The 105,138-nt window shown below is 39.3% G+C and overlaps 10 protein-coding genes across 13 annotated transcripts; 7 read left to right on the top strand and 3 right to left on the bottom strand.

The window, feature by feature from the left end:
• The first annotated feature begins 4,343 nt into the window (after positions 1 to 4,343).
• LOC120290463 (protein STRICTOSIDINE SYNTHASE-LIKE 12-like) lies at positions 4,344 to 12,124 on the top strand. Its single transcript, XM_039306735.1, has 4 exons — positions 4,344 to 4,594; positions 4,772 to 5,046; positions 5,244 to 5,637; positions 11,830 to 12,124. The coding sequence occupies exons 1-4, from the start codon at positions 4,344 to 4,346 to the stop codon at positions 12,122 to 12,124; spliced, it is 1,215 nt and encodes a 404-aa protein (XP_039162669.1).
• A 3,044-nt stretch (positions 12,125 to 15,168) lies between these two features.
• On the top strand, positions 15,169 to 17,373 carry LOC104421194 (H/ACA ribonucleoprotein complex subunit 2-like protein). Its single transcript, XM_010033069.3, has 4 exons — positions 15,169 to 15,363; positions 16,002 to 16,071; positions 16,694 to 16,799; positions 16,981 to 17,373. Exons 1-4 carry the CDS (start codon positions 15,225 to 15,227, stop codon positions 17,140 to 17,142), a joined length of 477 nt encoding a protein of 158 aa, XP_010031371.2. The 5' UTR covers positions 15,169 to 15,224; the 3' UTR covers positions 17,143 to 17,373.
• On the top strand, positions 15,206 to 37,758 carry LOC104421171 (agmatine deiminase). 2 transcript variants are annotated; one of them, XM_039307674.1, is made up of 11 exons: positions 15,206 to 15,224; positions 33,097 to 33,186; positions 33,289 to 33,402; positions 33,528 to 33,617; positions 33,700 to 33,775; positions 34,273 to 34,328; positions 34,763 to 34,841; positions 35,738 to 35,872; positions 36,253 to 36,485; positions 36,827 to 36,985; positions 37,370 to 37,758. In XM_039307674.1, exons 2-11 carry the CDS (start codon positions 33,106 to 33,108, stop codon positions 37,460 to 37,462), a joined length of 1,116 nt encoding a protein of 371 aa, XP_039163608.1. In that variant the 5' UTR covers positions 15,206 to 15,224; positions 33,097 to 33,105; the 3' UTR covers positions 37,463 to 37,758. The 2 variants fall into 2 exon arrangements, with proteins under 2 accessions (XP_039163608.1, XP_010031338.2); XM_010033036.3 differs by lacking the exon at positions 15,206 to 15,224 and having other exon boundaries at positions 33,035 to 33,186.
• On the bottom strand, positions 18,089 to 25,882 carry LOC104421179 (inorganic pyrophosphatase TTM1). 2 transcript variants are annotated; one of them, XM_010033056.3, is made up of 12 exons: positions 25,562 to 25,882; positions 24,537 to 24,921; positions 23,235 to 23,349; positions 22,852 to 23,047; positions 22,618 to 22,731; positions 22,331 to 22,504; positions 20,765 to 20,959; positions 20,159 to 20,281; positions 19,978 to 20,090; positions 19,620 to 19,737; positions 19,153 to 19,425; positions 18,089 to 18,488 (listed from the first exon to the last, which is right to left on the bottom strand). In XM_010033056.3, the coding sequence occupies exons 2-12, from the start codon at positions 24,895 to 24,897 to the stop codon at positions 18,276 to 18,278; spliced, it is 1,995 nt and encodes a 664-aa protein (XP_010031358.2). In that variant the 5' UTR covers positions 24,898 to 24,921; positions 25,562 to 25,882; the 3' UTR covers positions 18,089 to 18,275. The 2 variants fall into 2 exon arrangements, with proteins under 2 accessions (XP_010031358.2, XP_010031351.2); XM_010033049.3 differs by having other exon boundaries at positions 24,537 to 24,876.
• A 938-nt stretch (positions 37,759 to 38,696) lies between the features above and the next one.
• On the top strand, positions 38,697 to 44,078 carry LOC104421163 (serine/threonine-protein kinase 16). Its single transcript, XM_010033025.3, has 6 exons — positions 38,697 to 39,312; positions 39,835 to 39,977; positions 40,963 to 41,106; positions 42,197 to 42,382; positions 42,784 to 42,908; positions 43,550 to 44,078. The coding sequence occupies exons 1-6, from the start codon at positions 39,099 to 39,101 to the stop codon at positions 43,773 to 43,775; spliced, it is 1,038 nt and encodes a 345-aa protein (XP_010031327.1). The 5' UTR covers positions 38,697 to 39,098; the 3' UTR covers positions 43,776 to 44,078.
• Positions 44,079 to 46,936: 2,858 nt separating this feature from the next.
• On the top strand, positions 46,937 to 48,307 carry LOC104421144 (protein SOB FIVE-LIKE 3-like). Of its 2 annotated transcripts, none has more exons than XM_010032997.3 (2): positions 46,937 to 47,311; positions 47,688 to 48,307. In XM_010032997.3, exons 1-2 carry the CDS (start codon positions 47,303 to 47,305, stop codon positions 48,111 to 48,113), a joined length of 435 nt encoding a protein of 144 aa, XP_010031299.1. In that variant the 5' UTR covers positions 46,937 to 47,302; the 3' UTR covers positions 48,114 to 48,307. The 2 variants fall into 2 exon arrangements, with proteins under 2 accessions (XP_010031299.1, XP_039160284.1); XM_039304350.1 differs by having other exon boundaries at positions 46,937 to 47,569.
• A 3,849-nt stretch (positions 48,308 to 52,156) lies between these two features.
• On the bottom strand, positions 52,157 to 55,700 carry LOC108955039 (E3 ubiquitin-protein ligase Praja-2). Its single transcript, XM_039306734.1, has 3 exons — positions 55,640 to 55,700; positions 53,535 to 55,201; positions 52,157 to 52,874 (listed from the first exon to the last, which is right to left on the bottom strand). Exons 1-2 carry the CDS (start codon positions 55,698 to 55,700, stop codon positions 53,895 to 53,897), a joined length of 1,368 nt encoding a protein of 455 aa, XP_039162668.1. The 3' UTR covers positions 52,157 to 52,874; positions 53,535 to 53,894.
• An 8,833-nt stretch (positions 55,701 to 64,533) lies between these two features.
• LOC104434379 lies at positions 64,534 to 66,285 on the bottom strand. Its single transcript, XM_010047317.2, has 2 exons — positions 66,253 to 66,285; positions 64,534 to 65,910 (listed from the first exon to the last, which is right to left on the bottom strand). Exons 1-2 carry the CDS (start codon positions 66,283 to 66,285, stop codon positions 64,534 to 64,536), a joined length of 1,410 nt encoding a protein of 469 aa, XP_010045619.2.
• A 5,177-nt stretch (positions 66,286 to 71,462) lies between these two features.
• LOC104421123 lies at positions 71,463 to 73,686 on the top strand. Its single transcript, XM_039304279.1, has 4 exons — positions 71,463 to 71,772; positions 71,959 to 72,133; positions 72,781 to 72,842; positions 73,161 to 73,686. Exons 1-4 carry the CDS (start codon positions 71,584 to 71,586, stop codon positions 73,455 to 73,457), a joined length of 723 nt encoding a protein of 240 aa, XP_039160213.1. The 5' UTR covers positions 71,463 to 71,583; the 3' UTR covers positions 73,458 to 73,686.
• Positions 73,687 to 78,840: 5,154 nt separating this feature from the next.
• Positions 78,841 to 80,556, top strand: LOC104421113 (flavonol 3-O-glucosyltransferase UGT89B1). Its single transcript, XM_010032959.3, is given in 2 exon segments — positions 78,841 to 79,999; positions 80,002 to 80,556. Coding segments are annotated over 2 exon segments (1,461 nt in total). The 5' UTR covers positions 78,841 to 78,957; the 3' UTR covers positions 80,421 to 80,556.
• The last annotated feature ends 24,582 nt before the right edge of the window (positions 80,557 to 105,138 follow it).

Genomic DNA, 105,138 nt, shown 5'->3' with positions numbered 1-105,138 from the left:
AGACCAAGCCAATGCTTATGGTTAATTGGTGAAATTAACATGATATTGGAATGGAGTACATGGATTTAAATTACCAAGACCTGTATCTATTTTAAAGTAGATACTTGCAGGGGGGAATGGGTGGGTTGTTAGCTTCCACTTAATATTGGAATTTAAAAGAGAGAAGGGATAAAAGATGATGGATAGACTCTTTGACTTTTGATGAAGTAGATGAAGCCAATGTCGCTCTAGAGTTAATGTTTGGAGCTCATTTAGTTACTTGTTCTTTTTCTACTGAAAGTCTAGTGTGAACATTGTTGCGTGAAGGGTGATTAGTTTAATTTGTAAAATGAGTGGAGGTCATATATCTTCAGAGATAACATAGCTCCTACTGAAACTAAACCTTTCACTTTATAGTTGCTGGTGGAATCTTTTTCCAATTTCTCAAGTATTTCATCATTAGGCATCAACTCTTTCTTTTTTTATGTTCTTAGTTGAGCAATTCTTGGGGTTTTACCTTTTGCTAGGTTGATGCATATTTTTCCAACCATTTCCTCTTGGGCGACATATGAAGTTCTTACATAGGTCAAAGGGTATGCGGTAATGTTCAAAACTTGATTAAATATGCAATAAAAACTCCTAAATCGTATATTTTACGTTTATTGCACATACATTGCACATGTATCTGCTTTTAATTGTGCATATCTTGATTGAGATATTATCTTAAAATCATCTAATAAAACATAGAAATAGATTGATGTATTCTTCATTAATATAAGAAGTTAAAAAAGTTCAATAAGAGACATAATCAAAGAAACACCCATAAAAGCCAAGAGAGTTTCAACACCAAATAGTAAAAACAATATTTGCAAGAAACCAATAATCCCGCCAACTAATAGTATACTAAAAGCATAATGGATATGTTGCCTTTCCTTATTCAATTTGGCATTATTAGTTGAGGGCGCTATTTGGATCCCTATTTTGGCTAAGACACTCCTTTTTTTTTTTTAATGAACTTGCCGAAATACCCTCCTCTTTCCTCTCTCTTCAATTTATTGTTTCTTCTTTTATTGGGCTAACACATTTCTTTTCTTATTAGGCTAACCCACAAAAATGCCTTCCATTTCTATCATCTCTCTTATCTTATCGGCTTTACAATATAAATATCAAATTTCACCCAACAAGATATTATCTTATCCTACATCCTATTATCACTTTACCTAAAGAAGGTCGTTAATTTTAATTTATGATCTCATGTTTTTAATCACAAAATTTACAAAGAATGTTAGAAATATCTAGTATTATTGGCTTTTGAATACACAATTAATTGCTTTTTTTTTGTCAAATAGTTTGAGGGAAATTTACTTCAAAGTTGAAAATTAAAATTCAATCTAATTATCTAGCCAATATTGACATTGTTGGCGTTTTTCCATAATAAGTTCATAGGTTTTAAAATTTAAATATCTCTGGTTTGTGCTTTCTCTTGAGCTTTTTACATTTTAATAAGAATTGCCCAATGATGGTTGGCAATTTATTTACACCTTCTTCACTTTCCAAGTCACATTATAATTTTTTGGAAGCAATTTTTAAGCATATTTGAAAGTTTTTAATCCACTTAATACGAGATTGAATTTACAATTGATACACAGGAAGAAGTTTCCCCCCTTTTTTTTCCTTTATGGGCTTATCTTTTGTTAATATGTATGTATAATACAAATATAAAAATGTTTGTAATTTGATCATGCTTCTAACAAATGAACCTTTTTCATATTCTGTTCAATTTTTCTTTACCATTTTTGATAAATAATTAAATGAATATAATTTTTCGACTTTAAAATATAGTTTCGTTCATATTATTTGGTAAAAATATGTAATTAATTGTGTGTGCATAACCTGTCATAAATAAAAATGTCTCGTGATTGAAAATATGAGACCATATATTGAAATTAACAGCATTGTCTAGGCAATTTGATAATAAGATGATGGCAAAACGATTTTTAATTGGCTATAATGGAGCATTTCTATTGTAAAACTAATTGAGGGATAATAGAAATAAACACAGTTTTGTGGATTGGCTTGATAAAAAAAAAAAAATCAAAGAGGGAGGGAGGGTATTTCAGTGAGGTAACGAGGAAATATGAGTGTCTTAGCCAAAATAGAGGTGGAAACAGCGCCGCCCTAGTTGTTTTGCTACTAATTATCGAAAAAGACTTACCTGTAGTTGCTATAAATCTGATCAATCAAATGCGGAAGGTAAGAATTTACAATCTTATTACTAATGGGGACCTTATTTGCCTTTTCAAATGGGGTCGTGAGTTTTATTCATTTCTAAACGAATTTCTTTCTCCAATCAATATTTTGATTGAAAAATTATAGATATGGACATTGCACATATTAATTTTTACTTACATGTTTGAGTGATGTCCATATTTATAAAAAAATTAGAGCATATATGACCAAAGCGAAGAAAATTTTACGCAAGCAATCTTATTTTGAGTCGAGGATTATAACTGTCTACCCTCTCCGATCAAAGTTGCATCAAAACCACTTGCATAAAACTTATTTTGTTACACCGGCAGTTGTTATATAGAATTTTATAAGAAATTCCATAGTTTCAATTAGCAATTAAAGTTAATAAAAAATGATCGATGACCAATTAAATCATTATATATGACTTTGGTTTAAAAATAAATAAGTTCTAATATGCCTTGAAATCTCAAGGAATCGGTAAATTAGAAACAAGAAGGGAATCGCATGAACTTAGATGGGATTAGAATTAATTGTTTACATATTTGGAGGTCATGCTTATTCGGTGACTGAAATTTGACATTAGCTGCCTATGGAGATGATTGGAATGCGTGGAGGAAGTAAAAACCTTACAAATGTATCGCCGAAATGTTTTTATATGCAAGGATGAATGTTGGAATTAAAACCTGATTTAATTCGAAATTCAAATTAAAACTTAGACAAAAATCTAATCTAAATCAATTTATTAGGAGCGATCTTGTCATTTTCATATGATATGCCGTTTTTAGTTCTCTTATGTCTCGATTGCTTATGCTAGATTGATGCATACTTTGGTTCTTCAGGTATACTAAAATGGGCTTTATGCGTTCGAATATTCTTCCACAAGACTTTCTAACTGTCTTGACTTGCGTGCCGTTCTAGGGATGGTTTGTAATTTCTCCCTATTGCTTAGTTATGGTCATTCCTTGATTTTTTTTTTTCATACTCAATCTTTAGTAATGCGCCCGCTTTGAGTCAATCGATTGTCACGGTGCGTGAATTCCACCCATTGAAAACTCATGATCGATGAGCTCATCAGACATTCTATTCATACATCTTGTGTGTCAACCATATTGATATGATCTTCACGATCGATAAGCTTGCTAAACATTCCATTGATTGAACCTCATGGATCAATATTGCCGTGGCCTAGTTTGGCCAATTAGCCTTCTTATGACTGGACCTGCATTTCGGATCTGTATGCTATAACTACGCATTTTTATAACCCTTCGGCGTACGGCGTACGGCGTGGGCAAGTGGATTTCAAATCTCAAAAATCTTTTCATCAAAGAGCTGCCAACTTCTTGCTGCAAATAGCATGCAATAATAGTATCTAATGCAATAACGCTCTTTATTCTCTCTTTTATCCATTACTCTCGTAGAGTCTACTCGTGCGATTTGCAGCAGCAAAAATTGAAGAGGACTAGCAATAATTCGACCAGCAAAAGGCTGGTCAGGTCCATCGGTAATTAAGTAATTAGGTCAAGGTGAGCTTTCTCTCTTGCCCTTTTTTAGCCAAAACCAGATTGTGCTCGCACATTAATTCATAAATGGAGATTGGTACAAACATTAATATTGCATATTTGCTAGTTAAAAGAAGTATTATTTATATGTATATAGTATGAGAGCATATGTTGAATTCGCCATATTGTGACGTATAATGAGCACAATCTAAGTTCTCAGTGACCATGAGTCATGTAACGTTCGTATGATGTCGGGAACATAAAGGCTCCTTTTGTAGAATGTCGGGAACATAAAGGCTCCTTTTGTAGAATCACGGGACGGATTATGATCGGAGATTTATATGTACGAGTCTCATTCAAGTTTCTAAACAAAACTTTTCAACGTTATATGTGGAATGGATCTCCACCCTAATCTGCCAACCTACTCCTCTTGATCTCTGCATGAAAATTCTCTGTAGAAATGGCAAGAGTCTACGTGCATGGTCCTCTCTCTCTCTCTCTCTCTCTTTCTCTCTCTCTCTCTCAACTTGGTGTGGCATGATGCCTATAAATACCCTCACGCACTGCTTCTGCATTCATCCCAAAAAAAACCAAAACCTACAAAACCTACAAAACATGGCGGTCGTTTCTAGCTTCAGATCAGCTATGGCAAGCGCCATCGCCGCCTTCCTTCTCTTTGCATTGCCTTCGGCAATTGCCGTGACTGTCTTCACGACTCTCTCGTTGCCGCCAGTAACCGGAGGCCCCAAATCCGTAGCCTTCGACCTCCGCGGAGGGGGGCCCTACACTGGCATCTCTGACGGCAGAATTGTGAAGTACACTCCACCTCTCGGCTTCATTGGTTTTGCCTTCACCGCAGGAATTCAGTAATTTCCTCTCTCGAACCGAAGGGCTCTTGCTGTATTTAGCCTGCTGGTTATAGTTAATCTTTGTCATATTCATAAGATACATGAACACACATCACACACCATTCCTTCACCAAACAACGCATACGCAGAATAAGGAAATGGGTGATTTTTCCTGTGCCTTTCGGGATGATTTAGGAACAAAACGTTCTGCGACGGGAGAAATGCAACGGCGAACGCGACGGTGGGGTTGATCTGCGGGAGGCCGTTAGGGATTGCGTTCAACAGCACTGAGTTTCTCTACATCTGCGACGCTTACCTGGGGCTTTACGTGGTCAGCCCTCTCGGAGGGCAAAGACCCCGCTCGCTTCTTCTGCCGAAGGCTCACCGATCCGCTTCTGTCATGGCTTGGACGTCGATCCTAATACCGGCGTGGTCTACTTCACAGATGCTAGTGCCAATTATCTGCTCAGGTACGGACTATTTTTGTGAAAAATGCGAAGTTTATTAGGTGTCAGCGTGGTAAATTATAAATGAACATTGTAAATAAATGAGTCATGCTCAACACTCGATAACACAGTTTGCTACATCACTTATAATCCTTTGATGTCGATGTAATTCAACTTTTTCTAATTTCTTTTTTGGGTTTGCTTCATCAATACCACCCAAGCTGCCCTGAATAGGAACAGTACCGGAAGGCTGCGGAGATTTGACCCGAGAACCGGACAAGTTACCATGCTGGCGAGGGGGCTTTCAGGCCCTGGTGGCATCGCCGTGGCCAGCGACAGCTCCTTCGTCCTCGTCACTGAGTTCATCGGCGGCACTGTCAAGAAGTTCTTCCTCACCGGCCTGAGCGCCAACACATTCCGGACCTTGCTAAATGTTCCGTCCCCGAGCACCATCAGGAGAACCACGGGAGGAGAGTTTACCGTTACAGAGAGGGTCCGGGCCTTCACGCACAGAGCGCTGAGGATCGACGCGAATGGGACGGTGATGGCGAACGTGTCCGTCGGTGGCCCTTACAACGACGTTACCGTCGTCACCGGAGTTCAAATCTACGGTCTGTATGCTTAAGTTGGGTCTCTGTATGCCAACTTCGTTGGCCAAGTGCTGGGGCTCTTCTAAAAGCTGAAACGCGAGAGCTTCCAAGGAATAAAGATGGCAACGAACGATGGTGATAGATGCTAAATCAAACCCGAGTTCCAATAATGCTGTATAAATACATGAAATTTGTGCTCGAGTTCTTGTATTCTCATTATATTCAACGACCCGTTTCAACGACTAGACTTAAATTTTTAGATAGTTGGTAGCGGTTTCACGAAATTTTAAACAATATTAAAGCAGGGTCCAAATTCAAATCTTTCAAGGCCTCTAATCGTCTCCTTTATCATATCTTTGCACACTTCATTTTAGGCCAAAGTCTCATCTACAGAGGTGAAATATATGAATTTTTCTAGATATCAAATCATGCATTTGTCTAGTAATTTAAGCTCGGTCCCAAGAAGGTTTATAGCTCCTAAAAAAAGTAAAATGCATGTCAGTCGTGTTTGGAAATGATTGGACTGCGTGAAGAAAGTGGAAAGCTTACAAAATGTGACCGGAATGCTTTCATAAACAAGAATAAAATGGTGGAATCAAGACGCCTAATGAAATCTGAAATTCAAATTTGAGCTTAGGCTGAATGGGATCCGGAGTTATAAACATCTCAAGTGCTAAAACTTGGTATGGGTAGATATATAAGTAACAAAACTTCATAAATATACACTTAAAGGTTAAAATTGGAGAAGAAATAAATATTTAAATGTCAATGGCAAGAATTTCTGGCCAAAAAACCGATGTGGCATTTTCTGACGAGAACTTTAAATAATGTGACATTTCTTAAATAAAAAAAAAAAAATCTATCCACGTGGCATTAACGTGGCTAGATTAGCCCAAAATGATGTCATTTTAGGACAAAAATTGTTGAGTGGACATTCTAGCAAGCCACATAGATGATTTTATTAATAAAATAACGCAACATCGGATTTCCGACAAATCTTATCGGAATTGGTACTAAAGTGTTAATTTTCAAAAAAAGTGACACTTAAGTGTTCAATTTTGAAAATTTTAGCACTTATATGTCAACCCGTGTTAAGTTTTGACACTTGGAAGTGTGCTTCTTCATGAGATCTGTATTGGTTTGTAATGGGTGATCTTCTCTTCTTCGTATCTACAAAGTCGAGATATGATGTCGTTTTGGTTTTGTGGTGTCTTGATTTCTAACGCTTGATTGATGCGCACTTTGATTCTTCTTGTTTATTTAAATAGGCCATTCCTTCACGCGTCTTCATTTTCTTCCGCGGAGACTTTCTAGCTGTTTCGACTTGGGCGCTACCCTAAGGATGAATTGCAATTGCTTCAGATTCATTTGCTACTACCATCCTTTGATCTTTACCTTGATTCAGTGTTTCACTTCTATGCATCCTTTGAGCCAATTAATCGTTGCCGCGTGTCATATACTCTATTTGAACTCTTTTCACTGATAATTCATGATTGATGAGCTCATAAGGCATTCCATCGATAAATGAATCTCATGGTCAAATGTACTATTATGGTCTCATTTAAACCCAAGTTCTATGCGGATCTATAATTTGATGATTGTAGTTCTTCCGTAAAAGGAAATACATTCTTTATTGTATTGATGGCTAGCATTAAAAGGCGATAAATAAATTCTCCTCTGGGGTAGATAAATGGAAGTCAAATCTCCAAAATCATACCGAACTCCTTTAATGTTGCATATGGAGACTCAAAAGCTCATCCGCCGTTGCTATAAGACTTTCTTGATATTTTTCCCAGTTGTAATATGTAGGAAAAATTACCCAATTGATCTAAAAATTTTTATAGATGTCAATTCAGTTCTAAACTTTTCATTTTTATTAGTTAGTCATGAACCTTAGCTCGAACTTCCAATATAATCATTTTAATCAATTTTCGCTGAAATTGGTAACGTGATTGTCTAGTCATTATCAGTTATCCTAGCTGAATTTTTCTTGAATTTGAATTACTGTGCCATCTATAGTCAATCGCTTCTCTCAAGGCTTCCACTTGGGCCACACTAACCCGCCAACCCTACTCTTCTTGATATCGTGCACGAAAATGCTCCATAGAATCGGCATGAGAGTTACGTGCATGGAGCCTACAAAAACCCTTGTGCACTGCTTTGTCTCTTCATCCAAAAACACCAAAGCTACAAAAACACGGCGGTCATTTCTCACCTGAGATCAACAGTGACGATCGCCGTCGCCGCCTTCCTTGCCATTGGCGATTGCCCTTTCTGTCTACACAACTCTCTCGCTGCTGCCGGGCTCCGACGGCCGCAAATCTATCGCCTTCGACCTTGTCGGAGGTGGACCTTACACCGGCATCTCCGATGGTAGGATAGTAAAATACAGTCCACCCCTCGGTTTCAACGATTTTGCCTTCACCGCACAAACCCGGTAAGTTTCTCCCTTGAACCAAAGGATAAAATGATTATATACTACAATATTTCGCGCTCGGACTTAAACTCGAACATCAAAGTCAATATCCAAAGAAATGGGGCATTGACGATGTCGATCTAGGGGAATAATTGGGTAATATTTCCCGTACATTTCGAAATGATTTAGAAACGAGCGACGGTAGAGACGGCACGACCAATGCGACCGTGGGGTTAATCTTGGGGCTCTATGTGGCCGGTCCCCTTGGAGGACGAGCGACCCGGCTCGTTTCTTCCGCCGGAGGCGCGGTGGTCCGCTATTGTAATGGCTTGGATGTCGGTTCGAATACTGGTTTAGTCTTACTTCACAGATGTGGCGCTCAAATTCTTCGTTTCTTTTCTCGTTAATTAGATTACGCATATTAGAGACTAAGGTCACAAATTAATTAAAACACCCCATGCTTTTTTTTTTTCGTGAAGCCACGACTCCACTGCGTGCATGGGATGATGATTCAAGGGAAGTTATCTTCCCCACGTGGCTCCAAGTGGCAACGCAGAAGAAGGAGGGGTCACTTTTCTTCTTTCTTAAACTGTTCAGCTGCAGCAACTGATTTCTTCAGCTGCGTTCTCTTCTTTCTCCCCCCAGCCGAGGCACCCAACTCTTCTCTCTCTTATTTTCGCTTCGTTCCGCCAAAAATATCTGACCCGATCTCGGTCCCTCTTAGCCCCGCGCCTTCTTCCAGCAGCGAGACCGTCGCTGTCTTGCCCCGTTCGAAGCCACCGTCGCCGGCCGCGAAGCCCAGCTCGTCCAGCGCTTTTTTCTCTCTCCGCAAGCGAGCCCAGGCAAGTAAAGCCCCCACTGGTCTGTTGTAGAGCTGTTTTTAGCGTTCTGAGTGCACGGGTTTGCTTGGTATATCGGTGCATGTGGAAATCGGGGCTTGATTTCGTGAATTAGAAGTAGAAGTTGGGCGCCGAAGTTTTGTCCAGAGCTGGATCGAAAATTTATGAGAACCAGACCAAAAACTCCAAGCAACCTCCTCTCTCCCTCTCATTTTTCCCTCTCTTTTCCCTCGGCTCGACAGAACGTCCCTTCCCCTTCCTCTGCTTTTCTCGATTTTCCAGCCTTTAGGAGCTTCTGTTTTTGAAGAACCAGCAAAGAGAAGGAGCAAGGAGGGTTGAGTAGCAACTAGGTAAGGGAAATAGTGGGGCACTAGACTAAGGAAAATCCTTTGGTTGCTGGGTGAGGTGCTGGTCGCACGTTATCTAGTGGATCTTCCTCTCCTTTGGTTCTGTTTTGGTTCGGCTTCATGGATGGGGTGCCTTTTGTGAGTTGCATGTTGAATTGATGGCTAGCATAGGTGTAGAAGCTTAGCAAGGAAGCTATGATATGTTGTTTTGCTTGGTAGAAGGCCATGCATATTGTGAACATAGACTTGCATGTGAGTAATGTACATTGTAGGTACTGAGTTTGCAAGTATGTAATGGTTACTCGTCATTTTTCCAAAACCAAGTTTTACCGAGTCCTCTGGTTTTCCGATTTTGTGGTGTTTGATCTACTAATAAATAGGCGACATTGTCTTCATGAAAGTTACTCCAAAGACCTTGAACTATGACATATATTTTTCGTAGAATTTTCTGGAAAGTAATGAAAATATGCTGTTTCTCTGTGGTAATATTCTGCCGAGATGTGAAACAGGGGGACATAAGAGAACCCTTTGATTTTTCTGTATCTTTAGGGATAGATTCGGGTCATGCTCTCTTTACGAAAGTCGTAGAGTATATATCCTCACGTATAACATACTAAAAATTTTGTAGCAATTGGTAGAGTTTTGTGTGTCAAAATGCCTCTTCTTTAGTGTGTAACGGTTCTGGAAATCTGACAAGTTTGTAGGATGAGTCAGCGCTATTTTAGCTTCAGCATTATTCGTGTCTTTAAAAATTTGTTAGCTTAGTGGGCACAGTGATAAATAAGGAAAGGAAGATTCGAGGAATGTCGAACCATATTGCCTTTGTTTGGGCCTAAGACTTATACTTGACCTTAGGGGAAAAAGAGTTGTCAGTATACTGGAATAGTTGATGATGCACAGGGCGGGACTAAGAATGTGTGTAGTTGACTAAGGAGAAAATGAGAGGCCCCGGTGTCGGGATGCCTCGAGAGGGATGAAATGGAGTAATAACGTGCTCTTCAGAGGACTGAGAAGGGTTGAATAACTTCTCAGGGAACCTCGTGATGCCAGGTTGGGTGCGAGGGGTACAGGGTGAGGTGTCGTCTTTCCCTGGGGAATTGTTGCAGCTAAACTCTTTTAGACTCCACAACTTGATAGTTTCTTTACTATTTCACTTTGTTAGTGGCTAACCCCAAATTCGAACTATCGGCTTACTTGCTGAGTTTTTATTTAAAAACTCACACTTGTCTTTTGTAATGTTTTTCTCTTCAAACTAGAAGATGTCTTCCACTCTACCATTGCGACTATCCTCTATGGTGCCCTTTTGATTTCGAGCTTCCGATTTCGTATGGCGACAGGAGATCCACGACCAACACTTCCTGAGTGTGATCTTCGTCAAGTGTACATCCTGCTTGACGGTGCTTGACGGTGGATACAGGGGCACCTGCAGGGCTAGCATACTTGGCTTTTGTAGCCCTCTACGCACATGTGGATGGTTGGCTGATGGGGCCTCTTCTGCCACTGTACGACGACGATCCGAGCCATGGTGGTAGCCTAGCGGTGTAGGCGGTGATCGACAAGCGCTCGACGTTTGGTAGAGTTTTTGTTTTTTGGTTTTTGGCAGCATGTACATGATCGAATATGAGGCAGGATACCTAGTGTCAGTGGTCCCGGTGTTTTTATATAAATCCTCCTCTATTGTCCCATTTCCCAATATGTACAGAGACATACCACTAAATGTGGCAACCTAAATCTCAAACCATATTACATGACTTGCTTTCTAAACTAGGAGAGATATCAATTTCAAATCAAAAGATAAATGTCATTCTATGCTGAATTATAAGAAACTGAACTGTACTCGACTATATTTACCATAAACCTTGTCTCTGTACATATTGGGAGATGGGACTATAGAGGAAGATTCATACAGAAAACACCGGGGACCACTGACATTAGATATCCCACCTCTTGTTCGATCATGTACATGCTGCCAAAAACCAAAAAACAAAAACTCTCCCAAACATCGAGCGCTTGTCGATCACCGCCTACATCGCTGGGCTACCACCATGGCCTGGACCGTCGTTGTATAGTGGCAGAGGCCCTATCAGCCGACCATCCACACGTGCGTAGAGGGCTACAAAGGCCAGGTACGCTGGCCCTATAGGTGCCCCTATATCTACCGTCAAACAAGATGTACACTTTTTTTTTTGTAATTTTTTTCTCTTCAGACTAGAAGATGTCTTCCACTTCGCCTGTTGCCACTACGACTATCCTCTATGGTGCCCCTTCCGATTTCATATGAAGACAGGAGGAGATTCATGATTGACACTTCCTGGGTGTGATATTTAGGTTGCCACAATAGATGCTAGTTCTTAATATCTACTAAGGTATTTTTTTTGTACCATATCTACTCAGGTATTTACTGTAAACTTTCAAGAGCACACCATCTCTATTTTGAGAAAATTCCAATTTTACTTAAACGGGTTTGTAATTTCTGTGTATCAAAAGAGGTGACATATCATAAGTGGTCAATCAAATAAATGAGTCATGTTCGACGACTTATCTCATATGATCTTTTAGATCAATTTCAAAACACGAGGATGTTAAGGTAGTTTTACTTCTTTGGTTTGCATCAGCAATACCACCCAAGCCATCCTGGGTGGTGACATAATCAGAAGGCTACTGAGATTCAACCTGAGGATCGGGCAAGTCACTGTGTTGGCCATGGGGCTTTTGGGTCCTGGTGGTGTCGCCATGGCTAACGACAGTTCCTACCTCCTCATCACCGAGTTTGTCTCCGGCACAGTCAAGAAGTTCTTCCTCACCGGCCCGAGGGCCAACACGACTCAGACCTTGTTAAACAACGTCCCAATCGCGAGCAGCATCAAGAGGACCCCTCAAGGAGAGTTTACCCTGACGGAGACTGTCTAGGCTTTCGCAAATAGAGCGCTGAGAATCGATGGAGACGGGACGGTTATGGCGAACGTGTCCCTTGGCGGCCCTTACAACAACGTTACTATCGTCACCGGAGTTCAAATCTATGGTCCGTTTGCTTACGTTGGGTCGCTGTATGCTGACTTTATTGGTCGAGTCTTGGGGCTGGGGCTCGCCTAACGGTCAAAGGCCACATAGTGGCTTGTACTAAAGATATTATACGGGATGTGTATCTCATGTAATAATCAGGGAAAATAAGAAAGGCCGTAATGGTATGATAAACTACGGTGCATCGAAGGAATACATAGAGTAAAATCTTCCAAAAAGTCTTAAACTTATTGCAGTTTTATCAATTTAGTCATAAACTTTATAATTTTATCAATTGAGTCATAAACTTTTTCACCTTTTGTCAATTAAGTCTATTTGGCCAATTTTGGTCGGAATTCGCTGACATGGATGGCCTGTGCTAACGTGAAACCTTTTTAATATTTTTCTTTCTTTAGCTTTTCTTCTTTTAGGTTTAGGAGTTAGGGCTGATCAATTCTAGGCATTGCACTCCTCACCAGCTTTGGATGAGGGCCGCAACACCCTCGACGGCCAAAGCGACGACGTTGTGGCCCTCGCTAGATCTGGCCAGGGGGCTTAGCAACCCTTGTCGACCCTAGGAAAGGGGCGCAATCTTGCTCGAGGTCAACGAGGGTAGCCAAGCCCTCGCTTGGCTAGATCTAGTAAGGATCACCGAACCACCTTCACCAGTTCTAACTCCAAAACCCAAAAAAGAAAAAAAAAAGAAAAGAAAAGGAAAAAAATATCATAACAATTCAAAATATCATGTAAATATTATTTAAAAAGTACGACGTTAGCATCGGCCATCCATGTTAACAATTTTGGTCAAAATTGGTTAGATGAACTCAATTGATAAAATATGAAAATATTTAAGACATGATTAGTAAAATTGAAAGGTTTAAAGTGTAATAAGTTTAAAACTTGTTGGACGATTTTCTTGAATATAGATGATGAATCACCCAATAATGCTAAATAGAAACATGAAAGTTGTGCTGAAGCTCTCGTGTTCTTCTCATATCTTGCATTTTAGGGAATATCATATTGGCTTCTCCCTACCACTCTCTGCAAAATCAAATGGCTGCGTCATCTCGGCAACCATCGGCTCCTGTCGACCAAAATCTGGGGCGACAGGTGCTGAAAGAGACAAGAACATATAAATGAGGGTAATATAGGAATTTGAAAAGGGTGATGAGGGCAAAGTTGGAAGAAAAATCTATTAATCCCTAAAAGAGTTCTTCGAGAATGCTACAAAGCCAAAGGAAGGAGACGTGCCTTCAGCTTTGGACTTTAACAATGCTAGCTTTAAGTCAAAGCAGTTCAAAACATTTTGACCGCTGCTATTTCCACCCTTTCTTTTCTTTGTTAAAATGCTAATCTTTTTAATTAACTAACTGAAATATTCTCCTCCCTCTCCCCCAATTTATTTTTATTTATTTTTATCACGAAATGGTCTTTAATGCGATTATCTCCCTCATTACTTTCACAATATAAGTGCTCCAGTACAACCCACAAAATATTATCTTATCCTGCATCTTATTATTACTTCATATATAAAAGCTTTGGTCTTATGTTTTCCATCACAGAAGTTACATTAAAGATTAAAACTTTTTACTTATGACGGCATATGAAGACACAATTAATTGTCTCTTTTTGATCAAATAGTTTGAGTGAAACTATATTTTAAAATCGGAAATTAAAATTCAATCTAATAGCCAATCTTGATGAAGAAATAGAAAAGAAAATTTTATCTAAATATGGAAAAAAATTAATTTGTTAGAAGCATGAACGAATGTTAAACATACCAATATTTATATTATATCTAAATATTAACAAAAGAAGAGCACAAAAAAGAAAGGAAAAAAAAAAACAAGGAACTTCTTGTTGTTCTACTCCTACCATGAAGAAAGTACATAATAGCGATTATTGATTCAATCTCATATCAAGCCAATTAAAACTTCAAAATATGCTTAAATTTTTTGTGTAAAATTATCTGATGTGAATTTGAAAGTGAAGAACGTATAGCTAGATTTGCAACTCTCATATTGCAATTTAGATTAAAATGTGAAAAACCCTAAAGAAAGCACAATTTATGTGATGTTTTACTTCAAAAACTTACTAACTTATTTCGGAAAAACATCCACAACTAGTTAATTAAATTGAATTTTAATTTTCAACTTTAAAATGAATTTTTGCTCATAAGCAATTATTTGTGTGTTTACAAGCCGTCCAAGCTAGAAATTTTTTAATCTTCTATGAAACTTTTGGGATTAAAATATGAGACCCTAAAGTAAAATTAGCAACCTTCTCTAGGCAAAGTAGTATTAGGATGCATGATAAGATGATATCTTATTGGGCATAATTGGACATTTATATTGTAAAACTAATGACAAAGATGATACCTTGTTAGGTGTAATTGAATATTTATATCGTGAAATTGATGGGACAGAAATAGAAATAAAGTCAATGTTGTTAATTATTTTAATAAAAAAAATGAATAATCAATTGGAGGGAAAGAAAGAGAAGGATATTTCGGTCAGAACACATGGCCCTTTGACCAAAGAGCGCTAAGGATTGACAAAGACGCGGACGTTGCCAGCATGTCGATCGATAGTCCTTACAATGATGTCCAATCCATCGACAAAGCTCAAATGAATTGTTTGTTCACGAACTTCGCTAACCAAATCTTTAGAGTGGGGCTCTTCAATGAAAAGTTAAGACCATGATATAGCCAATAAAATATTAGGTGTCAAAAATGCGTGTTGATTAATTAAAGTTCAAAGTCTCGTGCTGTCATCAAGCAAAAGTTTGGAAATAATTTATTTCATTCTCCCTAATTTATAAAATGCCGCACGTGGGCGTGCTAAAACCCCCGGACCGGTCGAACCGGTACCTTTTCCAAACGAACCGGAACCGCTCCACCGGACCGGTTTGAGCGCAAAAACCCTAATAAGTCTCCCTCCTCCGCGGGTTTTCTCTGCGACTGTCTCTGCTTCTTCCGACTTCACAGAGAGAGAGAGAGAGAGAGAGAGAGATGGGGAGCGACACCGAAGCGGAGAGAGCGCAGAAGGAGAAGGAGAAGGAGAGGAAGAAGGTGGCGGCGCTGGCCCCCATCGCGAAGCCCCTCGCTGGCAAGAAGCTCGGCAAGCGGACCCTCAAGCTCGTCCGTCGAGGTACGAAACGTGTCGCTCGGTTCAGTTCTCTTGCCCCTTTTGGACGCGCTCGATCGGCGGGGGCGATTGCATCCGATGTTGTTTTTCTGGGTTTTTCTTTCCCTTTTGGGAGATGGGTTTTTGGCTTTGATTGGAACCTGGACGTGGAGAGACCCGAATCGTGTTCATCTTTCGACGGGAGTTTAACTGAAATTAGCAGTCGAAGTGTCTTGATGTCGCGTTTTTACAATCTGGGTAGGCGCGTCGTGGTACGTTGGAGCTGCGAGCTCGATAAAGACGCGAGCTTGCGGTTTATGAGCTGGAACTATGCAAAAAATGCCAGATTTTGCTTGGCGAGGAAAGGAAATTTCAGTAATATCCCACAATTTCAGTTGCTTTGGCGTTGAATATGTCCTCTTTTTGTTTGATGTATTGACGACGATGCGGGGCTTTCGACAAAACCGAATATTTCGTGGAAGTAGTTGGACATTTCACTGGAACTTTCTTTGGTTTAGTCTGACTGTGCTTTCGAACAAAAGCTATACTGTCCAGCTTTCTTAAGGCTTTACTTTGGAGATGCTATGTTGCGTTGAGGAGACTATTGATTTGCATATACGTTAATGTAATAGCTAATTCGAATGTCGTGTCTTGACTTGCAGCTGCTGAGCAGAAATGCTTGAAAAGAGGTGTGAAGGAGGTGGTCAAGAGCATCAGGCGCGGTCACAAAGGGTCAGCATCAGCTTTCTTTGCATCATCCTTGCATCTATTCTCCATTTCCTGTAAAACCATTTGCATAGTTCTTTTTCTTGTTAGATGAGTTTCCCACTATTCCTTTATACCAATATATCATTTTGGGTCCATGTTGTTCTTCTTTTTCAAATGTTTGTTTGGGATCTCTAGATTGTGATGATTGTGATACCAGTTGAAGAGGTTTTAATGAAGAATTTGGCATGTAAGTAGCACTTGGTGGTGATGTTGTCGGCTCCAGCTGGGTGAAATACATGTCAGAGTTTTAGGAGAATGTGTGTTTTCAACAGAAGTGTGGTCTGTGCATGCAAATGAGCTGCCACACTGGCCTTTTTAAAATGCCGAGACGGAGAGCTTGTATTTTATGAAGATGATTGTGTTATTAGATGATCAAGGCGATTTAAAAAATGTGCCATTTTCAGTTCTCAAGTTACAGTACTACTTCCAGTACAGTGTACAGCAGTGTGCGCCAAGGAAAGAGACTAAGAGAGCATTCCCCCAAGTCCTTTGGGGATAATTTTTGTTACTTTTAAATTGTGTTTTATATTTTTGAGTAAATCACTCATCTTTCTTTTCTTTTTCTTTCCTTTTCTGGATGGTGCAGATTATGCGTCATTGCTGGCAACATATCACCTATTGATGTGATCACTCATGTTCCCATTCTATGTGAAGAAAATGATATCTCCTATATATATGTTCCCTCGAAGGAGGTAAGTTTATACCATCCTTTGATGTAAATGGTTAGGTTCTGTTTTTTCAGTCATCACCATGCTTGATGCGGATGGGTTGCCATTTCCTCCGAAACTTAGTCCGTCTTCACCTAATCAGCTATTTAACTTTTGGTTCTCCCGGCTCTGAGATTATTATCCTGTTTCCTTTTTATGGTTTCAGGATCTAGCAAATGCAGGAGCAACAAAGAGGCCAACATGCTGTGTTCTGGTACTTACAAAGCCAACTAAGGGTGAATTAGGCCCAGAAGAGCAAGAAAAATTAAAGGCTGATTATGACCAAGTTGTAACAGAAGTATCTGAACTTACCTCCACTCTTTTTTAAAACGTCGCCATCCTTAGGGATCTGCTTCTTTTATGTTCATTACTTTGCTAGTTATGGTTATTGTATTGTCTGTGTAGCCCACTCGTCTCTGCAGTTTTTTGGCGCCACGGCACATCTATAAAATCATGTATGCGCATCTTAAGCAGTTGCCACAAAAGCTGGTAAAGCAATATCAGTACAACGGATTGTGCTTTTAGAGTGTCATGAACAGTAATACAAATGAATTCTTGCGACATCGATTTGCCTCCGAAGAGTTAGCAATTCGCTGCCGTGGAGATGCAGACCAAGGGCTGTTTTCTTTCACAATGGCATGCGTCGGAGATCCTAGTTAGCAGTTTTAATTACATAATTTCCCAAGGAATCCTGGTCACTGGACATAAACGTGTTCCTACTCCAAGGCCGCAATGTTCTGTAGAAACTGGAAAGTAGGTCGGGTGAATTGCAGCAACATTTGTTGGAAACTTTTGTAGGATGGGATCAGCAATCAAGCTAACACGACCCATAAACCGAAAAATGCTGATTCAATCTTGATGTAAATGTATCTCTTTCTCTGGAGGTTTTGATGTGTGTGAGAGAGAGAGATTGAATCAGTTTAGATCAAATAATGTCCTTACCGGTTTCCAGTTTAAAGTAAAACCTGGCTGTCAACTTGCCCATTATCAAACAGAGGGATTGGCGTTGAAATGCAAGTGAAATCCGAAAGAAACATTGTCTTAGGAACAGGTTTCCTGAAATGCAACGGTATAAACTAGTTCCATAATGGTATGTGGAGTGACAATTTCAATCTGAATTACGCAAATTATGCCTGAATGACGAGAACTTCATCAAGAATGAACTTGACGGATTTTTATCTCTGGAGTACATACACCTCAAAAACATTTTAAACTTGCATGACTTCGCTGCTTTCTTTGCTACGATGTCATAATAGTCATTGCTCTTGACTAGATGGTCCAATAAGAAACCTCTTTATCATAGATGAAGCTGAAAAGCTACAATATACAGTAGACAAGCCCCCCCGGGACATGCCTTTACAGTGATTATGGGTGGCCTTCCCACAATGCAGATTAAAAACATACAGATACGAAATAGAAGGGTAGTAGTGGTGTTTCGTTGTAATAATGCAAGCGGAGGAATCACCTTTGGGTAGTCAAGGTCTTTAACAGAATCAGACCTAAGCCACCGAAAGCTAGGGTCAGTACAATAGGGATGGTGACGACATCAGCCATCGAGGTTACGTCATTTGTTCTTGCTTGACGTGTCCTCTCCCCCCAGTAGTCATGTAGAAGATTGCTCAGATTGTCTAGCTGGTGCATGATTTGGCGTTGTGATCGGGCAATTACTAGTATCTGCCATTGTGAGAACAAAACACGGATAACAAACAGCCATTGTTAACATATGAAGTAAAATCATGACAATAATATGCCGAAAAGAGTAAGGGTGAGACATCAACTCAATCTTTCCCAAGTAAAAGCTTCTGTCCGGACAATAACATTCAATTTTTATCAGCCAGGAGTACATTCAAAAACCTATTCAACACAAACAGGACTCACTATCTCTTGGGCTATGGCTTAACACATCTCTCATGTCAACCAGAGAAACGAGCAAACATAGTTTTTGCACAACTGTCAATGCATTTTTGTGCCAAAAGATACTGTCAATGCAACAGGTTATGGCCCTTTCTGGTATTTTATCAGGCCTGAAGATTCCCGGGGAAGTTTTGGGATTTGCCATTAAGGCACATCTAGTTTTTGAAGATATTCAAAATGGCACAACACCGCCCTGTAAGTTTCACTATGTCACCAGTTCGTCAAAACAGGGTCTTAGAAGGTAAACTCGATATCCTACTCTTAAGGCTATAGCATATGCTGCGTTAGAAAACATAAGGCCAGTTATCATAGCTCTAATGTCAGAAGATCTCTCCTTAATATCTCACTCAAGTAAAAGTCATAGCTGGTCCATCAGATCTACTGTGCCCACCTAAGTTGTAAGAGACGAGACTTGGAAACATACCTCTTCCATAAGTGGGGAGTCCTTAGCCAATTGGGAAGAGGATGAAGAATGTGGCATTAAAGGACCAGTCAAAGACCCATTTCCTAAGCCAGATATAAAAAGAGAAGTGGGTCCAGATCCATTGCAGGCTTCGGCCTGCAGTGCTAAGTTCTGTTGACTAGCTGAAACTCTTCTGGTGTTGGACTTGGAATTGAGCTCTTCGATACGAGATGAAAATTCATCCATCCTCTCATTGAGCGTGGATATTTGGTCGGATAGATGAGTAATCACTCCCTGCACCCAGTCAAATGTGAGCAAAAAACTAACCTTATGACAGATTGCAAGGGATGGGGGGCCAAAATCAGCAAAATAATGTTGGGGAGGGACCACAATAAATAAGGATAAATTGTTACAGCTTACACAAGAGGAAGATTTATGTGAAGATGGTTCAACATCGTGAGCTTCTTTCAGATTTTCATCATTCTTACCTGGCTTGCAATTGCGGGCGGTTCTAAAGTTCTTCCATCAAACCTTCTATTATTGATGGCAAGTCTGGTCAATTTTAAGTTCTTGTCTTTCTGACTGGAGAAAGACTGAGACATCCCACTGAAAGGAATACAGACAGAATTCAATGAATGATCGCTTGAACTTCCCATAATAAAGATGGTGCTCCCGCTAAATCTGTCCTAAATGATGCAAAAAGTTTTGAAAGCACTAAAATAAAGTATCTGATATGTGCATGCGTGCGTGCACATTCATTTTTTTGTAAGCTCCTCTCCTCTGAACTTGCTCCATACTAGCTTTTAATAGGGAAGTATCTAGAGTTGTGGGTTAATGAGCGTATACCGGCTGAGATATTTCATCCTCCTATCTGCAGAAGCCCGGGAAAGTGCCTCTTTAGGGCTGGAAACAAGATCATCATCTAGGCTGAGCTTTGTCTTCAAATCGTCTGGCAATGCCTACAAAAAAACTCAATCATCAGTGGAGCAAGCAGATCAAATCTACAGAGAGATAAGAAGAGGCATACCATAACATCATTTACAAGCTTCTCCAACTGAATCTGTTCTATGTAGGTACGAGAAACATATGAACCATCCAAACCCAGCTGCTCTGCAACATACTTGACGTACATACGGTCACGTCCTTGTACCTTCACAACCAGATCAGAAAGATTTTGCTGTTGGCCTTCCAAATATCAAAACAGAAGCAGCTAGTAGATGCAAACACGCTAGCAAGATAATTTATGAATACATTCAGACAACTTTTATATCCACAATAATATTTTCACAACAGGATGCCGAAAAACAAAGCTCTCTACACTTATGAGTTTGAATGCAATGGCTTTACATTCATTTATACTTTCTTTTTCATATGTTAAAAAAATATATGAATCAGGAAAGCTGTATTCAGGTCTAAAAGGTACCAAACACCTTGGGTGATGGTTCAGTAATGTGAAGTTGTCCTGTATTAAAACGCTAGAGGATTCTTTTCATGTACACGGTTACATTTCAATTCAAAATTAACAAAATGCATGATAGTTTTGAATCTAAAGTTATAAGACACTGACACAATAAAATGGCCACAAATGTTGAGTGGACTAAGCTGAGCAATAAATGAAGCAGCTGAAATGTACCTGAACATACTTGCGATTAAGCTGTTCCAGCCAATCAGTTTTCACAGTCACCCTCTCATCAGAGAAGATGTGGCTGCTTCGTTTCAGAATGGATGCGATTGTGTAGCCAAGGGCCATCAATCCTCCTAGCAGGCGCACGCTAACTTCAAAAGTTATTCTCGGAGATATAATGAATGGACTATCTGTAACCCATTCCTGATACAAACAACATTAAATGCATTGAAGCACAGAAGAGGATATTAAATTATTAAGTCTTGATATGGCAAAGACCAACACTAGCTTTGAACTCTCCCAAAATAAAAATAAAAAAACAAAGTAGTTGGCCTACTCTGTAGATGTCCATGGAAGATGCCATCTCCCATCCCGAATTCTAGACAAACGTCTTTATTACCATCTTAATAATGTTAAAGTAAGGTAAATATGATGCATAAGGTTGCTTAACGTTGGTTTTAGCAAACCTTGTGACACATTTTTCATCAACTTCCTTTCACAAAATGGCTACTCAAAGCTTAGAACCCAGTGCAGAGACTATCAGCATTTATGGACTAGAATGTAGCCTGTTAATCATGTACATTAGTTATACAATAAAAAACCCTTTTCAATGTGTTTGTTCTCGACAAGAATCCAACTTCCACACTGACATTTTTAACTTGTTCCCTCCAAAATTTTCTCAGAAGAGAACAATCAAGCTTGCATCTTTTCCAAAGGAAAGAGCAATGGGATGTAATTTTAAGGGTGCATTTCTTTCAGGGGGAAACCCACGATTTGAAAAATATTTTCATCATTTACAAAAATGTTTGGTCGTAACTGTTGTCGATATTAAAATTATTTTCCAGTGACTAATTTTTCTATTCGAAAAATCCTGAAGATAATTTTTCATCATTTTTAGAAAAATCCTTCCCAAATCATTCATTTTCTGTGAAATTAATGGACCCCTAAGAAAATGACAAGTGAAAAGTATCTTTAAATCATGAAGATAATTGGCAAACCCACTTTCTCCTAAAAAAGCATCTGACTATTGCCTCTGGTTTCATTCTTAAAACATGTTCTCTAAAGAATTTCCTAGAGGGCACTGCTCCTAGAACTTGCAGGATCTTATGGAAAAAGCCCATATGTTGGTAGCAGATCAGATCAAGTATTTCAATAAGTTCTGTGAAGAGTTGAAATTTACAAGGAGATTTAGTTAGAAGCTGCTGTACCAAAAACTAATCAGAAACTTGTTTTCAGAGTGGTATGGGAATCAAGTGGGAAACTAGATGCTGGTATTACTGAATATCTTGGTAAATGCTTTAATGACATTACTTCAGTCTCGTAGCATAGGTCATTTTTATTGGAATTGTGACACAAAGACAACATTTTGGAAGGCAATGCCAAGTGATCACTAACAATTAAATCTGCAACTCAATCACAAGCTTCAGAACAGCTAAAGTAACAAGTATGACACATATTTTTATCAAGACTTGCAAGGCAGGTTTTACTTGGTTTTCTATCATATCTCCAAAAGTAAGAAAAAAGAATGGAAAACATGACACCATAGCAAGAAGCTTAACCTTATATTTATCTCACCTCAAACATAAGATTGTATTTGCCATCTCTATTTCGCATCCTGAGGTATGATTGGCAAGCTTCTGGATCTTCACCTGGCGGCAGAAGGTATATATCATAAGTTTCCTCCATACTCTCTGAATATGTTCCGGGGAAAACAGCCTTGATTTGATCAACTGTTACTGTCCTTGTTGACTGCACCAAACAAAAAGTACCAATTAAGTTACAGAAAAAGAAGCAAGTCTAGGTCTGAGATAGAAATGTAAAAGTAGACTACAAACTCCAGATAGAAAGGGTTTGACAATAACTTTGAGAATATAAGTGGGATTCTGAAATCCAGAGAAAGGATTAAATTTGTTGATTATTTTGATATGTGCAGTCTGAAGATCAGGCTCAATGAAAGCCTTGTACATTGGGTACACCTGCAGGGGATAAAAACTGGGTTAGATGCATCGATGGCGAAAAACTGAAAATAATAATCAGCAGACAACTGGGCACCCCATTACTTAATAAAACTCTTGACACAAGGAAAGCAAGAAAACCGTTTCAGATATCTGCTGAATGATTTCTTCAGGTTCTTGGCCAGCGCGTTGGATATCCCTTAGAACTCGTTTGACAAGATCAAAATGTACCCCCCCAGTCACAGAGACGCGAAGGTCAAGCAAAGGCCGCAATTTTTCACTCAGGGCGTAAATGCCTTCTATAATCACAATGCGAGAACTGGGAACTTCAATAGTCCTGTCAAAAGCATAATTTCAAATTTTCTTCTTTTGCATAATGCATCTAGGATATGTAGATACAGTAAATGAACAGCAGCAGTTTTTAATGTATTCTACAAAAGTTTTCCAATTTCATCAGGTAAATATTTCTTCCTTTTTCCAATGAAGTAAGTAAAATTTTCCACATTTAGAGATATGTGCATAACCTGTAGCCGATACGAGAGCTAGACTTGAAATCATATATTGGAACCTGAGCAGGCTTCCCGGCCTTTAAACCATGAATATTCTCAAGCAATGTGTCATAGTCCGTCAAGCGAGGATCTGCTTCAAATATATTTGTCAGAATTTATCCCTTATATCTCATTTAGCAAAGTTCATGGAATGAAAAGTATTTGCAACATTATAGGATGCAATTTGTGAACCATAATCTAGAATGCCTGTAGATGACTAGAGGAATTAGGTAGAAGAAAGACCCGTGCATGAATGGAAATCTAAATGACGATATGTGCCAACATAGCTGGAGCACAATGCAAGGTAAGGACAGGAAGAAAATTGAAGTAAAACCCTAACCCTAAGCTTTCATAAGTTAGCATGCATCAACCTTCAGGCTTTGATAACGATCTACCTTCAGATTCAGCCCATATTATTAACTGAACAACTGCTGAAGTAAGAGACATGACTGCAGAAATATAATACATGTTGGAGAGCATTTGGTCATGTCCAGTCTAAGAGATAAAATACTTATTAAAGATAGATGACTTCAGAAAAAAACAAGCCTTGATCCTAGGAATGAAAAGAAGATTAAAAGACCTACATGACAGGTGAATATTAAGCACTCATGCTTAAAATGTCCAAGTACTAAACCAGAGAAATCATGAAAAGACATGGAAAATGGCCGCCTTACATCACTGACCTACTCAATAGCCAGGGCAGCTGGCAAAATAATGTCTTAATAATTCAAAATGCACATATCTGTGATCATTGTGGATTCCTCTCGTGTTCCACAAATTTTACCAAGTCATCAAGTTTTACACATTTTTGCCGAGTTGGACTTGGTTGGCTACTCTTCACTAACCCGGTTGGTTCCATTGAACTGATTAAACACCTCATGAAGATTGGCCCACAAAGCTGATAGATTTTTGCCATAAGCCAATGCTCTGTTTCTTTCGAGTGCCAACATCTCGAGGAAGCTCTCTTCCCAAAGGTCAAGCTAACCCATTCCTAGACATCAGTGTTTCTTTAAGATTGGAAAACAATCTCGAAGTGGCTGTTAATTCTCCGACCTCTACATAGGTGATTCTCCTCGCCAGTATTCAAAGTAAGCTCTTCTGAAAGTGGACATTCTGTAAACCCTACCAATCCTATATATTTTGAGCTTGCGCCTTGTATTGCTCCTAAAACTCTTTGGTATCTGGCTGAAGTGGAACTCTAGAACTTACCAGCACCTACAAGGAATTTAAAAAATTGAAGATAAACCTAAAACTGACACGGGTGAATAGAGAACTCACCATCGAAGTTGCCGTCGATTACACGGCTGGAGTCATTGTAATTATCCATTGTTATGACAGCAATGCTGGGCATAAAGTTCAGCACCTTCTCAGTGAACACAGTCTTACCAGCTCCAGAAGGACCAGCTACTCCAACTAATATTAACCCATCATTCTTTTGGGCCAACAATTGACACGCCCGAATAAATATGAAAAAACCCTTCTCGAATGAAAGTGATTCCTGGATCTGAACGATCTCAAAGCGATCAGAGTCCTTTCTCTTGACTATCTGAACCTGATCCCGCAAGAGGCCAGAACGCCGGCGAGGTGAATCGGCACTTGGTGAATTATCTTGAGCCATCTGTGAAGCAGATGTACACATCCCTCAGAAAGTTGCAGATGAAAGCTAAAACAGGAAAGGAGCTATCACTAAGCATCTGTAGCAGATCAGCAGTGGAAAGATTCTGATATTTTGAGGAATATGAGGTAATATCGAAATGGCAGAGAGGTGACAAAAGCGGAATAGAAACAATCGCAAAGATTGCAAATGCTGCGACGACCTATATGTAAGCAATCACTCGACTGCCTTTGGCCAATCATGTATAGTAACCTCACCAAATATACATGACAAAGTCTCAAATGGTCCTTCAAGATCATGCCAACAGTTAGACACAAATCTTTCACCAGATTGCATCATTGCTATTAGCTGAGTATCTAGGATCAATACGACCGTGAACACCAAACTGAGAACACATCCGAAGCTTTTCTCCCGAAGAGATTATGTGTCGGGTGAAATCCGCAGTCACCAAGAAAAAGAAAAAGAACAATCAAGAACATTAAAGCGCTCGAACGACCGTACTCCCCAGCCGATGATTCTAATGAAAACATGTCAAAGACCGATTTCTTTCCACAAGAACCATCGAATTCATAACAAGGAAGTCGAAAACGAATCGGCGCATCAAAGATCATCAAAGCAAACATCATTCGCACTAGAAAACGAAGCCCTTCATTTCTTCCCCACAAAAAAGAACTATATTTAGACGAACCTGGTTCTCGGGTAATGTCAAGAACATCCGACAAAAACAACAGAAAGAAACAACGCCGGCGATCTTCCGAGAAATCAAAAGGGTCGCCGGAAGAATCGGGAACGGTTCTCGGGAGGCAATTGGTTGGCCCCAGAAAAGGCGGGACGCTAGTGGAAGGCACAGGAATCGAATCTTTCTGGCAGCTGGGTATTGGCAAAAAGATCGAGGGGAGGGGATTCTTGATTGTTCCGTGTGGCAGAGCGAACAGAGAGCGTCAGTTCATGAAGAGAGGGAGTGAATTCATTACGATGTTCCGGCACTAACCGGTATTGGACTACGCGACAAAACCAGTTCCTTTAAGGCTGCGATGGTAGATATCTCATGCTATGCTAAGCAAAGCAGTGCGCACGTGTCTGGTGGATAAACCGACCGACGCTTGAAATCTTTAAATTTAAAAAATATTGAGCAAAACCACATTATTGAGAACTTCTGATTAAAGAAAAATTAAAGAGGGTCATTGATAAAAAGACACCGTACAAAGAAATCGTATGAACACGAGTGCTTAGTGAAAAGATTATAGAAAATGACACAAATGATCCTAAAATTTTGGTAGAATGTACAATGTAATTCATGAACTTTCAATTAGTTCAATATAGTCCGTAAACTTTATCTCGATGTGCAATATAATTCCTAAATTTTTAATTTATTTGATATAGTCATGAAACTTTTGGTATATATTTAGTTTAGTCCATGTACTTTATAAAAATGTTTAATGTTGTCCCTAAATTTGAATTGATGAAAGACAACATTGAAAAATAATCATGACTAAATTGAATAAGTAACAAAAATTTGAGATCACATTAAATAAATTGAAAATTTAGGAACCGTATTACATATTAAGTTAAAGTTCATGGATTATTTGTGTCATCAACTCAAAAATTAAAATCCCTTCAATGTAAGAGGTGTCGAACATGATTTTTACATCAATCTCCTCTTCTAAAGTCACCCTAGCACAATAATTGAAAATCAACCATTTAAATCTGATTAATTGTATATAAACATCTCTGAGTTAGGATTGCCTACACATGCTTAATATTGGAACTTAATCGATATGTAAAAGAAGTTTCGTGAGTTCTCAAGTAATGAGGCCTTTACCTCATGACACTTAATTATATATATATATATCTCAGCAAAACAAGTTATTCATATACGAAAATATTATATATGTAAATATTGATCATGCAAATCTCAAAACAGTATATGCAATGAAAAAGAGCCTAATTCCCTAAGAAAAACCCAATCTTAGGTCAAATCCTAATTCTTTTCTAAACTTTTTTGTCTAAAAAATCACCTGCTCTCACTTGAGTTCTAAATCTACCTATGCATTTCAAAAATCACATTTAGTTTCTTTAAAATTACCAACATCAGAACCACTTAGAGGTTTAATGATTAGAACCTGCATCTTTACCAACATCCTCACCTTTGTATATATATGTGGAATAATAGTAGCCTCCCTATGTTGATAATGTTGAAGAAATCGGAGGAGACTTTTGAACGGGGGGTTTGACGGGAGCATATTTGTAACTCGAGTAAAAGCAGCGACTTTTTCTTGATAGAAAAAAAGAAGAAGATTTAGGACAGATGAGGAATCGAATCTAAAATTGAGAGCTTTTTTAGGGAAGGAAAAATAGTTTAAATGGTCTTCAAACTTTAATTCAACTTTTGGGATTGTATATAACATTAGGAATATTTTAGGAAATTAAGAATTTATAAAGAGATAATGATACAAATAATCTCTAAATTTTGGCACGATGTGCAATATCATCTCTAAGCCTTTAATTTGTTTAATATAATTCATAAACTTTAACCTAATCTCTAATATTGTCCTTGAATTTTAACTTGTTCAATGCAATCCTTGGACTTTTGGACTATATTCAATAATCCCTAAACTATATGAAAATATTCAATATTATTCTTTAGTTGATTCAAGCTCATGAACAACAATGAACATTTTTATATAATTCGAGAACTAAATTGAACATGCATAAAAAAAATGCATAACACTAAACAAGTTAAAACTTTAGGAACGTAATTGCATATTGGCTTAAAATTCATAGATCGCATCAAATAAATTAAAAGTTCAAGAACGATATTACACATAAAGCTAAAGTCAAAGAACCATTTGTGTGATTTTTATTACAAAGCGCATTCACATACTTGAGTAAAATCAAGGAAAAATGATATAAATAGTCCTTAAACTTTGGCCCAATTTGTAATGTGGCCCTTGAATTTTTAATTTGTTTAGTGTAGTTAACTTTAGCTTAATATGCAATGCGGCACTTGAACTTTTAATTTATTTTATATAATCTTTAACCTTTTGGCACATGTTCAATTTAGTCATTGGATTATATGAAAATGTTTAATATTGTCCCTAATCTTGAATGAATGGAAAGAATATATCGAACATTTTCATATAATTCAAGGGATTATGATACAAGGGAGGGAAAATGAAAACAAGATTCGTTGTAGGTATGCTATCCCACACACATGGCCCTTTTATGGTCTTAAGGACTATGTGTTCGCCACCAAATTCCTTTTCATTTTTTGACTCATATCACAGCAAATTTTAAGATGATAGAATTCTGATGCACATGCTCGACATTGTGGCAAGTGCAAAGTATACAACTAGGATTAATCATGATATCCTTGGTTTTAAAGAATCATACCAAGCATAAAGGAAGGTAGGAGAGAGCTTTAAGAATTTATAGCAAACTACGCAATATTATTTTAAAGAGAGTTTGTTCTGCCCCTTAGCATTTGCAAGCATTGACTTATATAGGCATAAAATAAACACTAAAGACAATTTTATAGACTCTTTTTGGTAGACCAATTATTTGACCCTTATATTGACAGATGAAGGCCTTGCTTCCACCAGACTCTTATCCTACATTTTTCACTTTTGCTAAAGGATGCTACAGTGTCATGAACAATGCCAAATAGTACATAAACAGTGTCAAACGGTATCAAATAGTACCGAACAATGCCAAATAGTACGAAATAATGCCAAATATTGTCAAATAGTACTTTTAAACCAAATTTTCCTAATCTTCATGTGATGCTTTAGACTTCTTTTTCTTTGTTGCTTTAGTTTTCTTCTTTTGGAGATGCTTTAGACTTCTTCACAAGTCATACTTATAGATTGACTCATCATTGTCCAAGCTACTGAGTCATCTTCATCCTTCTTAGGGGTGTGCAAAATATCCGGGAACCGCCCGGACCGCCTGGAACCGGATCGGAACGGCCTGGAACCAGCGGTTCTTGAGGGAACCGGTCCGGTTCCCGGTTCCAATTTTTCGGAACCGGTGGGTACCGGTCCGGTTCCCGGTTCCATGGGTACCGTTCGGATCCCGGTTCCATGGGCGGATCCGCCCACCTGACCGGGACCGGAACCTTTTTAATATTAAAAAAAAAAAATTACTAAAAGAAACCCTAGATTAGATCTCATCTCCTCACTCCTTTCGTCTTCGGTTCTCTCTCTCTCTTTGTCTCTTCCTCGGTTCCTCCTAATTCTATCGCTATTTCGATTCCTCCTCGAGCGTCGACGCCGCCGCCGCTGCTCCTCCGCCACTGCTATTCGCCCCCTCGCATTGGCCACCACCTGCCACAGCCGCAGAAAATTGTTTCGCGACCGTTCTATGTTGGTAACCCGACCATAGACCTCCTCCCCTCCTTCCCAACTCATAGACCCGACCGTTTTATGTTGAAAACCAAAATTGTTTCGTATCAAGATTGGTTCCATGGATCCACCTGGGAACCGACCGGACCAGTGGTCCGGTTCTCGGGTGGATCCATGCAACAAATGAGTGGATCACGGTTCCAATTTTTCGGAACCGGTCCTTAGCGGGCGGTTCCGGTTCTAGGCCGGAACCGCCCGCCCGACCATGCACATCCCTAGTCCTTTTGCCTCTGGTATTCTCTTATAAGTCTTTCAATTTCGAGAGCTTCAAGATGGTCAGAATCTATATAGCCTCTACGGGATGATAAGAACTGGATGGGATGTCAGTAGGATTATTAAAAGTGCTTTTCTCTGAATTATCTCCATACTCTTGCTTGAGCACTTCAAGGAGTTTCTCTACTTCTTCAATTTCTAGAGCAACTTTCACATTTATTCAGATAGCCTTTGTCTTTGGGATGATTGATAATAGCTTATTGGAACATCAATGGAGCTTGATGGGATGCCAAGTTGAGGTAAATTCCCAAGTTGAAGTGATGAGCTTTCTTTGTCAAGACCTAGGCTAAGTGCAAGCTGTAATTCACTATAATGAAAAGGATTCTATAACAATGGTCCTACCCATGAATCCTATGATGATAAGCTGGATCTTGTGGAGATGTTTGTGACTCAGAATTGTCTTGCATTTCAATTTCATAGTATCTCCTTAGACAAGCATTGATTGTTGGCTAGGTTGCGCGATAATCATCACAATGATCCTAAAAAACATTATTAGCTTTTGTCGGCCATGGTTCTAGTGGAATAACTTGATTAAACTGACAAAATACCCTTTGCAATTATCGATACTATCGAGGATAAGCCAAGATTCTACAAGAAAGAGTTGCAAAAATCTCGTTTGGAATAGGTTGGGGTACACCAATATTTGCCGGAGTGCTGAGAAATGCTTGCAAGAAGAGGGCAAGAGGAATTCTCCTTGTAGCTTTAGCAAACTCCATTGAAAAGAATGATATATGGTGATAGCGCAAATAACAATTCGCCAGTTTTGACTCTTTCGAATGTGAGGAAGCTCCTATGATCTAGTGCAACCATGATCGAGGAAGAGGGCGTGGCCACAGAAGGGATGTATAGCTATGAGATGTCCATGAGCGAAGTTTTTCCCAAATGAAGATTAATGAAGCCAGATCTCGATCAGGAATAGTTCTCTACCAATCCTATAGACTTTCAATAAATCTGCTCACAAACTTCGTTAGTATATCATACTAACTTTCGATAGTAAGTGCTCTAGTGTTGAGCCAAGCATGGAACTCCTATAATCTTTCTGGCCATTTTGAGTATGGAATATCATCGAGCATGAAATAATATTTTAAGATTGAAGACCTATGGTCTGGGTTTAGGTCATGAAGGCGTCCTACTTCTGGCTCAAATGAATTTGATTGGGATGAGCCATAAAGATAAGGCTCAAGAGACTTTGGTGTTTTGGCTCGAGGTTGAATTGCTTTCAGAGGAAAATGAATCTGATTCTGAAGTCGATTTAGAGATATTTTGTTTTGGGGGAGTCGAATGCAGCAATGGTTGATATCTTTTACCGACTTTGGTATTGCAAAAAAGCCTCGAGTGGATTTGAGGCCATATGAGCAAAGGGAGGCTCTTGGAAAGGTTCTGAAGCTAGCTTGTTTTCCTCTTTTAGCTTCTTTTGCTTTTCCATTTCTCGAATACAATTTTGAAGTGTAATAATATCACTTCGGTCCATCTTTAGGGCTTCTTCAAAGATTGATGCAATCGTTGTAGTTTTCGGAAAAATCACCTCTACAGGATCTAGACTCCAAGGTTGGGCAAAGAGGTCTAAAGGAGGAATGAACATTCCTTCTTGGAGAAGCTTGATCTGTCTCCCCAATTTTTCCATTTCAAACATTTAATCCTCCAAAGAATGATGAGGAACAAATTTTCCATATTCCTTATGTTGTAATTTCTTTGGGAAAATTTTAAGCAATTTATTTGTGATCAAAGCCGTTTGATCAACCTTCTGATCAACATGATCAAGGTGAGCTTAGATAGTTGAAAGTTTAGTGTCAATTGTCTTGAGAGCGTTATATTGAGCCAAAGCATTTCTGATTGCCAATTTAGAATGGTCTCAGCAGTTGTGACTTTCTTTTATCTTTCATGATCATCAACATTTATAGGGTTAAGAACTTTAGGCATATGTCAGAATCGATGTTGAGCATTGTAAATTCTCCTAATGTTGTGAACAAGGCACTAGAGTTAGATCTTTCCAAAGGTGGAAAGTTTGATGGTTTGAACATACAAACAGATGGAAGGATAGATGGTTGTTCTAGTTTTAGGAAACATGTTGGCTGAGGTGCTTTAGGTACTTTTAAAGGAAAAGAGTCTTTCTTAAACCATTTGTGAATAGGTTTGTAGAAAGGCGAGACAACTGATTTTTGCTATGAAGGTTTCTGTGAAGCTTTCTTTTTGGGTGATGACTAAGGTGGCAGAGGAGGCTCACATGGTTTTGGACTAATGGAGGATGTTATGATTGAGGAGGTTCGTACGACGAGACCATGAATTGATATTTTCATTTGTCTTCACCAAGAGGTCCGACAGCAAGGTCTCCATCAAGATACCTCTAATACAATTTGTCTTTTGACCATTCCTTTTTTTCTAGATGGTCTATCATCTTCATCTTCATCTAGAGGATTTGTACAAAGGAAACACTAGCACTCAAGATCCCAAAAGCAGTACCCTGTCCAGGGATCTTTGTAATAATGAATGGGCCTTCCCCACTAGTCAAAGGACTCAATCATGGTTTTTGGATTTGGATGACAATCGTCAACTAGAAAAAAAAATAGTAGGAAAGATAGAGGAAATAGCTTCTTCCTTTTCCTTACTAAATTTAATGACAATCGTGTCATCTTTTTTCCTGACACAATAAACCATTTGATAATGTAAGTTAGCAACAATAAAATTTAAAGTCTGTGGAGTTCCAATAATTTATCACTGAACCTTAAGGGTTGAGAAAAGCTGTGGATTCAAAAAAGGGCATATTAAAATTTGGAAATAGTGTAACGATCGATGTTCGTGCATTAAGGGTAGTTTGGACTGTATCAATGCAAGCATACCGGTAATCCAAAAACCAAGTGTCCAGAAGAGCCATTCGAGTGATAGGAGTAACTCATCCCTTCCATGAAATGATAAAGCAAGTCTAATGGCACCATGAAAAAGCAAGTCTAATGGCACCATGAATGTGCATATAACATTACTGCATCCATTCACGTGGGAAGTCAAAAGGAACTTGAAGGCTAACAATATGTTCTTACTGAGTAGTTAGGAAAGGGTGCTAATCAAATTTGGAAGATTAGACATACTGCTTAACCTCTCGAAAAGTATGCTTAATAAGCTACTTAATAGAACACACATGTGAGAAAGATAAAGATTTAGCAAAAGCAAAATATGGATTTATAAACGAGTCTCTGAAATTTTAATATCTTCATTGAGATAAAGAAACTTTTAATTGTCGCTTTGAACAAATTTAAAAATTCAGAGATCATATTAAATATTTAGGTAAAGTTCTAATCTTAGGTAAAGTTTAATGATTATATGAAATAAATTAAAAATAGTACATATTATATATTGAATAAAATTTCAAGGACTACCCACGTTATTATCCCAAAATCAAGGAAACGTCCAATCGAAAAACACCATCACACAAAACGGTAGTGGTTACTGTGATTCATCGCAGACCAAAGCCTGTCGGCCCGAAGACCGATAAATAACTTCGTCGCTTGCGAAGCCGAACCGCACCCGCAGTCTCACTCCCCCAGTGAGAGAGAGAGAGGCCATGGAAGGCACGCCGGTCTCGCATGGATTCCACATGCCGGCGGAGTGGGAGCGCCACTCGCGGTGCTGGATCGGCTGGCCGGTAAGCCTCGCCGCCGTCGTCTTCTCCTCTTTTTCCCGCCGTTCCTTTTCGCGGCGACCGGTCGGCCGATGAATGACGGCGTCCGGAATTCTGCTCCCGCAGGAACGTCCGGACAACTGGAGGGACAACGCCGCCCCTGCTCAGCGCATGTTCGCCAAGGTCGCCGCCGCCATATCCGAGTTCGAGCCCGTCACCGTCTGCGCCAGCACCGCTCAGGTTTTGGTGTTTCGCGTTTCGCGACCGATGGAACCTCGTGAAGTTGAGATTTTTAGCATGTGGGTGTTCCTGGAATTCGCTTTCTGAATCTGGGTATGGTGCGTGTGTGTGTCTTGTGTGCTTAGTGGGAAAATGCGCGGAAAATGTTGCCGGCGAAGGTCAGGGTCATTGAGCTGGGCATGAATGATTCCTGGTTAAGGGACACTGGACCAACTGTGAGTGATCATGAATAACCCCTCAAGTCTCTTTTTGGATGTATCCGTGCCGTGATGCTTTATGTGGTGCTGTCCATTGTAGTTTGTGGTGAGGGACGGATCTCCGGGTCATGAGCGGAAGATAGCCGCGATCGATTGGAATTTCAACGCCTATGGAGGTAACTTGGCACTGTTTAAAGCATCTATCTTTGTAAAGATGAGTAGTTATTGTGACAATTGATGTCGGGTTTGCTGTGTCTTGATATCTCAATCTCGAGATGAAGGAGATAGTGTCAGCAACGTGTTCAAACTGACACAGAGTGCAATCACTTGTGCCATTTTGGTAATTTTATCACAGATTTAAAAAAAGAGTAAGTGCAGGAGTTTCATATTCAATCAATTTTGGACGATTCCTTTCACTTTCTGCCTCACTAGATTACAGTGATGCAGCCAGTTAGAAAGGGATAAGAAGTCATAGTTGAAGCTGCATTGAAAAATGAACAGTTATTTTTCTTTGTCATTATGAATAGATAGTTTCCCTTACTAGACAGAGTCAACACTCTGTGCTCTGATAGCTAACATGCAATGTAAAGATTTTATTACCTTAGAATATGACCAGTCAGTCAGTTTAAGTATGCTTGTTCTCTCTAAAAGTCACCATCCCCCTTGAAATTAGATATTGAAGAAGGTTGCTATGAAGATTGGAGTCTCGACCTTCTTATAGCCAAGAAGGTATGTAGGGCTACCTCAAATACTGCGTGTAACATCTTTCTTTTCTTTTTGTGATTTCTGCTAGTTAGTAGTTGTTGTTTTCTTTTCTTCTTTTTTTCTCCATTACTCTTTTGGGTTGGGAACCCCGAACCTGTTAGCTGACAGACTTGCAACATTGTCCTGCTCGATTGTGTGCATTGCCTCATAAAGAGAATAAAGGTGGACAAGGTGCAGCTAGCAGTTACCAACAGTTAAAGGCAGTTTTCTACTTATAGTATGGAAACATCATTCAATCTCCTTATTACACTTTATTATTGTTTTTTGAAGTCAGAATCAAATACCAGTTTCTTTGTTCTTTTTATTTTGCTACGTCATTCTCATCTACCTTTTATTTCCTGAATTCAGTGTTCCCTCTTTGTCAATTGTGGATTAATTACCTTACGATGTACTGTCAGATTCTTCAAGTTGAGGAGATTCCGAGGTTTTCACAGGAAATGATTCTTGAAGGTGGAAGCATCCATGTAGATGGAGAAGGTATTATCCACATGCTGTTTAGTCAGCAATTTAGTAACACTCTAGAAGTGGAGATAATTGACTTGTTGGTATTATACACAATTCTCACACGTGCAGGTGGGCATGAATATTATACTTTAATGCGTAATTTGAGCTTACACTACATTTTCCAATCTTCTTAGTGGACACATGGATCAAGATCTTTAGAAAAATTTGAATAATTTCTTCCACGTGCATTATCATCATTCATCATTCAAACTTTTCACTTTGATAATAACTAGATGACATCAGGAAGAAAGAAGGCCTGCCGTCATTATTATATCCTTGGCAGTTTGTTTCTGTTTGAATCCATATCTTTTTGGTGAATTAAGGAGCTTGAGAGGCTCGTCTTAAGTAGCATTTGAGAGTGCAAGGCAAGAAAGTCTGTGATCACACCACACTTTAATTTCTCTCAAATGTTATTGGAAATTTCTGCTGCTTCATCATCATACAGGTATTTCCATGTCAGTTCTCCTGGTTATCTTGTGATTTCCTCAGGAAGTCTGTCTTCATCAATGTGATCAACATGTCCCTCTCGATGCTTAGAAAATTCCAGTTGCAAATCAACTCCATTTGAAACATCATGAACAATTTATTGAGCCTGGGAAATTAGCTCTCAGACTGCTATTCTCCTCCTGTAGTACCTAGAATTCATTAAGGTGGAAAGCTTTTTGCAGTTGTTGCAGTTCGACTTTGACTAGCTCTAGAATTTTGTATGAGGCGCCGTAGAGTAAATCCCCTCTTCTTGATTCATTTATCAATGATTCTGAAAAGCACTGTTTTCGTTTTGTCTTGCTGCAGCCTCAAACAGATTGATTTCTTGGTATCTGAATGCTTCGCCGATTGGCCTGTCTTGTTTCATAGTCTTTTTTCTTCAGGGACTTGTCTTACCACTGAGGAATGCCTCCTGAACAAAAACAGGAACCCGCAATTAACAAGAGAACAAATTGAGGATGTACTCAAGGCATATCTTGGTGTCAAGAAGATCATATGGCTGCCTCGTGGATTATATGGTACACTACTCTTATTAGTTGGCAATTATACCATGAAGCTGAAATCAAAATCTGGGCATATTGTCTTCTAATTTTCTTCAAATGTCTATTCTTACTATACTATAACTTGTAGCATCTCAATCTCTCCTCAGTCATACTTGTGGTAGTCTCCAAAACATAATGGACTTCCTCTTATGGTTTGATGATGGGGGAGTTTCGGCTTCGTCACTCACATGGTGACACAGGAAATTATTCTCACAATTTAGGGAATATTCCAGTTTCCCCGTCAACATTGTTGCTGCTTTTCCCCAAGAGTGTATACATCAACCGAGAATATGCTTCTATCCTAGTAGATAGCGTGCTTTTTCTTATGTGTTAAATGATTAATGGGCTTTTGGCAGGTGATGATGATACAAACGGCCATATTGATAATATGTGTTGTTTTGTGAAGCCTGGTACGGTTTTACTCTCATGGACTGATGACGAAAAGGATCTTCAATATGAACGATCTATGGAAGCATATAAGGTTCTCTCTAATGCAACTGATGCCGCTGGTAGGAAATTGCAGATAATTAAACTCCATGTTCCTGGTCCTCTCTATTTGACAGAAGAAGAGGCTGCTGGAGTGGTGCAGGCAAGCATTTTAGAGTCTTAGAATAGGTGCTTGTATGGCCACTTCTTTTTAACACAGTATTGGAATTGTCACTAGAGAGATGAAACGCATAGCATATATTCGCACGCCCTTTTCTGTGGGTCTGCATTAGCTTGAGGAGAGAAATGACGTTTTGGAAGTGTGCGAGCTTTCCAATGTCTCAGCTTTCTGCATAGATCTTTTGATTTAATTAGGATGCAGCTTTTGACTTACACTTGAATCTTCCACGATGTCTTCAATTTTGGCCCAAAAAAATCATCTGCGGTGTTGATGAAAAACAAAACACATTGTCCATCCAGTGACTGTCTTATAATTTACAACAGGATGGTTATGCAGTACCAAGACTGCCGGGTACAAGACTTGCTGCTTCATACGTCAACTTTTATATTGCTAATCAAGCAGTCATTGTACCACAATTTGGGGATCCAAAGTGGGATGATGAAGCTGCTCGTGTCCTAGGTGATGCTTTCCCAGATCGTCCGGTATGTAACACTATCTAGTCTTCTCTCGATTCGTTTTACAGTCTTCTGTAGAACCAAGTCAAGGACATGAGCTGTTCTTAACCTTCCCTTCTCAAGATTATCTTCCTGTGCTCGCCCCCACCCCCTGGGGGAAAAATAACAAATTTAGCTATGGAATATCAGGTTATGTCCATTGGTTGATCTGCCTAGAATCTCAACTAGCTTTGGTATCGTTTCTCAAGGGGGAAATGAACTTATTCAGTGTCTTACTTGGTGTCTTACGCTGTGAAGCACACTTACAAATGGAAACACGTGCACAAGGGCACAAAACACGATTGTTTTAAGTATCTGATCGTCACCTTTTTTTCTCTACCGAAGATACTGACGAGTTGATGCTTGCATCAGGTGGTGAGAATTGAGGGTGCTAGGGAAATTGTACTAGGTGGTGGAAATATTCACTGCATCACGCAACAGCAACCAGCGACTGTTCCCAAGTAACACAACACATGGCCGACCGCCAAATGTATGGCAACAACTCATCATAATACCTTGCAGACCTTGGTGAAGCTCCCAAACCTCTGGAGAAGTTCATCACCTAAATCATCACTGCCAATTATTTACGAGATGCTGTTTACTATTCGATATGTGACTGCTGATTCCATGTGTGCTTTGTTCTTGTGTGTTATATGATGGCCCATGTATTCTGGATTGTATTCTAATCATGGCTGGGAGATGCTTGGAATATGTATGTACCATCATTAGTTCCATCAAAGAGACATCATATTACCTTTTAACCGCCTCTTTGTGAAGAACATTCAACAGCAGATGCCAATCATCTAATCAAACCTTACACTAGAATGTTTATTCCAAGAATGCTCTATATGAAGTGAGGTGATCGGCTATTGGACAATATCACCCTGGTCGGCTTCGATTAGTCGATATTACTAATTAGTTTGAGCTGGATATCATGTGCAGCATGAGTCCCATGACATCTTTGGCACAGATGATAAAGAAATATCATCCATAGACATTAGCCATCCTTTTATTTTAAAATCTTACAATTTAGGACATCAGCATCTGTAAAAAAAATCCGTACTTCATAATTTTCAACTATCTTATGATGATGGAAAAACTAAAAGTTTCTAGAATGGTAGCTGCAAAACATAGAGATCTGATCTGAGATGAAGAGTTTTCATGTATGCATTCTTATCACGAGATGGCAAAAGATAAGACGAATCAAGCCAACTTGTAATGGCAAAAAGGGCCAAGCTTGATTGCCCACGAAGCAAGTGACATATGCCAAGGGTCAAGGGTCTATTTGTTAACTTGTCCAATAACGACTAATTCTAGTCTTTTGTTCTAAGAAAGAAAAAAAGAACATAAATCCATTGGGTAAAGAAAATAAGAAAACTATATTAAAAATATTAAAAAATTTAAAAAATAAAAAAATTTAAGAATCTTATTAAATAATTTCGGGAATGAAAATTTTGAATAATTATCAAATATCTTTAAATGTTTAGAAAATATTCTTAAAAATAAAATAAAAAAATTATTTATGAGTAGAAATTGTTTGGGGTTACCAAAGGCATCTCAACTTTCTCGTTTGGACAAGCTCCCTATTTTACTACTCCGCATACATAACCGACAGGTCAACGCCCCATCTCGCCGTTTGACTGACCGAGTGATCTCCCACGAAACCTGCGACCGACCGCAAGCTGCAGGAGCCCATGTGGTCGGACGGTAAATTTTCGAGGGATCCCGGGACGCGATGCCCGCGAAGGAAACGAGAGATTCACAGCAAATTAGCAAAAACCCAAAAATACATAGTCGCCAAAACACACAGAATTGCAACAGATCGACCCCCGCTTTCGCTCTCTCTTTCTCTCTCTCTCTCTGTGGCAAGAAGTCATTAACGTGAAGAAGCGCCTTGAAAGAGACGCAGGGAGAGAGGGGCCACGGCGTTTCAAGATCGCCCAATTCATTCCTATCGAAGGCGGAGCGGTAGGAATGAGAAATTAGGAATCTTGGGATCGTTTCAGCGAGAGGGTAGGGTGAGGGAAGGAAAAGGAAAGGAAGGATCTTTCTTCTTCTCGGGTGCTCGAAGGAGGAGAGGAGAGGAGAGGAATTTGTGCAGATGGGGTGTACATTTTCTGGGTTGAACGCGCTGTACGACGCCGTGAACGGGGGAGGGGACGTCTGGATCAACGAGAACAGGTTCAGGATCTTGAGGCAGCTCGGGGAAGGCGGGTTCGCGTTCGTGTATCTGGTCAAAGAGGTGGTCAACGATAACTCCTCCGTCTCCGGCGGAGGCCTGGCCAAGAAAGTCAAGGACCCTTCTCATCTTTCAGGTCCCCAATTTCTTTCTTTCGATGAATTTTGCGGCCTTGTGATTGTCTGTCAGATCTTGTTGATGCGCCCTTTTCGTTTTGCGTTTGGATTTTCCGATCTGGGTAGTCTTGTATAGTGATTTGATTGCTTGGGTTGTGATTCTCACGAGCTAGCTGTTGATCCGATCGAAAGACTCGATTTGCGGTGTGGACTCGACGTGAATCCCGCTTGGAAGATGTTTGCATTTGTTTTTGGCACTTTCTGGTGTCTTATGACAAGCATTAGGAGCCTCCGTCTTGTGTCTAATCTGGATCATGCTCGGTTTTGGTAGTTTTTGCTTGTTTATGTTTGAGGTGTCCTGCAATCTGGGCTTTCGCAGAAGTCTCTTTGAATCGGATACTTCGGTTTCTGCATTGTTATTTGTAAGATTTTAACAAGAAATTCAGGAGTTGCTAGTTATGCATTTTTCACTGTGTCAAAACTCTTTCTGGATCTTAATATTTCTACATGGTAGTTCTGATGTTAATTTGGTTTCTATGCAGATGATGGCACTTACGCAATGAAGAAAGTTCTTATTCAGAATAGTGAACAGTTGGAATTGGTGAGGGAAGAGATTCGTGTTTCATCTCTGTTTAGTCACCCCAATCTGCTTCCCCTTCTGGATCACGCCATCATTGCTGTTAAGGTAATTACCTAGTTTTCTTTTAGATCTTTTGGCAAATGGAACATTTTTCATAGTAAAGAACATCTTCTCTGTTCCTAGTGATGAATGATGGAATGACAAATTGATAATGCTGTAAAAGAACATATGACTCGAAGAGTATAAAATAATAATAGACTGTACAATGTGGGGTCCTCTTGGTAATATTTGGGAACACTAGATTTTGCTCGGTAAATTTAGGCATCAGCAGAAGGTTCTCAAAGCAACTATTACCTCAACAGCCTAAAATTTACCCTGAAATCTTAAATTTTATCCATGACATGCATTGTGTTATGACTAAAGCGTTAAGATCTGCATCCCCAATATATATTAGGTGTCTTACTGATGATTTGGGATTTCAGTATAGAGCTTGTAGAATGTTGAGATTAGATAAAGAACTTTGATCAAAGTAAATGAGTTTTCTTCTGAGCATTCCTGTGGATAATATGGAAAACAAATTAACAGTTTTTGGTCTTTGTCAATATATTATGTACCAACTTTTGAAGAATCATTAGATTTGAACATGCTGAAATGAACACGAGGAGATGAAAAAAAAGGGCTTTGGGGGGGATGGGGAGATCCTGCCTTCCTGGGACTGGACGTGATTTTCTGTGATTGACCTTTGGTATCATTCTGCATAGATCACCTGTCAGCATGTTACCACGTAGATTAGCATTGCTTGGTTGATACAAGCAGAATCATTCACTAAGTGACTTTAATAATGTTGTCATTGGTGCTTCTCTTGCATTTTCCACAACTAATCTTTTTCTGACCCAAATAGTGTCGCCATCTTCTTCTCTTTTCTGAAAAATGTCTCCCAACATTTTTTGAGTCCTTTTCCTGCATCATCTTCATGAGATGATTAATGGTTTTTAATTAACATACTTGGAGGCTGGCATCTTCCTGTTCTTGTTACATTACTTATGATTTGAGGAAGTACTTATGATATTGATAAGGATCTACTTTGTAGACTGCACAAGAAGGATCTTGGAACCATGAAGCATATTTATTATTTCCAGTTCATCTGGATGGAACTTTATTTGATAATGCCAAAGTTATGAAAGCAAAAAAGGAGTTCTTTTCAACCGCCGATGTTCTTCAAATATTCCGACAGGTAAACAACAAGTTTACATTTTATTTTACTTTCTTCTTCACGCATCATAGGTGCTTGGTATGCAGAAGTTTCATGTGACAGGCCATTGCTTATTCACACTTGAGCCACTTCTTGCTTGTTCACGTTTCAATATGTAACAAAATACAATCTGTTCTTTCCAATACCATGTTGACTTTTGCAAGCTTGAAATTCACGGCAGCTATTTGCATCTATTAAAAGATTGATCTGTGTTTATAGTAGAAATGCTGATTGAGGTGATATCATGTCACTTGGTTGGATTAGTTTTCTGAAAGTTGATAAAATAAGATATATTAGAACAAAGAAAGAAACAAGGAAAAGCAAATAAAGTAAGGAAAACATTACAAGACTATGGGAGGTCAGAGCTAGATATCCAAAGCTGAATAAAAGAGTACTACACAGAAGCAACTGAAGATTCTAAACCGTCAAACTATAAACCCTCAAACATTTTTTTGTTGCATTCCTTCCAAATGCACCACGTTAAGCAAACTTGTGCAGCACTTCGAGACTTCTTAGAATTTGAGCCTCCTCCATAAGCATTTGAGCAGCAAAAAAGCTGGATATGATTCCAAATGTGAGCTAAGGATATGATTCCAAAGCTTAAGAGCAAAATCGCATTGAAGAAAGAGATGATCAGTGGATTTCCCGGAATGCTAATACATGCAACACAAATCCATGAGAATGAAATCCGGTTTTGCTGAGATTTCCGATAGTTAGAATCTTGTTCCAAGTTATCATCCAATAAAAGAAAGAGATACTGTAATTCATATGGGGCAGACAGATTGCTTAAATGGGGAATGCGAGGGGATAAAGAAAAATGTTTGAGGGTGGTTGAACGAATAAAGATATCTGAATGTGAGTTTATCGAGGAAAGCTCCCAATCCTTAAAGTTCCTGATGACACAGGATTCCAACGAATGCAACCACCCTCCTGATGTCACTTGGTTGGATTAAGAGCAGTAGTGTATGCTCCAATTCCATGTCAATTTGCTTGTTAATGTCTTGGTATGTTGATGTTACAATTTGATCTCAACGTGTTAGGAGCTGTTTGACTAAGCAAGTAGGTGATGCAGCTTTGTGCAGGACTTAAACATATGCACAGTTTGGAGCCACCTTATGCACATAATGATGTTAAACCTGGTAATGTCCTCATAACACATAGGAAGGGACAACCTCCTCTTGCCATATTGATGGATTTTGGAAGCGCTCGACCTGCAAGGAGGCAAATTCGCTCTCGTTCAGAGGCACTGCAGTTACAGGTGCTTGTTAATTGTATACCTGTATGGATGTGTGTGCATGCATGTGGGGCTGCAACTATAACTTTTTTCTCTGTATTTTGGTTGAGGAAAAAATCTCTTGCATTTTTATGTACATCAATAACTCTTGGTCTGTCTTCCATCTATGTCATAGAACCATTATGTGGATATCTTTATTGGGTGTTATGGGCTTCATCAATTTAGAAGATGTATGTTCTTTTCAGTTGGTTTTTCAAGTGTACAGATAAGCTTGTGGAAAGCAGAAATTTTAGTATGAGGTTACCCTATCCTCTGCCACATAATTTTATCCATGTGGAGAACTAAAGTAGCATAGTTCATCTCTTATTGAGTGATTGCAATTTGTATTGCTTTCTCATGGTGGTCCATGGCTTGCCATCGTACAGGAGTGGGCTTCTGAGCATTGTTCAGCACCTTTCCGGGCACCTGAGTTATGGGATTGCCCAAGCCAGGCAGACATTGATGAGAGAACTGATATTTGGTCTTTAGGATGTACACTGTACGCAATAATGTAAGTATTTGTCCTCTTTCACCATTTCTGCTCATCTCATTCTGGCCTTGGGAAAACTTAAATGGTCTTGTTTGCGTATTTGTTCATAAACTGATTGGATCTGATAATGCGATTGTTTGACTGGGCATTTACCTATATGCATGTCATATGTATGTATACATACATGTGCGTATGCGTGTTTTTATCTCAAAAGACAAATACAGTAAAAAAAACTTGTACAATCTAGCGATTTTGTTGTTTATAAGTACTCCAACTTCTTTCTTGCCTGTCTGTTCAATCCTGATTCTTGTTATCTAGGCCATTAGTTCAACTTACCAGTCTTGTTGGTTTTCTGTAATGACATGTCTAGACTGAAATCAAATGGGGGTGCAACCGGTTTGCTAGCAGGACCTAAGCATGTTTATTTGATCTGAGTTAGTCAGGCATATAAAGGATATTTGCTTAAACGGCAACCCCTCTTGCACATTCAATGCTATGCCAGAAATTTGACTGGAACATTTGTTTCCCATGTGGGCTATGCATATAGTTTCTTCCCACAAAGAATATTTTTAATCAAACAAGAGACTTGAGTCTGCAATATTGTGGCCATCATTTAGGACTACTTTTCTCATGCTTGTTCTCACCATTCTTTCGCCCAAAAGGTATGGTGTGTCCCCATTTGAGTATGCCCTTGGAGAATCTGGAGGAAGCCTACAATTAGCAATAGTCAATGCACAGGTGAAGTGGCCGGCCGGACCAAATCCTCCATATCCAGAAGCACTCCACCAGTTCGTGACATGGATGCTTCAGCCGCAAGCTGCAATCCGTCCACGCATCGATGATGTAATAATTCACGTTGACAAGTTGATCTCAAAGTTCTCTCACTGAGGTCATGTAGGGACGAGAACAATATGGGAGTAGCATTAGTCCTAGAGAATGGTCATTCAAACAGAGTTGGTATATCTGTCTTCTATTTTGCCTTTCAAGGTGATTGTCCATGAAAGCAGTTTTAACAGTTCGTGATAAAAGATTTCACTAAAGTAAAAGTATTCCAGTTGCTGTATCTGTAGTATTTATTGGCTAATGCATTTGTTGAATTGTTTTTTCCGTGCTCTTCTTAATTCATTCGGTAAACATTACGAGTTTGGATTACTCATAATATGTACAAACAATATTAGTCATGGTTGTTGACCCCATTGTACGATCCTTTAAGTAATTTCTAATGAACTAGTTGACAATGATACATAAGATTTCGGCATTCGACAGTCTTAAATGTTGTGCTTCATCATGGTATTGCTTTTCAAGCAACTCCTTCATCTCGGGATTCGACTCTCTTTCAAACCCTGCATTATGAATAGAAGTAAATGTGGGTAAAATCTATTCGATGTTTGCGGTGCATCTGATGGAGAACTCTTTCATTCAGTTCTGCTTTTCCATGAGGCAACATTGCATTGTCATTACAATACTGTACACCGAGGCTAGAGAAAGGCTTCGTGTGGGCCTCTTTCTACACTGTCCACTTTAAGAGAATTTAGTAATGATGCTATTTCTGAACTGTTTGAAAGTTCCTATGTCAAAGAAACTTTTATAAAGTAACGGGTCAGTACAGTCCTCGGTCTTATTCAAGAGGAAGTCGATCGCTGTTCTATCTCTTTGAGTACTTGCATAAAATGTTTTTGTTAAATCCTCTTGCACACGTGCACTAAAAGCTTAGAATAAGAAAATCTTGGGATCGGTATGATCTTGGACCTTAGTCAAAATAAAATGCAAAAGTTGCATTGGTCATCGTGCTGAATTGCTGCAAACCAGCTCATGATAGGAAACAGTGCAAAAGCGAATCTCCACCCCCCAAAAAGTCAAAAAGATTCATCATAAACTCTCGCAAACGAGCACGCGTTACTCAATTCTTGAAACATCTCCGAATAAACAAAGTTGACACATACATGCACACATGGAAACATCCCTAAAGCAGATAAACCAAAGGTTGAAAGTGAAGAACAGGATCTTGCTACTTTGAAATCTTCGTCCCATTCCCAGATTTCCATTATCCATTCTGACGTGCTCGTGAGAAAGGACTTTTGAGTAAGGGATTTTTTCTCTTTACTAGCCCAACTCTGCACGCCACTTTCGTTAATCAATCATTATGTTCAACGGGACCGGACCCAATCCATGGTGGGAAAATCAATCACACCCGTTCGAGATCTCGTGAAGGGTAAATCACGTTCACCGACTGTTGTATATGTCTGAACTTGTGAAAACTTGGCGATTGCTACTGAGAGAAAAAGGACAATGCAAAGTTGACCCAACAACAAGGACATGGCGGCAAGAATTCACCCCATGGGGCCTAACTTGTCTGATGACACCTCACAACAAATCATGACAAGAGACCAGAAGTGGGGAACAACCAGAATCGTGCCCACTGAAACGGGAACAACGTGTGGCCATGCCTATTTTGTCTTTTTCTTCTCTTTCTCTTTGGTTTGATTGAGCGTTAAGGCGATTCTCCTTTCTGCTTCATTATTAGCTCATCTTGTTAAGCATGTTTGGAATACAGAATGCCCTGTTTCATGTGATGACTCTGACGTTGCGAAACAAACAAACGGTCCGATGTTAGGGTCCATTGGTTTGCAGACATAAAAAAGTAAAGGGCTGGACAACTTTTCCCTCTATCTCTGGCATGTGGCGGGAATGCAACGATGAAACCTTTGATAAGACAAAAAAGTAAACCAAACGATGTCTTGATAATTGTCTCTCCCTGTGTCGATTATGTAGACGTGTGATTAACACTCAAGTAGTGCACATTAAAATTGACATTTAGAGCGGAATTTACCCTAATCTTTTCGAAATCTGGAAAGGTTGCTGACTAATTGCAAGAAAAGAATGTAGAGGACTTGTGAGACTATATAGGGGCAGATCTCTCTAGAGGGTAAACTCATTTAGTGTGGTATTTTAAAGAAGTGATTCGGACAATGATGAAGGGAAGTAAATTCAAGAGGTTATCTGTCCGATCACTATAACTTATCATCACCAGTGAGTACATCATCCATCCGCATGACAAAGTTATGGAGGGGATCATTAAATCTTGGTCAGATGGTTACGTGGTTTTGGCATTGGAACAGATGAGAGAGACGGGTGCTGCCAAAGATTTAATACCTCTCCATTCCCCTATAACGCTCTAGTGCACTCAAGTTTCAAGCAATCGACAAGGGTCTTATTAGTTCAATGCTCATTGACTATGAAGAATTGAGAGATGTGACTTTCTTTTAATTTGGACACGGAAGATCCTCTAGATGGAGGAGGAGGATTTTCTGCAGTTCCCTACTGATTTTCTGCTAGTTTAAGAAAAGGGGGTGCCTTTTGTTTCCTGAGGTAGCAACAGAGTCGTTGTCGTCCTTATAGCACAATTGATGACAATTTTTGGTCTCGAGTGGTGGTAGGGTATCAGGATTGGTTTACACAACCTAGTGTGATAATTGCAAGTGGATGTTTACGCAAGTGGATTCGTTGCGTTACTTTGTTGAACCAAGTTATAAACTTTTGTATATCTAGCATTATTCTTTGGAAGCGTTTTGTATTTTTGCGGTTGCCTATCATAGTACCGGGGCAATTCTTTGGCTTGCCCTTCTTGTTTTTACATATCTGTAACTTGTCGGAATTAGGTCAAGGGGGGATTTCTATCGATGAAAATCCTTGACTTACCATGGAGGAAAGTTCTTTGTATATCAAAGAATGTAGTTATAATTAAGACATGAACCTGCTTTCTGAGGAGAAGACGCCCTACAAATTAGAGGGAGACAGGAAATCAGAAGTAGACTCACAATTTTGACAAGTCCCTCCACAATGCGCAATCTGCAGAACCTAAAACTCGCAGTTGAAGTTATCTTTTTCCAACTTTTACACTACTGGCTAGGGGAAAAAACAAAAAGCTTGGTCCGTATTTATTTGTCAATGCCAGGACAGAAGAATTTAAATATGAGAGAGCTAAATAAGGCAGGGAAAGAGGTCTTCTTCTTTGCATTATTTAAAAGCTAGTCTTTTCATATATTCTCCCTTAGTTTGTAGGGCTCAGTTCCACACCTGGACTCTTGCATTTAAGACTGCACTTTTTAATTAATGACAGATTGCAGAGCAGTAAATAATGGTTGTATCTTCACTTGTGAAGCCCCATGAACCCAGTGAACAACCCATGTCCTTTCATATTCAAGAAGCCCTCTTTTGTTTTGCTTTTTGATGCTTCTTAAGAGAGAGAGAGAGAGAGAGAGACGAAAATTCTGTCTTTGGCTGCTTCTCTAGCTGTCATCTTCTGATTCAAGTGAGAGAAAATTTAAGGGGTATTTAGATTGCAAGGTGGGCGTTGGATTTGTCCCTGCAGGGTCATTAGACCAAATGTGGTTCCATGTAGCTTTCAAGATTACATGAGATGGGTATGTTTGCTCCTTTTGTATAGGAAAAATCTTTCTTGAGTCAGAGAAAAATAGTATAAACCCAGCGTTATATTTCTCAGGTTCCTAAATGCAAACACAAAGCCAAGAAGTCTCCTATTTAAGAACCCTAGCTCTCTCCCTTATCTACTTGCTTCTATCAATAGCTTCAACTTGTTTTCACTTGCCTTTAGTTAATGAAGGAGGACCTTTTTGAGTCAGAGATGCAGTAACCTGTTGAGAGCAGCTCGTTTCTCCCAGGTGGCTAAATGCTTACACAGCGAAAAGGCCAAGTCTTTCTATTTAAGAACCCTAGCTAGTTCTGTTATATTCCACTTGATTCTGATTTAGGTCTCTCTTTCTTATTTCTTCTCTTCAGGCAATGGAGTCTTCGTCCCAAGCTTTTGAAGGTTCAGAGGAATGTCTGAGCAGTGAATCTGGTTGGACGATGTATATTGGGTCTCCAATGCAAGAAGAAGATGAAGGTGCAGGTGATGAACAAAGTACTCATAACGATGCTGATGATGCAGAAGATGGAGGTGGTAAAGTTGGTCGTGATGGTGAAGCTGAGAGTGATGATTCAATGGCCTCTGATGCATCTTCACGTCCTAGTTATAGAGGACGAGTTGCCTCAAAAAATGGTAAGTCATGTGCTGCTAAAAAGGGTCAGTCCAGGAATGCTTACAAGGAGGAAGAAGAAGAAGATGATGATGATGATGATCCCAAGCAAAGAGCATATGGCACTAATCCTTCTCCGAGTAAAGGCAAGGTGAGCAAGAGCTTGAGGATGAAGAAAAAGAAGTAATTATATGTATTTTTGGCTCCTCCACTAGAAATTATCATAGTTTTTTGGGGCTGGAAAAAAAAAATGTTTCTTTCTCACTGATATGAGATAGGGATGTTTAGCTAATTGTCAATGTGATATGCCTTTTTGCTTTTTTGAATCATAAGTACTGTAAGAGCTCAATCCAAAGTTATATGATGATGTTGTTGAAGGTATGGAAGATTGCAAATATCTAAGGAAAGAGCTTCTGTAATGTCAATTTATGCACACGCATTGCACGCACTCACTTGCATTTATATATATTTGACGAAAGAGACAACGTCTGGATTATCAATGTAAGTGTTTGCAGCTGTATTCACATGGTATCGAATAATTATATACATGTTGGGCAAGATAAGCTATCATTGTTAGTTCAGCTGATAGATTAAGTCAATCAGTGGTTCAATTAGAAACACGAGATCTACGCTAAGAGATGACCTGTCATGGGTTCTTAGGATATAGTGAACGATTGGCTCTTACGATTGCGTGTGAAACTGCTTGATAAGGGTTCATGTCGGACCCCAATTTGGTCGAAACAGATGCATGATGAGCTTACTGTACTGTCATAGAGCAGCTCAAAATTTATACCTTGTCCTCAATCATGAGTGCATATCCAGTGTGGAGCCAAAGTTCCTGGACTGGAGGGGCCAGAGGCTGTCACGGAGCGGAAACACATCAGACAATCCGCCGAAGCAAAAGCCATACATGAAAATTTGAGAATCAATTCACGCTTCTCGAACATCATTCTTCTTTCTTAGCAATAACTGAGCAATGTAACCGCAGCAACCCATGAATGAATCAGTTCGACTTCGCATGAGATCTCTGAGTTGGTAAGTTCATCAGCAGAAGAAAGCTCAAGGGACCAAATAGTTAATCAATGCGCGAGGAGCATCGAACCAAGAAATCATGTGCGATAAAGAACAGGGCTAGCGCGAGAGTAGTTCTCACATGAATAGGACGGACGGGGTCGACAAACCAACATCCTTTTGTTGCTTTTTGTCTGTGGGACATGATCTGGTGCACGTGAGGTGGGGTGAGGGGAATATCAGTAAAATAGACACCAGAGAACAAACAAAAAAAAAAAATAATAATACGAAAGATGAAGACATTTCTTCTGAAAAAGGTCACTACCAATGTGCCAACTAGCAATATTGTTGTCTCTCTTTATAATGTACCATTAAGCAATGCGTAGGTTTCGTAGCTTTCGGCCATTTAACAGTTCGCCCTTTTAGCTTGATGAGAAGTTCACAGACTACGCTTCATTTCTTGATGCTGACGTTGAACGAGCCACTAGATTCATTGAGTAATAACTAATGTCATCGATGGCAAAGGAAAAACTCCAAAATGATCTCACACAGTTTGAAGCCCTTCTTTTGTATTGGGAGCATAAATATCAATAGCGTCAGTTCACAATCTAAGACGGATTAGAATTTGCATAATTACGCGACCCTATTTGGGTTTCGCAATTTTGTACCGCGTGTATATTTATAGATGTTAGTTAATAGTTAATGGGTGGTCATGCATAAGAAAAATTAGGGTTTTTTTTTAGTGTTTCTCTTACTTTATGATTGGAGCCATGAATGCCTTTGACTATTTTCTCTCTTCCTCTCTTTTGAAGATCCTAGAGTGTTTTCCATGTCGGTAGGTAACTTGGGATGGTGTTCATGGATCTCGTGGTTTGAATACGGTCATTCCTTTGCTAGCTGCTTTTTTACCTTGTGAGGGCTTGATTGGCCCACCTGCATGCACTAATAATCCGCGACTAATTAGAATTGAAAAAGCATAACTAGTGGAGATTTAAGAATAGTAAAGCACAGAAAACAAGTAAGAGTATGCTTATAGATGTTAGTTAATAGTAAATAGGTGATCATGCATAAGAAAAATTAGGGTTTTGTTAGTGTTTCTCTTACTCTATGAATAGGGCCATCAATGCGTCTAGCTATTTTCTCTCTTCCTCTCTCTCTTGAAGATCCTAAAGTATTTTCGATGTCGGTTAGTCCCTTGGAATGGTGCTCATGGATCTCGTGGTTTGAACTTAATTATTTCTTGCTGGTTGTTTTTTTTATCTTGTGAGGGCTTGATTGGGCCACTGGCATGCACTAATAATCTACGACTAATTAGAATTAAAAAAGCGTAACTAGTGGAGATCTAATAATAGCAAAGGGAAAATGACACAAATGGTCATTCTACTTTGGTCAAATATGTAATGTTTTTCCTGAACTCTTACTTTATTCAATGTGATTCATAAACTTTAGTCCATTGTGTGATGTCGTCCATGAATTTTTAATTTATTCAATATAACTCCTAAACTTTGATCCGATATTCAACTTATTTTATGAGCTTTTACACGTTTTTATATAGTTTATGGACTATATTGAACATTTATTAATAGTTCAAGGATTATATTAAACAAATAAATAAAAACTTATGGATAACATTATACATTGGACCAAAGTTTAGAAAACACATTATACAAATTAAAAATTTAAAAACTACATTGCGCATTGAATCAAAGTTCATCAATTATTTGTGCTATTATTCCAATAATAAATTGAGATGATTTATCTCAGCTGAATTGAAAGCATCACAAGTTATCATATGTTGTCTTGGCAAATCAAATATGTGTGGAATGTGGATGTGCAAACCTCACTTTCGTAGTCCCCCAGTTCATTTTCCTTCAATCAGATTCAATTGGTACAAAGCTCTTCCATAAATGCAGCGTAGACCAATCCGTTTGAAATTGAGAGGGGTGGTACCATAACATGGAGATGGAGGTGAGCCTGAGACCGAATCATGATTCATGTCCTAGCAGCAGCACCTTAGTAGGTCCAACTAAATTCGAAACATAAATAAATGGGCGTTTATCAATATTTCTCTTATCCATCCCAATTTAACTTTTACCAAAAGGATCGTGTTTTGCGTCCAATCTTTTGATTGGTGGGTTACACATATTAAGATGTATCGGCGGCATTTGATTTGGTTAAGTTTGCACTAGAACAACGTTCATAACCCGAAACCCTCCGATGAAAGGTGTTGTTGGAAGAAAATTCCCTTGACCAAACAAAGAGGAAAATAGAGCTGTCTTTGCAGGTCTAGGTTTTACGCGGACATGTCATTCGGCTCGCCCGTTGACCATGTCTAGTGAATGCAATATGAACATGGTATTTTTCCAATTGCGGCAGACCTACTTTGGACCAAAAGACGGTGGAAGCTGTGAAAGCTGTACTGTACTCACAACATCTCAAGAGGGAGGGAGGCAACCGATGTTGATGGGCTTGGCCGGCCCATGAGGAGCACAGACCTCAAATACCTTTCAGGTTGATTTAGGCAAGTGCTTGGCCCACCAGGCCCAAACATCATCCGGAAATTCAATTTAGCAGCGTTGGGGAGAGGTGGAAAAGTCGTGCTTAAATTTTCCTTAGGAGAGAAATACGAATGAGAAGTGATCACACGGAGAAATTTCGATGCATATCTATCGATCGGATTGGGATCTCAATGCACGATCGAGCTTAGACATGATTCTTTTACAAGATGCTATAGGCCAATCCTAAACCATCGAGGCTAACTAAATCTCAAAAGGTTTGACCTATCCTAGTCCGGCCTAGCATGGCCTGCCCGATTTAGAATTAGCCCTACAGAGGAAGAAATGCAATGCATTGTGTTCAACTGCTTTATTTATTGTCCTGTTTTTGTCTGTGAGGTGATTTTATCACACTAACCAGACCTCGAGAAATGCATTTTAATGAAAAGTGACAGGTTCTTATCTGATGACTTGAAATGGCTCGAAAGATTACATTAACATATATTTATTGATACACGAAATCCCTTGCATATATATATTCCCACCTATCTCTTTGAATCTTCATAGAATTAGAGAAGTTCATGAGAATCTACAAGCCAAAATGGCCAAAATGGCAATGGCATATGTGGCCCAAGCACCGCACCTAAGCCAAAAATGGAATGGAATTGTCATGGCAACGAAAAAGGCAGTCGCCACAAAGAATATGCTAATGTGCTGAAGAGCATGGGATAACGTCAGGTACTTGGCATTGCTACTGATGTATTTGCTTACAAAGAGCAAAGTAAAGGCTAATATGACCGCTGCTGAGTATAAACAATACATTGGAGGAAAGTGATGTCTCTCCTGGATCGATGCCACGGCTAGTTCCGAGGCCGATGCCAAGCAAAATGAGACGACGATCTTCTCCCAGGCCAGGCCATGCTTCGCGTCCAGCACAGTATGCAGAGTGTCGTCTGCCCTCCTACCCATCTCGAGGTCTAGAGAGGATGGCACCGGCAGTTGCGACTGCGGCAGCTGTGGTCGGGAGGATGTTATTGCTGAGAGATTGGGAAAAGTGGGATGGGTGAGGTTGCATGTTGTGTCGAGCAAGGTGAGGAAATTGGATGTCCAACTTCCGCATTTCATGTTATGATGATGCTCTGTCGTTAGGGTAGCTCCTGAGCCACAGACCTACTGCCCGGACGCATATTTATATCACATGTAGGGAGAAATTTCCTCATCGACCGTCCGGAATTGACTTGAAGACTATCATCAAACACCTTATCAGCTTTAGCATCTGAGTCGGTTGATTAAGAAGACCACGGAGACCTTATCTCTTGCGCCTGCCCAAACGGAAGTGCTTCATAGTTTCGTGGAAAGCTCCCTTTTAAATCTTTGGGGTTGGCTCACTGATTGCGCATTCCTTCATCATGCCATATTCACACACACGAGGGGGAATGCAGCTGGTAGGAGGGGTGGGACCGGTCGTGTAGGACAACACAGAAATTCATTATAGTTAGAAAGTCAAATTCTAGAAGTTAGACGTATAGGTGAAAAGAGATTGCTTGCATATAAAAACATTTAAATCTAATAGACAAAAGAATATGAAATACTTTAACACCTCCTCTCATGCGAAAGTCAGATTAGGAACAGCAGCATAGAATTCGACAAAAGGGGGGCGGCACATGTGAAATAAATTGGAGAAGAACCCGACTCTAATATCACATTAGAAGGTCCAAACCAAATGCTGAAACGTGTAGGTAGAGGAAGACCGTGTGCATAGAAAGTTATATCTAGCCCACCAAACACAGCAATAGAATTTTTGGATGGATTTAAGATTCAAATGGCGAGTAACCCAAACTCTTAATAACTTGTACAAGCAATCTATCTTGTCCAAGGATGCATACCACCTCTATTTAGCGAAGAACAAGGGGCATAAAGCATTACAGGAATAGCAGCAGAAAATTATACAGCCCCTGAAGCCTTAGGGGGACTACATTCAAACAAAACTATCAAAACCTGCAGTGACTCGCCACAGATCATCTGATGTGCAAACCATAACGAAGCAAACAGGTCAAAGTGGTTCCTATAAAGACATGCTAACATGAATTATACAAACTTACAACTTCATAAGCCATTGCCCTTCAAGACCACCAGCCGAAAAAAGCAGTGGCGAAGACTCAGAGACAACATAGACTACGCAGAGTTGTCTGAAGAAAACCTACCATTACATCAAGTTTTATTCTCCCAACAGTTAACAATTCGGGTTCTTGAGGTATAAAATGCCCTTTTGCCCTTACCAAAAAATGTTGAACTTCTGCAGAACTCAATCATCCTTGCTACAAGTACAAGATAAGAGGGTCTCTGATGTGCCACTATCTACATTTTTACACAACTTAATACTCAGTCCAGACTTGTACAAAACAATGTTGGCCCTGACTCATGAGTAGAGGCCAATCCGTGCTCTCCCGGTCCTTCCCTGCTCATGATACTGCACCATCAGCAGGTAATTCATGACGACACACAGGACATGTATTCTTCACGCGCAGCCACATCAAAATACAATCGGTGTGGTATTCGTGGCTGCAAGGCAGCTGCGTTGCAATGTCCCTGGCCGAAAATTCATCCTTGCAGACCGGACAAAGCCCATCCTTTCCATCCACATCCTCTTGAGTCAAAGCCAACTTCGGTAGATTCCGGATCACTGCTTCAGAAGCCGGGGACCCTCCCACCAAAGAACTCTCATTCTCAGTAAACTGACCAAACATGGTCTCGTATTCTGCAGAATATAAGTAATCATCATCATCATCAAAGTAAGTTTCCAGCTCATGATTCAATCCTGCCGTTGCCACTAAATTATCTGAATTCAACAAAACCTCCCATTCCAAGTTCCCAAAATCTCCAACCACTTCGACACTCGCGTCTTCTTCACCTTCATCTGCAATGATAGGTGTAGAAGATACAGAAATGGATCCATCATCATTGAGAGGATCAACAAATAAGCTCAACACCTCTCTATCATCGACACAACTCTCAACTTCCTCCCACTCCAAATCGAGATCCTTGACCTCCCCGCCATCGGCTTCCACTGGAAGGGGTTCACCCCAACACAAAGGAACGCCACAGAAATAGTCATCCTCATCAATCCCGTGATCCAAACTCAATTCATCCTCTGAACCTCCACAAACCCCCAATGCTTCCGCCAACTCCAAATCGGAATCGAACTCGACATCACGAACACCGCTCCAGCACTGCTCCATTTCGCAAACCGTCAACCCGGCTTCGCAGGAATCGAACCCGGAAGCCCCGGTCTCCATAAAAAACTCATCTTCACAACAATCCTCGTCCACAAATCCAACATCCTCGTCCCCACCCGCGCCAAGCCCTAACCCGATCCGCAAATCTACATCCACATTATCCATACAAACGTTGTCATTCGCATCGATCACCCCAAAATCCAACCCGTTTACCTCCTCCGACGCCGAATCCGCCCCGCCCGCGAGCTGCGGATCCTCGACGAACAGATCCACGCCGCAACCGCCCCCGCCGCCGAGCTTCCGGAGCCGATTGCCGGAGTCGGGATCGGAAGCGAAGTCGACGTCCAGGAGATCCTCGATCCGATCGTCGGCGGCGGCCGGATCGCGGACGGGCAGCGTCAGGTCGTCGTCGGAATCGTAGAGATCGAGCGCGCGGCGGGGCGGCGGCGCCGCTGGCGGGGGAGGGGCCGGGCTCGAGGGAAAGCGAGCGGCGGCGGTCCCGCGGCGGCGGTGGCGGCGGCCGGAGGAGGTTCCTGAATGAACGCTTGAAACTCATGTTTTTCAAACTGAGTGCGGTAAATTGTTTGCTTTTCGTGCTTGCTAAACTCTTTTGAAAATAAAATTTCCGTGATTTTATCTATTCAGCTCACCAATTTCACGTGGAGATTTGTCTAGATGAATAATTCAATGGAATGACATTAAATCCTTGAGCATACTAAATGAGACAGTCAGGATGATGAAAGGCAAATCATATCCTATACATAACCCCCTCTCATACACTTGAGAGATAAGTGTAGATAGCTGCTCATACACTTGAGAGATAAGTGTAGATAGGTTAAAGAGTTCTCTCGCAAAATGTACGACAACCGAAATGATGAGGGATAATTTATTTCTTTATCCCAAATACTACAAGTGATCAATTGCTTAACTTCAAAGGCTTCATACACTTGTGGAATTTTTTTTCAAATTACCCTTGTCAAGAACAACCTCACATTGGGGCAAATGAGGAGCAAATGGGAGGTAAGACAGCATTATGAGATGAAGAAAATGGAAAGAAATTTTATTATTCTCACTTGCATCAATCTTCAAGTCATGTTATTACATTGAATTCATGTGGTAATTTAAGTGTTTTAGGATGACGAAGAGCATTTCTTTTTCTATCCTACATATTTATATTATTTACATAGCCCATTTGAGCCTGTAATTTTATTTCTTCAAACCTAGTTAGTGATCATTCCCCACACCGAGATAAAGCAAAAAGCAATTGTTCAAACAGTATGGTCTGGAGTGTTGAAAGAAGAAGAAAACCTCCCAAAGGTCCAAATGTTAAAAGCACCATATGATCATTCAAAATAAAATCAAGGGCATGAAAAAACAGTGTGCCTAGTAAAAGCAAGGCAAATGCCCATAAAAAAGAAGTGAAGAAAAAATGAATGAAAACTAAGGGTATGAAAATGCAGTATGTTTGGTAAAAATAAGGCTAATGCTCATAGATGAAAGAAAGAGAGTCAAGATAGGTGATTATCGGTTGTAAAATGTTGTATCCCTAATGGAGCAGTATTCAAAGAGCACAAATACCGAGTTTTTATAGTTAGTGAAGCACATTGGCAAGACAATAATTGGTGAAGAAGACCGGCGAGAATGCCAAAATGATTATCAACTCTCACCCTTTATACACACTTTGAGCCTAATGATCATTTCATTTCTTAACCCATGAACCCAGCTTATATTACGTCTCTTACAAAGTCTTTTCGAATTATGGCACTTGAATTAACATAATAATTCATATGTTTATAAGCATCACTTGAAGAAATGCGAACAAGATTATTGCTTTCTCATTTTACAAGGTTCTTAACTTGTAAACCCCGGAGATGATTGTTGAATTGTTCTTTCAATAGTCTTGACTCAAAAAGCCCCCTTTATTAAGCCATTGACCAAGCCCACATTACGGTCCCTATTAAAGACCTCTCAGATTGATAAGGTTATACTACTTGCGAGAATACTCGGACTTTTGTTGGTATGATAATAGTGAGATAAAGTGATTCTCCTAAAATAGCCATTCTGAATGAGAGTGAGTGAAAAGTCTCTTATTTAGTATTCTTAAGAAATCCATGCCATTGTCTTGAACGACAATTCTTTCATGTGGAAATTTGGGGTGATGCAAATATGGTAAAGTCATCATACATAAACCTTGATTGAATTGATGAAAACCTCACTGAATTTTGAAAATGCATTTTAAAGTTGCTCAAATTGTCTACATTTTGTTGAATGCATATTAGTTTTTGCTATAATCATGTCTGGTAGATAATATTTCCTTAAAGATCGAGTAATACTTGACGTTCAAGTTACTCCTTGAAGCCTTGAAATTCGGCGTACTTTCGTAACCCGAAGCCATTTTCGTTGACTTGGCATGCTTTCGTAGCTCAGTTGTCATTTTCATCAACTCAGCGTGCTTTTATAGGTCGATGTCCTCCTTTATATCAACCTAGTGTGTTTTCGAGCTCCAGAGTCCTTTCATTGACATAGCGTACTTTTGTAGCCCGGAGTCCTTTCATTGATCCGGCGTGCTTCCATAACCCATATTTTTTATATTGACCCGGCATGCTTCCATAGTCCAAAGTCCTTTTTATTGATTCGGCATGCTTTCATAGCTCGATGTCTCTTTTAATGGACCCAATGTGTTTCCGTAGCTTGGAATTCTTGACCTTGTGTGCTTTCTTAGCCTAGAGTCCATTTTTATTGACTTGGTGTGCTTCTGTAACTTGATGTCTCTTTTAATAGACCCGGTGTGCTTCCGTAACTTGGAGTTCTCGACCTAGCGTGCTTTCGTAGCCCAGAGTCTCTTTTATTGAACTGACATGCTTCCATAGCTTGAATTTCCTTTATATTGATCTGGCGTGCTTTTGTAGCCCAGAATCCTTTTTATCAACCCAGCGTGCTTCCGTGCTTCCGTGACCCGAAGTTCCTTTATATTGACCTGGCGTACTTCCGTAGCCCATAGTCCTTTTCATTGACTCAACGTGCTTTCATAAGCTTGATGTCTCTTTTAATTGACACAATGTGCTTCTATAGCCTGGAGTTCCTGACCTGGCGTGCTTTCGTAGCCTATAATCTTTTTATTGACTCGGCGCGCTTCTATAGCCCGATTGAGAGTTTGTGAATTTCACCAAAATCTTTCAATGCGTTATTGACATCTCACAAAATATTTTTTTTTAAATATTTCATTCTGGATGTGAATGTTTTTTATTGTTCTCGTTATACCTTAGTCTAGATCTAGGTATTTCGAGTTCTAAAATCTTGACATTTCAGTATGGATTTTGATGTCTTAATTATTTTCATCTAAACATTTTACTCTGGATGTGAATTTTTTGGATCTTTCTCGTTATACCTTAGTCTAGATCTAGGTATCTCAAGTTCCAAAATCTTGACATCTCAGTCTGGATCTAGATGTCTTAATTATTTTCATCTAAACATTTTACTCTGAATGTGAATATTTTTCGATTTTTTTCTCATTATACCTTAGTCTAAATATAGATATTTCGAGTTTCCAAATTCTTGACATCTTAGTCTTGATTTGGATGTCTTAATTATTTTCATCTAAACATTTCATTAAATGTGAATATTTTTCGATCTTTCTCGTTATACCTTAGTTTGGATTTAGGTATTTCGAGTTTCAATCAGTCTTGATTTGGATATCTTAATTATTTTCATTTAAACATTTCACTCTGGATGTGAATGTTTTTCAATCTCAATTTTCATCAAAATCATTCAATGCATGTGCATTATTCAAAATTTAGGTCTCAATTTGTTTTTGAAAACAACTCTACGAGCTCACCTTTAAAGAGGGTAATTGTTCACACCATAAATTTTGGTGATTTGTTTAGTTATTTATTGTATACAAATTAGGGATTAATTTTTACCCTAAAAAAATTAGTAATTAATTACATATTATTTTAGGTGCATTTATTTGTTATTATTGCATTTGCATTGGGTTGATGACAAATGGGTTTGAATTGATAGTACTAAATTTTAATTTGGCAAGTCGGACTAAACCCGTAAGAGAGCAAATTGGCCCAAACCCGTATCCTCGATGAGATATTACAAACTTATCTTTGTGAGATTTCAAATTTGAGAAAAAGTTCTATTGCAATTTTGAAAATCAGTGGAGAATATTCATTTTTTGCAAAGAAAATCCAGAAGAGATGTGGAAAATGAAAAGATATATTGCGTTCGGGAAATTTTTTTTATGGATGTTGATTTGAAGAGGAAAATAAAACCATAATCCTTGGCTTATAAAAGGGTTTTTTATCACGTCGAAAGGGGGCTTGGAAAAATTCAACACAGAGAGAAGCTCTTTCGTGGAGGCTTTTCTTCGTTCCTTGGGAGGTAAAAAAGAAACAAAAACAAAAGAAGAAGAAAAGAAGGCTTTTGAGAAGAAAAAGGGGCACTGTTCTTCTTCTTCGTGCAGCCGGCCACCGCACCCCTACGCCGTCGCCGCTGCGCCGCCCGCGTCCGGTTGCCAGCCCCGAACGCTCCGCCACCGCTCGTTTCCCCCGCGACACCACCGCTGTCCCGATCTGCCCGCTCGGGCGCCCCGACGACGGCAGATCTGAGCCGGTCGCCGCTCCACCGCCGCGCAAGCCCCCGCACCGGCCCCCGCTTCCTCTGCTGCTCGTGCCACGCCACTACCAGGGTTCCCCTCGCCCGCGAGCTCGCACTGCCGCCCCGCCGTGCCGACCCGCGACGACTTGACGCCTCCGCGCTGCTGCTCCTGGCCGCGTCTCCGCCACTCACCGCCGTGCCCCGTCTCGCCTGCAGCCCTCCGAGCGCCGACGCCTCCGCCTGCACCCTCTGCCACCGCCGCTCAAGCTCCCTCGCGACGCCAACAGCTGCGACCCAGCGTCGACGCCCGCCCTGCTGCCTCGCTGCTGTCCCTCTGCCCGACGCCTACTGAAGCCGCGACGACCCCCGACGCGCGCTGCTGCTCTTCCGCGCCGGCCACCGCACCTCAGCCACCCCTCAGCCAGCAGATCTGCTGCACCTGAGCTTTTCCTTGCAGCTCTTTCCAACATCGCACAGCTGTTCAAGTCGACCCTTGCAGGAACTTAGCAAGCATCATGCTGTTCTATGCATCGCCGTAGCCTTGCTGGTCACCGTGAATCACGTCGTTGGTTCTTGTTTGGATCAAAGTCCAATGTAGAAAACTTGCAGGTGGCAGCCTTGCACGCTCCTCCCACATCTGCATCACCCGTCTAGCAACCCTTGGTGTCATAGCATCTCTTCATTGTGCCAAGCCTCGCCCGTGAGCCACCGCCGGTCATCCATTGAACCAATTCCATTGAGTTCAAATTTGGTAATATTATTTGCAGAATTAGGTAATTATCTTATTTAAATTTATTATCTAATACATGCTTTTCATATATGCATATGATATACATGCATATGATATATAATAGGTGCAATTAGGGCTTATTGCATAATTCATAATTGCACACCGATTTTTTATTCCATCTATAAGGCTTTAGAGCGGGAATAATTGATATCTTGATCTTTAAAACTTAAGATCAATTTATCAATTTTATTAGCAAAATAATCAAATTGATTAGATATCGTTTCCAAATTCGAACAATGGATAATATCTTTGATGGCCGTAAATGATTTGGTGCTTCTCTTTTAATTGCTTTATTTATCCCAAAAAATACAAAAAAAAAAAAATTGCATTTGCATTTCATGTAGATTAGAATTGATTTTCCTAGATAAAATTGCATGATAGAATAGTTGGATTTTTTTTAAAAATGCATCTTTAAATGATATCTAGGTTAGATAATATCTTTTGAATTAAAATTGCATGTCGAGATAAATTTCTAAGTTAAGATAGAATTTCGATTAGTCTATTTCCTAACTTAAAATAGATAACATCTGACTTTAGTTAGATTTTTATTGTTAGTCATTTTTAATTACGAATTTTTATAAAAAAAAATACAAAAAAAGCATGCGCATGTTATATAGAACTAGGTTCATGAGATGCATGACATTTAGTGATTGTTACTAAGTCCATTTAATTAGAAATTGCTTGTCATTAGACTTAGGTGATTTGGTTAAATTGCATTGCACATAGATTATATTTTCTTAGAAAAAAATCCAAAAAAGATTGAGTGATTGCGAATAGCTTTTGAGGTGAATTTTGAGCTAACATTGCAGATATTTTTGTTGCTATGAGATAAGTCTTGCAATTTATTTATTATTTTATTTGGGTATTGAATTGGTGGTTTGCGCACCCACACGATCACATTACATGTTAGGGAAGTTAATTAAAATTAATAAAACATTTTTTCAAAATAAAAAGAGAAAGGTACTGAAAGGCATTAGAAAAATCTAGTATAATTAAGTCCCTGTACCTAAAGTCTCTGGTTTGTATGAGTAAAATAATTCTCCCATTATTTGCTTAGGTGTTTAATGACCTACTGTAAACTAATTAGTGGCGACTCTTAGTTAATAATTTTTTGCATGCTAAATATTTAAACCTAAGTCGCGAATTGGTATGGGCTTGAGAGTTCATAAACTTTTAATTTATTCAATATAACTCCTAAAATTTGATCAAATATTCAACTTATATTATGAATTTTTAAACATTTTCATATAGTTTATGAACTATATTGAACATTTATTAATAGTTCAAGGATTATATTAAACAAATAAAAAAAATTATGGATAACAATGTACATTGGACCAAAGTTTAGAAACCATATTATAAAAATTAAAAATTTAAGATCGACATTGCGCATTGAATTAAAGTTCATCAATTTTTCGTGCTATTATTCCAATAATATATTGAGATGATTTATCTCAGCTGAATTGAAAGCATCACACGTTATCCTGCGTTGTCCTGGCCAATCAAATATGTGTGGAATGTGGATGTGCAAACCTCACTTTCGTAGTCCCCCAGTTCATTTTCCTTCAATCAGATTCAATTGGTACAAAGCTCTTCCATAAATGCAACGTAGACCAATCTGTTTGAAATTGAGAGGGATGGTACCATAACATGGAGGTGAGCCTTGAGACTGAATCATGATTCATGTCCTAGCAGCGGCACCTTAGTAGGTCTGCCTAAATTCGAAACATATATAAATGAGGGTTTGTCAATATTTCTCATATCCGTCTCAATTTAACTTTTACTAAAAGGATCGTGCTTTGCATCTAATATTTTGATTGCTGGGTTTACACATATCAAGACGTATCGGCCACATTTAATTTGGTTAAGTTTGACTAGAACAACGTTCATAAGCCGAAACCCTCCGATGAAAGTCGTTGTTGGAAGAAAATTCCCTTGACCAAACAAAGAGGAAAATAGAGCTGTCTTTTGAATCGTGCTGGTCTAGGTTTTACGCGGACATGTCATTCGGCTCGCCCGTTGACCATGTCTAGTGAATGCAATATGAACATGGTATTTTTCCAATTGCGGTAGACCTACTTTGGACCAAAAGACGGTGGAAGCTGTGAAAGCTGTCCTGTATTCACAACATCTCAAGAGGGAAGGAGGCAACCGATGTTGATGGGCTTGGCCGGCCCATGAAGAGCACAGACCTCTAATACCTTTCAGGTTGATTTAGGCAAGTGCTTGGCCCACCAGGCCCAAACATCACCTGGAAATTCAATTTAGCAGCGTTGGGGAGAGGTGGAAGAGTCGTGCTTAAATTTTCCTTAAGAGAAAAATACGAATGAAAAGTGTTCACAAGGAGAAATTTCGATGCATATCTATCCATCGGATTGGGATCTCAATGCACGATCGAGCTTAGACGTGATTCTTTACAAGTTGCTATAGGTCAATCCTGAGCGATCGGGGCTAACTAACTCTCTATCTGATTGCTCGAAAGACTATATTAGAATATATTATTAATACATGAAATCCCTTGCATCTATATATATATATGTTCCCCCACCTATCTCTTTGAGTTTTCATAGAATTAGAGAAGTTCAAGAGAATCTACAAGCCATTATGGCCAAAATCGCAGTGGCATATATGGCCCAAGCACCACACTTGAGCCAAAAATGGAATGGAATTGTCATGGCGACAAAGAAGGCGGTCGCCACAAAGAATATGCTAATGTGCTGAAGAGCATGGGATATCGTCAGGTACTTGGTATCGCTTCTGATGTATTTGCCTACAAAGAGAAAAGTAAAGGCTAATATGACCACCGCCGAGTATAAACAATACATCGGAGGAAAGTGATGTCCCTTCTGGATCGATGCCACGGCTAGTTCTGTGGCCGATGCCAAGCAAAATGAGACGACGATCTTCTCCCAGGCCAGGTCATGCTTTGCCTCCAGTGCAGTATGCGGAGCGTCATGTGCCCTCCCACCCATCTCAAGGTCTAGAGAGGACGGCGCCGGTAGTTGCGACTGCGGTGGCTGGGGTGGGGAGGATGTTATTGCTGAGAGATTGATAAAATTGCGATGGGTGAGGTTGCATGTTTTGTTGAGCAAGGTGAGGAAATTGGATGTCCAACTTCCCCATCTCATGTTTATGATGATGCTCTGTCGTTAGAGTAGCTACTAAGCCACAGACCTATTGCCGGGACGCATATTTATATCACATGGAGGGAGAAATTTTCCGACATCGACCGTCGGGAATTGACTTGAGGACTATCATCAAACACCTTATCAGCTTAGCATCTGAGTCGGATTGACTAAGAAGGCAACGGAGACCTTATCTCTTGCGACTTGCGCCTGACCAAACGGAAGTGCTTCATAGTTCCGTGGAAAGCCGCCTTTTAATCTTTGGGGTTGGCTCACTGATTGCGCATCCCCTCATCATACCATATTCACACACGAGGGGGAATGCAGCTGGCAGGAGGGGTGGGACCGGTTGTATAGGACAACATGGAAATTCATTTTAGTTAGAAAGTCAAATTCTAGAAGTTTAGACGTATAGGTGAAAAGAGATCGTTTGCATTATAAAAACATATAAATCTAATAGACAAAAGAATATGAAATACTTTAACACCTCCTCTCATGCAAAAATCAGATTAGGGACAGAGGCATAGAATTCGACCGCCATAGGGGGGTCACAGCGAAATAAATTGGAGAAGAACCCGACTCTAATATCATATTAGAAAGTCCAAACCAAATACTGAAACTTGTAGGTAGAGGAAGACCGTGTGCATAGAAAGTTATATCTAGCCCACCGAACACAGCTATAGAATTTTTGGATGGATTTGAGATTCAAATGGCGAGTAACCCAAACTGTTAATAACTTGTACAAGCAATCTATCTTGTCCAAGGATGCATACCACCTCTATTTAGCGAAGAACAAGGGGCATAAAGCATTATAGGAATAGCAGCAGAAAATTATACAGCCCCTGAAGCCTTAGGGGGACTACATTCAAACAAAACTATCAAAACCTGCAGTGACTCGCCACAGATCATCTGATGTGCAAACCATAACGAGGCAAACAGGTCAAAGTGGTTCCTATAAAGACATGCTAACATGAACAATACAAACTTACAACTTCATAAGCCGTGCCCTTCAAGAACACCAGCCGAAAAAAGCAGTGGCGAAGACTTGGAGACAACATAGACTACACAGAGTTGTCTGAAGAAAACCTACCATTACATCAAGTTTTATTCTCCCAACAGTTAACAATTCGGGTTCTTGAGGTATAAAACACCCTTTTGCCCTTACCAAAAAATGTTGAACTTCTGAAGAACTCAATCATCCTCACTACAAGTACAAGATAAGAGGGTCTCTGATATGCCACTATCTACATTTTTACACAACTTAATACTCAGTCCAGACTTCTACAAAACAATGTTGGCCCTGACTCATGAGTAGAGGCCAATCCGTGCTCTCCCGGTCCTTCCCTGCTCATGATTCTGCACCATCAGCAGGTAATTCATGACGACACACAGGACATGTATTCTTCACGTGCAGCCACGTCAAAATACAATTGGTGTGGTATTTGTGGCTGCAAGGCAGCTGCGTTGCAATGTTCCCGGCCGAGAATTCATCCTTGCAGACCGGACAAAGCCCATCCTTTCCATCCACATCCTCTTGAGTCAAAGCCAACTTCGGTAGATTCCGGATCACTGCTTCAGAAGCCGGGGACCCTCCCACTAAAGAACTCTCATTCTCAGTAAACTGCCCAAACATGGTCTCGTATTCTGCAGAATATAAGTAATCATCATCATCATCAAAGTAAGTTTCCAGCTCATGATTCAATCCTGCCGTTGCCACTAAATTATCTGAATTCAACAAAACCTCCCATTCCAGGTTCCCAAAATCTCCAACCACTTCAACACTCGCATCTTCTTCGCCTTCATCTGCAATAATAGGTGTAGAAGATACAGAAATGGATCCATCATCATTGAGAGCATCAACAAACAAGCTCAACACCTCTCTATCATCGACGCAACTCTCGACTTCCTCCCACTCCAAATCGAGATCCTCGACCTCCCCACCATCGGCTTCCACTGGAAGGGGATCACCCCAACACAAAGGAACGCCACAGAAATAGTCATCCTCATCAATCACGTGATCCAAACTCAATTCATCCTCTGAAACTCCACAAACGCCCAATGCATCCGCCAACTCCAAATCGGAATCGAACTCGACATCACGAACACCGCTCCAGCACTGCTCCATTTCGCAAGCCGTCAACCCGGCTTCGCAGGAATTGAACCCGGAAGCCCCGGTCTCCATAAAAAACTCATCTTCACAACAATCCTCGTCCGCAAATCCAACATCCTCGTTCCCACCCACGCCAAGCCCTAACCCGATCCGCAAATCTACATCCACAATATCCATACAAACGTCGTCATTCGCATCGATCACCCCGAAATCCAACCCGTTTACCTCCTCCGACGCCGAATCCGCCCCGCCCGCGAGCTGCAGATCCTCGACGAACAGATCCACGCCGCAACCGCCCTCGCCGCCGATCTTCCGGAGCCGATCGCCGGAGTCGGGATCGGAAGCGAAGTCGACGTCCAGGAGATCCTCGATCCGATCGTCGGCGGCGGCGGCCGGATCGCGGACGGGCAGCGTCAGGTCGTCGTCGGAATCGTAGAGATCGAGGGCGCGGCGGGCGCGGCGGCGCCGATGGCGGGGGAGGGGCCGGGCTCGAGGGAGAGCGAGCGGCGGAGGCCGCTCCGGCGGCGGCGGTGGCGGCGGCCGGAGGGGCTCGGGGCTCCGCCGCCGACATGGTTTATTTTCCGGCGGGGAAAGGAGGAGTGGGGAGGGGGAGGGCTGGGAGAGATGACGTGGAGAGATTTAGAGAAGGAAGCTTGGGGTTGGGTTTGTTAGGTGATTCCTCTTCTCTCATTTTCTTTGACTTCATTATAAAATAAAAAATATCAAAATATAAAAAAAAAAAAAAAAAAAATTATCTTTAGCAAGGATGATGGTTAGGAAGCAAATAGACATCACACCAAGCAAACTCGTGATAAATGTGATCATAATAATTGTAATGTTACGAACTTACCTAATCATTATAGAGAATTTTATTCGATGATGAATGCGTTAAAAAAGAAGAAGAAGAAGAAGTAGTAGTCTTTTTATGCTGATGGTGGACCTTATGAAAATTCTTACATCATTGAAGTGGAAAATTCGCATCAACACCATCTAGGTCACAAATGGAGCTCATAAAAGAAATTCCAAAGACAATGTTGATAGGAGTTTAATTGGGACTTGCATGGATTCGAATTTATCAAGTGGTATCTAAATGTCTTTTGCACTCGACTAGTCCTAATCAATACAAATTATAAGGTATGATATTGGCTCTCCAGATCCATTTGTTTCGGGAAAAAAAGAGATTCGAAAAATATTTTCCAAAAAATAATTGACTGCATTTCTTTAAAAAAAATGGTTGATAAAAAATGTTTTTACCATCCACAACAATCTAAATCTAAAAATTTTAAGCAATATTTTTTGCAAAATATTTTCTAAATTATGAATTTCCCGAGAAAGAGAAGCATTGCGTTGAGCGCATCTCGATCCTTAGTAATATGGAAAGAGAGCCAATTGTTTTCAATCATTTAATCATAACGAAGACTCTCCATCCAAAGATTCGATAATATCTTGATGAAAGGAATTGGTGATTTCAAATTAACATCTTTTGATAGCCAAGTAATTCCCTAAATGATGTCAAATGTTGAAAGAACAGTCTCATGACCTTATTTCCCCCCTCAAAATAAGGTGATTGTGACATAGAAACTAATAATCATCGTATTAGAAAATTCACAAATTTCGAATGCCGGAACATATCGAACAAAGGCTCTCATCTGATTCGACGAGTGGCATTTGTTGAAAATATGATTAAGGATCAAAACATACGAGATGAATTTGGGCTCTAGTCAAGCCTTTGTTAATAAAAATAGATTAGGCCTAATAGCCTAATTCAAGGTGTTAATCTCAATTAACATGAAAACCCCCGAAATGGGCCTGTCTTGCATAACTAAGCTTGGGCCTAATTTGAAGGCCCAACCAATCTTGACCATCCAGGGGCAACAACTTTTGAGATGGGCTTGGTTTTATCATACTATATACAGTAAGAACATTTATTAAAGCATATTGAAAATTAACACTGTAAATAGAAAAAAAATTGCATTTGAAAGGCAGATATAATTTTTTTTTTAACAACTGGGCAATCTCTGGAGCACTTGTCAAGCACAACTACAATTTGGAACTTCATTTTTTTTTTTTTTTATACAAAGCGATGGGACACATAGTAGTAACAGTTTCATATACACAACCAAAACGACATTAGACATGCGAATTTTAGTTCTTAATTTTCGAAGTACTATTTAAATGAGTATCAAGAGAACACTCGTGAACATTTTCCTCGTCGGAATGTTATGACATCCTGAGGAGACTAATGTACTTAGAATTAAACACTAATGCACTTATAAACAAACTCGTCATGTCAATAACGTTCTAAATGAAGCAAAAATTGTTTTGTAGGGCCTGAGAGTCCTATTGAAATAATAATGAACACTTGTATCTTATGGTGCATTTGTTTAGCTAATGATGAAAATTTGGAAAATATTTTCCAAAAAATCATATCTTGAATTGTTTTTAAGAATGAATGAATAAAAAATATTTTCATCATATGAATAACGAAAATATTTTCCACTAACTAATTATTTCAACTAATACATATAATTGTTTCTAATAAAATATTTTTAGATTATTTATTTTTTGTGAAACAAAAGGAGTTTATATTTTGACATTTTATATTTATTTTAGCTAAAACCTTGGGACATCAAATTCAATTGAACAAAGACCACGTACCCATCTTGACCAAATCACCCCAATCTCAACAATCAAAAAGTGGCCCAACTTTTCCCAAAAGCAAGCTCCCTAGTGCATGAACAAGAGACACATGCATGCCAGGATCTGTCTCAACTCCTTGATCACATCAAAAGAAGAAAGGAACAAGAAAAGAAAATTTAAAACCTCCAAAAAAACACAAGCTTTCATGGGAAATTGATCATGTGACCATGTCTCACCAAAATCATGTGGCCATGTCTTGTAAAGGCAAGCCAAACCTTCTCTCCCTTTTGAAGTCCCCCAAGTTTGAATGCCCGATCGAAAGCTCCCCAACCAAAGCCACTTTTCCGACTAAGATAATATTTATTCGGAGACAAAAGGAAGTGACCACAATTTCATGATCCACACACCTTTAGGATCTCCATAACTGGAACCCAAACCCATCTCCTTCCGTACATGTGGGGCGGTACAAGAGCTCTTTCTCAAACACCAAAAATTCAAAGAACCCTAAGGTGGGTGGCCTTGGAGCTTGAAAACATGGTGATTCATTGTCTAGTCGACCAAGACATGTTATTATTTTGATAACGGTACGTTTTATGCTCGGACCAACGTCGAAACACATGACTAGTTGACCCGGATGTAAACCCGGCTCTCGAAACCCGATGCGATGGACTTATCAATGAAAATTTTGATCTCGTAATATCGCATGCGCTCATTGTTGCTACCGCCTATGCTTTTGTTATGCATGCAGCATGCTTTGCAATTGGTAGAACAGAAATGGACTGCACTACACTAGGTATGGACAAGACGTGGAGAATGGAGTGTGAACCTTCTGACATTCCCCCCCATCATAACCTACTAATTTTTCCTGAGTTTCTGTGAATGTTCTTGTGGGAACATACCCTGCTCGCCGTCCATCTTCGCGTGCTTCGAACATTCAAATTCTGCGCAAGGACAGCCAAGAGGATTTTCACGCGTTCGGTCAAAACTTTCGGTCCAAGTCAAAACACGAGCTTCACGGACCGACCCAGCAACCTTTTCTTTTTCCCCTTCTCAATGCGGTGAAAACCGAGAAAGCTTTACATATTATTGAACATGACAAGAAATTTGCAATATAAGCCTGAATCAATCATCTAACAAGAAAGGGAAAATAAGGACCCTACCTGGATCTCGCTTGGCGGAGGATTAGGATTTTCTCAATATCATAGTACATCCAAGCATCTGGAACAATCGATTTTCTAATTTTGAAAGTAGTTTGTGGTGATCTAAGTGGTATATTTTGGTCTTATTATAGATCCAATGAGGATGCAGCGTATGATTGTTCATGTATAAATATCCTTCTTTTTCCACATAATATCAGTCGATGAGGAGCTAACTAGCAAGTCGCAGACGAGAATATTTGTTCGCAATTGTGTCTGCAGAGAAAAGGGTCAGGCTTCATTATATTATATTACATTGTATCATATTGTATTCCTCTTAAGAAACAAAAAAAGAGAAACCGACTACGCCTTGCATGTGCAATGGCCGACGACTACGCTTTGCGCGGCTCGTTTTCCGACGTTGAGAGCCATTTAAATTATAAACTAAGACGCATTTCTCCCACATAAAATTAAAATAAAGTGAGAGGTGAAGTTGGAGAGCACGCCCTCGTGTTCTATACTTCACGAAACCCTAGCCCCTTAATTTTTTTCGTGGATAACTGTTTATTGTTATTAATCATTAAAGGGTTGGCGATTCGAGGTGGTAATCGCTTTTCCATGTTCTTCAATCCCCCGATTCCAATGCTGCCCCTTAGGAAACCCCCTCGCCCCGGTCGCCAAGTGCAAGTGTCCCTCTCGAATTTAAGTGCACTAAATAATAATAATGACAATAATGAAAAGCACACCAGAATATTCTGTCTTTTTGCTCTCCATAATATGATGATTTGGGGGGAAAAGAAAAAAAAAATCACATTCATTTTCTCAATCGAAAAGCGCAAAGTCTTTGCCTTCTCTAACTCGAATGACCATTCCTTAAATTGCTACTTATGGATACAGTCTTAAATTATAAAGATCGTGTCAGGCCAGTAAAGATATAAATATGGGGATTCAACAGGGAAGATTTGACTCTAAGGAAGCCTGTTTCTTAAATAAAGTCAGCACTTTTTCCCTGAAATTACACATGTTGATGAGCATGCATTAACTCGAGCATCATATGAGAAATTAACCTTCAGTTAAGAGTCTAAAAGAAAATAGCCCGAAATTTGATTTTCGATAAATGGAGATTTTATATTTATAAGACACATTGAAACTACATAGATAAATAATGTCCGATATTTTAACACCAAATATCTTGACTGTTCATTTTTGTGATCCCTTGAGTCTCTATTGGTATGCTCATTGTCTTCACAAACTTTACCTAATGATAATATACTTATTACCGATCATTCATATTTGTTTAAGAATGCGAATTGTTCAGAATCCGTTGCGGGGTACTTTCAGCTCCTCCCTAACTGCGCCCCCTGAGTACTTTTCAATTTTGCCCCGAGGGAAAGCACTGTGGCCTAACTGGTGCATGGACCCTGCTAATGAAATCGTCTGAGGCCTCTCCAAAGGTAAATACCCTAATCGCAGTCAAAACTAGGACAATTTCTCGACCAAAACGCTTTCAAACAGCAAAGTTTATTTAACATGAAACTAAACTAAACCGTCTCTTTCAAGCCTCTTTCAAACAATTCACTCGCCAAACGCAAAAACATTATATAATTGCGAATAAACAAATGAACGAAGTAACAGCCAGCGTAACCTCCACTACTATTTGGATGTGTGCCAAAGGCAGCAGCATTGGCCACTGTGAATCTCTCCTGTCCAACCCGAAAACCTCTTCTTTTACACTGTCATGGCATCGATAAACGTGGGGGGAAGACTTGAAATTTTAGACCAAAAAGCATAATGCATGAAAACATTAATCTTTTGTATAATCAGCCCGCATGCTGGCAACTTCCTTAAAAAAAAAAATTATACAGTTTCCGACTTGCCCCTTTTTTTCTATGTTATGCAAAAATAAATACTCTAAAATCGATTTATAATACTCGTTAGCAACTAATATCGATCGAAAAACAAAAGTGAAAATGTTAGGGCTTGGACATATTAAAAAAAGCAGAGAGCTTTCCACGTTGCATGCATGGCGGCAGACAGGCGCTGAACACCGTATCTTCAGTTCCACGCGATCACATGCTGAAAAAATAAGAAGAAGAAAAACCCTCTTGATACTCTGAAGCCTACCAAACAAAACCGTTTTCCAACTTTTCAACTCAAGACTCTGAACCCCTGCTTGTTCTTTTGAGCTCATCGAAGTAATGCGGGCATTACTAAGTTCAATATTAAATATAATATATGATGGGGAAATGTTGAAAAATAAGGCTTTGGGACGCTAGCCTTTGACCGAGATCTTAGACTCTATAAAGGCCCTTGCTTGCTTCCACATGTTCTCCTCTCTTTCGTTGTGTCCAAACAACAAGACATACTCTGCAGAAGACAAGGCTTAAAAAAAAAAAAAAAAAAACAGGGGAGGAGAAGGGACCAAAAATGGCGTCCACAACGATCACTAGCTTTCTGCTCATGCTTCTGCTCTTTTCACTGCAACAATGGAGCTCCTGTGCACAAATTGGCCATGGTAAGTGGAATATGCTCCATATGCTTTGCGAATTGGTGTGTCATATTGCGGTATATGTTGATCAAAGCATGCATGTGCCTCACTGACTGTGGAAACATTTTCCCAGCCATGGAAGAAAAATTGGTTCTCGACAGAGCTGGAGTGGAGGTGTTAGTAGCTGGAGGCTCCTCATCGAAAGTTCAAGAGGTAGAAGAAATTACATTCTATCATTACAATTGTCAAGTGCACACATCACCGTTGTCAATAAAGACAGTACTAAATCAGGATTGTGAGAGTCTTATTTTTTCGCCAATGTTTTTATTAGCAATACTTCTGCAACTTTCTCGGAGTATTCAACCCTTTATTTACTTTGCTAGCGCTCATATCTTGCAGGAACTACATGACCACAATCCTTCTACTTCTGAAGTAGTGAGAGACACTGATCTAGGAATCGAGGAACGAAAGTTGAAGTCGAGAAAGTTCTTGGGACAAAGAGCAGCAAAAGACGTGGTTTCGAGTATGCAAATGAATCCTGAGAGTGCAGCATCATCATCACCATCATCAACAGGTGCCGAGAATTATTTTGGAAAAAGTAGCCTACGTAGAGGGAAAAGGATGTTGGACGTAGACTGCGAGTCGACGAGAATTAGAAGCCCCCGTCGTTCTGTCAAAGTGAAAATGGGCGGTTTTGTAGCTTTCAGTGCCGATTATCATGTGCCCAAACCACACCCTCCTAGGAACAACTAATGAATAACTGCATCCATCGAGAGCTACACAAGAAAAGCTCTCTTTTTTTTCCCCTTTGTTTTCTTTTCTTTGCTGTTTATCCCTTTCTTTTCCTTCGAAATTTTGTCAAGCTATATGCAAGTGCGGAATATCATACCTGTATGTATCGAAACTACAGAAATTTTAATGATATGAAAGCAAAAATTTTGTTCGGCGTTTCTGTCTGTGCAGAGCTCTTTCCTGCTTTGGCTTATCTTTCTTGTTCTTCTTTTTTTCCCGTTTACTTTGGGCTTTCCCAAGTTGATCGATGTGTCTTTGATCGATGTATCTTTACTCTGCATAAGCGCACGATGATAAATAGCCTGGGAATATCAAAGATTGTTTGAATTCGTTACGATGTTTTTTTCGCAGCCTCAAAACGTGTATCAAAGTAGTTGGAAGAGGAATTTTTATTTCCGTTTGATCATCCAAGTGTTTGGATTAATGCAGGAAAGGACCAAAATGCTTCAAAGTTGCCCCAAGCTAGCTCACCTGAGTACATGGAAGATCAGGTTCCTCTCTCTCTCTCTCACTCTCACATGTATGTATGTATGTATGTATGTATGTATGTATGTATGTATGTATTAATGTAGGTATGTATATGTGCCTATAGTCCGTACACTCCATGGTATATTGGACTGTCTCGTTTGTGGGTAGTTCCTGCAACTCACCAGATCTGACGGCTCAGATTACCTAACCCCGCTGCTGCAATAGATCCCATGAAAGAAAGCTGATACTTATACCGTCTAGAGCACCTACACAATGTCTTTCATTTCTTGCGGCGCGTTTTTATTTCCGCTAATCATCTTTTCAACTCAATTTGTCCATAGAACGAAGGAGGCAAGAGAGGAACAGCAAGACCCATCAGAGTCTCCTTCACAAGGAAGATGATGGTGTATTCACCAGATTCAAGGCCTGTGCATTGCGATTCAACGAGAAGCTCGAACTGCCCGTCATCCCGAGAACCTTATATCGACGGCAGCCTCCAGAATCTTGATACCAAAAAGGAAATCACAGAGTCTGCTCGTGAGATCATGGCCCTCACCAACAGAGACTACCACGGCAGCGGTCGGCACCCGCCTCCGATCAACAACGGACACCCCTTGTCTCAGCAACACGAGCCCTAGCTGTCTCTCGGAGTTTCACGAACTCGTTTCTCGAATTTTGGGGTTGTTTTACGCGAGAAGCGGGCGTTTTTGTCTTCACTTACTATAGGCTACAGTATAACTACTGACATGATAGCTCCTGCTGTAATTTCTTTCTAGTTGAGTGATCAATGTACTCATGAACACTGGCAACTTTTCCATTCCGTGCTAAACACGGTCAAAGTGACGAGAAAAAGAGACGGATCCATGGTCCAAGCAAGTTGCAGACATTCGTTATTCAAGCAGAACTAAATTATTAAATCTTGTTTGGCGACAAAGAACTCGGCACTGACGAGTAAAACTTGAAAAGAAACTCCCGCCGCAGCACGGTCGACAGCGCAGCTACTATCGATCTTAGGGTATTTGTCTCGGTGGGCTTCGGTCCAAAAAACGCTTGAAAGATGATGATGCATCGAAGCTGATCGATGATGTCGAAATGCAGTGTTCACAGAGCCTAGCTCAAGGCCCATGCGGCTGGTTCATTTCGATTCGGGCCGAAATGCGAGCGAAGGACCCATTGATGGACGAAATTGGGCAGGTGTGGTTTGGTCCATCGTGCGTGGGATTTGCAATGCTGAACCCATTCATCATAAAGTTTTGTTAGAAGGGGACTTTTTGCTCTAATTGGCTTGCAGAACATGCTGCATTATCTTTCAATTAAATTACTTTTGATTGGGAATCACTTTACATTTTGTCCATGTACTTTTTATAGTCTTTTTAAATCAAACCGTTTATAATTATTTGATCAAGTTCCTACAGCATCAAATCAGATCGAATCAAACTAATGTGACTGTCGGACGACAATGGAGTGTGACATGGATGGAGTTTTGCCAACATAGACACCCACCACTACCAGGGCAAGCTCTGAGTCAAGGATCGAATGACTTTCTGAGCTTGAGTGGAAGTGAGCTCTGAGCTCGTCCAGCCGTGGAGAATTTCCGGTCGAGAGAGCAATCGTGATTAGTAGTCGAAGAACTTTCTTTTCGTTTTTTCCTTCTTTCTATTCTTTATTTTCCACGATCACATTCATGTCGCGTCTACGTCGGCTTATCTTATTCAACGCTGTCCAACGCCCATGTGTCTACGCTTGAGAATTGAGAAAATTATGAAAAAAATCATAAACCTATTATATTTGTGTCAATTTAGTCATAATTTTTTTTTATTTACCAATTTAGTTTTAAACATTTTGCATTTGTACCAATTCAATCAATCTAATCAAATTTGGCCAGTTAGTGCCAACCATCCAACTGAAATTGAAGTGAGGGCTTCACATTTTTTAAATTTTTTTTTTTTTTAAATTTTTTTTTTTCTTTTCATCCTACTTTCCTTGTTCACTTCTCCTATAGTGGCTGGCGAGGGCTTTGCAAACCCGGGTCACCATGGCCTTGTTGATCGTTGATGAAGGTGGCCTCACCTACAACTATGAGGCCATGGCTGCTTTTGCTCATGACTACCTCCGATCGAGGTCGAAGTGTAGCGACAAGGCTCGATGACCATTGGTAGAGAGAGAGCGCACGCCGGAGACAAAGAGGGAGGACCATGAGGTGCCTTGTGAAGGCTTAGGGGCCACGGGTGAAGGCAGCCATGGCCTCCTTAGTCGCTGGCCAAGAAAAGAAAAAAGAAAAAATTAACAAAAATATTTCCAAAAATAATATATTATTTTAAAAATGCCACATCGGCGTCAACTAGACGATTGGCACTAGTTAGCATCCACATTAGCGTCGGATGGATTGAATCAAACAAAAAAAAGAGTTTATGATTGAATTGATGGGTTTAAGACTTTTTTATTGATTTTTCCCCTAAATTTTGGTATTTTTCAAAAGAAATTTCCATTTATTATGAAAATAATATATGACAGGATCCATAGGAAATCTCAAAAGTCACCATAACAAGGCAAACTCAAGGAGCTCTAAAACAAACAAAAAACTCAAAATCAAGGTACATCATCAAAGCATGGTTGGCATAGAACATCATGCGTTCATCCTTTATAAACAGATTTGTGATTACATCCAAGTAAAAAGATCGATCGCCGATCGCCGAATCATACGTCATTAACAACTTTGCCCTTTTGACGGCATGCGCCTAGGTTCGACATCCCCAACATCATCATTGTATAGAGTTAAAACATAAACATATTGAACAAACTCAAATCTATCACTAGTGAGAATGAGTCCTTTAACAAGTGTGAGCTGCTAAAGATTTTAACAAAAACACGTTGAACGAGCACACCAAAACTACCATGAACACCATTGAAATCAGAGGCAGAGCACTTATTCATCAAAACTCCTAAATCTAAAAGTAGATCAAAGAGAGAGAAAAAAAAAAGCTCCCAAATATAAAATCAAGAGAGCAAAACTCCCTAATCTAAAACTAAATTAGGAGAGTAATGAAAGAAAACAAAATGAGATAAAGAGGGGAAGGAGAGATCTAGGTCAAATCCCTCCTCTACAGAAGTTGAAGAGATGAAAAACGTTGAAACATACGCTTCGTTCATTTCACAGGAAAATAACTTCCAAAAAAAATATTTTCTGGATTTTTCGATATTTATTTTATGAAAAATGAACTGATTAAGGAAAACATTTTTGCTATTGGAAAAAATACCTTCAAAAGTGGAGAAAATGTTTTCCACTCTATAACTTCTTCTATATCACTTTCTTTCACCAAACACATTTTCATTTTATTTTTATGTTTCCTTTTTCTTTTTTCTTTTTTAAATCGAGTTTTTATTTTATTTTTTCTTTCCTTTTCCTTCTTCTTCTTCTTTGGCCGGTCACCAACCACAATGATGGCTGACGACTGACCATTGGCAAGCTCCAACCTCGTTGACTTGTGCGAGTTTCGATTGTGTCGGAATCTAGTGATGTCGAGCATCGACCCTAGTGACCTCGAGCGAGACTCGGGGGAAGAACTCGGGGGAAGAAGAAGATGAAGAAGAAGATCTAGTGATGTCGAGCATCAACCCTAGTGACCTCGAGCGAGACTCAGGGGAAGAACTCGGGGGAAGAAGAAGAAGAAGGAGGAGGAGGAGGAGGAGGAGCGAAGAAGAGAAGAAGGAAGGAGAAGGAGAAGGAGAAGGAGAAGGAGAAGAAGAAGAAGAAGCAGGAGCAGAAGAAGGAGGAGGAGGAGGAGGAGGAGGAGAATTGAATGCCAAAAAATATTATCATTTTCTTAGAAAATGACTTTTTGGAAAATAATTTTCAGAAGTGCCACATTTTCTATGAAACTAATTAGAGAGAAAGAGAGAGGGAGGGGGAAAATTGGTAATTTGTTGAGTCATTTTGGAGTGAGAAAATTAGGGATCAACCCAGTTCCTAAACAAAAATATCATTTTACATAGTTCAAGTTGCATTTTATTCATGTCGTGGGTGCGTATGACGAATCAACGAGCAAACACATTTTACTGGAAAACTTAGTCAAATTCATGTTAGGATTAGCTGCTCAATCACAATGAAATAGAAAATAAAAACAAGAAAGATAAATCAAGGCACATTTACATCCATCAAAGATTATATTAGGATTAGCATAGTTATTCATGGACCAAAAACATATGGGCCCAAACTATAAAATCCCTTTGGCGGCTACTGGGATGGCCAGGGCTCCTCACCTGTTCACGTGCCTCCCCATCATCCCAGCACTTCATTTTATATGCACATGTGGTGGGATCCGAATAGACCCAGTGATCGGTGGGACGGGTCTGTAGCGGAAAGCTCCGAACATCTCAATCACTCCTTTTGCCATGATGCCTGTGAACATCATAAATGGCGAGCGGTGGCCGATGTTGGCCGTCTCGCGGGGGCACACAAAACCCTAAAAAGTAGGGGTGATCGGTTCCCGGTTCGGTTCGGTTCCAAGGTGGAATCGGGAAGGTGGAATCCAAATTTTGGGAATCGGACTGGATTGGTCTTAGGATCGAGAACCGGACCGGACCATCGGTTCCGGTCCGGTCCGGTCTAGTCCAGTCCAAAAGAATTGGCACTTTATTTTTTCACTAAAGAATGACCATTCACTAAAGAATAATCATGCTTTGGACCGATCAATCAAATTCGGTTTCTAAGCAATCTAATAAAACTACTCACACATGTTTCCACGTGCAAAATATTCAAACTTCACTTGTATGAATATCAATCATAATTTATGTGTTTCATGCTTAATTTTAAGCATAAAACCCATGAACAACGTGATTAAAGGTTGTGCTTGGCTTATGTTTTATAGACAATCTCTCTTCTATACTTTGAATGTTTAGTCGATATGAGACTTTTTAAGGCTTGAAGTGTCTTGTCGTTTGCAAGTGAGGGGAGCAAGAGAGAGAGAGTCTGAGCATGAGGAGAGTTTTTTCTATAAATAAAGAGTAACAACAAGAGTTTTGGTGGTCTCTTGGCCACTTAAGAGGTTGTTACCTAAATCAATTCCGATTGTAATAAGTTTTATATATAATATTAACATATTATATGTTTAATATTAAATTAATATAAATTATATATAAAAAAATTTCCATCCAGGTCCCAGCTTTGGCCCACCTGACACGGGAACCGGATCGCCGATCGCGGGGAACCGCCCAAAATCGGCTGGTCCGGTCCGGTTCGGTCCGATTCCGATTCGGGCGGTTTCCGTTGCACACCCCTACTAAAAAGCATGGCACGAGGCTTTGGCACTTTGTCGTGATAGGCCGGTTTTAGCCGCATTGACTCCAATCGACTCAAACGGGAAACTCGTTCTCGAAAAAGTCTCAACCCTAGAAAACAAAGTTTCGTCCTGTTCCTCGGAGGGTAGAAAAAACCGTTCCTGAACCTAATCAAAACCTGCGCATTTTCAACCCAGGACAGAGCAAAGCGCGTGGTCTTTTCTTTTCGTGGGGATATGCCCCACATGCTTGCGCAGCACGGCTGCTTTTCTAGACGACACTTTCGTCGGCGGACCCGAAAGTAATGAGAGGGTTTTGTCGATTTCTCAATAAATGTCAAAGAAGTACCCCGTCGTCACGGGTGACGCACCACCAATTTTTTTTTTTTTTTTTTAAAAAAAAAGGAAGGTTCGAAAGAGTCCCGAGCAGCCAAGCAAACGTGCCCAAAAATGGCAAGACGTCATAGTGTAGTTTCCGCGTGTTTACATGACTATTTAAAATAACAAGATATTATACTGTTAATCGTAATCCGTTAAGAATACGCAAAATTGAAGGAGATATGCGAGACATCCTATGACGCATGGAAACTGAAGTATAAAAAAGTAAATAAATGCAACGAAAAAGAGAACTTCACTTTGTACAATTCTAATGGAAGTCAACGCTGCCTCCACACCAATTAGGAATCACAATCTCTCAATTAAATCGTGGCTAAATTCCCACCGTCCGCGCAGTCCAAATGGTATTTATTCCGCAAAGTTAGGACCCTCCATATAATTCAAAGTCCTTCTTTTTCCTCATCTCAGTATTCCCATCATAGCATTTCGGCATCTTGAGTCCAGAAATCCGTTCCCACCGGCCAACATGCCCCCGCCCCGCCGCCGCCGCCGCCGCCACCGCCGATGTCCCCGCCTCCCCCACCTGCTCGTCTATCCCTTCCTCTCCTCCGGCCATATCATCCCCCTCCTCGACCTCACCGACCGCCTCCTCCGCCGGGGCGTCCGCGTGACCGCCCTCGTCACCCCCTCGAACCAGCACCTCCTCCGCCCCCTCCTCTCCGACCACCCTTCCCTCTTCCACCCCCTGGTCGTCCCGGCCCCCGACGTCCCCTGCATCACCAAAAACATCCTTATCGTCAAGGTCCACTCCATGCGCCACCACCACTACCCGGCGGTCGTCGAGTGGTTCAGGTCCCACCCCTCGCCGCCGGTCGCCATTTTGTCCGACTTCTTTCTCGGGTGGACCCGAGACCTGGCCTCGGAGCTCGGAATTCCCCGCGTCGTGTTTTCCCCCTCCGCCGCCTTCTCCGTGTCCATCGAGTTCTCGCAGCATCAGAACCTACCCAAGAACGGCGGCGACGACGAGAACTCCACGGTGACCTTCGCCGACGTGCCGAACTCGCCGACGTACCACTGGTGGCAGCTTTCATATCTATTCAGGACATACAAGGAAGGAGACGCCGAGATGGAGTTTTACAGGCAGGGCTGGCTGGCCAACGCGGCGAGCTGGGGCGTCGTCTTCAACTCGTTCACGGAGCTGGAGACAGTCTACGTCGACCACATGAAGAAGAGGTTCGGGCCGGGCCGGGTCTGGGCGGTGGGCCCGCTCCTGCCGCCGGCGGACGACGCGGCGAGCGCCACCAGCCGGGGCGGGTCCAGCTCGGGCCCGGCCCAGGATGTGCTGAGGTGGCTCGACGGCAGGGAGGAGCGCTCCGTGGTGTACGTGTGCTTCGGGAGCCGCACGGTGCTGACGAACGACCAGATGGCGGCGCTGGCGGCGGCGCTGGAGATGAGCCGGGTCCACTTCGTGTGGTGCTTCCGGGAGACGGTGGACGGGAAGGCGCTGGACAGCCACGGCCTCGTGCCGGACGGGTTCGAGGGCCGCGTGGCGGGGCGGGGGCTGGTCATCCGGGGTGGGCCCCGCAGGTGGCGATCCTGCGGCACCGCGCCGTCGGCGGGTTCCTGACGCACTGCGGCTGGAACTCGGTGCTCGAGGCGATCGGCGCCGGCGTGGTGATGCTGACGTGGCCGATGGGCGCCGACCAGTACACCGACGCGAAGCTGCTGGTGGACCAGCTGGGGGTGGCGATCCGGGCGTGCGAGGCGCCCGACGACGCGGTGCCCGACCCGGCCCGGCTGGCCCGGGCGCTGGCCGACTCGCTCGACGGGGCGCGGCCGGAGAGGGGCCGGATGCAGAGGCTGAGCGAGGCGGCGGCGGACGCGGTCGACGGCGGAAGCTCGGCCAAGGACTTGGACGGATTCGTGCAGAGCCTGACGGAGCTTCAATGTGGAAGAAGCGACGCGGCGGCGGTTGACGGAGACCGTTGATGGCCTGTCCAATTTGACCGCTGAAACTATAAAGAGACCTTTTTCTTTTTCTCATTTTTTTTCCCTCTCTTATTTGTGAGGAAAACTGCTTGTATAATAGAGTGATTGGAAGTTGAATCTCAATTTTCCATGCGAAGATTGTCGGTCTTACTTTCTTTATTATTAAAAGAATTAGGTAAATTAATAATTAAAGATCAGGTTACCATCAACTCATAAAAATAAATAAAAAAGTTGATGCTTAATTAAGAAGCAACAACGAAATTCTTCACAATGAAGTCGAAAGCCCCAAAAACTAATTTCTTATAGCAACTGGGCAACATTTAGGGGCCCAAATGAAAAGAAAAGAATATGATGTGGGACCTGATGTTGTAACTGTAAAGTACAAAATTCTCCTTCCACTACCCACAAAGGCGGCTGAATGTCCTTTCCTATTTCCAAACTTCAAAATCGATCTGGACGACTGTAGGTCGCAAATCTGATCTCATCGATGTGGATTCTCTCTTAGGAGCACTAAACCGTATTGAATAAAAATTGCCCTATGAATAAGGTCACTTTTTGGCTCCATAATAGTAAAATTCACGATAACTTTTTTGAGTATCAAGTGTTCTCCATTCAATCACACCACAAGATGGAGATTTCTTTTATGACAATAACTATTATTTAGATAAACTTTAAGCATGAGTAATACGGTAGTACCTCATTCGTAAATAAGATACAATGAAAAAAAGAAGCAAACTCGCCATCGAATTTTGACATCTTCAGTTGGTAATGAAGGGAATAGATTAATTTTTTCATGCATAAGATGGGATTAGATTTCTATTAGCGAAATTCCTACCCAATCTAACATGAGAAAAATGCTTGTCCATTCACATACTTTGTCGGAGAAAGTAGAATGAGTGGAGCAAAGCTGGCTGTGGAAAGAAGATGGACCAATGAGTGGTCATCAATTCAACGGTTGGCACGAACAGGAAACCCTACAATCAATATCCTAGAACAGGCCTCTTCAAATTAGCCAAGAGCCATCTCCGGAAAAGAAGGGACACCTATGTAATGAACAACAACGTCTTTCTCACCTACAATATGTCAAAGATTCGAGACTAGATTGAATTTAGAGATACAATAATTTATGGACTAAATCGAATGGTTATTAAAAAATCAAAGATCATTTTGAATCAATTAAAGGTTCAAGGACTTCATTTTACACTAGGTTTAAAGTTCATGAACTACATAAAATAAATTGAAAATATGGGGAATGCATTGTACATTAAGGCAAAATTCATGAATCATTTATGTAATTTTATCTTTTTGATTTTCGAAAAAGATTTCAACCGGTACTGATCGAGGCAAGGGTGGACGGGTTGGTTCGATTTTAATGGCATCGATTCAACGTCCATGTCATCAAACAAAGTAATTGCTTGCCGAGGGGAACTTTGCGTTGAAGACAACTGCACGTAGCTGAAATGAAAGTACAAAAAAGAGTCCAAATCTTTCTCCAGGTAACGTGGAAAGCATTTACTAGAAAGATGTTGTACAAAGTACTCTCTATAAGATTCACTCATTAGATATATCAGACGAGTTGCCTTTTCAAAAAAGTCCACTTAGAATTTTATTGCATCCCTACGACGATATGTTCACGTCAAATTGTTTACCACTAATAGGGTCTCTAGCAAATGCAAAGAAAAGATTATTCAAATAGCCCAGTCTGACACGTTAATTTTCTCTTTTGCTGATAAGTATCACCCAATCTCAACCAATTTACTAAATTAGGGCATATATTATTCAATTCTTAAATTATACACATTATGACACAAATATCTAAAATTTTCTTCGTGTTACAAAAACCTCCAAAACTATCATATAAATACCCTTGGCTTTTTCTTTTGTCACGAAAAAAGCCCAATATAATATATATTACAGTTACATCTAGGATATATTTATCATATTTTTATAAGTTCATGATTGTTTATGACAAAAAAATTGGGGATATACATGTCACGATGAAAGTTTGGAATTTTTAATAATACAAAAAAAAAAAAAATAGTATTTGTGTCTCAATAGATATAATTTGAAATTTTTAGTGATATTAACCATAGTAAATAAAATCGATTGTTGCATGCATCTTCACCATGATTTTTTGTAGGCTTGGGGAACCATGTGATGGAGTTGGCCAAATGTAACTCCCAATCGGGGTACAAGGCCGACAAATTGGTTGAGAGATACTGTGCAAAACACAAATCGATCTTGCAGTGGGTGTTTCACCCACCCCTCCACCTTCACTGACATGAGCAACTACCATACCAATTTACCAGTTCCTCAAATACCCCTTACCAGGTGCGGTGGAGTTTACCCTCCCCACTTGAAGAGCCCCTTAATTTCCGAGTGTAATTTTTTTCCCCATTCCGGAAGGAAATACCCCGATAGTTTTTTTACCTCTTTGTTAGTTCTAATACAACTATAATTTTTAGGACATATTTATCAAGTCTCACCCATGAACACAAACTTTGTAAGGCGCCCAAATCGCAGGTAGTGCAATCTCTTGAACTTCAACGAAAGGATATAATTGCTCAAGAGCCAAGAATTCCATCTGCGCAAGATGTCCCCACAGAACCCCCCAAAAAAAGGAAGAATTGTATCGTTATGCGTAGCAAACATGTGCATGAGTAACGAGCAACACAATGGTCAAAAGAGCTAAATTAGATGTGATTTTCACCATGATGACAGAGCGGCAATTTATATAGAAAGTGCAGAGGTGATGAGAAAGTAAGGTTGAGATATTTGTCATCATTGAGAATGTGATTCCGTCTGTAATATGTATATGAGCTAGTGAGTGATGACCCTGTTTCTGCACATATTTTTCCGAGTCTAAAAACGGTAGCTTAATTTGGAGTTGCATTTGGGCGAGTCAATTGGACAACTTACAATTACTTTGAAACTAAATTCTACCATTCAAAGCCTGCTTCATAGTCTCATTGGCCGAATTTCTTGATATTTATCATTCTAAGCTATTAGAAATACAATTAGGAGATTCTTCGTATCTCTCTCAAGAGAAAATTACCCAATTGGTCCTAAATCTATTATATGATGCTAATTCAATACTAATGTTTTAAAATTTTGTCATTTTAGTCCTAAACCTTTGTGTGAAATTCCAATCTAATCCTTTTGGCCTTTTTTTTTGGGTGTAAAATCGTTAACGTGGCGATCCAATCATCGCCAGCTATTCTATGTGGCCCATACGCCATTAATAACTTCCATACAACACTTACTTTAATTGCCGTTACTTCTCAATCCATTACTTGAGCGCCATACTCACTAGTATAATTATAAAAAAAAATGTCCAAAATTTATTTTATAATGGTTAATTCAGTTTTAAACATTTTAATTGTCCTAATTTAATCATAAGAAGTCTAACAATATGCTAATATAGTCCTAAACCTTAAACAATTTGTCAATGTAGTATTTTCGACTCATTTTAGTTGAAAATTGCTGATGTAAATATCCAATCAATGCCAATTATTCTATGGCATATTTGGTGCTAACGTATACAAGTTTTATGATTTCTATATTAAATATCTGCTTTTCCCTTCTTCTTCTTCTTCTTCTTCATTTTCGAGCCAGGCTCTCTCCATACGAAAGAAATCAGGTCACGAGAAGATGCCAAGAGGACTCCTTACTTTCCGATTCTTCATCAAACGAAAGAGGCCGTAATTCGATTTCGTTACTCAGTCCATTGCTGCAGTATTCGCGTAACAAATCTTAAGCAATTTTCCATCAGTGCTAGGTATTGTAAGATTAATTTTCAAAATTAATCTAATGTCGGATATTTTCAATTTTCCACTTATGAAGTTTTGCACTTGACTTAAAAAAATCCAATAAGTTGTCGCATCAGGTGTTTGTCGTTGTCATCGGAAGTTCGTCAGCGGTGACGAACTTCCATTTATAAATCAACTCCCGATCAACAACGAAACCAGTCTTTCTCCGTCCACGACACCCCTCAAGAAAGCGCCTTCGTTTTCAACTAGGTATTGTAAGGATTAATTTTGAATTTTCAATATGAAAAATGGCATCTGATTACTTGTCCAAATTTGATGGCTAAACACTATAATTTTATTTTTTTTTTTTTTTACTCTTTCATGCTTTGTTTTCTTTGTTTCTTTCTCCTTGGAAATTGAAAATTTAACCCTTATCATAGAGGAAAGGAAAGAGATTTTTTTATTTTATTTTTTTTTATTAGTGAGATGAACTGCTTAATTGATATAGTAATCTATCGATTGCATTGACACTCGCACATATCATCAACACAACCTTTGGGATCGCAACCAAGTTGCAAGCAGTGCCCCACGCAGTCTTCGAACTCGGCACAAGCGGCGGGGCTCAGGAGGGTTTCATCGAAGGGCATGCTTCTTCCACTTCCATCTGCGCTTGATGTCCCTGCAAAACCCCCCACCAAAAAAGAAAACAAGAAGAAGAAGAGGAGGAGGAGAAAACTTTGTATCGTTACTCGTCGCTGTGCATAAATATGTAATTCACGAGGATGCCGAGAGAGAGAGAAACCGACAAAGACAGGACGCCGTGAGCAATAGGATCGTCAGGAGAGCCATATCGAGCGCAATTCTTCTCATGATGGTAGAGCTAAGTGAGGAGGAGTCTCGATGGGGAGATATTATATAGAAGTTTGGAGACGTCGAGAAAGGAATGTTGAGATATTTTGCACAATAAGGAATGTGATCTGGTGTATAATATTTATATGGGCCAGAGAGTGATGGTCCTGTTTCTACAAATATTTATCCAAGTAATAAAACGGTAACTTATATTGGAGTTAAATTTTGAGATAGTAAATGTGACGACCTACAATTACTTCGAAAGTAAGTTCTACCACGAATACACGCTCCATAGTCTCATGAATTTCTTGATATTTATCATTCTAATATGTTAGAGGCGTATTTCTCGAGATTATGTATATAATACTTTTGATTGTACAAGTCCCAATCAATTATAATCAATATCACAATATCTAATTGCTCCAAATAGTCATTTTATCAGGTTGATAAGCATTCTCTTTTGTCGATGTATAAACAAATTACACAATTCACTCTTTTGTGTGATCTTATTCGATGAGGGTATCGCCTAAGGTCACAAAGTTTTGAATGGCATTGAGGCGTGCTAGTTCTAAGTCTTGATCGGCACAGGGATCGCCCAAGCCCACAAGGTCTTGGTAAGGTATGAAAGCATGCAGATTCTAAGTCTCAGTCGATGCAGGGACTTTGTACTTGGCAATTGAATCAAGCCACGAACCAAGGGTCATTCATGGCATAAAGTATGTTCACGCCAAGTAGAGGCCAAGGTCCATCGAGCTTAGGATCTTCACTAAAGCAAGAGTACCCAAGCCTCAAGGTCCGAGATCGGCATTGAGGCGGCATTGAGGCATGCTGTTTCCGAGCCTTGTCTGGTGCGGGATTGGCACTAAGTGATCGGTTCAAGTCACGAACCAAAGTTTGTTCCTGACATGTTTATTAGTGTAGTGCGAGAACTCATGGCACAAACATATGGATGAGCACGCTTTTGGGCTGTATATGTGTCGGCTAAGAGAAAAGATAAGAATCGGCTTATATGAAGCATATATGTGTTCACTTAAAGAGGAAAAAACATTCGTTGCCACATAGTATTGGCAGCAATACCTCATTCATTGAACGAGAAACCTAGGTTGAGCCAGGATGCCCTAGTTGAGTTAGGATGCCTAGATCTTGAACTCGAAAGCCTCGAGAAACTAGTCCCGAGAAGCCTCCATTGAGCCGAGATGCCCTGCTCGAGCTAGAAAGCCCAGCAATAAACTCAAATCCCCGATGGAGCTAGGAGGGTCTGGTTGAGCTCGGATGATGGTAAATGAATTTGCATGAGTGCTGGTTATGCATAAGTATGATATGTTGATGTATTCATTGTTAAGCCGAATGTATCTTACATTGACATCATGTGTTGAGTTAAGGCATGGCAAGTAATTTGCTATTGATTTGTCATTGACACTGTTTGCAAGTACAACACTTACTAGGCTTTGATGATGAGATATTTTCCTAGTAGAGAACTAGGAATTTTACTTACTAAGACTTACTCCCTCATCTTTTAGTCTTGTAGGAATGAAAGTCTCCTATTCGTTTTGGGAGCTGCAGTCATGCTAGAGGAGATAGAAATTTCCCTTGACCTGTAGTGTGATGAAAAATGGAAAGAGAGCCCATAGAGAAAAAGGCTTGTAAAAATACTGTTATAATATAAGCTAGTGTGTAGTCTTCCAGCTATTATTTGTTTGGGGAGTTGTTTATTCACGTTTCCGCGAGTGCATAATAATAAGATAAAAAGAATCCGGACGGCAAAAAATTTGGGACGTCACGAAAATAATCTCTGCCACTCAAGACCCTAGAGATAGACTTGGGGTCGTTACAACGATGCTAATGTGTAATTGGTAACCAATTTTTATATTTGTTTATATGTTATCATTCAAATCTTTGTTGGCCTCTATTTGCCTCCCCCAAGTAATATTTCTATACTTTCAGCTTAAGTCAAGTGCACTCATTTCATGGAAAATGAATTATTTGGAAGATATTTTTAAAAAAATTAATCATTTATATCGTCTAGAAAAATAAATAAAAGAAAAAAATATCATCGCCCACGAAAACAATTAGACATAGATTGTTATCAATGATGGAAATATTTTACATTGATTAATTTTTCTAAACAATATAAACAATCATTTTTCGTAAAATGTTTTATAAATCACTCATTTTACACGAAATGAAGGCACTCTAACACTCCCCACGAATAGGTTGAAGTTTGACCTAAACCAAAAGTTTGGAAATATTACTTGGGGAGACAAATAGGCCCCGCAAATATTTGAATAATCAATGTCGATTAAGCAATTTTTCAGACAAATAGGGACCGTAAATAACATTCCCCCGAATAGGCTGAAGTTTGACCTAAACCAAAAGTTTGGAAATATTACTTGGGGAGACAAATAGGGCCTGCAAATATTTGAATAATCAATGTCGATTAAGCAATTTTTCTTATATAAAATTTAACCCCCCCAAAAAAAAAACTTACATTTTGCCATAAACGACAAGTTTCTAGCCTTTCTTTTAATTGGGCATACCGAGTAAAAAAGATGGGAAATGCTTTCTTTACGGAGGGAGCCGGGAAATCTCAATATCTAGTTTCTTTTTTTCTTTTTCATCCCTTTTTTTTTCTCTGTCCTTGCAAAAGGAATATTTAACGCCATATAACCAACCAAGGAGGCAAAGGAAAGAAGACTTAGTGTTCCTTATTTTATTTTTGTTTCATCAAATAATAATCAATCAAGTGCATCGACACTTGCACATCCCATCAACACAACCTTCATTGATGCACCCAGTTTGCCGGCAGAAAACATCGCAGTCTTTGGACTCGGAGCAACTAGCATCGTTCGTAGGAGTTTCCTCAAAAGGCAGGCTGCTTCCAGTTTCATCCGCGCTTGATGTCCCTACAAAATCCCACAGAAATAAAATAAAAATAAAAATTGTATCATCACACGTCGCAAACATGTACATGAATATGTGATTTGCACAGTGTCTAGAACCAGGGATACTAGCTAGACGTGCCGGTTTTAGACATTATGTGAAGCATTGTATAACCAATAGGAAGCAAGCTTCCGACAAGGGCTTTCAGTGGTAGTCTGATAATCCATTGCCTAGCCTAGATGCATTCCTTATTTTAAGATACTGATGCCTGCACGCCCTGTGCCTCTCAATTGGGGAGAGTTTTTCTGCCCTTGCCCCCGAAAATACTCTCGAATTTGCTAGGGCGCCGAGAGAGAGAGAGAGAGAGAGAGAGAGAGAGAGAGAGAGAGAGACTAACGCTGATATGAAGCAACGAGCAATAGGATCGTCAAGAGAGCCAGAGCGCGCACAGTTCTCCCCATGATGATAGTACTAAGTGAGGAGGAAGAATCTCAACGATGAGGGGACTTATGTAGAAGTTTGGCAATGGTGATGAAGGGGGTTTGAGATATTTTGTAGCAATAAGAAATGCAATCTGATTTACATATTTATATAAGAAAAAAAAAACAAAAGGGAATGTGATCTGATGTATAATATGTATAATGGCAAGAGAGTAATGGTCCTATTTCTATACATACTTATCCAAATAGTAATGGTCCTATTTCTATAAGGCAATGCAACGTCATTGATTCATATAGAAGGAAGGTTGAGATATTGTAGCATTAATGAATGTAATCTGATGTATAATATGTACAGGGGCAAGAGAGTAATGGTCCTATATTGACGCATTTATTTGAGTATTGAAATGGTAGCTTAAATTGAATTTAGATTTTGGGTAAGTCAATGCGATGACCTATGATTACTTTTAAATTAAATTCTACCATTGAATACATGAACTTCTTGATATTTATAATTATAATCTATTAGAAACATATCTCTCATGTGCCTATTTTCACTGTGCAGATCCCCGATCAATATAATCAATATCATAATATATAGTTGCACTAGAAGGTCATCTTATGAAGTCGATAAATAAGTACTCTTCATGGATATATAAAGAAATTACAGAATTTTCTCTGTCACTTACAAATATCAAGTTTTTATGTGTATGTGTTCGCAAGTTGATTTTGACATTGAATGGAGGTCAAAGTGATTTTAGCAAGTGTAGAAACCAAAGGACGACGCTAATGTTTAATTCATGAATAATTTTTATATCTGCTTATATGCTATTTATAAAGTGATTTCAGGCCATCAAAAGCTTTTGAATGCCAGAGTTCACCCTTTGGTAGCTTAATTGGTCTATTTGTCCTCCCGATTCACTGGTACCAAAAAGTGGCAAATGAGAGAATCGTGTTGGTTGATAATATAGATTGATCCGTTTAACTTGTATATATCATTAAAATTTTAATTAACTAGCATTGAACACAATTTCATCAAAACATATACTCGTCCATTGACCTAACTGGAACCACTATGCTAAAATATCATAATTTAATTTTCAAGTCTCTCTTCTCCCACAAGTACCGAAAATTAGAATTTTAATCGGAGAAATTGCACCTGGTCTAGACAGAAAATACTTAAATCGGATGACGTTATATTCAATAATAAACCCTTTTATCATACGTAATATTACAGAGTACTCATCAATCAGGCAAGATATAGTATGAGCAAAGTTATGAACAATAAAATGTAAATTTTTTCTTAACATCATACATATATGTGATATGATCGTACCAACTAATCATTCTATAAATTTACCCATCATGCAATTACTTTAACATAAAAGTCAGATTTTATATCAGTAATAATATTATTATCATGATGATTGAGTCCGTTCTTTTTTAAAAGACATTTGCATTTTTTTTTTTATCATACGGACTTTTTTAGATGTTAATATAGTAATTCATTTTTTTCAATAAATAGGTTAATTAAAAAATTAGTCAATAAATAGGTTAATTAGGCAAAGTTATTTTATTATACATAATGTTCAACCCATGGCAGAAATTTTTATATTCAATTTTTTTTGGGCGGTGCTATTTCCACCCCTATTTATACTAAAAAGACAACTTTGATTTCAATCTTTCAATTGCAGTTTATAATGATGGCCCATTTCCTTTTTTATTTAGTATAATTAACATAATTAAATATTTCACATTTCCTTTTGTGTATCAAAGAAAAGTGCATTATTAGATATTCCTATAACGGTTTTTATACTCCATGTAAAATTATCTCACTAATTGTAAAGACACTTTTTGATATAGTACAAAGTCGAAAAGTCTATTCTTCATCATTAATCTTATAATGACTTAACTATTTTTTTTTTTGGTGAAGTGATTTAACTATTTTTTGACCCTCTTATCTCAAAAGCTCACTTTCTTAGTGAACTTTTTATTATTCTTATTAGTCTAAAATATTTATCAAGTCTCTTTATTTACTATATCAAAGAATTTATCTTTTTCCCTTATTATATTGGCAATATTTTTTATCGAGAGCATGTAAGACTTAGAGAAATATCTATGCACAATGAGATATCTTAATATTTTTTTCATAAACAGTTCATATATGCTATTGATTTTTGTCAACCAAAATAATGTTATTTCCCTAGCACTTTCAAAAGAAAGTTCTTACTTTATGCAATATTTAGGTTTAATAAAATTTACATGGATATAGAAATACTAAAAAAAAAAAAAAAGCAAAGTAAATAAATTTAGGATAACCAATTTAAATTGTAATTGAATGACAAAGGGATTTTTTTTTCTTTTTTTTGGTGGGAAATGGGTGAATTTAGTCATATAGGGAGTAGAAATAGCACCGCCCTTTTGTTTATTAAAAATTTTTTTTTCCATAAAAGAGGCAAGTTTCTAGCTTTCTTTTGAACCATTGAAGTGTAAAAATTTTAAAGAATTATTTACAGCCACCTAAATGCTTTCTTACATGACATGAAGTACCCATGTTGAGCAAATAAGATGGCAATTGCCTTCTTTAAAGAAATAAATTTATGAAGTAACTCGATTCGAAAGTTGTGTAGGTGGAGGATAACTGCGACTTAAGCTTATAGCATTATGCTAACGGTGGGTGAGGCTACCCACGCAAAGCGTAATAGTTGAAGGATGAACAACTAGCGATTGATACCACCACCCGCGGTGGTGCAGTTGGCTTCGGGCCCTCTCCCCCTCACGAAGGGGAGGGGTTTGAATCCCAAAAGCGTCGCGTTCACGTGACTCAAACGCGGCTGGGTCTGTGGTGATGGCTCAGTCCACCCAGGGTTTACGTCTAGGCTGCCGGCCAACGGTAGTTCCCGGGTCATAAAAAAAAAAAAAAAAAAAAAAAAAAAAAACAACTAGCGATTGATGTTGGGGAAACAAGGGAGGAAATTTATGTAGCGGCTGCTATCTAATTAGAGAAATGACCGCATTTTTTTCCGGTCCTCCGTAAGTTTAAACAGTCCTTTTTTAGTGTTTTGGCCATAATACTTATTGTATGGCTCACCACTTCTACTACAACTCTATAAAAGTTGTCGCCATTTTTTTTTCTCGTCTTTTTATTTTTTTTTTTTTTCTCATGTGGGTCCCACTTTCCTTTGTCTTCTTTCTTTTCACGCATTTGACACCAAAATCCTCACCTCTTGCAATTTGCCTCTCTATTTTCTCTCTTACAAGCCATTCTCTTCTCTTTACGCCTCCCTACTCCTCAAGTCACAGAGCGTTGATAAGTTGAATATCTATCATGCCAACGACACCATACTCCACACTTTTGTCGGCACTAGCATTGGGCTCGCTATTGACCTCCCCAACGAGCCCCTTTTGTCCGGTGAGCGCGGTCTCTTCTTGCACTATGGAAGGTAATATATAAAGGTATCACTTCTCCCTCTCCCCTTTCTAAGATTTTTCTCGTCGTCTACACATGTTAGCGTAGAAATAAAATATGCCTCTACTGCACATAAGCGTAAAAGTCGAGAGCAATAGATAAGTCATGTTCTTATAGATAATATGAAGCGAGATTTGAATTAGTATTTTTATTTAATTGCAGTTTTCAATGTCATGTCCGAGTGTAGAAATAAAATAAAATAAAGTGTGCTTTTATAGATTAATTTCTTGGAACCGATCCCATCGCCCGTTGTAAAGTAGCGATAATTCTTCATCCAAGGACAAGATCATAATTTGATTAATTATAATTCATTTATCAATTCACTGGCTTTGCTCAATTCCTAGGACCCCACTTAGGGCCCACCTCCCTTGTGGCGTTGCGTTTTTGTCGTTGTCGCCGGACGTTCGTCAGCGGTGAAAGCCCACCACCTCGAAGCGCAGAGGAGAGCGAGACGACAGACACGTCCCCCTTGTTGCTAGCTTGGACCACCGCCGGCCACATCATCCCCCTCCTCGACCTCGCCCACAAGCTCCTCCACCTCCCCTGCCCCCACCGCCCCCGCTGCCGCCGCCCCCATCACCGTCACCGTCATCATCACCCCCGACAACCTCCACCTGGTCAACCCCTTCCTCGCCTCTTCCTCCTCACTCCAGCCTCTCGTCTTGCCTTCCCCAAAGCCCCCGGCCGCACCACATCCGCCGCGGGTGCGCCTCGTCGCCAACGTCCATGCCCTCCGTGAGCTCCCCAACTAACGCACTGTACATTAAGACAAAATTCATGAATCATTTATATAATTTTATTCTTTTTATTTTCTAAAAAGATTTCAACCGGTGCCGACCGAGGCGAGGGTGGACGGGTTTGGTTCGGTTGCAACGGCATCGATTTAACATCAATTTGCTTTTTCTTGATTTGATTTTCCCTTCGCCGTGTCATCAAACAAAGTAATTGCTTGCCCAGGGGACCTTTGCGTTGAAAACAACTGCAAGTAGCTGAAATAAAAGTACAAAAAGAGTCCAAATCTTTCTTCAGGTAACGTGAAAAGCATTTACTCGAAAGATGTTCTACGGAGTACTCTCTATAAGATTCACTTACTAGATATATCAAGAAAGTCCACTTCGAATTTTATCGCATCCCTATAACGATATGTTCACATCAAATTGTTTACCACTAATAGGGTCTCCAGCATATGCAAAGAAAAGATTATTCAAATAGTCCAATTGACATGCTAGTTTTCTCTTTTACTGATAAATATCATCCAATCTTAACCAATTTACTAAATAGGGCATATATTATCAAAAATCTTAAATATACACACTGTGACATAAATATCTAACTTTTTTTGTGTCACCAAAATCTCCAAAACTATTACATAAATACCCTCAACTTTTTCTTTTGTCACGAATATATATTACAGTTCCATCTAGCATGTATATATCATACTTTTATAAGTTCATGATTTTTTATGACAAAAAAAATCAGGGGTATATGTGTCACAATGAGAAAATTTGGAGTTTTTAATGATGCAAAAAAAAAAGTTTAGAGTATTTTTGTCTCAGTAGACATAATTTGAGACTTTTAGCAATATTAACCATAGTAAATAAATCAATTGTTGCATGCATCTTCACCTCAATTTTTTTGGAGGCCCGAGGAACCATGTGATGGAGTCAGCCAAATGTAACTCTCAACTGGGGGTACAAAGCCAATAAGTCAGTTGAGAGACACTATACAAAACATAGGTTGACCTTGCAGTGGGTGTTTAACCCAACCCTCCATCTTCACCAGCACAGGCAGCTATTCTACCGACCTACCAATTTCTCAAACACCCATTATTAGATGCAGTATAATCTACCCTCCTCACCTGAAGGGCCACCTTAATTTCTGAGTGTGATTTTTTCTTCCCCACCTACAAGGGAATACCTCCTATATTTTATGTCTCAAAGTTTAGACGAGACAGTTTTAAGATATATTCGGGTCAATCCTCTTTGTATGTACGCCAGTACAACAATAATTGCTCGTTACATGACGTCACCTAATAATCTATCAAGTGCATCGGCACTTGCTCATCCCATGAACACAACCATTGGTAAGGCGCCCAAATCGCAGGTATTAGACCACGCGGTTTCTTGAACTTGAAGCAAAAGGATATGGCCCGAGAAAGTTTCCTCAAGAGCCATGCTTCCAATTCCATCTGCGAAAGATGTACCCACGGAACCCAAAAAAGAAAATAAAATAAAATAAAAGAATCGTATCGTTGCGCATAGCGAACATTTGCATAAGTACTTGATTCGCAAGAACACCAATAAATTGACCGACATAACGTTACGAGCAACACAATTCTCAAAAGAGCTAAATTAGATGTGATTTTCACCATGATGACAAACCGGCAATTGAGACAGAAAGTGCAGCGGTGATTAGAAAGTAAGGTTGAGATAGTTGTCATCATTGAGAATGTGATTCGGTCTATAATATGTATATGAGCTAGTGAGTGATGACCATGTTTCTACACACATTTATCCGAGTCTTAAAACGGTAGCTTAATCTGGAGTTGCATTTGGGTGAGTCAATGGGACGGCTTGCGATTACTTTGAAACTAAATTCTACCATTGAAAACCTGCTTCATAGTCTCATTGGCCGAATTTCTTGATATTTATTGTTCTAAGGTATTAGAATTACAATGTGGAGAGTCTTCGTATCTCTCTCGAGAGAAAATTATCTAATCGGTCCTAGACCTATTATACAATGCTGATTCAATCCTTAATTTTTTTAAATTTTGCCGGTTTAGTCCTAATCTTTTATATGAAATTCTAATTTAGTACTTCTGTTTATTTTTTTCATATAAATTTGCTAACATGGCAGCCCAATCATCACCGGCTATTTTATGTGGCACATACACCATTAATAACTTTCATACAACACTTACTCTAATGTCGTTACTTCTCAATCCATTACTTGAGAGCCATACTCACCAAGATAATTATTTTTAAAAAAAGGTCCAAAATTTATTGTACAGCGATTGATTTCAGTCTTAAACATTTTAAACGTCCTAATTTAATCATAAATAATTTAACAATTTGCCGATATAGTCCTAAACCTTCTAGTAATTTGCAATATAGTTTTTTCGGCTAATTTTGGCTGAAAATCGCTAGTATAATTGTCCAATCAATGCCTGCAGTTCTACGTGGCATATCCAATGCCGACGTGTACATCTTTTATGATTTTTTATTAAATTTCTGATCGTTCCCCTTTTTTTTCTGTTTTTCTTTCCTTTCTCTATCATTTTTCCCCCTTTTCGTTTCTGCCGGACCGGCGGGTGAAACAGAGCTTTTGGTTCGACAAAAAACTGAGTTGCATATCATCATTTGAATATTTCATTTTCCAACGGGCTCTCTCTGTACGAAACAAATCGGGTCACGAGAAGATGCCAAGAGGACTCGTTGCTTTCCGATTCTTCATCAAACGAAAGAGGTCGGAATTCGATTTCGTTACTCGGTCCATTCGCCGCAGTATTCGATTAACAAATCTTATGCAGTTTTCCATTAGTGCTAGGTATTGTAAGATTAATTTTCAAAATTAACCTAACATCGAATATTTTCTATTTTCCACTTGTAAACTTTCACACTTGACACTTACCCCCCCCAAAAAAAAAAAAAAACTTTCACACTTGACTTCAAAAAATCCAATAAGTTGTCGCGTCGGGTGTTTGTCGTTGTCATTGGAAGTTTGTCAGCGGTGACGAACTTCCATTTACAAATCAACTCCTGGTCAACAACGATACCAGTCTTTCTTCGTCCACGGCACCCCTCAGAAAGCACCTTTGTTTCCAACTAGGGGCTTGTTTGATTTGGCTTTGGGGAAATGTCCTTGAGAAAATGCAAATACCTTTAAAGTAAAGGGGTTTTCCGAAATACTAGATTGTTTGGTAAACTATAACTAAAAATATAACTGAAAAGTGCTTTAGGGAAATGCAAAACTGTTTGGTAAACATATATTTGAAAAACCCTTTAATGTGACCAAATTAAGTTTTTTAGTTTTAGTATTTTTTAAATTGCAAAAAAAAATAATTACTATATAACATTTTACATTTTCATTTTACATTTTATGTTATTAGTAATTTATTTAAAAATTATATTAAAATAATTTAATTATAGATTAGAAAATCAATTTTAGGGTTCTTTAAGGTTTGTTTTCAACTTTGAATGATTTTTTTTTAATTATTGTAGTATTAATCATCTTTGTTAATTAATGATCATTCTAGTGTATTGATAAAAAATTTGGCTATTGATTGTCAAAAGATAAAAATGATAAAAAAAAAAAAAAAGGTGAACTTATTCGATGGATGGTGAAGTGACCGATTGTGAATGCTAATTTTTTTTTAGTAAGCGCCACATATAAAAAGGGAGGTCCTCATTAAGAAAAATAAAACCAAGTTTCTTTCATACAAATTTAACTAGAAATAGTCATTTCATGATAGTAAAGATGGTCATATATATCCGGGAAAAAAAAAACGTTCATTAATAAGAGGACTGGCATTCGCAAATACTGAATGCCCAAAACAGGTCTCAACTTGCTTTGGGCTTTCAGCATTTCAAATATCAGCATTTGACCAAGAACACATTCAAATGCTGAACCAAACATCAAAAAAAAATTCCCAAGACTAAAAGCCCCTTGAGAATGCTGAACCAAATGGGACCTAGGTATTGTAAGGATTAATTTTGAATTTTCAATATGGAAAATGGCATTTGATGACTTGTCCAAATTTGATGGCTAAACATTATAGTTTTATTTTTCTTTTTTAACTTTTTCATGCTTTGTTTTCTTCGTTTCTTTCTCCTTTGAAAATGAAAAATTAACCTATCATAGAGGCAAAGGAAAGAGATTTTTTTTTTTATTAGTGAGATGAACTGCTTAATTGACATGGTAATCTATCGATTGCATTGACACTCGCACATCTCGTCAACACAACCTTTGGTATCGCACCCAAGCTGCAAGCAGTGCCCCACGCAGTCTTCGAACTCGGCACAAGCGGCGGGGCTCGGGAGGGTTTCATCGGAAGGCATGCTTTTTCCACTTCCATCTGCGCTTGATGTCCCTGCAAAAGAATTACTCGTCGCTGTGCATAAATATGTAATTCACGAGGATGCCGAGAGAGAGAGACCGACAAAGACAGGACGCCGTGAGCAATAGGATCGTCAGGAGAGCCAGATCACGCGCAATTCTCCTCATGATGTTAGTGCTAAGTGAGGAGGAGTCTCGATGGGGAGATATTATATAGAAGTTTGGAGACGGCGAGAAAGGAATGTTGAGATATTTTGCACAATAAGGAATGTGATCTGGTGTATAATATTTATATGGGCCAGAGAGTGATGGTCCTGTTTCTACAAATATTTATCCAAGTAATAAAACGGTAACTTATATTGGAGTTAGATTTTGAGTAAGTAAATGTGACGACCTACAATTACTTCGAAAGTAAGTTCTACCACGAATACACGCTCCATAGGCTCATGAATTTCTTGATATTTATCATTCTAATATGTTAGAGGCATATTTTTCGAGATTATGTATATAATACTTTTGATTGTACAAGTCCCAATCAATTATAATCAATATCACAATATCTAATTGCTCCAAATAGTCATTTTATCAGGTTGATAAGCATTCTCTTTTGTCGATGTATAAACAAATTACACAATTCACTCTTTTGTGTGATCTTATTTGATGAGGGCATCGCTTAAGGTCACGAGGTTTTGAATGGGATTGAGGCGTGCTAGTTCTAAGTCTTGATCGGCACAGGGATCACCCAAGCCCACAAGGTCTTGGTAAGGTATGAAAGCATGTAGATTCTAAGTCTCAGTCGATGCAGGGACTTTGTACTTGGCAATTGAATCAAGCCACGAACCAAGGGTCATTCATGGCATAAAGTATGTTCACGCCAAGTAGAGGCCAAGGTCCATCGAGCTTAGGATCTTCACTAAAGCAAGTGTACCCAAGCCTCAAGGTCCTAGATCGGCATTGAGGCGGCATTGAGGCAATGCCGTTTCCAAGCCTTGTCTGGTGCGGGGATTGGCACTAAGTGATCGGTTCAAGTCACAAACCAAAGTTTGTTCCTGACATGTTTATTAGTGTAGTGCGAGAACTCATGGCACAAACATATGGATGAGCACGCTTTTGGGCTGTATATGTGTCGGCTAAGAGAAAAGATAAGAATCGGCTTATATGAAGCATATATGTGTTCACTTAAAGAGGAAATAATGTTCGTCGCCACACAGTATTGGCAACAATACCTCATTCATTGAACGAGAAACCTCGGTTGAGCCAAGATGCCCTAGTTGAGTTAGGATGCCTAGATCTTGAACTCGAAAGCCTCGAGAAACTAGTCCCGAGAAGCCTCCATTGAGCCGAGATGCCCTGCTCGAGCTAGAAAGCCCAGCAATAAACTCAAATCCCTGATGGAGCTAGGAGGGTCTAGTTGAGCTAGAATGATGGTAAATGAATTTGCATGAGTGCTAGTTATGCATAAGTATGATATGTTGATGTATTCATTGTTAAGCTGAATGTATCTTACATCGACATCATGTGTTGAGTTAAGGCATGGCAAGTAATCTGCTGTTGATTTGTCATTGACACTATTTGCAAGTACAACACTTACTAGGCTTTGATAATGAGATATTTTCCTAGTAGAGAACTATGAATTTTACTTACTGAGACTTACTCCCTCATCTTTTAGTCTTGTAGGAATGAAAGTCTCCTATTCGTTCTGGGAGCTGTAGTCATGCTAGAGGAGATAGAAATTTCCCTTAACCCGTAGTGTGATGAAAATGGAAAGAGAGCCCATAGAGAAAAAGGCTTGTAAAAATACTGTTATAATATAAGCTAGTGTGTAGTCTTCCAGCTATTATTTGTTTGGGGAGTTGTTTATTCACGTTTTCACGAGTGCATAATAATAAGATAAAAAGAATCCAGATGGCAAAAAATTTGGGACGTCACGAAAATAATCTCTGCCACTCAAGACCCTAGAGATAGACTTGGGGTCGTTACAACGATGCTAATGTGTAATTGGTAACCAATTTTTATATTTGTTTATATTTTATCATTCAAATCTTTGTTGGCCTCTATTTGCCTCCCCCAAGTAATATTTCTATACTTTCAGCTTAAGTCAAGCGCACTCATTTCATGGAAAATGAATTATTTGGAAGATATTTTTAAAAAATTAATCATTTATATCGTCTAGAAAAATAAATAAAAGAAAAAAATATATCATCACCCATGAAAACAATTAGACATAGATTGTTATCAATGATGGAAATATTTTACATTGATTAATTTTTCTAAACAATATAAACAATCATTTTTCGTAAAATGTTTTATTAATCACTAATTTCCCGCGAATAGGCTGAAGTTTGACCTAAACCAAAAGTTTGGAAATATTACTTGGGGAGACAAATAGGGCCCGCAAATATTTGAATAATCAATGTCGATTAAGCAATTTTTCTTATATAAAATTTAACCTTAGTCGGAAAATGTAATATTTGACTTTATTCGTGTCCCCACCCCCCAAAAAAAAAAAAAAAAAACTTACATTTTGCCATAAACGACAAGTTTCTAGCCTTTCTTTTAATTGGGCATACCGAGTAAAAATGATGGGAAATGCTTTCTTTACGGAGGGAGCCGGGAAATCTCAATATCTAGTTTCTTTTTTTCTTCTTCATCCCTTTTTTTTTCTTTGTCCTTGCAAAAGGAATATTTAACGCCATATAACCAACCAAGGAGGCAAAGGAAAGAAGACTTAGTGTTCCTTATTTTATTTTTGTTTCATCAAATAATAATCAATCAAGTGCATCGACACTTGCACATCCCATCAACACAACCTTCATTGATGCACCCAGTTTGCCGGCAGAAAACATCGCAGTCTTTGGACTCGGAGCAACTAGCATCGTTCGTAGGAGTTTCCTCAAAAGGCAGGCTGCTTCCAGTTTCATCCGCGCTTGATGTCCCTACAAAATCCCACAGAAATAAAATAAAAATAAAAATTGTATCATCACACGTCGCAAACATGTACATGAATATGTGATTTGCACAGTGTCTAGAACCAGGGATACTAGCTAGACGTGCCGGTTTTAGACATTATGTGAAGCATGTGTATAACCAACAGGAAGCAAGCTTCCGACAAGGGCTTTCAGTGGTAGTCTGATAATCCATCACCTAGCCTAGATGCATTCCTTATTTTAAGATATTGATGCCTGCACGCCCTGTGCCTCTCAATTAGAGAGAGTTTTTCTGCCCTTGCCCCCGAAAATACCCTCGAATTTGCTAGGGCGCCGAGAGAGAGAGAGAGAGAGAGAGAGAGAGAGAGAGAGAGAGAGAGAGAGAGACTAACGCTGATATGAAGCAATGAGCAATAGGATCGTCAAGAGAGCCAGAGCGCGCATAGTTCTCCCCATGATGACAGTACTAAGTGAGGAGGAAGAATCTCAACGATGAGGGGACTTATGTAGAAGTTTGGCAACGGTGACGAAGGGGGTTTGAGATATTTTGTAGCAATAAGAAATGCAATCTGATTTACATATTTATATAAGAAAAAAAAACAAAAGGGAATGTGATCTGATGTATAATATGTATAATGGCAAGAGAGTAATGGTCCTATTTCTATACATACTTATCCAAATAGTAATGGTCCTATTTCTATAAGGCAATGCAACGTCATTGATTCATATAGAAGGAAGGTTGAGATATTGTAGCATTAATGAATGTAATCTGATATATAATATGTACATGGGCAAGAGAGTAATGGTCCTATATTGACGCATTTATTTGAGTATTGAAATGGTAGCTTAAATTGAATTTAGATTTTGGGTAAGTCAATGCGATGACCTATGATTACTTTTAAACTAAATTCTACCATTGAATACATGAATTTCTTGATATTTATAATTATAATCTATTAGAAACTTATCTCTCAGGTGCCTGTTTTCACTGTGCATATCCCTGATCAATTATAATCAATATCATAATATATAGTTGCACTAGAAGGTCATCTTATGAAGTTGATAAATAAGTGCTCTTCGTGGATATATAAAGAAATTACACAATTTTCTCTATCGCCTACAAATATAAAGCTTTTGTGTGTATGTGTTCACAAGTTGATTTTGGCATTGAATGGAGGTCAAAGTGATTTCAGCAAGTGTAGAAACCAGAGGACGATGCTAATGTTTAATTCATGAATAATTTTTATATTTGCTTATATGCTATTCATGAAGTGATTTCAGGCCATCAAAAGCTTTTGAATGCCAGAGTTCACCCTCTGGTGACTTAATTGGTTTATATTCACTGGTACTAAAAAGTGGCAAATGAGAGAATCGTGTCGGTTGATAATATATATTGATCCGTTTAACTTGTATATATCATTAAGATTTTAATTAACTAGCATTGAACACAATTTCATCAAAACACATACTCATCCATTGACCTAACTGGAACCACTACGCTAAAATATCATGATTTAATTTCCAAATCTCTCTTCTTCCACAAGTACCGAAAATTAGAATTTTAACCGGAGAAATTGCACCTAGTCTAGACAGAAAATACTTAAATCAGATGTGCAATAATATTTTTTAATAACGTTATATTCAATAATAAACCTTTTTATCATACGTAATATTACATAGTAATCATCAATCAGGCCAAATATAGTATGAACAAAATTATGAACAATAAAATGTAATTTGTTTTTCTTAACATCATACATATATGTGATATGATCGTACCAACTAATCATTCTATAAATTTACCCATCATGCAATTACTTTAACATAAAAGTCAGATTTTATATCAGTAATAATATTATTATCATGATGATTGAGTCCGTTCTTTTTTAAAAGACATTTGCATATATATATTTTTTATCATACGGACTTTTTTAGATGTTAATATAGTAATCCATTTTTAAGGAAAAAATAGTCAATAAATAGGTTAATTAGGCAAAGTTATTTTATTATATATAATGTTCAACCCATGGCAGAAATTTTTATATTTAATTTTTTTTTTTTTTGGCGGTGCTATTTCCACCCCTATTTATACTAAAAAGACAACTTTGCTTTCAATCTTTCAATTGCAGTTTATAATGATGGTCCATTTCCTTTTTTATTTAGTATAATTAACATAATTAAATATTTCACATTTACTTTTGTGTATCAAAGAAAAGTGCATTATTAGATATTCCTATAACGGTTTTTATACTCCATGTAAAATTATCTCACTAATTGTAAAGACACTTTTTGTTATAGTACAAAGTCGAAAAGTCTATTCTTCATCATTAATCTTATAATGACTTAACTATTTTTCTTTTTTTTTTTGGTGAAGTGACTTAACTATTTTTTGACCCTCTTATCTCAGAAGCTCACTTTCTTAGTGAACTTTTAATTAATCTTATTAATCTAAAATATTTATCAAGTCTCTTTATTTACTAAGAATTTATCTTTTTCCCTTATTATATGTGAGACTTAGAGAAATATCTATGCACAATGAGATATCTTAATATTTTTTCATAAATAGTTCATATATGATATTAATTTTTGTCAACCAAAATAATGATATTTCACTAGCACTTTCAAAAGAAAGTTCTTACTTTATGCAATATTTAGGTTTAATAAAATGTACATGGATATAGAAATACTAACAAAAAGCAAAGTAAATAAATTTAGGACAACCAATTTAAATTGTAATTGAATGACAAAGGGAATTCTTTTTTCTTTTTTTTTTTTGTTGGGAAATGGGTGAATTTAGTCATATAGGGAGTAGAAATAGTGCCGCCTTTTTGTTTATTAAAAAAAATCCATAAAAGAGGCAAGTTTCTAGCTTTTCCTTTGAACCATTGAAGTGTAAAAATTTTATAGAATTATTTACAGCCACCTAAATGCTTTCTTACATGACATGAAGTACCCATGTCGAGCAAATAAGATGGCAAATGCCTTCTTTAAGAAATAAATTTATGAAGTAACTCGATTCGAAAGTTGTGTAGGTGGAAGATAACTGCGACTTAAGCTTATAGCATTATGCTAATGGTGGGTGAGGCTACCCACGCAAAGCGTAATAGTTGAAGGATGAACAACTAGCGATTGATGTTGGGGAAACAAGGGAGGAAATTTATGTAGGAAATTTATATAGCGACTGCTATCTAATTAGAGAAATGACCGCATTTTTTTCCGGTCCTCTGTAAGTTTAAATGGTCCTTTTTTAGTGTTTTGGCCATAATACTTATTGTATGGCTCACCACTTCTACTACAACTCTATAAAAGTTGTCGCTATTTTTTTTCTCATTTCTTTTTATTTTTTTCTCATGTGGGTCCCACTTTCCTTTGTCTTCTTTTTTTCACGCATTTGACATCAAAATCCTCACCTCTTACAAATCGCCTCTCTATTTTCTCTCTTACAAGTCATTCTCTTCTCTTTACACCTCTCCACTCCTCAAGTCACAAAGCGTTGATAAGTTGAATATCTATCATGCCAACTACACCATGCTCCACACTTTTGTTGGCACTAGCATTAGGCTCGCTATTGACCTCCCCAACGAGCCCCTTTTGTCCAGTGAGCGCGGTCTCTTCTTGCACTATGGAAGGTAATATATAAAAGTATCACTTCTCCCTCTCCCCCTTCTAAGATTTTTCTCGTCTTCTTGCACATGTGAGCGTAGAAATAAACTATGCCTCTACCGCACGTAAGCGTAAAAGTCGAGAGCAATAGATAAGTCATTTTCCTATAGATAATATGAAGCAAGATTTGAATTAGAATTTTTATTTAATTGCAGTTTTCAATGTCATGTCCGAGTGTAGAAAAAAAATAAAAAACGTGTTCTTTTATAGATTAATTTCTTGGAACCGATCCCATCGCCGGTTGTAAAGTAGCGATAATTCTTCATCCAAGGACAAGATCATAATTTGATTAATTATAATTCATTTATCAATTCACTGGCTTTGCTCAATTCCCAGGACCCCACTTAGGGCCCACCTCCCTTGTGGCGTTGCGTTTTTGTCGTTGTCGCCGGACGTTCGTCAGCGGTGAAAGCCCACCACCTCGAAGCGCAGAGGAGAGCGAGACGACAGACACGTCCCCCTTGTTGCTAGCTTGGACCACCGCCGGCCACATCATCCCCCTCCTCGACCTCGCCCACAAGCTCCTCCACCTCCCCTGCCCCACCGCCCCCGCTGCCGCCGCCCCCATCACCATCACCGTCATCATCACCCCCGACAACCTCCACCTGGTCAACCCCTTCCTCGCCTCTTCCTCCTTGCTCCAACCTCTCGTCTTGCCTTCCCCAAAGTCCCCTGGCCGCACCACACCCACCGCGGGTGCGCCTCGTCGCCAACGTCCGCGCCCTCCGCGAGCTCCCCAACTAACGCACTGTACATTAAGACAAAATTCATGAATCATTTATATAATTTTATTCTTTTTATTTTCTAAAAAGATTTCGACCGGTGCCGACCGAGGCGAGGGTGGACGGGTTTGGTTCGGTTTCAACGGCATCGATTTAACATCAATTTGCTTTTTCTTGATTTGATTTTCCCTTCGCCGTGTCATCAAACAAAGTAATTGCAGTAATTGCTTGCCCAGGGGACCTTTGCGTTGAAAACAACTGCAAGTAGCTGAAATAAAAGTACAAAAAAGAGTCCAAATCTTTCTTCAGGTAACGTGAAAAGCATTTACTCGAAAGATGTTCTACGGAGTACTCTCTATAAGATTCACTTACTAGATATATCAAGAAAGTCCACTTCGAATTTTATCGCATCCCTCTAACGATATGTTCACATCAAATTGTTTACCACTAATAGGGTCTCTAGCATATGCAAAGAAAAGATTATTCAAATAGTCCAATTGACACGCTAGTTTTTTCTTTTACTAATAAATATCATCCAATCTTAACCAATTTACTAAATAGGGCATATATTATCAAAAATCTTAAATATACACACTGTGACATAAATATCTAACTTTTTTTTGTGTCACCAAATTCTCCAATACTATTACATAAATACCCTCAACTTTTTCTTTTATCACGAAAAAGCCCAACATTTACTTTATATTACAGTTCCATCTAGGATGTATATATCATACTTTTATAAGTTCATGATTTTTTATGACAAAAAAAAATCAGGGATATATGTGTCACAATGAGAAAATTTGGAGTTTTTAATGATGCAAAAAAAAAAATTAGAGTATTTGTGTCTCAGTAGGCATAATTTGAGACTTTTAGCAATATTAACCATAGTAAATAAATCAATTGTTGCATGCATCTTCACCTCAATTTTTTGGAGGTCCGAGGAACCATGTGATGGAGTCAGCCA

The sequence above is a fragment of the Eucalyptus grandis genome, chromosome 2 (genome assembly GCF_016545825.1).
Source record: "Eucalyptus grandis isolate ANBG69807.140 chromosome 2, ASM1654582v1, whole genome shotgun sequence".
NCBI lineage: Eukaryota > Viridiplantae > Streptophyta > Magnoliopsida > Myrtales > Myrtaceae > Eucalyptus > Eucalyptus grandis.
This window is presented reverse-complemented; position numbering and strand designations above follow the sequence as displayed.

Coding starts and splice junctions, on each gene's coding strand:
- LOC120290463 (XM_039306735.1), top strand. CDS start 4,344: ATGGCGGTCGTTTCTAGCTTCAGATCAGCTATGGCAAGCGCCATCGCC. Junction 5,047..5,243: donor AGTGCCAATTATCTGCTCAG/GTACGGACTATT, acceptor ATACCACCCAAG/CTGCCCTGAATAGGAACAGT. Junction 5,638..11,829: donor GGAGTTCAAATCTACGGTCT/GTATGCTTAAGT, acceptor GGTTTGCATCAG/CAATACCACCCAAGCCATCC.
- LOC104421194 (XM_010033069.3), top strand. CDS start 15,225: ATGGGGAGCGACACCGAAGCGGAGAGAGCGCAGAAGGAGAAGGAGAAG. Junction 15,364..16,001: donor CCTCAAGCTCGTCCGTCGAG/GTACGAAACGTG, acceptor CTTGACTTGCAG/CTGCTGAGCAGAAATGCTTG. Junction 16,072..16,693: donor ATCAGGCGCGGTCACAAAGG/GTCAGCATCAGC, acceptor TGGATGGTGCAG/ATTATGCGTCATTGCTGGCA.
- LOC104421179 (XM_010033049.3), bottom strand. CDS start 25,588: ATGTTCTTGACATTACCCGAGAACCAG. Junction 24,877..25,561: donor TGACATTACCCGAGAACCAG/GTTCGTCTAAAT, acceptor TCTGCTTCACAG/ATGGCTCAAGATAATTCACC. Junction 20,960..22,330: donor AATACAATCTTATGTTTGAG/GTGAGATAAATA, acceptor TGTTTGTATCAG/GAATGGGTTACAGATAGTCC.
- LOC104421171 (XM_039307674.1), top strand. CDS start 33,106: ATGGAAGGCACGCCGGTCTCGCATGGATTCCACATGCCGGCGGAGTGG. Junction 33,403..33,527: donor TCTGCGCCAGCACCGCTCAG/GTTTTGGTGTTT, acceptor TTGTGTGCTTAG/TGGGAAAATGCGCGGAAAAT. Junction 36,486..36,826: donor AGGCTGCTGGAGTGGTGCAG/GCAAGCATTTTA, acceptor AATTTACAACAG/GATGGTTATGCAGTACCAAG.
- LOC104421163 (XM_010033025.3), top strand. CDS start 39,099: ATGGGGTGTACATTTTCTGGGTTGAACGCGCTGTACGACGCCGTGAAC. Junction 39,978..40,962: donor ACGCCATCATTGCTGTTAAG/GTAATTACCTAG, acceptor TCTACTTTGTAG/ACTGCACAAGAAGGATCTTG. Junction 42,909..43,549: donor TGTACACTGTACGCAATAAT/GTAAGTATTTGT, acceptor TTCGCCCAAAAG/GTATGGTGTGTCCCCATTTG.
- LOC108955039 (XM_039306734.1), bottom strand. CDS start 55,700: ATGCTGTCTTACCTCCCATTTGCTCCTCATTTGCCCCAATGTGAGGTT. Junction 55,202..55,639: donor TGAGGTTGTTCTTGACAAGG/GTAATTTGAAAA, acceptor GCGTTCATTCAG/GAACCTCCTCCGGCCGCCGC.
- LOC104434379 (XM_010047317.2), bottom strand. CDS start 66,285: ATGGTGTTGATGCGAATTTTCCACTTCAATGAT. Junction 65,911..66,252: donor GAATTTTCCACTTCAATGAT/GTAAGAATTTTC, acceptor CATCTCTCCCAG/CCCTCCCCCTCCCCACTCCT.
- LOC104421123 (XM_039304279.1), top strand. CDS start 71,584: ATGGTAAGTGGAATATGCTCCATATGCTTTGCGAATTGGTGTGTCATA. Junction 72,134..72,780: donor ATCATCACCATCATCAACAG/GTGCCGAGAATT, acceptor GGATTAATGCAG/GAAAGGACCAAAATGCTTCA. Junction 72,843..73,160: donor CTGAGTACATGGAAGATCAG/GTTCCTCTCTCT, acceptor ATTTGTCCATAG/AACGAAGGAGGCAAGAGAGG.